This window comes from Amblyomma mixtum, chromosome 10 (genome assembly GCF_055824585.1).
Source record: "Amblyomma mixtum isolate Tamu chromosome 10, ASM5582458v1, whole genome shotgun sequence".
NCBI classification, from domain to species: Eukaryota; Metazoa; Arthropoda; class Arachnida; order Ixodida; family Ixodidae; genus Amblyomma; species Amblyomma mixtum.
In genome coordinates this window covers 56,441,742-56,585,920 of record NC_143021.1, presented here as the reverse complement: position 1 = coordinate 56,585,920, position 144,179 = coordinate 56,441,742, and the positions used below count along the sequence as shown (strand labels likewise).

Below are 144,179 nucleotides of genomic sequence, written 5' to 3'. Positions count from 1 at the left end.
CGGATGCTATCGGCCGAAAGAACAACGCAGCGTTTTCCAAACATGGTTGGCACGCGCCGAGTCCTTATCGGGCAAGTGGCACGCGTCCCCTGTTTCGTGGCTGGCACGGGGAGACTCCGCTCCGCAAATCGAGCTGCGGGCACGTCAGGTATCAGCAAAAACAAGGCTCTTTGGACACCGGATAGAAACGATACCACGCACCTCGAGTGGAAAAATCTCATTCTATTGTTGTCGGTGCGCGTGAAGTGGACACTGCACGGCACGCGACAAACGCAGCGCTCACTGTTTGCCCATGCGATGTGGACTTTGGCCGTGGCTGCGTCCTGCGCAAATTTCCGTGGGAAGATACAGCTAGAGCACAGAAAGAGAAAACTGGCTACAGGAGTCAGGCGAGGCGCGCCGCTGCTTGTGCACTGTGAAGATGGAACTTGAGATTTTAGACTGGCAACAACAAAGAAAAAAACGTTGGAAACCTTTCCACTTCAGCACCTAGGAATGAAAAACGTTGTCGTAACTGGAGACGTAAAGTATTACATGCAGTGATACAGGCGACGCAATAGATCAAGCGCATGACTTCAGCCGCAACTTATGTGATTCATTTAATGTAACATCGCCGACATGATTGTATTAGTATTCTTCATTGCCAGAGAACCAAGTAGCGCTCACCGCAGGCTTCATGGTGACAAAAATTACCGCACGCGTTATTTTGCAGGACAATGCTTTGCCGAAGTTACACTTCAGAAAAATGTCAGGAAGATGCAGTCACCATTCTTTACACATGCTTTAACGTCACCATGCTTTACACGGCCACCTTTATTGGCCGTGGAACTGATTTTCGCCTTTGCAAACGTATGTTCAGTGCACTGAACCAATTACGGCCCACAAGCTTGCACCTGCTGCCTTACATGACATGCAATGGAAAAATGTAATACCTTCACTTGTGACGAACCTGTACTATAGTAGTGGCAACACGGCTCAAGTGCTCTTCTTACCGCGTTGAAGATTCCAAGGTGGTTGTGCTAGCGATGGAGTTTTTGTAGGCGAACTGCGCTTGCAGACTTCCTTGCCAATTAGTAAATATGCTGCACCAGATTCAACATCGAACTCCAGCATCCTGCCACTGAAACGTAGCGGCAACTTGAAAATTGGGCACACTTTCAGGCTTTTTCAATGAATTCAGGTCCCGTGCTGGCCTCTTGGTTGACTGTGCCATGCTTGCATTATGCCTTGCAGGCTTAGGCTCGATTTCATGTGTCGCATTTCTACTTTGCTTTTTCTATGCGATTGAAGCTCTCTGCATATGTCCAATCCTCGTGCAAAAGTTTCATGCACAACTCCGGAACTTGCACTCACCTGGATCATGCCACCCGCCGCTCCCGCCGCAGTGAACTTGCGTAGAGTGTGCTGCTCTTCTTCCACCCTCTTTCTTCTGGTGCACTTCCAGATTTTCCGCTGTCACCTTTCCGCTCTGTTGCTAAAGGGCAGCGCTTTCCGCACTCTCGGCAGGTCGAAGGCATTCTGGGGGGTGAGCTCTCTTTCCGCGAACAGGTGCTGTTGAACGAGATCGCTTTGGCTGCAGCAGAAGAAATGATCGCGGAACTTGACATCCAGCGGGAGCGCGGTGGTGGCGAAGCCTCGGCTGCGGGCCTTTCCCGACGCCGAAGTTATAATCCGCGACGTGTAATCGTAGAGCAGCAAAGTAAACAGTAATAGACTCGCCTTAATCACTTAGAACTCTTTAAAACTGAAGGAGCCAATAGCACGTCGGTGCCGACGAGATTGTTTACTCGCAATCTTCGCGTAAATTCTACGAAGACGTGACGCAAGCACTGCCCTAGTCGTGCTCCTATCCACTGCTGTTCTTCTCTGCAACATCAGAGCCATCACGTTGTGTGCCGTTGAAGGCAATAACTTACGCCCGACTCCCCTCGAAACTTCAGGTGTCCGCGCGCCGGATCCGCTTTGCTGCTCGAACCCGACCTTTCAAGACCTCGCCTTTTCGCAGCCGGCTAACTGTCCTCGCGATTTGCTAAGTTTTCCTTAAGTCAAATCATTTGAATGACACCGGAGGGTGGCCGCACAACTCATCTTCACAAAGTGCCATAAAAAAAAATAGGGCCGCTAACCACGTCAAGTCAAGTCAAGTCAACTTTATTCCAGACATGTAAAGAAAATCACATGGCTGAGGAGGAGGGGAAAAAAAGCCGCAATATTGCGGCTTGACAACGTTCCCTTCCCTCAAACTACATCGGCGGCAGGGATAATGAAAGCGTGTAAAGCATACATACAAACATACAAAACACTTAGTTCACAATTTGAACATAACAAAAAAGAAATCGAAAAAATAAGAATGTACGGTTTATCCGCAACCGGAAAAGCAATGAACATAATATATCTTGCATGACATACAAAAAGCAAAGGCATTTGAAAGCAAACACATTCCAACACAAAGAGCAATCAAGGCATCGCAACGGCAAGGCTAGCACATATTATAAAAATAAAGTTTTCATCTGTTGGTTCGAAGGTAAACGAACGGAAGAGCTGGGTAGGCTAAATTGATTAAGCAAAGTAGGAAAGGCGTAATTTAGTGTCTGAAATCCGTAATTAGTGCGAGGACGTGGAACATACCAAACTTCATGATGGCGAAAGAAGCCAACCGCCACAGAAACCAAGGGGCACAGCGGATTTTTTTGTGTATTTTCACGTAAATTGATAGTTTCTTCTAAGAACGGCATTCGACGTTCGGACAAGGATTTGTACAGTTGGAGGAGGCGAAAATCATAAAACGAGGAAACTTTAATTATATTATATTTTGAGTATAAAGGCCCAGAAGACGAAAAATAAGGCACATTTGCTGTTGCTTTCAGCGCGGTTTTTTTTACCGTTAACAGCTTGTTTCTATTGGTGGCTGTAGTGCTGCCCCAGATTAAGTTACAATATCTTATATTGGATTCGAACAGTGCGATATACAAAAGAAGCTTGGCTCTCTCAGGTAGCATATATTGCAGTTTTCTAAGAATTCCGACTGTACGAGACAACTTGGTCTGTAGATGCTCAATATGAGCATCCCACAGCATGTATTCATTAAAGTAAACACCCAGGGATTTGACTACCTTAGTTATTTCTATGTCATTCACTCCCAATCTCAGAGGATTTTCTATGTTATAATTCGTGTTTTTGGCTCTGAAAAGTACAGCTTTTGTTTTACTTGAGTTAACTAAGAGAGAATTTTTGATAGACCACAGATGCAGTTTATCCAAGACTTCATTTCCTTTTGCCACTAAGCCATTTACGTCTGAGCCAGTTAAAAAGAAAGTGGTGTCGTCTGCATACATTACATATTCAACTTCTTTATCTATATTTATTAGATCGTTAATATATATATTGAATAGCAGTGGACCCAGTAAGCTTCCCTGGGGAACTCCATGTTTAAGAGGCCTGTAAGCAGAGTGAAAATTATCAACAGTGACAAACTGTTCGCGGTTACTGAGGTAATTGGAAAATAAATTAAGCATCTTATCCCTAATACCGTATGCAGAAAGTTTTAGGAGAAGGGTAGTAAGATTTATTCTGTCAAAGGCTTTTGAGAAGTCTACAAATATTCCTAAAGTGATCATTTTGTTCTCGATGTTCGTGAGAATGAATTCTTTATGTCGGAGCAGTGCCAGTTCTGTAGATGAGTGCTGCCTAAATCCGAACTGTTTCAATGTAATGACATTATATTTTTGAAGGAAATCAGACAGGCGTACAAAAATTATTCGCTCTAAGCCCTTGGAAAATATTGGCAAAATATATATAGGCCTGTAATTATTGAGAACACCTTTAGAACCGCCTTTGTGTAAGACAATCACTTTTGCCTTTTTCATTTCAAAAGGAAATACACCTGTATCTAGAGCTAAGTTATAAATGTGAGCTAAAATTGGACAAATAATATCTATAGCATGCATAACTGGTTGCATTTTAATTCCAAATGGGTCTTCACATTTACTAAATTTCATACGCCTGAAGGCTGACAGTACCTCCGTGTCATCACACGAAGTAAGGAATAGAGTATTGGACTTATAATTGTCTATGTAATCAATAGCACTAGGATCATGTCCAGAATCTACAAGCGAAACGAAGTAGTCATTGAATTTGTCAGCTAGGTCTTTACCGGTAAATGTTTCGTTATCAATAATTAAACTGCTAGGCACATTAGACTGCTCCTTACACAACAGTGTGTTTAGTCTTTTCCAAACGATCTTTTGATCTCTGATGCCATAAAATAGGTTGATGTGATAGTCATTTTTCGCTTTCTTTAGGAGAGCATTTAGTTTATTCCGATGTCGTTTGAAGACTAAGAAGTCATCTGAGTCGCGACTTTTAAGGAACTTCTGATACAGTTTGTTTTTCTTTGAAATCATTTTAAGAATATGGGCCGTGACCCAGGGCTTGCGAGCCTTTTTAGCTGCTTTACCCGTCTTGTATGGAAAAAATTCTCTATAAATTAAAATGAACTGTTCTAAGAAAAACTGGAATGCTTCATCAGCATTTTTATATTTCAGTACAGGCCCCCAGTCAAACTTGATAACAGCACTTCTGAAAGTATCTAACGTGTCACAATTAATATGCTGCATTTGCTTTTGTATTTTCATGCTAGGGTTAGTATGTGTGACATCGTAAGTACGAATTGCGTAAACTGGAAGATGGTCACTGAGGGAACTGTCAATGACTCCTGCCGATATAAGTACAGTCGACTTGCTGACAATTAACAGGTCAAGCATTGTTGCTGACGAGGGAGTTACGCGTGTGGGCAGTTTAATGACATTTTGAAGGAAATAAGATTCCAGAAGAAGTAACATACGAGTTCGTCGGGGAGAATTTTCGTCTATATTAATGTTGAAATCCCCGCCTACAAAAATAGTGTAACCACAAGCATGTGCAAATTCAAAGACATTCTCCATATATTCAAAAAAGTCATCGATATTGCCATCTGGAGGACGATAAACTACAGTAAATAGAATTCTGCCAGTGCGCACAGAAAGGATTTCGTAATGAGCTGTTGTCGCAGTTATTTCATCTTCTTTCTCACAGTGCATGCTATCTAACACCAGCAAGCAAACGCCCCCGCCCCGTCTACCAACTCGATTCAGGTGAAAGGTATGATAACCGCTAAAAGAAAAACCTTCATGATCGTTAAGCCACGTCTCTGTGATCATAACTGCTGTGTAATTGAATTGAAATTCGTTTAGAAACTCATGTAAAATTTCTTCTTTACCTCTTGCCGATTGCAAGTTAATATGCAAAAGTGACAATGCTGATTCTTTTCCAACAGTCGCCTTCAGGTCACTTGGTTTGGAGTAGCTGTTCATGATGGTTAACAGTTTTTGTATTTAAAAGAAAAACACTACAAACAAGTGCTCTCACGAGACGAGCTTTGCCAGGTCATCCTCCACGCGAACATGTGCGGATTCTCCATTAGTTCTTCGGACTAGAACTTTACCGTTGGTGTGCCAAGCGTATTCAAAGCCATTCTCTTTAGCCCATTTCCTGGCAACAAGGAGAAGCGACCTATTTCGCTGAGTGAGGTTCTCAGTGACAGATACCTTGGATTGCGAGTCTCTCAGTTTCTTGCATTCCTGTAGCCAGTTTTCTTTCTGTTGCAGCTGAGAAAAACGAATGATTATCCCAGGAACCTTATCTGGCCTCGATGGCAGTCTGTGCAAGGCCTCTACTTCATGCAGATTCAGATTTGGAAGGTCTACTGTGCTACCGACTTCATTGATTTTCTAGAGCAAGTCTTCGTTATCAGAGAACGGTACGCCATGAACAACCAAGTTGTGGCGTCTGCTTCGCCATTCTAAATCATTTACTTCCAGTTTCAGCTGCTGAACCTCGACCTTATCATCACGGGCCTCCACAGCTTCAACTCGCTTTCGGAGTTCCTCCAGCTCTGCATCATGTCGAGCTACTGCCTGCAGTACTTCATCGTATTTGTCTGACATTAGTGTGATAGCTCTCTCGATGCCATCAACCTTTTCAGGGAGATTTTCTAGTTTTTCTAGTTTAGCATAGATTGCCGTCCAAATCTCGTCGTTGCCGTCGTTGTGTAAGCCCTTCTTATAGGCCCTGAACAACGGCGTTCCCGCTTAACAGTGGGAGAGAGAGACCGTCGCGCCGCGGGTAGTAGAAGAGATTCCGCTTCGCTGCTTTTTGCTGAAAAAACTGGCGCGCGAAACCTGCGCGGACGATTTCGAATGTCGGCGGTCCGCAGGGCTCGCTTTTTCCTCTCAGCTGTGATGGCATTTGCCTTGAAGTAGACTCCCAGGCGCTGTATCCATGACTTCCAGGACCTCACCGAGAAAGACCCGGTGGAGCCTTCAAGGGAGGCCATGGCTAGTTGACCAAAGCCATGTTTTCAGTGGATTTTCGTTTCCCTCGTTGCCAGTTCTGCATGCCAATGGTACGTTCGTTTATTAATGCGAAGGTATTATATGGCACACAAGGCGGAGAATCCGGCGCGTTGTCTTAGTTGTCCACGACAGATGGTCCGAAAATCCACATGACCTCATGGCGTCATCGACAGTGCCTACATCATAAAGAAAGAAAGAAAAATAAAATGAAGAGGGGCTTATTGGAAAGCTGGAAGGGCTGTCAGCGAAACGGTGGCACAGGCTGATCGAGTAGCGGCGGCACCAGAACAGAACCAAGAGCGAGCTCTCGACGCGCGCGACCGCCGGTATCGGAGACACTGTCTTCTTCATCGCAAAAGCATGGAATTTCTCCGGAAGTGGGCTTCGAGCCCAAGCTTGCGCGAACAGATCAGCTTCGCTGGCCACTGCACTCGAGTAGTATGTCATCGCCGCAGCCGAACACCCCGCCTGCATGCTTTCCCCAACCCAGCACGTAAGTTGCTTTAAGTTCCCTCCGTAAGTTCGGAGGCACACTGAGGATACATGGGTATGTTAACAGGGGAAGCGATCGAGCCCGGCGCAGGCGCTGCCCCACGGATCTCTGGAACTAAGATCTAGCGTTGCCGAAACCAAAACTCGCGCACGTCATGCCTAAAACCGAAGCTCATGAACACCATAGTCTGGACCGGGAATGATGCCTTCGTCTGTGACTGCAGATGAAAAAGTGTTGTCATACAGTCGCCTACAACTGGAATCATTAATTGGACTTCAATAGAATGCTCAGGATTAATTATGCACCATAAACTGCGGGCGTTTGTCGTTAACAACGGTGATAAGGCGTTAGTGCAAAGCAACCGACGAGTTCTTTAAGGCATTATTTGTAATCCTATTTCGCTTTTTCTACGCTTCCTATAAAGCTGAAAAATTGTTAGCAACTGCCGGCTTATTCGAATGTTTTTTTTTACAGTTCTTACCTTTTCGCGGCCGCTCATTGAATCAAAGCCAGCTTTGATAGCATAAATTGATTGTAATAACAGGGTTCACAAGTTTCTTAGTGCATTTTAGTTACTGGTCTATGTAATTAAAGCAATTGGCAGAGAGTTCCTTCCTGAAAACCCAACTTTTCTGTGTCAACCATCCTACATTTACGAATTTTTGAAGGTTCTGGCTGTAACAGCCTCATTACTTTCCTAAAGAGTGATACTGATCAACGGGTAATCTGAAGTCAAGAAATATTCAGGAGCAATGCAAAGGGGGAAAGCAGCTGGTAAGGATCAGGTAACAGCAGGCCTGTAGAAGGACGGCGGAGAGATTGTGCTAGAAAAGCAAGCCACCCTGTGTACCCAACGCCTTGCGGCCTCGGCCGTACCAGAGGCTTGGAAGAGCGCTAATATTATCTTAATGCATAAGATAGGAGACGTCAAGGACTTTAATAATCGAACATCGATCAGCTTACTGTCTGTTACTTACAAATGTTTGCTAAGGTAATCGCCAGTAGAATCAAGACAACCTTACCCTTCAATCAACCAAATGATGAGCAGGATTCATAAAATGGCTACTCATCGATAGACCATATTCACACTATCAATCAGTGAAAGAGGAATCCGCTGAATATAACCAACCGTATATATAGCCTTCATACATAACGAAAAAGTATTTGACTCAGTCAAAAGCTCAGCAGTCATGCAGACATTGTTGAATCAGGGTGTTGGAGAGTCATAGGCAAAAATATGTAAAAACGACTGCTCAGCAACCCTAGTCCTCCTAAGTCAGCAATAAAATCCCCGTAAGGTAGAGTGTCAGGATGGAGACCCGGGCTCGTCAATGCTATTCACCGCCTCTTTACAAGCTGTATTGAGAGAGTTGGATTGGAAACAGTTGGAATAACAGTTAATAGACAATACCTAGTAATTTATGATTCGCTGATGACTCATGCCCTGTCAGATCTCTCTGGGATGAACTGCAAAGCGCGATCACTGCCTTCGATAGGCAGAACGATGGCTGTAAAATTTAATAACCACAAAACTAAAGTAACGTTAAACAGTCTCGCAAGGAATCAGTAGTTTACAACTGGTAGGGACGTGCTGGAAGTGGTAAAGGAATACGTCTACTTAGGGCAGGTAGAGACCGCAATTTGGGATCATAAGATAGAAATAACTAGAAGAATAAGAATGGGGTGAAGCGCATATAGCAGGTTCTCTCAGTTCATGAAAGCCAATTTATCAATATCACTCAAGAGAAAAGCGCGCATCCGATGTATCTTAACGGTACTCACTAATGCGGAAGATACGTAGAATCTAACGAAGAGGGTTTAACTTAAATTGAGCCCAACACTGCAAGCAGTGGAAAGCAAAAGGACCGGTGTAACTTTGAGGGACATAAAGAGGGCAAAGTGAGCCAGTGAACAAACGCGGAGTAGTGCCATCCTAGAGGAAATAACAAATAAGTGAGCTTGGGCAGGGCACGTAATGCGAAGGCAAGAGGGTCCTTAAAGGGCAACTCCGGAGATTTCTCGATGTTCATCGATCGAAATGAAATTTTAAGTCCGTATTCTTTATAGTAGTCTGATATGTCATGTAAAATTTCGCACCTGAAAGCGGCGTAGTTTTTTCGCAAGCGAATTTTGAAGACAAGCGCTCCTCGACGCGAGCGGCAGCCATTGATCGAGCAACCTCTACGGGCCACCTTGTACTATGACGTCACTAGCGTGTCGGCATGTCAAGCGGGTCGGGCGCGCGCTGGAGCTGGCAGTGCAGGGGAGCTGGCAGTGCAAATTGATTTTGAGGAAAGTAAATGACGCAACAACGTACACCCGAACCGCGACGCAAGGGAGGAGTGAAAGAAGAAAGAGGTGCTGTAGTGCATGTCTCCGGAATTATTTCGACCACCTGTGCAATTTCGCGCCATATCTCAACGTGCCTGATGTGATGGGTACGCCAGAGTGATGGATCACAGCAACTTCTGATGGGCTGTGGGCTGCACAAATTCTTTATCTGTGACAACGGGCGTGATCTACCATAGGTTACCTAGCGATAGAAACCTTCGCGACAATTGGGTGAGAGCTGTCCGCCGTGTCAACTGGTCTCCGAAGAATCATTCCCGCTTGTGCTCGGAACATTTCGCGCCAGATTGCTATGAAGACAGCGTGTACCACGGAGGGAGCTTTGGACTCGCTAAAGCTTCGTTCAACCGGCGCTTGAAGGCAGGTTCTGTGCCAACGCTATTCGAGTACAACCGCCCATCGCAGCGGCCAGCTGAACGAAGCGCAGCCGTCAAGAGGAAGCGGACCACGGTAAGCGTGCTCAAAGTATGTTGGATTGTAGAACTGTAGCTGGCGTGAATTCACTTCCAAAAGCTCGCCGTCGAGACAAACCTTCGCAAAGAGAGGATGCATTCACCTGTAAGGACGTTGTGCACCGCGCCAACGTTCCGGCAGCAGATTCTTTCATCAGGCTGGGTCGGCCGGCACTCGCCACACGAACAGCTATCAGCGGGAGGATCACATTAACTTTTGTTCTGCCGACTGTGTAACAAATGAATGTACGAGAAATGATTCAAATACTTACTTCTCCAAGTTTAGACCGTCTCCATGCTGCAGGTGACGCGGCGGTGGATCAAACCTGAAAGGCGACTCGTCCAGTCCGAAATCGTCGAATGAGTCGTCTTCGAAGGACTCGCTGGCCTCGGAAAAGCAGTTCTCCGCGCTTCAATCACGTCGACAGCGTGGCTCCGAACTTCGTAGCGCGGTGATGGGCGAACACGCTAGTGACGTCACAGTCAATACCGCACGAAGGCACCTCCCCGGTTTCGGTTTCGCGGTTTCGGTTTCGAGTTCTGCGATTTTTGCTGTTTAAAAATTATTTTAGGGTTGCTTTTGAAAACCTTGTATCGTACACATTACAGGAGATTCTTAGGAACACAAAACAGCCATTAACTTAAAATGGCTGAAAAATCGCCGAAGTTGCCCTTTAAGGCTAACGGATTGTATTCCAAGATAAGACAAGCCTAGCAGGTGGCGACAGAAAGTTAATTGGGTGGATGAGATTAAGCAGTCTGCGGGGATAGGGTGGCGGCAACTCTCATAGGAGAGAGTTAATTAGAGACGCCTTTGTTCTGCAGTAGACGTAGTAAGAATGATTATGATGAGGATTATGATGATCTAGTACTCAAGACCTGAGAGTGTCTGCCGAACGAACTCTACAGGATTCTTATTCTCTTAGTTATTTCTCACTCGTGGCGCTGATATGAGGTAGTTACCTGCCATATAGAAGTATTATCTTGCCATTTCCGATGATTCGCTCCCTGTCGTAAACTCTAGGGCAATATCAGTTGAAGCGAAAAGTACCGAAAACATTCTTGCAGCGTACTGAGAAGCAAGGGCCGCCGCATGATGGTGCATGCCAGTCGACCGCCACTCTATGTATACATGTAGGTTCAATGGCGCAAGACACGGCCTAGTTTTTTTTTTATGTTATAGCGAAACTACACGCAAAAGACGGGAACCAGAGAATAAAAGACTGGACCATAGTCCTTCAATGTTTTTTTCTGGTCACGAAACTCCGGCCAAAGTTTCATATAGGGACAGCGCGCGCCGCTAGTGGCGCGGCGGTCGGCGAGGGGGCACGAGTCGCTTCGCGGGCCCTGCTCGCAGCGGGTGTTTCCCGGCATATTCGCTTGGTAATTGTGCTTTTTGGGGATCGGTACTTGGGCTTAAGATGGACGCTACTTTACTGGTTATCACCTGAAAGCTTGGCTGCAACATCGAAACACTAAAAAATCTGTGCGATCGACGACGGCCGCTAGTAAACCTTGTTAGCGGCTGTTTTCTGGCAAACAATTAACGCGCCTACTTTCTCTCGTTGCTTTTTACAAAAAAGCAATTTTTGTACATGGGTCCAGCCTTCGCATTCATTTTTACCGGAACTTGCCTACAACGTCATTCTGGAAGATCTAGCATAGCGATCAGTAACATATCTGTATGTGTCTGGGTTGCGCCTGTCTCGGCCGAGTCCTTGCATTCATCTAAGTGCACAAGGCTGCTTAAGGCTGGCGCTTACCTGGTGAGAAATACTGCAGTCTCAATAATGCTGAAAACAAGACGTTGTGGTGGCATTTTAAGAACTGTAGTGCGCGCTACAAAAGCGATCACATGATGAATGCACCGGTAGTTTTGCTCATAAAAGCATTGAAGGACTATGACTGGACGAACCCGAGAGCGACTCACAACTTACACAATTGGAAACATTCCATTTGCGAAGAGCCTGTGCGCTCTCTTTAAGCAAGTGGCGTAAAAGACGTAAAACAAAACACCAAAAACGCAAACATTAATATTCCTAAAATAAAGGTCAAATGATAGTAGGTGGAGGGCTGTCAAGGCGCACCGAAACGTGTATGTAGTGCATGAGATGCTAATACAGCCAGAAAATGGCGCGGTGGAAAAAGACTTACGGTAATCTACAATCCTTAGTTCTTTGTCAAGTAGTAAATATGATGCTCGACTCATGCTGAAGTGTAGCAGATTGAGATCGTTTTGGATGCTCTTAAATTCTCCATACCAAGTTCCTCGTTTTCTAGTAAACAAATCTTGCAGCTCCCAGGTCAGGCAGGCTCTCGTTCTCTGCGTCCTTGCAATCTTTACAAAACTCAATGGCTTCCGCCGGAAATTTATTTATTTTGGAATGCAGAAGATGATCCAGCACCGCCACCAACGACGACGAAGCGCTAGCGCCGCCCGTAGCGGGCTCGTGCTGGAGAACTGCCGCTTGTGTGCCGGTCTCTCGCCTCGCTCGTTCCTAGACTTCTTGCGCCAGGGTCTTCGTCGCCGGCGCTTGAAGGTGCCAATAAACCGCTCTACTATTTATTCAAATACTCTAAGGGCCCGAGTGGGCATTACTTAGGGGGGAAAACAACAGTAAAATAATGAAACAGTATAAAATTGCAATGAGTACAAAGGTCGTAGCTGCACACACCATAACGAAATACACATAAAACACTGTAAACATACATGGTCTCTCAGTGCAGTTTACACAATAAATACAAAAGAATGGAAGTGTCAGGACTACAACTTGAGGTAGCGGGTAAGAAAGACTTCGAATTTATCGTGATCATCATCATCATCATTTATTATCCCTTAAGGGCCCTGGTTTGGGCATTACATAAGGGGGGGGGGGGGACAAGAAAGTATGGCCATGGTCATATTTCCAGCCGTTGTCCTGTGTCGTTCTCTTCTTGTGTTTCCGTCTTTTTTGGCTGGTTTTCTCCCTTGACATGGTCATATTTATACAGACAAAAAAAAAAAAAACACAACGAGGCATGGTGATGTACGTGCATTTCTATGATCCGTGCATTTTGAAATATAGGGAAAACAAGCGGACGAAAATTACACAGGCACAAAAAGGAAAAGCAATCGAGTACTGAACAAAAAAATGCAGTGTATTAGAGAAAAGTAAAGCAAAAGAAAACTGAAATCCTATTGCTGCTCATCAGTTTATTTAGAAAAATGAGCGGATGTTAACTGCCTGAATTTTGAGTTGTCACGTTCATGGACAATAGTTTCGGGAAGTGAATTCCATTCATCAATAGCCAAGGGTAAGAATGATTTATTGAATGCATTTGTGGAACCAGTAATACGCTGCACGCTCAGGGAATTGAAGAGCCGACGGGACGTTCGTACAGGTGGTACCAGAAGGGAGGTTCGCAGGTCAGGGCGGTTGTAATATAGATTATGAAATAAACTCAGCCGTAATGTCTTCCTTCGATGAGTTAACGAGTCGAGATCAATGGATGATTTGATGGCACTAACGCTGATCCGTGTATCATATTTTGAGCAGATGAAGCGAGCTGCACGATTCTGCATGCTTTCTAGTAAGTCAATTAAGTATTGTTGATGAGGGCTCCATATTGCGCAGGCATATTCAAGTTTAGGTCTAATGTATACTTCATATGCGAGCTTACGAATGTTACTGGGGGATAAAGAGAGAGAACGCCTGATGAAGCCAAGTGTTTTAGATGTGTCCGCCACAAGTTTCGTGATATGCTCAGACCAGTTCAGTTTGTCTGTGATAATAACTCCCAGATTCTACACGTGAAATGATCATGGAGTTCAATGAGTATGAATAATCAAGGTGGGAGCGTTTTCGGGAGACTTGCATGCTCTTACACTTGGACACATTCAGTTTCATCAGCCAGGTGGCGCACCAAGTTTCTATTGTTTTGAGGTCTTTCTGCAGGAGCAACTGGTCAGATGTATTAGTGATGCGACGATAAAGTACACAATCGTAAGCGAAAAGGCGGATTGTGGATGAAGTGCCTGTAGGGAGGTCGTTTATAAAGACTAAAAATAAAAGTGTACCGAGGACAGAGCCTTGGGGTACGCCTCAAATGACATTGGAGTTTTTGGAGCGATGGTCGCCAATAACAGTGAACTGAGTGCGGTCTGAAAGGAAGGAGGAAATCCATGATAGTACCAAGGGGTCAAGAGAGAGGGATGAGAGTTTAAACATCAGACGTTGATGTGGGACACGGTCAAAGGCCTTAGAGAAATCCAGATAGATAATATCAGTTTGAAATGAAGAATCCAAATTGAGGTTAAGGTCCGTAGTAAATTCGTAAAGCTGGGTATCACACGAGAAACCAGAACGGAATCCATGCTGGTTGGCAAAGAAGAAGGAATTTTTGTCTAGATGAAGAGCAACCTGTGAGTATATGATATGTTCTAGCATTTTGCAAGCAATACATGTTAATGAAATAGGGCGATAGTTTGATGGATCAGAGCGATCACCTGACTTGAAAACCGGAACAACCCTACTTAACTTCCAGTCATTTGGAATCGAACTACTTGAAATTGATTGGCTAAAGATTATTTGTAATATCTGACATGAAATTTCTCTAGTGCCTTTTAGTATTTTGGTAGGTATCTCGTGAGGTCCAGGGGCGCTAGACGACTTCAAACTGTCGATAAGTTTACCTATGCCTTCGGCAGAAATGGAGATTGGGGGCATCTGGCTGAAATGAGAGCTGTTATGGTTGGGTACATGGAGGACGGGTTCATGAGTGAAAACGGAAGAGAAGTAATTGTTCATAACATCTGCACAGCGATCTGCAGAGACGTGCGAGCCATCTTGCTCACGCAAGATAATACCCTGCGGCAAGTTATGGTTTGGCAACAGAATCTTCCAGAATTTCGTGGGGTTATTTTTAATTATGTTTTGCAAATCATTATTAAAAAATTTCACTGAGAGATGCAATGAGAGATGCAATGGTGCGAGGAAGATGATTCCATTGACGTATGGCGAGAAGGAGAGGGAGGAAGGACGATAGCTTCGACTTTCATTTGGTGATCAATTCGTGGAAAAACGTGACGGGCCGGTGTGATGCGGCACATAGCAAAGGAGGAATGACTGTGATATAATTTGTGAAAAAAGGATAGAAGTGAAAACATTCTCCGTCCTTCGAGCAAAGGTTAAAGTGTATGTCTTTTTTTATTTCTGTTACACTTGACGTTCGCCAGTAGTTCTGAGATATAAACCGGGCGGCTTTAATTTGCAAGGACTCCAGTTTCGCTACCAAGAATGTTTGATTTGAATCCCATATCATGGAGACGTATTCCACTTTCGAGCGCACTAACGAATTGTACGCCAAGAGCTTTGTGTTTGCGTTTGCTAAACGAACGTTTCTTCGGAGGAAGCAAACAGTTTTCTATGCCTTGTTAATAATTGCATCTATGTGACGGTTCCACGACAGGTCGGATGCTAAGTGAACCCCTAAGTACTTGATGGTGGGTACCGATTCTATGGGCACATTGTTCGGGGTGTAATGGCATGGTAAAGGGCTAGACGACGTGGTAAATGTGATTGCTTTTGTTTTTGATGTGTTAATTTTCATTTGCCATTGCAGGCACCAGTCATTAATCTGTTAATATCCGACTGTAAATAATTGGTGTCGGAAGGATCGTCTGTCTGTCTGTGTATTACGCAGTCGTCTGCAAATAATCTCACCCTGTAACCCAGGTTGTTACTTAAGTCGTTAATATAACTTCAAAATAAAATAGGTCCGAGTACAGATCCTCATGGTACTCCAGATTTAACGTTGGATAGGGATGATGACTGACCATTTACAAAGACTGATTGGAGGCTATTGGTCAAAAAACTTCTGATCCATGGAATAACCTTCGAATTTATGTTAAGATTATCAAGTTCTTTTCTTAAACGTATTTGAGGGACTTTATCGAAAGCTTTCACGAAATCTACAAAGACAGCATCTATTTTTGACTGAGCATGAACAGCACAATGAAGTTCAGCAACTAACTTAAACAGTTGAGTCACACACGACCGACCGTTTAGGAAACCGTGCTGATTAGGAAAAAAGAAATCTTGCTTCGCCAGACAGCCCATGATAGCAGATGAAATTATATGTTCTAACAGTTTGCCGGTGGTGTTAGTTAACGAGATGGGTCTGTAATTTGATAGATTTGAAGCATCGCTGGATTAAAAACGGGTATGACGCGAGCAATTTTCCTGCTGTTTGGGACACCACCCGCATCAATTGACTGCTGCAAAACAGCGACTAGGATGTGGCTTAACACAGGCTTTGTTAATTTCAGTTTTTTAGGGCATATTCCGTCAGGACCGGGAGCCGAGTTAGCAGGGCGACGGTCGATGGCGCAGGATACACCTTCTGGTATGACAGTTATGTCAGGCATTGTTGAATGTAGCCTTTGGAATTGCAGATCCAATGGTAAGGGGCTCTCATCAGTAAACACTGAGCAGGAAAACTGGTTGTATTCTGCTGCAATCTCAGCTGTCGTAAGGGGCTTTCCTTGTTTAGTCATTGGTGCTAAGGTCTTTGTACTATAATTTGGATTAACGACCCACCAAAATTTTGGGGGTTTGTTTTCTAACATGTTTTAAAGGCCGCTATTATAAAACTTGTCCTTCGCGGTTTTAATATCAGTTTTACAACGCTGCACATGCGTGCGGTGGTTACTCCAATCTTGTTCAGATGCTGATAGTTCAGCTTTTGCGTACAATCGCTTTTTTTTTATTTATACATCGTTTAACACTCCTCGTGAACCATGTGTTTTCCGTGGACGTGCTGATGGTGATTTTAGGCGCATACTTATCTTTAAGCAAAGTTAGTTTATCGCTAATAAGAGGCCAGTTCTCATTTACATTCCGCAAAAGAATTCATTCAAGACGAACCGCCGTGCTCTTTGGTTCCACACTCTTCACTTTACGCGACCGCACAAAAACATGAACATGGATGCAAAGTAAGACAGCAAAATGTGGTTCTTGTGTCTTTATATCCGTCCGCATTAATGGCGATGAGGTGCGATGAGGTGAAGCGAGATGTCGCGGGAAAAAGTGCTCAGAGTGGGCTCCCGCAGCGAAGATTACGAGCTCAGGTAGAGGAACCTAGAGGTAGAGGAACCTAGAGGAACCTAGAAGTTTTTAGAGGAATGGTCGAGAGTAAATGCAATGAAGGTAAATGAAAGCAAAACAAAAGCGATTATATTCAGGCCGAAAAACAAGCGCATACCTCCGTATCAAGATATTATAATAAACTCACGATGCATCGCTTTAGTCGAGAATTTCAAATGTCTGGGTGTCACCTTTTCCGCAAATATGCCCTGGGATAATCACGTCAAGCATCTTCTAAGCAAAATAAGACAAATAACTGGTGTAATAGGTCGTTTAAAGTATATCCTTCCCACACGCATCAAACGTTTGCTTTATCATTCACTCTTTCAGTCACACTTGAACTATTGTCAACTAGTATGGGGAAACACAACATCCAGTAATATAGAACACATCCACCTGTTACAGAAAAAGTATCTACGACACACATATAATGCTTCTTATACTGCTTCCACCTCAACTTTCTTTAGCAACTCTGGTGTAATTCCAGCTCACAATCTCTATAGATATCGCTTAAGCCATGTATATAAACAAGAAATCCACAGGAATATCAACAATATACGTAACCTATCCCAATTACAAGACAGAACTCCAAGTTACCTTACAAGACACTTCGAGGATTGGTCAGTACCAATGTCACGTTCAAGTTACGGGAAACAGTGCCTTAAGTACACAATACCAACGCTTTTGAATTATTAAAATTCTGTCCGTTTTGACCTCTTCACGGCAACCTACAAGGACCTCCGGCAGATGTATTTGGTTTCTATGTAAAGTTATCTAGCCTTGCTGTTGTTTTCGTTTGGATTTGTAGAAGTGAGTTCCGTTGTTGTTTTCTGTTCTTTTTGTTGCTTTCTGTTGTTTTCGTTTACGAGTACTAAGTCTGTATCATATTAAATATGTATGTATATGTTTGCATATCAAGAATATGTTGCGGGATGCCGCCACTCTGCCAAAATAAGGGATTGTGGACCGGTCAAGCTGTCCAAGGACAGCTTTTTATCTACAATCCCCCATCTGTATTTGATGGCAAATAAAAATTTTCATTTCATTTCATTTCATCTACTTCTCACCTCACACTCTTAAAAAAGTAGAAGCAAGGTTTGGCGTGCATTTCAGGCTTTCAGCGCCACAGAAGATTGGTTTGGTTTATTGGGGTTTAACGTCCCGAAGCAACTCAGGCTATGAGGGATGCCGTAGTGAAGAGCTTCGGAAATTTCGACCACCTGGGGTTCTTTAACGTGCACTGACATCGCACAGCACACGGGCCTCTAGAATTTCACCTTCATCGAAATTCAGCCGCCGCGGCCGGGATCCAACCCGCGTCTTTCGGGTAAGCAGCCGAGCGCCGTAACCACTGAGCCACCGCGGCGGGGCCACAGAAGATTGGGTTTATAGGAGCGCACTTCAGGGTCAATGACGTCGGTGCGCGACGATGGTCGGAAATCCAGGCGCAGGCGATTGCCAGGTTGCGGACATTCGCCGCTGTCGTCTGGTCGTGGCAGCGGATGAAGAAGAGCAGACAATAAGGCATCCGCCGATACCAGACACCACATCAGGTGCTGGAAGGAATCATCATCATCATCATCATCATCATAAGCCTGACTACGACCACTGCCGGGCAAAGGCCTCTCCAATTAACCCTGTCATTCGCCAGTTGCGGCCACCGTATCCCCGCAATCTTCTTAATCTCATCCGCCCACCTAACTTTCTGCCGCCCCCTGATACTTCTTAATCTCATCCACCCACCTAACTTTCTGCCGCTTCCTGCTAGGCTTGCCTTCTCTTGGAATCCACTCCGTTACCCTTAAGGACCATCGGTTACCTTGCTGTGAGGACTGTGGGAGAGTGCAGGTTGTATTTTACACAAACACGAAAGTACAAACAATAAACGAGGCGGCTTTTAAAGGAAAGGAAACCAATTTCAGTATGGGCGTGAAAAAAGGAAAGGAACAAGAGAGCAACGCAACAACACACGGGAAAAACACACGGGGGAACAGAACAAAGTGCTTACGAAAAATACAGGAAAAAGAAAGTCAAAAAGGAAAGTATCACTACTTGTCTCTCATTCGAGCAACGAGCGGGGAGGACTGGCTGGGTGTCGGGCAGTCAGGGAGTCTCTGGGCGTTCCAATGTCGATGCAACGCTACCGCAGCGTCAGCGTCTGTGGGCTCCCAGCACGGTTCCCAGGTCTGGTATCCCGGAAAGGCCACGTAGGCACCAGAGGCGGCCTGTGTGGAGCAGCTGACGGTTGGACGGAGAAGAGTGGCGCCTGGGCCTGGTGGTTGAGGCTCTCGACGATGGATGTCCAGGTCTGGTGGCCCGGACGTCTGCGGCTGAGGCCCAAGCCCGGAACTCGGGGAGCCAGCAGAACTCGTCCACGTCCGTCGCCCACCGCGCTCTTCTCTTCTCTGCCACGTAATCCTCTTCTACCTGTCCCGGCGTTCCCCTCCGCACGCGCTCCTCGTGCTTTTTCTTCTTCTCCTCACAAACGACGCTGGGTGGCGCTATCTCCTTACACTTGCCTTCTCATTACGTGCCCCACCCAAGCCCATTTCTTCCTCTTATTTCGACTAGGATGTCATTAACCCACGTTTGTTCCCTCACCCACTCCGCCCTCTTCGAATCGTTTAACGTTACATCTATGATTTTTCTTTCCATAGCTCGGTGCGTTGTCGTTAACTTAAGCTGAACCCTCTTTGTTAGCCTCCACGTTTCTGCCCCATAGGTGAGTACCAGTAAGATACAGCTGTTGTATACTTTTCTCCTGAGGGATATTGGTAAACTGCCATTCATGATCTGAGAGAACCTGCCATATGCGCTCCACCCCATTCTTGTTGTTCTAGTTATTGCCCTCTCATGATCCGGATCAGCTGTCGCACTTATGTCGTTTCCGACCTAATGGGAGCCTGAACGAGCACTTATGCAGAAAACCGTGCTGCAGAGTTTAAGGACACAATAGCAGACGATGAAATGCAAGTCTGTGTCACCGTTTAGGCAGACAGAAATCGTGCCATGCGCTCGTGATGCCACACCAAGGTGCCACAAAGACGAAAAAAGACACTGCAGAATACGCATGACAGTACACAGGGCAAAACGCTTGTCTAGAACACGTTCTAGGTTTGTTTCGGGCTGATTGTGCGATATCAAGCGACACTTTGGTTTAAAATGGTGTGGATGTAAGCATGTGCAGTACTTCATCGTCATTTTTTGCCTTCCCGGTAGCAGCGGTTTTGGGAGCTGCGGAACACACAGTTCAGTCGTTCTAGACAAGTTTTTTGCGCTCTGTACATCGTGGTTTCGGTAAGAAGGAACAAAACCAGCACCCTTCTAATGCAGAAAAAGAAGCGGCACTCTGCTAACTTCTGAAGCATTAAGATTAGCGCCTGCTTATCACGGGGCCTGACAGCCCAGTTATTGTTTCCTCTTCTGCTGACGGTTTTCAGAAGTGAAGAAGACGAAGAAGAGCAGCACAACAAGCAGACATGTCCGGTAATTCCGAGTCCACGGTGAGTTGCTTCCAAAATTCGAAAATTTTTCTCAGTTCTGACGGCAAGCGTCCTTCGGTGCACGAGAACACGCAACAGTATAAGACAGTGCGGTGGTTATTACATTTGAATGATGCAAGCATACGCAGCGCATTCATGCAAATCGAAGGCTTGCGGAAGAAGGGCAGTCAGGAAAATCGGCACTGTTGACGCACATGCCCTTCAGTGTTTGATGCATTACTTTTTCACGGAAGTATATTGACCAATATATGTCATCTGTGAAGAGTTATCCTATATGCTTTACGGCCAGTACGAAAGTTCAGTTTCTCGCCGGGAAGACACTGTGATCACTGTGAAACAGCGCACAACGAGCTGTATCCTACGGTCCTCCTCTTCAGTATTAATCCCGAAAGTATTCCATTTTAAGGCGAAAGCCTAATGGCTCATACTGTCGTCCGTTAACTAGACGTGTCGCACACATTTAACTCCGGAACTAAAAATGATAGAAGACAACCAATGGTTGCGTCAGACAGAGGAGGAAAAAATGAACCTAGAAGCCAAATTTGATGACTGTAGTGTAGCGAAAAGTGCTTTCGTGCCGGGACGAGAGCTTCGCCGCATCGAAGAAGGGGCCCAGCAGGCGTCGATAAGATGTATTGATCAACTTGATATATTAAAGGTAGATGCGAATCACTGGTTAAACTTAGAAACTGAGGCAAAAATATAACAGGTCACATAGTAAAACAGTCATTCATACCCCGGGTAGTGCAGCATCTTTGGAGCGGAGGTCCCGAGCAGCAGCCGGGATGCAGCCGTTCCTCTCTCGAGTTCCCTGTTGTTGAGAAACCCGCTCTACTTCACCAGCATTCTGGCGACCCTTTTCTCGACCAATCAAAAAAGCAGTTACCAGAGCCAACCAGAGGAGCTCCCGTTTTGGGACCAATTACACCAATCAGAGCACATCCTTTCAAGACATGCCGACAGCAGAGACGTACACTTTCTCAGACTAAAATACGCAAAAACATCCAATGCACGCCAGCTCGCAACCTTGTACTAGTAGGGACGGAATGCACGCACGTTTGTGTATGTGTGTTGTGCGCAAACCGGGCGACGACGGCCACTAACTGCCCGAACCCATACCGCGGAACGCGTGCCAGAGAGCCCACCGCACGGCAAGACTCGGGAAACAGCGCCAGAACACGGCCGGGAATCCACAGCAAAACACCGACTCGGTAACCTGATCCGACCGCGCCTAGCGAAAGGAAGTGGGGGATGCACGCGGGGCCGCTCCACAGGGGAGCGGTGTCTTCCTCGCAACAAGAGAGCCGCAACTGTACGAATACCGATGACACCAAGCACACACTCTTCTCGTCGGCTCCCGTCTCCAGCAATTGGCGCGAAGAACTCGAAAACTCACTATGCGACAATATCTTCCACACACTCACACCTTCATTTCGTGAAAGTCAAAACGGCACATGAGGCAGTTCTCTGTATCAGTGTATTATTATGTATCTGGCATTTTTTTTTAGCAGGCATGCTTTTCAACGTTTCAGTTTGGGGACGTTGTTACACTCTAAGAAAAAAACCGGCCCAGTGGGCAGTAAAGACAACTTTAGTCCTCAAAACGCCCCGTTAGTCTCTAAATTTGCACACGGCACTCTTCTTGCCACAAAGGCGCGCCGGGCGCAAACTCAACAGACTAACTGCCGAGAAAGAGACTAACGGGGGGCGAAGCGCAGCATAGCAGCACGCGAAAATCGGGCGAGAGGACCCTGACTGCAATGGTACTCGATTTTTGAAGCGCAGGGCGTGGTCTAAGGTCAGTGAGAGCACCGCCGCTGCCTGTGAGAAAAAGGCTTCGTGCCACCGAAACGGCTGGCAGCTGTGCAAGTGCATAAACAAATACTACGAGCTTCAATACGTGTCGAATGTGAGCTGTAAAGGTTAGGGTTGAGCAAGTACACGTAGTTTCATATCGTTGCCGTTTGTTGACGAGCTTATGTGATGCTGTGCAAGTATCGGCGACACTCAGCGAATCGGTGAGTGGCAAGCAGTCAGTTCCCTGTCACCGCTGTCCGCCAGTAACAAAAAAAAACAAAGTGAACCATCGTCTTCAATATTTATTTTCAACAGGCTGTTATGTGCAGCTGCCAATTGCAAGAAATAAGACCATCTTATACACAAAAAAAAAGAAACGAAAAGAAAACAACTGTTGTTGTTGTGAAGTACCGGCCGTAATGTATACACAGTTCAACACTCCTTTTTTCTTTTAGTGGCCAAAACGCGATTTAGATCATTGTGCGTGAGCATTAAAGCTTACCGCAGGTTGTTTGAAAGGCATGACACCAAAATCACCATACTGTGCTATAAACAGCAATATGTTTGATAACAATTTCACTGGTAAAGACAGGCCGCCGCGGTGGCTCAGTGGCTATGGTGCTCGGCTACTGACCCGAAAGACGTGGGTTCGATCCCGGCCGCGGCGGCTGGAATTTCTTTGGAGGAGAAATTCTAGAGGCCCGTGTACTGTGCGATGTCAGTGCACGTTAAAGAACCCCAGGTGGTCGAAATTTCCGGAGCCCTCCACTACGGCGTCTCTCATAGCCTTAGTCGCTTTGTGACGTTAAACCCCATAAACCAAACCAAACCAAACTGGTAAAGACAGACAATGTGTGTGTTTCGCATATAAGGCTTTTATTTTCTTCCATGCACCGTTCGCTTTGGTGGCCCAGTCATAACCGCGCTCGGCTCATAATCCAAAGGTTCTCTGTTCGAATCCGGGTGTTTTCATGTATGTTTATTTCTGTTTCCTTTATCGTTGTTATATGTTTCAAGTTCTGTCGGAAGCTCACGCGTCGTTTGCCTTTTTTCATTAAATGCCTGCTCCAACAGGGGACCAACAGTTACACCCTTTGCAGTTAGTCCTGAAAAGGACGATTGCCAGTGGCAGGTCAGTTAGTCCCCAAAAAGGCTAACCTCTCGCCCCCTGTTCGCCGCCTTTTTCCTAAGAGTGTACAGCTTCCGCCGGGGCTGACAGTTCCCATCAGTGGGCAGCTGCGCAATGTGTGCTTTCTCATCTTACGTCACTTGCACACTGACGTACTGGGCCTGCATATTCTTTTCTAGGCATTCACTGTCGCTGTGTTGCTATCGTTTCTTAATTCCATTTTATGCCGTATGGCCTTCAGTTCGGTATTTGTGCACTCAAGTCAACCCCTGGGAGGGTGAAATCTTACCCCCGCATTTCTCATATTTTTCTGGTAGGTGCTAGAGACCATTCCATTGCACTTCATTCATAAAACGATACACACTATACTTCCGTGGTATTAGACAAAGCATCGCTTCAAATGCCATAGCCTCCCACGCCGTCACTATACTACAGAAGACACTGGCTGAAATGTCTAGAAATTCATGTTTGTCAGAATTGTACCATTGGACTTTCAGATGAGTACGCCCCCGTGACAACTCCTCTCTGTACACATCGAGCAGGCGGACTAGACATCCCACTTGCACATCGCCAGCCATCGCACTCAGGACGTGAACTGTCCGCGTGTGCTACTTCGGACCATATGCGGCCGGGAGCCCCATTCCAGCCTAATGTGGATGATGCCATGAGGGCGATTCATTAGCGACAGGGTGCTACGTGTGCACGCCTTTATACTAGAGAGCTTCTTTTATGTTTTCTAAGTGTAGACAGTGGTCCCTCGCGCCCATTTATATCTCGGAACAGTGTCTGGACACCCGCGTGAGAGCACCGCTAACTTGCTTATTTTCTGCGTTTCGTAAGTAGTGCACATGGCTTTCCTGCTCCTCTTTGTACTTTTTATCGCTATCCTCTGTGTGTCCCTTTTATTACCACCGGTCGCCGCTCGGGTGCTTAAGATATAAGATTAAAAATGACGCAGCGGGCAACATCTTTTCTTTCCTTTTTGGTTTTGTTGTTTTTTATTACACCTCTACTAACACTACTACTACTGCCAGGTAAAGTTAAGACTAAGAAATTTCACTACACGCTGCATGCGCCGCCGCCCATTAACAATGCTCTATGGACTGCATGCAAACGCGACTCTAGCTTTCAATCAGTAGAAATTACTTCTATAATTGATTGCTGAAAAGAACCCGCCTTGCAGTAAAAAAATTGGCAATGGCTTAGCTCTGGTTAACCCTGGATATACAAGCGAAAAGCTGCAGTTATGCTTTGTTTGACTCCATGGCTGTCGCAGATCGCCCGCAATGCTTTCAGAGCACCACGATAACGGTGTAGGCAAGCGCGTTATATGGCCCTCCTTGCGCATGCGTAGTAACTGGGGTAAACACGCGGCTGCAACGAAAGGTCAAACGATGGCGAGGAGGCGAGCGCGCAGTAGTAGCGGCGGTGAGGAGGCGGCGCACATGCGCAGTAGCGCGCGGCTGCGCCGAAAGGTCAGGCGGCGGAGTCGGCGGGGCGCCGGCTGAGGCCACCTGCGCCGCGCTTGACGTCACTCGGTTTCGCGCATGCGCAGCTGTGGCGAATCTTGGCTCCGACGGCTCACTCGAAGCGCGGCTGTGGTGCGGGTAGTGAAGCTTTTCGCTTCAAAACTGCACCTCATCGTGTACTGGACTATACAGCTACGTCGTGTGTCGCATGCAGGAGGAGGCGGACTGCGCGGCCGACAGCGTAGAAGAGCGCCGTGCGCCGAGCAAGAGGAACACAGTGATTGCCGTGTTGTCGACGGGCGTCGCTGCGGGCGCCATACTCAGCAGCCTCGTGGGTGCCATTCTTGTAGGAAGAAGACAAGGCCCCGAAGCCTTGGTGAGCCTCCCTTCCCGCTCATTGGGTGCTTTCTTTCTACAGCTCTGTACAGCGATATCAGGGCTGCGTCGATATCAAGCAGCGCGCACCAAGAGGATGCTCAATTATGCAGCGTGCTAATGAGCGAGCGCGTACTGTGCTACTGGAGTGTAGCATACATAAATGAGAGTTAAGTCTTGGCCGACAATACCAAGGCAGTCAATGGGCAGGCAGCCAATCAAATCATAGCTTAAAGGGACACTAAACGGAAATGCTAAGTCAGGCTACACTAATAGGCTGGCGTCATGTGACGAGAAATGTGTCATTTTTACTGAAATCAAAGCTTTTATTAGCCAGCAAATTGCTCAAACAAAAGTACACGGAGCGCCACCACGCGCAGATTTGTACTAATGCGGCAGATGGCGTATACACGCGCTTTCTCTGGGAACACTGTTTCGCTGTCAATGGGCTTCTACGCAGAACAGGAGGAAAACAGCGCGGCGAGCGTTACAACGAGTTCAGACTCTCGTAATTACAACAGCGCGAAACAGACGACGGAGAGGAAGGCTCTTGTACCGCTTGCGCTTGCACCGCTTGCACCGTGCCACCGTGACGGGCGACTGCCTCGACCTGCGGGCTAATTCGGTTTTTGGCCGTGTTTCTAGACTTTTAAGTGGCGCTCTTATTGGTCGGAAAGCTCGATCGCAAATTCGTCATCGAAATCATGTACGTGTGCTCATTCTTCGCAGTCGATTTCAATGTGTAAGTGTTTGGCGACATTGATTTCTGTTTTTTTCCACCATCGTAGCCACCTTCCGCGCAGAAAAAACGCCGGCAGTGTTCTCTAGGATCAATCTACTGGTCTTACTTAGTTCGCAATTTTAGTTCAGAGTCTCTTTAAAAAAAAAAACACTTGCGAGGAGTACATTCCTCTCCATCCCACCTAGTCACTATGGCGACATGATCGAATGGTTGCGTGAAGATCACGGATTAGCGATGAATGGAGGTACAATTCCGATGTAGTTCGTGTCACGCGTGGCCGTCATTTGTGTGTAGGGTAGCTATCTGCACTATTTTCCTAGTGTTTTATCTCACAGGAGATCCCAAGGTAGTGATGATGATGATGGATGTTCTCAGGCTTAATGACACTTTATCGACTACTGCTTTTTCTCCACTCTTCCACGGTAACTGGATCTCTTCGTCCAGTTACTTCTTCTTCCTCTTACCTTCCTGTGAGCTTTCTGCGGTGAAAAAAATCCATTCTACGAACTGGGTAAGATCCTCACGGAAGCCTCGTACGCACGCGGCCGTCCATACCACGCACGGTGATAATACGTCCTTGCCCTCTTGTCAATGGGGGGATGTGTGCTGTTGTGCAGGTGACGTGGACTCCCATAGAGGTCCGCGTATTCCATGGAGGCAGACTGGTTTTGTTCCACTTGTGCCACCTTGAAAAGCAGGCATAACCTATTCTCCTGCCCACGCGGGTATGTAACCTGGGCACGCTAACCGTGGCCACGTACGCAGCGCCCGCTTGTAAAGCGACGGATGGTTCTGCCAGCTGAGCTTGGATATTATCGAGGTGAGATGCTCGTGCGCTGGCCCAGCAAAACGTCGGATCACTGCGGCAATGAGAAAATGAATATATATTTATGAATTTACTTATGAACTAAAGATATACCAAGCTGTTGCTATGTTACCTTTTAGCCTACTTGCACGTGCGTTCCCAGACACCCTTAGAGCGTGTGGGGGTAGCGGTCTCGGTCACAAAGGAAATGCTCTGGACTCAGTCTGGCAATCTCAGCCAGAAACCAGCAACCAAGTGACAAGGGGTCGTTGTTAGGTGCTCAGCTTTCGCCGGTCGGAAACGACCAAAGGTTCACAAACAAAACAAAGTTCATACAGCAAAGAGGCGATACAGAGGATTACACAATCACTGGTACGAGCACATGCAAAGTGATTTACAATACAATGCGACTCATGCAAAGTAACGGACGAGAGAGATTACAATAGAGCGCTGTGTTTGTCTCTGCCTTAGTCCCGTCCTTCGTGCACTGTGCCTTCAGTTTGAACAATGTACCGACTAGCCCAGAAAAATACCTTACTGCAATACAAAAAAATATTCGACCTTAAGTACACTGACACAAGAGAGACGCAAACAAACAAAACGCAATTTGTTTACCGGGCACTGTCACACTGGAATCACGACGGAGCCGTCCCGCAGGCTGGTGCTCGCTGCGTCGCTGGTCCGTGAGTGGGCGAGTGGTGTTGACCCGGCAGTCGAGCGAGCGCGCTTCTCTGAACTTTGAAGGGCGGCTCGGGCTGGCAGCGGTCAACGCCCTTCATAGGCGCGCTCCACGTCTGTTCGTTCTTCGCGCCATGGGAGGCGCGCACATACACACAGAATCAGCTGTGCAATTTTGCTCCTTCTCGCGCCGGACGCGCGTCCTCAATGGTCGAGCGTGGAGACTGGCTTCGAATACCTTCCAAATCCTTCTTGTGTTGCGCCGGCCCCGGCGCGCGAGTGAAGGGGAGAGGGCATCACTTAGCGCGCTCGAGGCTACGCCCTCTCCGTCAGCAATGAGTAGAAAGTACTCCGACATTCTCGAGCAATCCACGATGTGCGCTGACGTAATTCCTGTGGCGCCACGCCGGTGAGCGATGGTGGAGAGGGAAGCAACACGCACAAGGTTAGTCGCTCTCCGGGATTTCTTTCTCCCCTGTTGTAGCGCCTCGCGCTGGCGAGATTGCTTCTGCGTGGCGTCAGTTTTACGAATAAGCGCCGAATTTCGGGACACTTCTCCTTCTTTTAAGAATGTTGTGCAAAAGTATTTACAAAACACAAAATTCGTGCGCACATGCATGCGCTCACAAACTCAGTTGCGAATGCCAAACCACATACATCTCCACAAGGATGCTTTCATACAAGGCACTTGAGAATTGACAGAACGCACTTAAAAACACGCCACCACTCAGCAATACATTAACATAACATTACAAGCAGGGAGCACACAAACGCAAGGAATGCTTGCGCCTATATTTCCAAAATCGCCCTGTACAGTTGTCTCGGCAAAGGACTGTTTCCTTGAGGCTATCGGTCGCGCTTTTTTCTTACGCAAGCGACTCTGGCCTATCCTTCTCTCGCGAGCGCTGCTATTCTTCGAGTCTCTACTGAGGCTTCCTTGCGCTGTTTTGGCCCAGGTTCTTACTCGTATTCTTCTCTGTGTTTCTTCTCAGACTTTGAGCCCTTCTTTCTTTCCTGTGGTTAGCGCGTCTGTTCCGAACAAATTTCACGCCAGTTCGTTCATGACGGCTCCATTTCTCGTGTCTTCTTTCTTCTCGACTGCGCTCTTCTGTTTGCGCTTTCGTCTCCAGCGTGAGTCCTTACTGAACGCTGGACCCGTTCGTCTCGGCTTCTTTTTCACTTTGCTGCGATGTTCGTGCACTTTGGTCGCATCCGAATCAGCGGTCTTCAACTTAGTTCTCTTTTTTTTTTCATTCTCTTCCTGACATTTCTCTGGGGTTTCTGCTTTTCGGCTTCGCCTGCTTCGGTGCTGTCTGGCTCGTTTCTCATTACTTTCTTCCAAATTTCCTGTCATGTAAAGCGCGGTTCACTGACAATTGCGTCATCCAAGTTGTTCTCTCGTGATGAAGCCACTGGTTCAGCTACTTTTTGTTCTTCGGAGACTGAGCTTTCTTCTCCTTCCAAGTTCGTTTTCCTTTTCTCCTTTCTGACGACTGTTCGAGCGCAGTGCTCAAGCTCAGCAGTCACTGGAGAATCATTCTCTTCTGCATTCTTCTCTCTCAATTCCTTCCGTCAGTTGGTCACATTCAGTGCAGTCTTAGAAAAACTTTTCCTCGGTCTGCTCCTTTCCTCTCACAGCACATTGGCCTTCCTGAGAGGCAAAATTTTGCTCACCTTCCTCATCGGAAAAGTCCTCCTCACTGCTCGAGGGGTTCATTAGCAACGGTTTCCGGGTTTCTGCCGAATGTGCTCTTCTCAGCTATTATTACGCTGGAGCTTTCGTTCCCTTTGACATTTGACCACTCTTCCTCTTGGTCCCTACTGAAACTCATCGGTGTGCAGCACTGCGATTTGTCGCTGGAACGCCAACTTCTTTCGTCATAATCAGGCGACTTCTTTAATGCAAACTCTCAACAAAGCGTCAGGCTGGCCTTCTTTCCAGTGCTATTTTACCTCTCTAGTAGCTACACTATCACTTTCGTGTGGAAGCGACACTCCGGTCTGATCTTCACTCTCTGTAATCTCAGTTGTAGGAGCGTGCTGTTCCACAACCAGGTTCCGACCTGTGGAGCTAGCTACAACCTCGTCTGTGGTTGCCAACAAATCAGGCTCGTTAGCCTTCCACCCGGCCTCTTCGCGGTTAAGCTCCACTGGCTCCCTGGCATTCTTCAAACGCCGGACTTCAGCATGCTTCCACAGAAGGATTTCTTTCTCTCTTTCAAAAGCCCTTTCGCGGCCTCTTGTTCTCTCCTTCTCTGTTCTCTATTTTCTTCTTCACGTTTCTTTTGCCTTTCTCTCTCAGCGGCTTCTCTAGTGCGCTCTTTATTCTTTTTATTTCTCTGTCATTCTCTTCCCCTCTCTTCTCGAGCGTACTCTATTTTTCAGCCTTCCCTCTCTCCTGGTCCGCCCATTTAAGAAGTTTGCCTCCGGTCAACACCATCAGGACGCCAACCTCAACCAGTTCCTTTAAGCTCATATTTCGATACCGAACACTACATTCAAGGCAACGAATACCTACGCACAGTGGACCAATTAACCGCTTTATCGCGGCACCTCACAATATCGCTTTCCTGCTAAACACTCCTTTACGGCTCTTCGTAAACTCCTTCCAACTCTTTTTCCGTTCTCTGCGCTCACAAAGCACCAAACGGCCTCTCCGCGAACGCCAGAATATATGTCACCCAACTTCGCGCACTTTTTCGTGAGTTCCCAGACACCCTTAGAGCGCGTGGGGGTAGTGGTCTCGGTCTCAAAGGCGATCCTCTCGACTCAGCGTGGCAAGGCCAGCCAGAAACAAGCTACCAAGTGATAAGGTAGGTGGTCGTTTGGTGCCCAGCTTTCGCCGGTGGCAACCCATAGTATGGGTCGGAGCCAAATATTCACAAACGAAAGAAAGATTATACAGCAAAGAGAGGACACACAGGATTTCACAATCACTCGTACGAGCACATAAAGTGATTTATAATACAATGCAATAAGTCCAAAATTAACACTCAAGAGGGATTACAATTGAAATGAAATATTGCACTTAAGTGAAATAACACAAGATAGAGGCAAACAAACAAAACACAGTTTGTTCATCGGCCACTGCGACGCTGCGTCAGTCCGATGACCGGAGGGTGAAGGCGGAGCCATCCCGCAGGTTGGCGCACTCTGCCTCGCTGGTCCGTGAGTGGGCGAATGGTGTTGACCCGGGAGTCGAGCGGGCGCCCTTCACTGAAGCTTGAAAGGTAGCTCTGGCTGACAGAGAGCGGCCAACGCCCTTCATATATAGGCGCGCTTCGCGTCTATTTGCTCTTCGCGCCGTGGCAGGCGCTCACATACACACATTATCAGCTGTGCAATTTCCTTCTCCCTCTCGCGCCGGGCGCGCGTCCTCATTGGTCAGGCGCGGAGACTGGCTTCTAAAAATCTTCCATATGCTTCTTGCGTTGCGCCACCGGCAGCGCGGGATTGAAGGGGAAAGGGCACCACTTAGCGCGCTCAAGGCTGCGCCTCCTCCGTCAGCAATGAGTGGAAATTACTCCAACATTCCCGCGCAATCGACGACGCGTGCTTACGTAATTCCTTTGGCGCGGCGCCGGCGAGCGAGGTGGAGAGGCAGCAATACACACAAGGCTAGCCGCTCTCCGGGGCTTCTTTCTCCCCTATTGAAGCGGGTGGTGGTGAAAACTTTTATTTTGTAAAATAGAGTTTGGGAGCCACAGTGTGGCCCCGCTACATGGTCGGCGTCCCTAGTCCGGGACACCGCATGACGAGGCCCCGTCTCCAGACCGTTTCACCAGAGCCCTTTGGGATTCAAGCGAGGAGCAGTTGAGGAGGGCAGTCTCCCATGCCTCTCTGGAAGGGGTAGGGGAAGGGGGGAGGTGCGGATTTTGAGTGCATGCCCACACCATGTGTAAGATATCACAGGTCTCCCCACAGAGCGGACATCGCCCTTCCGTGATAGGATCGTAATGTTTTATGATTGCAGGACAGAGTAGAGTACCTGTCTGCAGGCGCCTTAAAGTTCGCTCCTCTGTCTTACTCAGACCCTTTGCAGGGGCCGGGAAAAGGCGGTGGTTGTCGCTATAATGTGTTATTATTTCCCTTAATCGCAGCAGCGCCTGGTTAGTCTCCGAGCCAGAACAGCTGGGATGAGGAGCTCGGTGAGTAAGCGCTCGGGCAGCCGCGTCAGCGGCCTCATTACCTCGTAAGCCCTGGTGGCCAGGAGTCCAAATTATTCTTTTGAGTGTTGGATCAGTGGCAACGTAGAATACAAGCAACTAAGAGGGAGATCTCCCCTGCCAAGTAATGATCACATGCTTTTCGGGAGTCCGTGATGATGATTCTCGAATTGGCGTGGGCGGCAGCAAGCGCTATCGCTACTTCCTCGGCTCGCATTGAATTCGGGGCTCGAAAGGAGAGTCCATAAACGTGCATTTCCTGGTGAACGACAGCGGCCGAGTAAAATCCCGTGGGCGACGGCCCTGCTACGTCTACGTAATATACACCGGGTCGGGAGCCGTGTTGTGTCTCAAGAGCCCGAGCCCGCGCTTGTTGTCTGTTTTCGTGCATGTCGGTGCCCATGATACGGGGGAGCGGGGAGACCCAGAGCATATGGCGCCACAGTACTGGGATACGCTCCGCCTCCTCTGGAGTGCAGTCGTGTTGGATGTGTAAGCGGTTTAGCAGGCAGCGCCCAGGGGCCGTCTGCATGAGCCGCGTGTATTGGTTCACGAGGTGGGCCTCCCGCAGCTCCTGGTAGGAGTTTAGCACCTCCAATGCCTTGAGTTTGGCATTAGAGGTAGCTACCGGGAGATCCAGGGCTCGCTTAGTTGCCTTGCGGAAGATGGCGTCTATTCGCGCCTCGTCTTGCTTTGTAGTGCGGAGATATGGCACGGCGTAGAGGATCCGGCTAGTCACGAAGGCATAGACGAGCTGAAGCGCGTCCCTGCCCCGCAGACCGCCCCACTTGTTGGAAACGCGGCGGATCATGCGCCCTACCTGTTCGCTTACTCTCTTGAGTTTCACAATGGTGGAGTTCGGTCTGAGTCTGTGGTGAATGAAAAGGCCCAGAATACGGCGCTCCTCCACCTCTCTAATAGGATTTCCTGACAGAGAGATGTGTATTCTTGTCCTATCCTTTGGGTTTGCTCTGACATGCAGAAGCTCCGATTTCGCTCGAGCACACTGGAGCCCACAGTCAATAGCATACGCATCGGCTATGGAAGCGGCCTGCTGAAGGCGGTCCTCCATGTCCCCAAGGCTCCCCTGAGTGGTCCAAATTGTAATATCATCTGCATATAACGCGTGTATATATAATGGGCTTGGGCAGGGCATGTAATGCGAAGGCAAGATAACCGCTGGTCATTAACGGTAACGGAGTGGATTCCAAGAGAAAGCAAACGTAGCAGGGGACGGCAGAAAGTTAGGTGGGCGGATGAGATTAAGAAGTTTGCGGGGATACAGTGGCGGCAACTGACAAAGGACTGGGTTAATTGGAGAGACATGGGAGAGGCCTTTGCCCTGCAGTGGGTGTAGTCAGGCTGATGATGATGATTATGATGATAACGCCTGTTGAATGCCTTCCACCCGGGCCAATTGGCTTGGGAGGCGCATCATAGCTATGCTGAACAGGAGCGGTGATAACACCACTCCCTGAGGGGTACCCTATGTTCCCATCATGTAAGGGCCGTATTCCTCGTCCTCAATCCGAAAAAAGGCCTGGCGATTAGTCAAGAAATCTCTTACATACGCGCAGGCCCTAGCCCCACAATCGGTAGAACTCAAGTTGGCCAGGATGCTTCCGTGTTTAACATTGTCGAAAGCCCCTTTCAGATCAAGGGCGAGGATGGCTTTGTGAATGTGTTGCATAGTTGTGGGTCGTATTACATCCCTGTGCAGCTGGAGGAGGACGTCCTGTGCAGACATGTGGGGGCGAAACCCGAACATGGTGACTACGAAGAAGCCCTTGCCCTCCAGGTATGGAGAGAGGCGATCCAGTACCATCGTCTCCATAATCTTTCCCGCACATGAGGTCAGTGATATGGGCCTCAGGTTGTCCGTATTCACGGCCTTACCTGTTTTAGAGATAAACGTCACAAGTGACGTTTTCCACTCGGAAGGGAGTGAACGCCCGCCCCAGATCTGGTTGATGTATTCTAATAAATGGAGGTAGGCTGAGTCCGGTAGGTTCGTTCACAGGTTCACTGTTATGTGGTCCCGTCCCCGAGCCGTACCCCGGCGCATTTTTGCTAAGGCCGCCTTAAGGTCGTGCAACTCAAAAGGGGCATCGAGTGTTTCATTAGGCCTGCCAGAGTACATGTATTCAGGCCCAGTCGGGTCCTCCGTACTACAGAGATATCTGTCGCACAGAGTGTCCGCAAGATGGGCCGTCGTACCTTGATACCCTTGCAGAGCCCGCCGGAGCTGCTTTTTCGTCTCCCCTCTCGTTTAGGAGGGGTCGATTAGACTGCGAAAGAGACGCCACGTCCCCTTCGAGCTCATCTGATGAGCAGCAGCATCGCAGCGTGCTACCCAATTTGAATCTGAGAGTTCGGCAGCATACGCTGCAGCCTGCTCTGTGAGTTTCGCTATGCGGGCGCGTAGTTTTCGATTAGTTTTCTGCTTTTTCCACCGTTTAGTTAAGCTCCGGCGCGCCTCCCACAAATGCAGGAAGTGGGTGTCCACTGCGGGGATCTCTTCGGTGGTTTGTAGTGTTGTGACGTGTTGTTTCTGAATGTTGTATATGTGGTTAGACCATTCCGCGTAGCCGCCGGAAAATAATACGAGAGGGATAGTGTGATTTCGGAATGTGTGCCAATCGGTCAGCTTGGCCTGACCTGATTTTTTGCGCGCTGCCTTTTCGATGAGTGTAATCCGGAGTGGGAAGTGATCACTGCCTAGAGAATCTCCCAAGTTCTCCCAGGCAGCCTCTGTAGCACTTTTACCGAGAGAAAGGTCAGGACACGTGTCGCGGATTACCGAATTTCCCACTCGGGTGGGATACGCTGGGTCCGTGAGCAACGTGAGGCGTAGGGTAGAGATGAGCTCCACCAGCTTACGTCCTCTTGCCTTTTCGAAGTGGTAGCTCTAGTGAAGGCTGGGAGCATTGAAGTCTCCAACGATCACCAGAGACTGTTTGGCTGCCATTTTGATCGCGCGAAGGAAGATTTCATTGAAAGTCACGCGCGGCTTATGCGGAGGGCAGTATCTGTTGAGGATATGTATTGACGGGTCGCGGCGTCTGAGAGGCAGTACGCGGACCATTGTATATTCATATTTGAAAGGGTATGCGCTAAAAAGACGTACACAGGAAAAGGATAGAGACGACAGGAAAGAAGCGCAACTTCCAACTTTAATGACGACAAAAGAAGCCAGGCGCACTTATATATCCGCTGATAACCAGATATGACCTGCGCGATGGAGCGTGACCCCAACAACCAAACAAAAGACAGCGCAAAAAATGCATATCTAAGTGACATTAAAAGAAACCCAAGAATGTGAACATATCAAACACCTGCCGAGGTAAGGTAAAAAAGTGGGATTCATATCGGCTGATAACAATGCATAACAACATGGGAAAACAGAGCTGTAAGAAAGATGACACTGAAAAAGAGGATAACACCATAAAAAATGCCTAACAACATGACGAAATTTATAACAAAGAACAAGTGAAAGATGGAGATGAAAACCGTGTAAAGGGCGGTAAATAAAAGCACTTTAGAACATCTAAAATGACACTAAAACATAGAGAAGCGAACGGGTTAATAGTCTAGATGTACCCATCCAAAAGGCAAGTTCATTTCTAGAAAGGTTAATAGAAGGCGTGCTAACGCACTTGTCTTTCCTGAGGTGAATAAAAAAGGCCTCAATTACTTCTCTTTCTGTCTTGTCCTGAGCCTTAGCTAGAAACTTGGTTTCATTAAACTTTTATTTACCGCCCTTTACACGGTTTTCATCTCCATCTTTCACTTGTTCTTTGTTATAAATTTCGTCATGTTGTTAGGCATTTTTTATGGTGTTATCCTCTTTTTCAGTGTCATCTTTCTTAAAGCTCTGTTATCCCATGTTGTTATGCATTGTTATCAGCCGATATGAATCCCACTTTTTTACCTTACCTCGGCAGGTGTTTGATATGTTCACATTCTTGGGTTTCTTTTAATGTCACTTAGATATGCATTTTTTGCGCTGTCTTTTGTTTGGTTGTTGGGGTCACGCTCCATCGCGCAGGTCATATCTGGTTATCAGCGGATATATAAGTGCGCCTGGCTTCTTTTCTCGTCATTAAAGTTGGAAGTTGCGCTTCTTTCCTGTCGTCTCTATCCTTTTCCTGTGTACGTCTTTTTAGCGCATACCCTTTCAATTATGAATATGTACCAACTAGCCCGTCAAAAAGCTTTTCTATTGTATATTCTTGCTCGGTGCTCAAGACTAAGTCGACCTGAACCACGGTGTAAGCCTTATTCACAAGGATGCGCGTAGAGGGGCCCCCTGAAAGGTGCTGTAGCCCGAGAATTTAGCGTCTATGCCGGGCTCCTGCAGGGCAATGAGCGCCGGCATGTCACCTAGGTACTGAAAGTAGAGCTGGAGATGTGACCGCTTTTTCCAAGCTCTAAAACCCCTGCAGTTCCATTGGATGATCTGGAATTTTTCAAGGTTCTTAGCACTTCTGTTCGATCTGTTAGCCATGTTGTTGTATTTATTTACGGGCGAGCGGACTAGCTCTGGCCGGGAGCCAGCGCAACCCCAGTGAGGGGCCGCAGCGAACCAACGGCTGCCGAGCCTGAACGGCGTTCCTCCGCTGCCTGGCGGGAGGCTGTCTTACGTTTGAGGTGAGGGGATTCGCAGCTAGTGGAGTTCTTAATTTGGGTGCTGACCCAGGGCTGCACGGCTTTAAGGACGGAGTCAGTGACCTGGGCCATAAGGTCGGGAAGTTCTTTCGTTAAAGCCTCCTTGAACATGTTCTGGAAGGACTCGCGGACTGCTGACATGATTTGATTCAGGAGGGCCGCCACTTGCTCCTCCAGTTGCTCGGTTTGGCGCTGCAGTGCCTCGAGGCCGCCGAGGCGACCAGCTGTGGAAACTGATCCCACTACCGTGTCCCCGGTCTGCCGTGAGACGCTAGTGAGGCAAGATGTTACGGATGATCCGTCATCCTCGTCATCTGGCTCGGCTTCCTGCATTGGTTATCGATGACCCGGCCTGTTTGGCCTCTAATTCTTGAATTTTGCGCGCTAGAATTTGGTTCTGGCGCCTGAGCTCCTCAATCTGTTGCTGTAGGGCGGTTTCGGTATGGGAGGGACGGGTAGGGGGCCCGGAGACTGCCCTACTCCAACTGCTCACCTGTGGTTGGACGGGTCCCAAATGCGGGAAGTCCCTGGCGTTGAGGACCGGGGTCCCCGCCTGAGTCCCGGACTTGACGGGCTTCGATGGCCCGGTTTGGGCCTTGGGTTCCTTAGCGGCTGGCGCTTTCTTGGCCTTGGGCGGAGGAGCCTGCTTGGGCCCCGTCTTGGTCTTCGGCTTGGATCCGGATGGGGAGCTCGGTTTGATGGCTTTCCGGAACCGCCCGGCACACCCAGGAGCTCCGGTTGGGTGGCCGCCTCCGCAGATGAGGCAGCTCGGAACACAGACATGTTCCGCCGGGACGTCAGGAGTGGCACGAGGAACCTGTACCCCGCAGCATTTGCAGCGCCCCGGCTGCAGTAGCGGGCACGCATCGGCCCGATGGCCCACTGTGCCACAGCGGTGGCATGCAGGCACTGTCTTCTTGTACAGCCGCCGAACAGGGAGCCGTTATAGCTGTACAACACCGTCCGTGGCACCTTCGTGCCCGCGAAGGGGATGACCGCAACCGGGGTTCTCCCCAGCTTGCGCACAGACACCACATTTGGTTTTCGTTTAACGTTTACCACTGAGTTTTCGTTTAACGTTTTCAGACGTTTCGTCTGGCGAAACTGTCACGACGCCGCGACAGAACGCACCGGAGAGTTTGGGGTGTCCCCGGAACGGTAGCTCGCGTTCCCCTACAATATTCCGGAGTAGCTTCTCCGCGACGTCGACTGATTTCAGTGCACATACTAGCACTTTTGGTCCCAAACGGGCCACACCGCAAGTCCTGCATTTGCGTCGTCCCCGAGGATGCTGCGGATTGCAGCGCCGGCTTGTCCAGGACCAAAAGTTGCTCTGAGGCCGACCGTGTTTCGCGGTTTCAGCACCACGACGATGTCGTCTTTTTCGATGCGCGACGTGTTCTGCGGCCGCCACCGGTGTTTCTTGGAGTGCTTCGAGGCTGCGTAAAGCACACTCCCGCCCTGCGTACGCGCAGAGCTAGCCGGCGCCTGTTGCTGGGCGGCACCAGCACCAACGTCCCTCAATGCCTCCGCCGCGTTCTTCTTTCCGCGCCAAACGCGGACCATATCTTGTAGGTAGTCGTCCTCGGTTGGTAGAGGATCCTCGCCTTGATTCGTATCCTCGGATTGATTGGTATCCATTGTTACGATCCGCAAGGACTGCGGGTCGTATCCGGTGACTTGATTTGAAGCCGCCAGAGCGGAGAGATCCCCGACCGGGGCCATCGCAGGCCGCGGCGCCGTTAGGCTTAGCACCACCGCGGCGTGACGAAAGCTTCAAATGCCCGAAAAGAGGTCAAAAATTGGCCCCACCTTTACAAAAGTAGTGCAGACGGGTGCCGCTGACGTTCCTGGAGACGATGATACCAGGCATGCAGGGGGAAAATTTGATGTATCGCAATTGATTGCGATTTATCACGTAGCCGACGCGGCATGCGACCGCTCCCGCCACCGACGCACAAGCGGCGCACGCTGGCACTTGACAGCGTCGTCCGCCGTAGGAGGAAGCGCCAAGTTCCTTTAACCTACACCCAGTGTAGTGGCCGGTGTAGGGGGCCCAGGACGGCCGCCTACATCGGACGGGGTATGCCTCCCATTCACGTAGCCATCAGGCGCGTTCGCGACTCATCGACATCATCATCGTCGTAAGCCTAATTAAGTCCACTGTCGAACTCTACCATTAACTTTGTCCTTCACAAGCTGCGGCCACTTCATGCCCGCAAAGGTCCCAGTCTCAACCTCACACTTTACCCTCTGACACCTTTGCAGCGCTTGCCCTCTCTTGGAATTCAGTCCGCCACCATCGGTTATCTCGCCTTCGCATTACATGCCCTGCCCGCGCTAGTTTCTTCTCCTTCTTTTCGACTAGGATGCCCACTCTGCCCTCTTGCTGTGTCTTAACGTTGGACCTTTAATTCTTCATTCCATAGTTCGCTGCGTTGCCCTCAATCTATGTTGCACCCTTCTCGTTAGGCAACACGTAATGGCCCATAGCTGAGTACCGGCACGATACGACTGTCACGTATTTTTCTCTTGTGGCACACTGCCGTTCACGATCGAAGAGTACCTGCCACCTGGCATTTCCTGGCGTTTCCGGAAGTGTGGCCTTTCAGGCCAGCCTTTTTAGAGTTTGTAACCTTTTACTTGAAGTCTACCATTATCAGTTTTAATGAAAAACAATAACGGTAAAAAACGTGGAACTAGTCTTGATGGCGCCTGTTTTGTGCGATATCCTTTTAGCCTAAATTGACCGCGCTCCAAATCAGAATCTCATTCTTGAAAGCGTGAGTAAAGTTGTTAATTAGGTTCATGGCTTCCTGTTCATTTTACAAGTAACGGAAGACAATACTCTTTTTATTGCTGACGTGGCCCCGGAGGCTTTGCAAGTACTTAAAACTCACCGTTTATATCCGACAACATCACTCATGCCAGTTTTTGAAGCGATAGCTTAACTCGGTAAAGACGGGTATCGCCGTGTGTGCAACATGACACAACCTACCAGAGTCAGGTGGTGTCCAAGAAGCAACCCAGGAGGCAGGTGGGCCATCCAGGTCACGTGACCCTGAGTCGTCATCAAAACCTGCCCACCGGATAGTGAGCAAACTGCCCGCCATGGAAGGTGGCCGCTAAATTAATCATTGGTCGCTCGGGAAGATCAGCCTGGGCCCCACAACGTTCACCGCCCACCTTCCATCGTAGGGCAGAGGCGCATCCCTTAACTGCTGCACCACTGTGCCACGTGGGGTACGAGGACTGCGAGGGATCTGTGCATGTAAAGTATGCTAGAATGGCAATCTGCATGTAATGCAATTCGCCATCCCGCGTCATAATCTTAATGGGCACTGCGATCTTTTCCTGGGTACAAATTGATAGCACTAAATCAATTTATCATGCGTTCCTGAGAGCAGCGCAAGAAGAATTATTCAAGTTGGAGCATTCAAAGGAAAGGTATAGCAGTTTGAAAATTCGAAACACCCATTTCACTCACACGGTACTTAGTTCGAGCCGCGCATTTCGACGGTGTCCCCCCCCCCCCTCGTGTACGCGGCGCCGTAGACAGGGAAGGGGCAAGGAAAGCTCCCTGATGTTTGTTTCTTTGTTTGTAGGATTGCAAGACTGGCGGCTGCCCCCCCCCCCCCCCCTCCTCCCCACCAAACTCGCCTCCCGTCTCCTGTCCGGTCTTTCTCTTCACATTTTTGGGAAAGGTGTGTCGACTGGCTTTCTTTTTTTCGCTGCCTCCTTGGTGTGCTTTGAACAGCGCTCGCCCCCAAGAAGGTTTGAAGCAGAACGGAAAGTGTCGCCCCTAGCGCTATTCATGCTAGTATTCGTTCGCTCTCACAGCTTCTTTCTAGTTTTTTTGGCGTGCAAAAAGCTTTGAGTACTTAGAGACATGATATTTTGGATGAATATCGTGTGTAAGGAACAGTATGAAAACTGTACGCACAACCAAACAGAAAGGCAGCGCCCAGTCTGGGTGCCACCTCATTTCGGCTGCCGAATATGGCCGCTGCGTTGCGACACCATCGGTTCGAAACGAGCATTTTTGGAGAAGATTGAAATACTAAATTTTACGACTTCGGCTATCTCTCTGGGCCTTCAGGAGCCACAATGCCCCACACTCTGCACACAAAGAATAAAGACGTCATGCTCTATCTCCGTCGCAGGGTCCCTTTAAGGCGCAGCTTAAGTGTCCTCTCTTTTATATTCAAGGTTTTATTTCAACCTGACTTGCTACATCTGTTGGGCCCATATTCCACATCCGACCAAGGTTGCCATTTTATTCTTCACATTCTAATTAGTCAGATGTGAAATTTCCTCACTGTCTTTTAGATTCGCGCTGTGGAAGTCTTGTTGCAGTAGAGGGGGATCCGAGTTTCGACCTCCAAGCTGTGCTCCTCAAGAAAGCTCGTTTCCCTTTCGTCGCTTCTAGCTGCAGTCGCAGAAAGCCTGTTAAAGAAATCGCGCCGAGAAGACAGTTGACCCAACGCCAACAGTGCCCAACAAGAAAGGCAACTAAAGAAATTTGAGGTGTTTCCCTACGTCCACGGCATCACGCTTAATTTGGAAAGAGTTAGCAGCAAATTTTGATCTGGATGTGGTGCTCACGGCTCCCCGCATCCCATCAATTTTTTTAGCACTTTCCAGCCAAGGAATCTAAAAAAAATGCCGACGATTATTTTACTTCCTAACGTGTAATTTGAATGCAACTAATCAGCTGTTTCAGCTTTTCGATAGATTGTGGCAAAGAATTTAAGCAAGATATATATGCACAACTACAGACAACTTGTCATTTTTCACACATATTCCTTCTTCAAGAAACACTCCACTAACAGTTCTTGGTTGTCATGAAGGAAGGAAGAAATAGACGGATGTGTGCTCGACTTGCTGCACCAATGCCTGGTTCTCAAGGTCTGCGCGAGTATTCCGCGAGGTTGTCAGCCGCGGGAGGCGTTACGAGCGAGAGGAACGCACCGCATGAATGGTAAGAAATTCCTGGTTATCTTTATATCGACATTAAAGCCCCCATTCACCCTGCCACCCTGACAGGGGGCAGTTAATGATTGATCGCGAGAGTTCACTCACTGTTGTCAGCGTTAACACAAGCAGCCCACATCTCTCTCTCATCACCCCACGTACCTATAAGCACGATTCAGGCGTCCACTGACCCAGTGAGCCACTTATGCGCACTTCCTTTCCCTAAAATGATCGCAGTGTAAAACGTTGTCAACGTCAACGTCAATGAACACAATGAATGCGAACGTCGTATGGCTTCAGCGCCGCCTTTATGCCACAACGCTGTCAATGCCTGCAGCCCACATCTCTCTCTCATCCCCCCACGTACCTAAATGTATCGCTAAGTTGACCGGTTACTCACCGGGCTCCTCATCCCAGCTCTTCTGGCTCGGAGACTAACCAGCCGCTGCTGCGATTCCGGGAAATATTAACACATTATAGCGACAACCACCGCCTTTTCCCGGCCCCTGCAAAAGGGCTGAGTAAGACGGAGGAGCGAACTTTAAGGCGCCTGCAGACAGGTACTCTACTCTGTCCTGCAATAATAAAACATTACGATCCTAACACGGATGGGCGATGCCCACACTGTGGGGAGACCTGTGATATCTTCCACATGGTGTGGGCATGTACTCAAAATCCCCACCTCCCCCCTTCCCCTACCCCTTCCAGAGAGGCATGGGAGACTGCCCTCCTCAACTGCTCCTCGCTTGAGTCCCAAAGGGCTCTGGTGAAACGGGCGAGAGACGGGGCCTCGTCGTGCGGTGTCCCGGACTAGGGACGCCGACCATGTAGCGGGGCCACTCTGTGGCTCCCAAACTCTTTTTTTACAATATAAAAGTTTTCACCACCACCACCGGAATGACGAACGGCACAGTCAGGGAACAACAACCGACGAGGTTATTATGGTCCGTGCATATATAGGGCCGTGGGGAGAGAAGGCAGGGTTAAGGAGAGAGGAGGCAGTGCAGCACGTTGCACATGAGCTGGTGATAACAAACAGGCACCGGCACTGATATGGTATATATAAGAGCGATTCAGGTGTCCACTGACCCAGGGAGCCAGTTATGCGCACTATGGCTTCAACGCCACGTTTCTGGCACAACTTTGTCAATGCCAACGCATGCAACGCACATCTGTCACTACCGCCGCCGGCCGCAGTGGCTAAGTGGTTAAGGCGCTCGTCTACTGAGCCGGAGTGCCTGGGTTCGAATCCGACCGCGGTGGCCCCGTTTCGATGGAGGCGAAACGCAAGAGGCACCCGTGGACTGTGCGATATCAGTGTACGTTAACGATCCCCATGTTGTCGGAATTATTCCGGAGACCTCCACTACGGCGCCGCGGTGGCTCAGTGGTTATGGTGCTCGGCTGCTGACCCGAAAGACGCGGGTTCGATCCCGGCCGAGGCAGTTGAATTTCTTTGGAGGAGAAATTCTAGAGGCCCGTGTACTGTGCGATGTCAGTGCACGTTAAAGAACCCCAGGTGGTCGAAATTTCCGGAGCCCTTCACTGCGGCGTCTCTCATAGCCTGAGTCGCGTTGGGACCTTAAACACCAAAAACATAGACACACACATAAACAACACTTTCTCTCTTTCTTGTTTCACTACCACCTTCCTTCCCTACGGCGTGGTTCAGGTGTCCACCGAGATATGTGAAACAGATACTGCGCCATTTTCTTTCCTCAAAAACCAATTTACCAATTTTACCGCCACGTAGCTTAAAGCACGATTGAAGTGTCCACTCTTCCAAGAGGGCAGTAATGCGCCTTCCCTCTGCTTTCCAAGCTACCGCTCCGTTGGTTTCGCAGCGTAAAGCGCGACTGACGTGTCCACTGTAGGTAACAGTAGGTAACGGCGACGGCAACGGAAACGGAAACGGCGACAGCAACGGCGACGCCGCGAAACGCAGAAACGGGCGCCAAAGAGCTGCGCTCTAAAGGAAGGAAGGGTAAACTTTATTTACACTAATGGTTTTTCCTGCGGTTTGGGGGCATCTTCAGAGGCGTCTTGGTTCTACCCCCAGGAGCCTTCTCTGTCGAAGTCGTCCGCCTCTAATCAGTGGTCGGTTGCCCTCAGTCCAGGGCTCCGCTGGCCACTGCCGCCCGTTGAGCTCGCTGTACCAGACCTTGTTGGTCTTCGCAGCGGTCGCTGGACAGCAGAGTCTCCCACTGCTCCGCACTCGGGTTTTGTATTTTGGGGACCACGTCTATGTTTTGGCAGGCCCATGTGATGTGGTATAGTGTAGGTTTTTCGTCGCACCAGGGACATTTGTTCGTGTATATCGTAGGGTGCATTTTGTTTAGTATATGTAGGTTTGGGAAAGAGCCTGTTTGTAATTGTCTCCAAGTGACAGCTTCCTCTCTGCTGAGAGATTTGTGCGGTGGGGGATATCGCATTCTTCTGCCTCTATAGTTTTGTAGTATGGCCGAGTATTCCCTGGGTGCTGGCGCGAGTTCCGCGGTCTCGTCGGAAGCTCGGAAAGTAATGTATCCTCGAGCTATCCTGTCGGCCTCTCGGTTCCCTGCCACCCCCGTGTGCCCCGGTACCCACACAATTTTGTGTCGGATCTTGTCGTTTTGTTCTTCCCGGTTTTTAATTCTGTCAATCGCTGCGAGGAGTATACGGAGCGCGTGACGACCTATCCTGTCATTCATGTAATTTCGGCAGGCTGTTTGAGAGTCCGTAAGTATTGTTAGTGACCACCCGGTTCTATAGCCCTCCGCCACCGCTAGAGCAACGGCTACTTCCTCGGACTCTGCAGCTGTGCAGCCTCGGAGAGACGCGCTGGTCATTTCGCGTAAAGACGAATCGACCACCGCCGCTACAGCGATTTTGGTATCTCCTCCTCTCCAAGACGCGTCTGTATACACGGTCGTGGCTTGAGGAGCGTATGTTTTCTCGATGAATTCGGCCCTCGCTTCTCTTCTGCCTCGATGGAGGTTGGGATCCATGTTTTTTGGTATTGGCGCTACCTTGAGGGTCTTGCGAAGCTCGTCGGGGATCGTTGCCGTCCTCGACATTTCTCGCATCTGCTCGCGGTATCGGAGCCTCTGCAGGAGCGCTCTTCCTGTCGTTGTTTGCAACAGCCTGAGTTTTTGCGACGCAAGCTGCGCCTCTCGTAGCTCCTCAAAGGTGTTGTGTAATCCCAGGGCCATGAGTTTTTCTGTAGACTTTTTGCGTGGTAGTCGGAGCGCTGTCTTATACGCTTTGCGTAGCATGGCATCCGCTTGTTGTATTTCATTTTTGTTGAGGCACTGGTAGGGTAGGCTGTACGTGATTCGACTAACTACTATGCTTCTGACTAGTTTTAGTGTGTCTTCTTCACGCATGCCATGTCGCCTGTTGGTGATGCGGGTGATCATGCGTGCGACTTGTAGCGTTGTTGCTTTCAGTAGGGTAAAAGTGTGAGTACTGCGCTGGTTGGATTGAACCCACATGCACAAAATTCTTATTGTTGTCTTTTCGGGTATGAGCGTCCCTTCTATGTAGACGTTGAGTTTTAGGTCCTCGTTGGTTGGGACGGTCCGGTTTTGCTTGCCTCTCCAGACTCTCAGCAGTGCCGATTTCTCGGTCGAGCATGAGAGTCCTCTTTCTGCGAGGTATTGCTCTACACAAGAGGCCGCTTGCTGTAGCCTTTCTTCCTTCTCTCCGAGACAGCCCGTGTTTGTCCAGACTGTTATATCGTCAGCATACATTGCATGCCTGATGCCTTCGATGTTCTCTAGTTTTCGAGCTAGGCCTATCATAGCTATGTTGAAGAGTAGGGGTGAGATAACTGACCCTTGGGGTGTTCCTTTGTTTGGAGTGCGAATTTTTTCCGATCGAAGGTCTCCTATGCCGATGGTGGCAGTTCTATCGGACAGGAAGGCTTTGACGAAGCCGTGGATTCTGTGTCCGCAATCCAGGTTGTCTAGGCCCGTAAGGATCGCTTCGTGGCTGACGTTATCGAATGCCCCCTTGATGTCCAGGGCCATTATGACATTTTCTCCCGTCCGAGGTACGTTTCGCAGGACATCTTCTTGTATTTGGAGGAGAACGTCCTGCGTCGAGAGCTTCGCTCTGAAGCCGAACATGGTATGTGGTACACAGTCGTCTTCCATATAATTTTGCAGTCTGAAAGTCACAACCCGTTCGTAAAGCTTGCCAAGGCACGACGTGAGTGATATGGGCCTGAGGTTTTCAATTTGTAGCTTTTTACCAGGTTTAGGTATCATTATTACTTCGGCGTGTTTCCAATCTTCGGGAACCGTCTCCGCCTCCCAATGTTTGTTAAGAAAGGTGACGAGCTCTTGTATGAGGTCGTCGCTCAGGTTGCGGATTAGGGCGTTGTCGATTCTGTCCGCTCCGGCTGCCGTGTTTCTGGTGGTGTTTCTTATGGCCGCGTAAACCTCTTCCACAGTTATGGGGCGGTCGAGTTTCTCGTTTTCGGCTCCTCGATACGTTCCTTGGTATCGCGGGGGATTTTGATCGCCGAAACATTTTTCTCGTGCCTTCTCCAGTAGGGCGATGTCTAAAAAAACGTTTCGTAGTACCAAGCATGTATGCAACCAAGATCGCTGAATGCGCAGTTTCATGGTGTTCGAAATCGTTCTAGGCTGTGGGCGCGTTTAGAGATGGCAAACTGCTCGTTGCCTTAATAAACGGTTAAGAGAGCATGCTCCTTTGGTGATGACTATCACGGCGAAAGCCTTTTATGGCTCACAGTCGTGGTGTCCGTCCATGCGCTGGAATCGTGCCAACTGTGGCCTGCAGCGGACGCCGGATTCCACCAACACCAAACGCCATAGGAACAAGGAGCGAACGCGCATGCGCCGACTGAACATGTCACCAGATGCGAAACAAAGGCAGGCAGAACGGACGAGGCTTTCGCCAAGCACACTTTAGAATTTCCAAAGTGTCTTCGATAATTTTCTTTTAATGCTAGGAACCTCCTGATGCCTTGTAAGGACTATGAATATCGTCCTCTGCATAGGAAGGAGCACAAATCAGTTGTCAAGTGGGATCCAGAGGCATTACTGATTTCGAAGTTTGGCAGGAACGCATGAGTCAGTGATGCGTAGCTTGCTCTTTTGCTAAATAACTTAGGATGCCTGATTCATGGTAAAATCATGCGTCTTCTTTGGGTTTTGGTGGCAGATCTTCCGGGTTTATTTTTTTTTAACGCGTCCGCCTTCGGGGGCCCGGTCATCCAAGGAGCCAGTGTTGTAATGAATCATCGGCGTTGAGTCGAGAAAATCTGGCTGGGTCGAGAGGATCGTGGCGTCATGGCAACATGGCCTCCGTCGAGTAACTGAAACACCCCACAACGAGCACACAGTACAGCACTGATGACGTCACTACACAACTCCTCATTGCTCTAAAGGATAATGTCGTAACTGCGCCACCAATACGTGTTTCTTCTGAAGAAACAATAGCGATTGCGTTAAAAGGGGAACTGTTCGAGCTGGGACTGGAGATGTCAAAGTTCAAAATATTTTGAAACCTCAGAAAAAAAAGTTTTTTTCCCTGTTTCTTTTTTCAATTAAGTACGAATTTTTTCAAAAAAGCCAGAACGTATTTCATTAATCGCATTTACTTTGTAACGCAGAAATAAGTATATAATTTTATTTTTGCGCCAAAAAAGAAGATGCTGCAAAGCCTACGAAAAGATGGTGAAATACTGCATGCAATGCAATCGACTCATTAGCCTCACTCGTCACTGTTAGGCAAGAAAATGCTCGCTTGTGCGCCTTTTCCGGCCTTCAGTTGGAGTGCACGTACGCGTTTTTTTCATACGTTGTCCTACAAACCAGTTACCCAGCCTGGTATGCACATTACCGAAATCGACCAGTTTCTTCCACATGACGCAGAACAGGCGGGAATTCGGAGTGGCCGACATGCAACTGACGCCAGCGGTTAGTCGCTACAAAGACATTGTCACCGTGAGGACTGCTGCAGATTAGCGGGAGACTCCCAAACAGCTACTTTAGACCAACTTTTGCAGTGCGTAGTGAGGTTATACACTGCAGAAAACTCTGTTTGGAAGTTTTGACCATTTTTTTCTCCTTTTCGGTAGTAAGTAAACCGGCAAAAAAAATGTTTTTTCCCAATTCTTAATGTCTTTTGTTTTCAAGTGCTCACATCTCTCTCTGGCATTCGAACCGCTGCCCCTCGGCTACTGAGAAACGGTCGTTCGACTTGCTTAAAGGGAGGTCTTGTGTTATTTGCGGCAAAAATGACGGGAAAGAAAAATTACGGAGAGAGGAAAATAATAGCACTGTCCGTGACCCCACGCCGCTCAAGCGACCTTTTGACGCTCTCGCATCACACCCTTAATGCGGAACTGAAGTTCCCCCTAAATTTTTTGTCTTTACAGCAGCAACAATGTTTTAAGGGTAACGCTCTGTTTAATACTGCCATCTTCCATACTGCTTGAAGCCGTATAGTGAGTAGACGCAAGTACTCGTCGTAAATGTCATTTTCCGCCTTCAGGAGGTTCTATTCGATGAAGGCGCGTATATAAAGGTTGAAGGGTAGGGGGCTAAGGGGGCCGGCCTTCTCCCTTTTCGCCTTCCAAGTTAATTTAATTCTCCCTTCTTCCTCCAATTCATTTTTCAGTGCTCTTTTTGGAAATGTATCTCCCTTCACGCTTGATACATAAAAAGGACCTTAGGTCCCAGACGATAAAAATTCCTACGCACCTGATTCGAAGTGAAATCTGAAGCTTTGTAAATCAAGACAGAAAAGTTATCAACTCTGATTCAACTCTGAACAAATTTTCGAGGCAACTTGTGATTACTTTACTGATGGGAAAGCCACATTTAACGGCTGTCATGCCTTTTTTGTGAATGCAACTTTTAATGATTTAATTCTGCACAATTTTTCGCCCATTCAGGTGTCCACTTCGCCCAAATGTGAGACAGAAGACTGCCGCTTAGCTGGTGAACGCCTCAACGTTTTGCTCAACCAGAGCGTCGACCCTTGCCAGGACTTCTACCAGTACGTATGCGGCACACACAAGGAACACCAGTGGAACACAGTGCAGAAGGTTAGTTGAGCCTGCGTGCAAGGGACACTTTTTTTCCCTATGCATCCTCCCTAGTACAGCCAGTCTGCAAGGGTTGTCAAAGGAGCTGCGGGGGCAGAAGTGATTTGTGAGCAAACATCGCGCCTGTCTGGGTTATTTATCCAGTCGATCCTAGTTGTTGAATGAAGAGTCTTTTCACAATCCTCATCTGGTACGTAGAGTAGGTAGTAAGGAATACGAGTTTAATGAAACGCTGGTGCCGGCAGTCTCGAAAACCAGCCCGCGAACGCACTTTCTGAAGCACGCTTAGTCGAACGGGGCTGATCTCGGTTGCAGACACCGGCGTTCGAGCTGTCCGTTGCAATGCACGCGAGCAGTTGGCGGGGTTGTGCTCTTCACACTTTGCTGTAGTGGACTTGTGGGAGGGAGAGCGCAGCGCACGGAAATGACGATGACGACGAACACAGCCAAGACTGAAATGAAGAGAAAGAAAAGGGGTTAAGCAGGGAGCGATTTCTCTTTGATCCTTCGCAATACTTATCTTTTCATTTGTTGTGTAGCATCATGCTTCGGCGGTGCACCACATAGTCCGTGTGGTAACTACTCAGGACGGCGCACTGTATTTGCTTCCGCTGAAAAAGCGAGGGCTGAACTACGAAGGATAATTTTTCCATTTTAACAATGAACTGCTGCCAGAAGAGTTTAATATGCGCACCTTATTCGCGAGAAACATGACTAGGCTGCGCTATGGATAGGCATCGTGTGGTGTGGGCGACACTGCGCATTAAGCAGTCTTCCGAGGACTGGTGAGACGGAAATTAAGCACTCATGACGTCAGACAGCGAAAAAGAATAAACCTACACGGAGAATGCCGTCATCAGTTTCACGCGGCGAAATGGGTGACGATGAGGTTCAGCAGCGAGAGTAGGCAACGACGCGTGGAAAATCCCGCTGCGCCCGCCTCGATGCGCGCCACTGATCGGGGAAGGAAAGACGCAGGCGTGCGTGTCGGAACCGGAAATGTACTGTGCGTACCCGTGACGTCACCTTTGTCGTCATCACCACAGTCTATATATGGTATGCAGATCCCCGCTCTGACTCCACCCTGGCAGCTGCCCGCGCATGCACGTGACATCATTTATGATATCATCACCACAGTAATGGTGGCAGCAACAGAAGCGCAAGTGGCTTTCGCCTCATCGCAATTCAGTAAGAGCAAAGTGAAGTGAGAATTTTTAAGGCGAGAGCCTTTAATGGCTCATCATTGGTTTGGTTTGGTTTGGTTTGTTGGTTTATGGGGTTTAACGTCCCAAAGCGACTAAGGCTATGAGAGACGCCGTAGTGGAGGGCTCCGGAAATTTCGACCACCTGGGGTTCTTTAACGTGCACTGACATCGCACAGTACACGGGCCTCTAGAATTTCTCCTCCAAAGCAATTCAACCGCCGCGGCCGGGATCGAACCCGCGTCTTTCGGGTCAGCAGCCGAGCACCATAACCACTGAGCCACCGCGGCGGCCAGGCTCATCATTCCGTCCGTCCGTCCGTCCTTCACATTAAGGCTGCCAATCATACCGATAACGTCATCAGTAGTGTTATACACCGTAACCAGAAATCACTGGAATAATTGTGGCATAGTATGTCGTAACCATTATGTAGTTGTTAGTCATTTACTGGTAATTATTCTTTAATTTTTTGTCTGTCATTTATTGAACAAAACACATAAATTATGTGTCAGAATCGGTTGGGCCCATCGCCATAGCTAGTTTGGGCCCATAGTTACGCACACTGGGCATCACAAGTACAAATAGTGGAAATGCATCCCAGACATAGCACAAAAAAGAAAAAGAAACAAACAGAAAATTGGAAACACTACCTTTAATTGCTACATACTGCTAAGAACACATCTTTTTACTTAGTATTCAAAGCTCGTGGATATTTTCCCCTCCAGCGGGGTATCATTCCAAATTTTTGCGCAATAAAACTGCAGTAGTCGCTGACCATAAATGTTGCGTGTTACAGGGAGATTGAAGTGGAGATGGCTAGCATTCCTGGTGTAGCTGGTAAGCATCGTAAAAATATGGATTGTTAGCGGATTGTTGTTCGAAATAATGTTGTGCACTGTACATAATACCTTAACCTAACATAAGCATGAACGGAAGTATTTTAAGTTCTTGATAAAGAGGACAGCTTGGCTGGTGTCTGTTAGAGAATGTCACAATGCGTATCGCCCGTTTTTGAAGGCGTATAATGGGAACCGGGTAGGTTTTAAAGGTAGAGGTAATTAAAGTAATAAAGTTAGAGGTAATTTTAAAGTAGCGGTAATTATAAATTAGTAATTAGTATCATACATATTGACTAGCGAAATAACAATGATTTCGCTGGTCAATATGTGTGAGACCGACTACCAACTAGCCCAACTTAAAGCATTAGTAATTAGTATTTCGTTTGTTAGTGTTTAGTAATTTATTAGTAATTAATCATTTGTTAATAACTGGAACACCACATGGTCGGTGGCAGTCGCGTCGCTCCTTACTGCGCATGCGCTTGGCGCCTTCGTGGCGCCCATCGTGAACAGCACTCAATTAGCAACAGAAGAAGCCCAAGTGGAGCAGAAAGGCTTTCGCCTCGCGCGCTTTAGATTGTCGACGTGCTCTGAGAATTATTGTATTTCGCTCTTGTTGAGGCATTGGTACGGTGGGCTGTATGCGATTCGGCTAACTACCAGGTTTCTGAAGGTGTAGGTTGCGCAAACACGGGACGAAGCAGAAAGAAAAGACACAGAGACACACAAAAGCGCTTGTGTGTGTCTCTGTGTCTTTTCTTTGTGGTTCGTCCCGTGTTTGCGCAACCTACACCTTCACAACATGTACCAATTAGGCCCAGCCGAAGTTTTATTGAAGTACCAGGTTTCTGACTAGTTTCAGTGTGTTCTCTTCACATGTTGCCATGTCGCCTGTTGGTGATGCGGGGCAGCATGCGTGTGGCCTTTAGCGGTGTTGCTTTGAGCAAGGTGAAAGTATAATTACTAATCTGGTGGCTTGAAGCCACATGCCGAAGATTCTTATTGTTGTCTTTGCCGGTATGGGCGTTCCTTCCAGGTAGACCTTCAGTTTTAGGTCCTCAAATCTCTCAACAGAGAGGAAGCTGTCACTTGGAGACAATTACAGACAGGCTCTTGCTCAAACCTGCACATACTAAACAAGACGCGCCTAGATTTATCTCGATTGATCGCATCCAGGCGGAGCGGACTCTACGTTGTTCCAGAATGTTCTACTAATTTTCCACGCTTTATCTCGAAAGCTCGCTATCAGCTTTAAAAAGAGCACGGCTGAGAGAGGCGGGCATTCTGTTTGACGACCGCCGAGCCCGCTTGTTGCTTGCGCCACCGCCCAGTGATTCAGTTCTTTTGCGGGTGCAAGTCAGCCCAAATAAAGAGCTTCGTTTGCAAGTTTGGTGCTGTCTTCCTAACCGCTGGACTGCCGTCACTACAACGTGACATCTGGTGGAGGTGCTGACCTGCTACCCTGCTATGCCCCTCACGATGGAACCTGGCGCACAGCCAACGCCCGTCGTGCTTCGCCAGCCCCGTGATCCACCGACTTTCCGTGGAGAACCACATGAAGATGTGGAAGACTGGCTAGACTTGTACGACCGCGTGGCAGCTCTGAACACCTGGGAGGACAGCGCTAAGCTTCGAAATGTTTATTTTGCATTGGATGGCACTGTGAGAACGTGGTTTGAAAACCACGAATCTTCCCTCACGACCTGGGCGACCTTCAAGAAGCAGCTAGTGGGTATGTTTACCAGCATCGTACGTAAGGAAAGAATGGAGGTCCTGCAGCAGTCAAGAATTCAACGCCCAAACGAGACCGTGACTGCGTATGTGGAACACATGAAACGCTTTTTCAGGCGCGCCAACCCCGACATGGCTGAAGAAAAGAAGCTCTCCTTCCCGATGCGTGGCGTGAAGGAGCAACTTTTCGCCGGCCTGATCCGGAATCCTCCACAAACCGTCGCCGAGTTTGAAGCTGAAGCTTCAACCATCGAAAAGACCCTGGACTCCCGGACCCGGCACTACAACCGACCACTTGAAGTGCTGCCGACAAGCCCCCCATAAGATACCCCTGCAAGCGAGCATAACCTTCGAGATCTAATCCGAGAAATTGTTCACGAAGAACTTCGCCGACTTCTGCCATTCCCAACACAGCCGACGCAGGAGACTCAGGTGGCATCGCTCACGGACATTATCCGTGAATAAGTACATCATGCACTTGGCTCCCCGTCACCAACGACACCAACAGAAACTACAGCCACGACCTACGCCGCAGCACTACGCAGTCCTCCGCCCGAACGAGACCCCCCAAACCCTATTCGACGGGCACCAGCTCTACAAGAACGACGACCCCTAGCTCCCGACCGCCGAACTTACGAGCGATGCGACGGAGCTAAGAAATGCGACCAGTGGAGGACTCCCGACAACCGCCCACTTTGTTTCCATTGTGGCCACGCCGGGCACATACTTCGCCATTGTCCGTACAGACGCATCGGCCTTCGAGGTTTCGCCTTCGTCGCCCCTCGACCGCTCGCCGGCCAGTGACCACGGGAAATCGATGACTACCTGCGCAGGGTGAGTACGCGTCGTCAAACCGTCTTTCCCGCTCCCCGTCACCGTCCACCGCACGTTTTACATCACCGGGCCGCACCTACACCGCGCCTGTCCGAGGAAGGTCCCCTAGCCCCCGTGAGGGAAACTGAACAAAGCAACCTGTGGAGGTCAGGTTGCTTGCCGAGGAAACGACGAAGATCCTCCAGCGACCATGCCGTATGAAGACATCGCACCCACTACGCCGACGCCGCATAGAACAGGCTCGACCACGACGCGAGCCAACTTCAATACGACGCCGCCATCAAGAAAAGCTTCTTCCACACGCCCCATATGATTCACATACCCGACGAAGACGAGACCCGACGCCGAGGACGACATGCAATGCCAGAGCCAGGACATCCGACTTAGAAGTGGTTATCGACGGCCGGAAAGCCACCGCTCTAGTCGACACAGGAGCCGATTATTCAGTGATGAGCCGGCCATTTGAGAAAAGTAACGACCGCTTTGGACGGCCCACAAATTCGCACTACAAGGGGCCACCTCATTACGCCATCAGGACGATGCACAGCGCGAGTGACCCTCAAGGGACATACCCATCCCGCGACCTTCGTAGCACTACGACAATGTTCCCGCGAAGTGATCTTGGGCATGGATTTCCTCAATGAGCATCAGGCGATCATCGACCTGCGATCCAAGCTGATCACACTTTCCGCGGACGAGGCCATCCCGCTGAAGCGTCATCGTCACCGCAGACGCCACGGAAGCGAATAACACAGAGGCCATTTATCGAAGGGAACATGCAGTCAAAAGGCATAAGAAAGAAACTTGGTCCATGTAGGGCATCCCTCTCAGCCGAATGTGTTCATTCCACTCGCGCATTATGCCATCAGCGGTGCGGGCAGGGCAATATAATAATATCGGTCAAACATTAAGGCACAACCCATGGTACATGGGTAATGGTAAGCACTAGGAAACTAAATTTTGTAGGTCCAAGCATTTTTCCTTTAGTCCTTTCAAAATGTTACTCAATATGCGATTCATTTGATTCATTGCACTGCAGCCATCGTTGTTTCCTTGCCACAGGACTGAGGTTGGTTTTTACACAAATTTTGCACGCTCGAAATGAGCTCGTTGTCATCTCCAAATGTTTCCCACGCAGATGCGCCTTCAATCGTACACAGAGAAATCTAGAGGCGCTAAGTCGGAACAGTATGAGGGCTGTGGCACCACTAACCATCTCAGTTCGCCGGTGTTCTGTACTTTGACTGTCATGTGTTCAGTACGCGGTCTTGGCTTCCGTGATACTACTGGATGTCTCGCGTGTAAGTCTAGTGTCTTTTCTCGTAAGATGCGCTGCAGCGTGTCCAAAGAGAAAAGATAGCGTTATTTCGTAATCTTCGTTCCCAGTTCGAGAATGACTGTGAAAATCATCTCTCCTTGATCCCAAAATAATATCGCCATTAATCTGTTGCGTGGCCTCGCAAGTCGCGTCTTCTATTGACGCCGAGACTCAGAACGCTTCTATTCTGTCCATGACTTTGGCTGTCAGGATAAAAATGAAGCAGTCGAGTTTCATCACACGATATCTCACAATTGAAGCACTCACCTGAGTCTCATGCCAGGTTGTACAGCTGTGGCAATCACTGATCACGTTACTGCAGTTGTTCTCGCGAGGTGCGATAACCGTCCCTTTCTGCAGATGCAGAGCGACTTGCGGAGTTGGACGATGGCTGCGCTCTACGCCACGGCGGTGCCGGAACGGAACCAGTCGGCGTGGGAAAAGGCGGCAGGCATGCTACAAGCCTGCGACGGCATTGGACGCAAGGGTGGGACGGAGGTTCGTGCAGGACGCCACCACTTCGCGCTTTCAGGGGACAGCAGAGGACCTGATACCTCGTGAATGTCTACCTCTGCCTAGTACCTACCTACCTAGTACCTCGTAGTAGTAATACGTAGTACCTCGGGAATGTGAATACCTCGTGAAGCACTCGCGAATGTCTTATGTGTCCTTTCTTTATGTCCCTTGTCCGTTTTTGTGCGCTAACTTGTTCAGAAAATGCATCACCAAGTAGCCCGGCAGCTTGCTCTCCCGGACCTAATACTGCTCAGGCCGAACTGGGCCGTGGCACGCTGGCTGGGATGCCGAGACGCGTGGTGTGCGTGCATTTAGGCTCGGTTCACTAGCGTGTTTAAGATTACTGCTGCATGGCCACGGAATGTCGAGAAGCACACAACCAACCTGCAAAGTGTGCATAAAACCATGTGCTCTAGCAGCACGCATGACTAAGCGGCGTCAAAAAAAAAATTTTTTTCAGTGGCTTAGCTCTGGTTAAGCCTGGATATACAAGCCAAAAGCTGCAGTTATGCTTTGTTTGACGTCATGGCCGTCGCAGTTCGCGCACAATGCACTGGGAGCACCACGATAACGGTGTAGGCAAGCGCGTTATACAGCCCTCCTTGCGCATGCGTAGTAACTGGGGAAAACACGCGGCTGCAAGGAAAGGTCAAACGGTGGCGAGGAGGCGAGCGCGCAGTAGTAGCCGCGGTGAGGGGGCGGCGCACATGCGCAGTAGCACACGGCTGCGTCGAAAGGTCAGGCGGCGGAGTCGGCGCGGCGGCGGCTGCGGCCACCTGCGCCGCACGTGACGTCACTCGGTTTCACGCATGCGCAGCTGTGGCAAATCTTGGCTCCGACGGCTCACGCGAAGCGCGGCTGTGGTGCGGGTAGTGAAGCTTTGAGCTTCGAAAGGCGCAACAATACGGTGAGCCGCGTACGAGCAATGAAACCTGTGGGCTTCCTTCTAAGAGCGTCCTTGCGCCACTGGGTGTCCACTTTGGGCGAAAACTAATGAAATCTGCTCAAAGCACCCCTGAGAGAAAGCAGCAGGTATGATCTTTTCACAGAGAGAAACCCTTTCCTACAGCGCCAGCTGCCTTGGTCGCGTTTATGCAGCCTCTCGTTTCTGCCCTTCGGTGCACAAGTTTTTGCTTGTTTCATTTGTTATATGCGACGTAAATTGCAGTTCACTAGTGTTATAGCTGCAGGCGTCCAGCCCGAGCGCTTAGACAATAGACTGGTAGTAAGCTCGCGGTGCAAAGTTTCCTTATGCCTTCTCTTTTAATTCTGACTTGTTAGTAACCCAAGGCATCCCAAATACCCTCGTTGTAAACCTGGCTTTAGCGTTTATGCCCATGGTGTGCGACATAACTAGTAGAGCTCAGCAGAACCTCTTTCTGGGCTAGGTGACCCATGGATTCCATTAACGTGTCCCATCAGCCTGGTTGCCTGTGTGTTTTTTATCTTTACGCAATTCGTTGTCATCGCTAACTCTGAGAGCTGCGGAAAATGGGATCCACTCCAGTCGATTATCCACCGCTACGTGCACTTGCTGCTGGGCTAGTTGGTTTTGGTTCATAATTAAGTAGTTTTTAGGCGCAAAACACAGAAAAGACACACAAGTAGGTGACAGGACGAAGCGCCAACTTCCAACTCACATGCCTGTCACTCACCTAACTCACCAACTGTCACCTACCTATGTGTCTTGTCTGTTTTTTGCGCCTTAAAACTATTTAATTATGATCCACCGCTACCATGACATCTAAAATTAAAGTGTGTGTCGCACCTCTCATCCCTTACTGCATGCACTTTGCTTAACAGTACGGTCGACAAAAAGTCGGCAGAGTTAGCATAGCGACTTATCGCATTAGTCATCGAGAGCTAATCCATGCGCTTAAAGGATTTGTACGACAAAACGGAGCATGCGTGCCGCCCCATGGACTGAAGGGGGCGGCACAGTGCTGCCAGGCTGTAAAAGAGGCCCAAGCTGGCTTCCCAGCCACCGGGCTTGGATAGAATGTGTAACACTCGTGCAGGTGAGCAAAAAATATCGAACATGATTCCGCTCTAACGACTTGGTGCTGCCATGCCCGCGGTTTTGTTGCTTGCTTCTAGTTCTAACATTCTCATCTCCAGAAATTATTATTGTTAGGAGGAGACACGGAATCAAACCTAGGCCTCGACATGTCCCAAATTTTGAAACGACCCAAGGGTATTGATGTTTATATTTAATATATAAAATAGAACTGACAACTGACTATAGAGAGCAAATTAGATGCACTGTCGAAACTTGAAAGCTGGGCAACGTCCTGCCAAGAACAAATTAGCTGTATGAGCACAACGATTGAATGGCTTGAAGGAAGAATAGGTCAGCTTGAATATTATAACAGGAAATCGAGTCTTATCGCTTATGGCACCTCAGAAATTGAAGAGTAAACAAATTATTCTTTTTAAACATCGTGAACAGAGATATTTTCCAAGTTATTTTAGAACGCGACCCCACACCAACACAGAAAATACACAGGTTAGGTAAGCCGGCAGATAAGATAACACGGCCTGTAATCCTAAAGCTTCTAGGCACCAGACATAAGACCGTGATACGCAGGAGAGGAAAGAAAGTAAAGAAAAAAGATTACCTAGTTAGTGAAGACTTTTCTAGGAAATTGCGTGATGCAAGGAAGGAACGGTGGTAAAGTGCTAAGCCGAACCGTGGTAACAAAGAGCGGGTTTATTTGGTGTTTGATAAGTTTGGTGTTTCATAAGGTGAAACAGTGGCTTGGTTTGGGCTAGTTGGTAACAGTTCTTCGAAAACATAGCGCAAAAAGGACGCGGACGACAAAGAAGTGGACGGGACATAGCACCTGTCCCGTCCACTTCTTTGTCGTGCGCGTCCTTTTTGCGCTATGTTTTCAAAGGTTTCATATTAAGGTGTGTAGGATGGGGGTTTATTGCAGGCACTGGGACCTCAGAAGCAGGACGGCAACAGTCCGTGGTCGGCCAAAGCGAACTCACAGCACGCGCAGCGATCCCAATGCCGCCGCAAAGCAGAATGTTCTTCTTCGTCTTTACAATTGCCCCCGGGAAGAAAAGGAGCCAACCTGGCGACTTAGGGCGCAGGCAGGAAGGCTGGATCGTAGAATGGCTTGAGGCGCTGGACGTGAACAGTCTCGCGTCCACGGCGGCGGCGATCAGAAGACGGGTTGAGAGGTTCGACAGTGTAATTAACTGGAGATGTGCGCTCCAGGACACGGTATGGGCCATGGTACTTGGCAAGAAATTTTGTAGACAGTCCCGGAGTATTTGTCGGAATCCAGAGCCACACAAGGGAGCCATTGGGGAAGTTTGGTGTTGCTTGACTGATGTCGTGGCGGGATTTCTCTCTGCACTGGGTGTCAGTCGTGAGAGCACGGGCGATGCGGCGACAGTCTTCGGCGTGCCGGGCGGCTTCAGAAAGAGGTGTATACTCGGAAGCGTCGGTTTGGTATGGCAGAATGGTGTCGATGGTGGCAGAAGGGTGGCGGCCGTAAAGGAGAAAGAAAGGAGAAAAGCCAGTAGTAGACTGCGTTGCGGTATTGTACGCATAGGTTACATACGGAAGTACAAGATCCCAGTTAGACTGGTTTGAAGAGACATACAAAGACAACATATCCCCGAGGGTACGGTTAAAGCGCTCGGTGAGACCGTTGGTTTGCGGATGATATGCAGAGGTGGTGCGATGGATTACACTGCACTTTGTGAGCAGTGCTTTGACAACATCGGACAAGAAGACGCGGCCTCTGTCGCTCAGCAATTCGCGACGGGCGCCGTGACGAAGGATGAATCGGTTTAAAATAAACGAGGCAACTTCTGAAGCTGTGGCAGCCGGAATGGCAGCGGTTTCGGCATATCTTGTCAAATGGTCAACCGCGACGATAGCCCAACGGTTGCCTGCTGAAGTATACGGAAGGGGGCCGTATACATCAATGCCGACGCGGTCAAATGGGCGTGGCGGGCAAGGTAGCGGCTGCAATTCTCCCGCAGAACGATATGGAGGTGGCTTGCGACGTTGACAGGTAAGGCAAGAGCACACGTATTTGAGGATGAACGTGTACATGCCCCGCCAATAATATCGTAGTCGGATGCGATGATAGGTCTTAAACACTCCGACATGACCACACTCCGGGTCAGCGTGAAAATGGGCGCAGACTGCCGAGCGAAGGTGACGGGGAATAACTTGCAACCACTTGCGGCCCTCTGAGCTGTAGTTGCGGCGATAAAGGAAGTTGTCACGAATTGAGAAATGAGAAGCAAGTCGGCGAAGAGCACGTGAAGGCGAAGCACCCGAAGGATTGGTGAGAAAGTCAATAAGGGAAGAGATACACGGGTCGGCACGCTGCGCCGAAGGCATGGCGCTGATGTGAAGCATCGGCGAGGAGGCGTCGAAGGTGGAAAGACTGGAAATATTGGCTGGAAGTGGGCAGCGGGATAGCGCATCGGCGTCTTGATGTTTGCGGCCAGTCCGATACACGACGCGGATGTCGTATTCCTGTAGACAAAGGGCCCATCTCGCGAGGCGACCGGATGGGTCTTTCAGAGACGAAAGCCAGCATAGTGCATGGTGGTCGGTCACAACGTCAAACGGGCGGCCGTAGAGGTAAGAGCGAAACTTGGTAGGGGCCCAAACTATCGCCAGACACACTTTTTCAGTGACCGAGTAGTTAGATTCAGCCTTTGTGATCGTGCGGCTGGCATAGGCAACGACGTATTCGACGAAGCCAGATTTGCGTTGGGCGAGTACGGCGCCTAGTCCTACCCCACTGGCGTCAGTATGGACCTCGGTATAGGTGCGGTCGGGTCAAAATGGCGCAGTATCGGCGGTGCGGTGAGGATACGGCGCAAGGAATCGAAGGCGTCGTCACACACTTGGGACCACTGCGAAAGATCGGAACTGCCGAACAGAAGTTGTGTCAAAGGTGCAGCAATTGAGGCAAAGTTGCGTATAAACCTACGGAAGTAGGAGCACAGACCCAGGAAGCTGCGCAGTTCTTTGATCGAAGTATGTCGAGGGAACGCAGCCACAGCACGAAGTTTAGCCGGGTCCGGACGGACACCGTCCTTGGAAACAACGTGGCCTAAAATGGTAAGTTGGCGGGCTGCAAAATGACACTTCTTTAAGTTGAGCTGAAGGCCGGCGTTAGAGAGGCAGGTCAGAACGTGCTTTAGGCGGGAGAGGTGAGTGCTAAAGTCAGGCGAAAACACGACGATGTCGTCGAGGTAACAGAGGCAGGTCTTCCACTTCAGCCCACGCAGAATGCTATCCATCATCCTTTCAAAGGTGGCAGGAGCATTACAAAGACCGAAAGGCATCACAGTAAATTCATATAGGCCGTCAGAGGTTACAAAGGCTGTTTGGGCCGATCGGCTTCTTTCATGGGTACCTGCCAGTGCCCGGAACGTAAATCTAAGGAAGAAAATCGGGCACCTTGCAAGCAGTCAAGCGCGTCATCGATGCGTGGCAGGGGGTAGACGTCCTTGCGCGTGATCTTGTTAAGGCGGCGGTAGTCTACACAGAAGCGGATGGAGTCATCTTTCTTTTTGACGAGTACAACTGGCGAAGCCCAAGGACTGCTTGAGGGTTGAATGACGCCGCTCTTGAGCATTTGGTCTACTTGATCGTCAATAACTTGACGCTCGGTTGCCGACACACGATAGGGGCGCTGCCGTAGAGGAGCGTGGGCACCTGTTTTGATGTGATGCGTGGCAGTCGACGTTTGGCCCAGTGAGCTGTGATGACAGTCGAAGGAGGCGCGGAACTGGTGGAGCAAGTGGAGAAGCTGCGTGCGCTGCGGCGGAGGAAGATCTGCGTCGATGGAGCGGAGAAACAGTTCTGTAGAAGAAGGAGTTGGTGCAGAAGATGGTGGGCTGAGTGTCGTGAGAATGATGTGCGATGCATCGGCAGTCTCCTCACGGGTTAGAATACATGCGATGGGTTGCACACTGCCGGCACATTCGCCACGGCTCAAAGCACTATGGCAGGAAAACGGGTTACAGACCCACAGTACGGAGAGGCCAGCGGAAATAGTCAATACAACATAAGGCAGGGGAAGACACTTGCGGTGGAGAAAAGTTCGGGCTGGAGTGAAAAGTACAGTGTCATCACGGAGAGGGTCACAAGAGAGGCGCACAAGGACGGAAGAGCATGGAGGCAGGTCGGTGTCTTCGGCGACGAGGGCTTTAACACATGGCGGTGAAGGAGCAGCGTCCGGCAGGAATTGGGGCAGAGAAGAGAACCCGACTTCAGCACGAGCGCAATCGATTACAGCAGCATGGCGAGACAGGAAGTCCCACCCCAAAATAACAGCCTGAGAACAAAATGGCAGGACAACAAACTCTATCGTATATAGGACGTCCTGAATCAAAACTCGTGCTGTGCAAGCTGCTGACGGCTTGATGTGCTCAGCGCTGGCCGTGCGCAGTGAGAGATCGGCAATAGGCGTCTTAACTTTCTTCAGGCGGCGACATAGTTCTGCGTCTATTACTGAAATTGCGGCGCCAGTGTCGACAAGGGCCATGACAGAAATTCACTCGACCGAAACGTCAATAAGGTTCGCAGATGACAGCTGAGGTCTTTGGTCGACGGGGACGCAGTTCTTGCCTCAGGAACTGCGGCATCTGGTTTTCCTCCTGAGAATTATTAGGGCGGCGACGCATTGGAGAGATGGAGCGGCGTCGCGGCGAAGGGGATGGGTAATCGGTAAGCGGTGAACGGTCGGGGGAGAAAGGACGAGTCGACGGACGGGGCTCAGCAGACGCGGAGTACTGACGCGCTGGAGGCCAGTACCCAACAGGCGGTGCCGAAACTGGGAGACGGCGACGACAATAGCGGGCAACGTGCCCAGGCAATCCGCAAGTGTAACAAATAGGCCGGTTATCCGTTGTGTGCCAGGGATCTCGGTCTCGTGAAAATGGTCGCAGATAAGGCGCCGGCGCTTGTATGGGCACTGACATTGTAGGGTACGTGGGTGGCCAAGTTTTTGCGACGACTTCGGCGTAGGTCAGTGGACGGGCGGCAGGTCTTGGGACGACGTTGGCATAATTCAGAGGGGTGGCAACAGTTCTGGGGGTGGCGTCAGCATACGTCAGTGGAGCAGCGGCAGGCGATGGTGAATGGGCGGACGGAAGCGCCTCAGCAACCTGCTCCCGAATAGCATGTTGGAGAGCCGGGGCCAAATAAGGCGGCGCCTGTTGAGGGCTAGGCAGAAGAGAAAGTTGCCGAGCTACCTCTTCACGGATGAAATCTTTGATTTGCTGCAGCATAGAGGTGTTGTCAGCTGCAGGCGCCAGCCCAGAAAGCGATTCAACCTGGGCTTGGTGTTGCCGAGTCAATAACCGCTGTTTGCGCAGCTCCTCGAAGCTCTGGCAGAGTGTGAACTTTTCTTTAACGGTGCGCAAGTCGTGGGCTAATAGCATCTGAAAGGCATCATCATCGACACCTTTCAAGATCTGTTTTATCTTGTCGGCTTCGGACGTCTTCGCATTGACACGTTTGCATAAGTGAATGACTTCTTCTATATAGCTGGTGAAGCTCTCGCCGACGTGCTGCGAGCGTTCACGCAAACGCTGTTCAGCCCGAAGTTTCCGGACAGTGTGGCGACCAAAGACTTAGGCAAGCTTCGTTTTGAAGGCTGCCCATGTTCGGATGTCTCCCTCATGGTTCCGATACCAGAGGTTTAGCGACCCCCGTTAGACAAAAAATTGCGTTCTTCAGCTTCGTATCGTCGTCCCATCTATTGTACAGGCTCACTCGTTCGTATGACGCGAGCCAGTCTTCCACGTCATTCTCATCGGCTCCGCTGAAGATAGCCGGATCTCGCTGGCGAAGGGAGCCGGCGCAGATGAGAGCTGGGCCCGTTTGCACAGATTGATTTTGGGCGTCTTCTGGCATTTCAAGTGTGGGAAGAGTGCGGCTGCGCAGCTCCACGATGGATATTTTTACCCGGCGACTCCACCAAATGTAGGATGGGGGTTTATTGCAGGCACTGGGACCTCAGAAGCAGGACGGCAACAGTCCGTGGTCGGCCAAAGCGAACTCACAGCACGCGCAGCGATCGCAATGCCGCCGCAAAGCAGAATGTTCTTCTTCCTCTTTACAGGTGTTTGATCAGTATAATGGCCCTTATGTATGAGACTACGAAAAGAAAATGATAAAATGACGGCTCAGATAAGCGACGACGCCTCAGTAAACCGGCCCCTGATGCGAAGTCTTGCGCAGTCGCGAAGCTGCTCATGTGCAACATCAGCGATCCATCTGCTTCAGCTTCTTTGTACGCTTATACCCCTGTCACACTAGCAAATTTAATGTCATTCTAATCGAATGACATTAGCATCTAATGTCATTAATCGACTGCTACACGGGAACATGTAATGTCATTAGGTTCGAATGACTTCCGCCAACGAATGAGTTTGGGGAACTCATTCGCATTCGATCTCGAACTGAATGCGTACTCTGAACACCAGATACGCAGCAGAAACAAGCGACGCGAAAAAAATTATGTGCACACTGCGAAACCTAGAAAGTGTATTTATTTAATTCTGCTAAAAGCCGCCGCGGTGGCTCAGCGGCTATGGTGCTCGGCTGCTGACCCAAAAGACGCGGGTTCGATCCCGGCCGCGGCGGCTAGAATTTCTTTGGAGGAGAAATTCTAGAGGCCCGTGTACTGTGCGATGTCAGTGCACGTTAAAGAACCCCAGGTGGTCGAAATTTCCGGAGCCCTCCACTACGGCGTCTCTCATAGCCTGAGTCGCTTTGGGACGTTAAACCCCATAAACTAAACTAACTAATTCTGCTAAAAAAAGTTAATGTTGGTGTGAATCTATTCACACTAGAGGCTGTCGTGGATAGCTATTACTCTCGGTCCCAGCAGCAGCCAACAGCAGCGGCCGAGCATGAAGCAGCATCTTTCCCGCGACCTTCGGTGATTTTGGGTTGCGTGTTTCTTGCTGGTTGGCGTGCCATGTTCGTTAAGTTCGAAAGCGCTTAAAGACGTAACTGAGCAGTTCACCTTTTGGAAGTCATTTCCATGGTCCGCGCGTGTCCGCGCGCCACCATGTCAGCCATTTTGTTTGTTTACATTTATTGGATTTGTGGTTGACTTAAAAAAGTCGGCAGATGTATGCGTGAGTTTGCCATCCTTGCTACTGCTTGACGCCGAGGTTGATTATCTTCAAAGAACACTAAACCATGATAACAGATAGATTCGTTGTGATTTAACGCGTGTTCTTGCTTGTAACCCTTGTAACCATGTTATGACTGTGCATGTAACCATAGGTTTCGTCTATATATTTTTTGTGCTTTTAATAAACTTTGTCAGTTGTTAGTGAGCACTTGTGTTGTTGTCACTCTGTCTCTGTCCCTGTCCCTGTGGTGCCACACCAGTATGAATTCGTACCAACTCGCCCAATTTTCAACCCTTTTGACTTTTTACTTGGCTTGGCTTTTAATGGCTGAAGGGGTGCAGAATGGCCGAAAATAATTTTATTGAGCTTATAATATTGCACACAAATGTTCTCACCCGCTTTTGAAACACTGCACATTTTCAAACATCTTTTATGCGCGCTGATGTCTTTCAGTTGTACTACTTTTTTTTTTCACTGATCGTCAATCCCATCATTTTCGAATGACATTATTTTTTTCCGTGTAGCACCGAAAGAGACCAAGTGACATTCGATGCATCGAATGCCATTAGGTTCGAATGAAATTAATATTGCTAGTGTGACAGGAGTATTACACAGATAGATTGTTATGCCTTAGTAACGCGATGAAATGTAGTAAAACATTCTTTAGAATAGGTTATATCAACGCACGCAGCGTTAATATAACCTATTTCTTGCAAATAAGAAAGATTCACTTAACACTAAACTGCTGGAGTATGACCTGCACATAACACTCCTCACAGAAACTTGGCTACACTAAGACCTAGCCGATGACCTATATTTCCTCCTCATTACAATGTTATTAAGGCGAAAGCCTTTAATGCCTCTTACTGTCGTTAGCAGCCGTGTCGGCAGATTTCTCCGCGTTCCGGCGTTTCGCGCAGACGCTACCACTCCGCCACCAATGCTGAAGGTTTGAGCATGAATAAAGGCGCATCCAGTGAATGCATGGGTTTCATAAATAAAATAAAAGGAATAAAAATATAAAAATAAAAAATAAAAACAGTAAGAAAGAAACATAATAAAAATATGAAAAGTAAAAATAAAAACACTAAATATAACAAAAACAAAATAAAATAAAATGACGAAATGAAATATGAAAAATAAAAATAAATAAAACCAGACAGTGCGCCAGGGAACGCTTTTGCCTTGCAGCACTTTAGAGAGCCAAAGTTCCCTCTGAATTTTAGTAAGGAAAGAAGCTCTAGGAGGTAGTAGCGTAGCCGTTCTTTCACAAGACTCAGTAGAATGCGTCCTCGTACACGGCCTTCTTGACGTTGAATGCCTTTGCATGAAACTTTCTTGCTGCGGCCATTGCTTTGTACGCATTCTACAGACCACCGGCTGCTAGACCGTACCAACTTATTAAACTGCAGGTTTAATAGGTCTCACTTTCAAAATAAAAAATTAGAGATCACTGAGCATTTTTGTTTGTTAATTTAACTACTGAATTAGCACATTTATCTTATGTTTTAATGAAAGATCAATTTATTTCCTCTGATTATACCTTCTTTTATCTCAATCAACCGTTCATTTTTCAAATTTGGTGCCATGGTTCCCTTCACATCCACTTAATATATCCCCGTCCAGACTATTAAACCGTCCAATGTTTTTTTTTGCTGAAATTTATTACTTAATTATTCTACGTCAGTAAACTTTATGTTCAATTAATTATCACTCATCAAATACATTTCAATTTTTTGCAAACTCTATTTTCAATCCTTTCTCTATTTTTGCGCTATTTTTCCATCCACGGCTAACTTTCCCGTTCACTCACTAATCGATGTCTGCGCTATTTCGATGTTTTTTCGACATTTCTGGATCAAATTAGTTAACTGATCATTCTATCGACATAATTTAATTTTGTGCAGCATCCTTACATCATCTAATTTTGATTACGACCACTCATTTGATGCTATATCGTCTGAGAAAGTCACAACTGCTGCGGACACGTTTTATGGACGCGTTTGCAGACACGTTTTGGTGACACGATCCCGCCGAGATAGCCTAGCAATAGCCATGCTTTCGCATTAATATAAATTCCGTTAATATGTAATTTCGACCTGCAAGGTGTATGCTGGGACCACTTGCAAGGATGCTGCAAATCTGGGAGTACCATTCTTTGTCTTCTTTAGGAGACATTCAACCACCGCAGTCACGACAAAGAATGGTACTGCTAGAGCTAAGCCAGAGGTCCCTCGAGAAGAGGTAAGACCAGTGGTGGTGCCACACGTGCATCGTGCGGCCCATAATTTGAAAAAAATTGCCAGCCGCCATGCACGCTGTACGGCTCGCCTTTTCGGCACCGAGAAAGCTAGGAGGCCTTTTCTCCCGTACTGATAAAGACAACACCAAGGAACGATGCTGCGGAACAATGCACAGGAGCCCGTTCGTGAAATGTGCTGAAGGGGTTGTCTACGAAATCCCCCTGTCTTGCGGGCACTTCTACATAGGTCAGAGAGGCAGGCGCCTGAATGAGCGAACGAGGGAACGTGAGAGAAACGTTGAGCAGAAAAAGGAAGGCGCACATCGAACTAAGCTCATTAGTAAGTGCCCGTCCCGCAGTTGAGCCATGCTTCACTGATGGGCGCATTCTGGGCAAAAGCAATAATACGAATGCTAGGGAATTGATAGAAGCGTTTTTTATCAAAAAGAAAGGCGACTTGTGCGTAAGCGACACATCAGTTGTATTGTATAAGAGTGAAAAGAAATTCATGGAGCGCGCCTTATCAGGTCGTTCCTGAGCTTTAGGTGACCCACCTGCGGATGTGACGACAAGCTATATAAGTACGTTTCATGCATGCAATAAAATCAGTTGGAAGTTGGCGCTTCGTCCTGTCATCTACCTATTTGTCTTGTCTGTTTTTTGCGCCTAAAAACTATTTAATTATGGACGTTATTAGACGCCCTGTTTTATTGGCTTTACTTTTGGAAATGAAACCTAAAATTTGTCATGGTCCTGATAATTTACCGAATGTGTTTTTGCAGCCGTATGCCGAAACCATTTCGAATTTTCCTTTTGTGTTGTTTAAAAAAATCTCTGATGTCATCTGAACTTCCGATTGAATGGACGACCGCTCGAGTTTCTCCCTTTTTTAAAGAAAGGTGACTGCTCTTTAATACAGAATTACTGTCCGATTGTTTAACTCCTGCATGCTGTAAAAGTTGGCACATGTTGTAAAACTTATTAATCAATAATTTTCTCGAACACTCTGTATTAAGCGCTTTCCAATACGGATTTCGAAAGGGCTATTCGGCAGCTACACATTTAGTTACAGTAGTATACTTTTGCTGAAACAGTAGATATCAAAGGTCATGAGAAGTCATATTTATGAACTTTAACCAAGCATTTCATAAAGTTCATTAAGAAAACCTGTTTCAAAAACTAAAAATCATTGACCTTACAGACGTTTTGATATCATGGATTGCGACTATCTTACCACTAGAATGGTGCACTTTGTTTCAGTCCATGGGTGCAACTCCATTTGTCCCCCATTAACCTCTGGTGCGCCCCACGGAACTCTTGGGGCCTTTGCCTCTTCTCACCTATACAAATTATATGTGTTTCAGCTGGAAGTGAGAGATACTGCTGAGAATGCGACCCTCGCACTTTTCACACGCGCTTGTCCGCATTTTTGACGCCCTGGCGGTTGCAAACATTCATTATGAAAAACCCAGGCGCTAACAAACGACGACACAGAGGGGACACAGCACTTACTCGCAACTACAAGAATTTTTACTCAGAAGCTTCTACATATGCAACAAAAACCAAAACAAGCCCAGAGTAATGGCACGCCACATGCCGACCGATGAGCAGGAAAAAATAAACTCGTGATTTGTTTTGATTTTTATGGCATATATAGGAGCTTGTGAAAAAAAATTCTTGTAAGTGCGAGTAAGCGCTGTGTCCCCAAACTGTAGTTGTTTGTTAGCGCCTGGGTTTGAATGTTTACCCAATGAATGTGTACCAACCCAACCCAATGAATGTTTACCAACTAGCTCAGCTTTCCGCCCCGCCGCGGTGGCTCAGTGGTTATGGTGCTCGGCTGCTGACCCGAAAGACGCGGGTTCGATCCCGGCCGCGGCGGTTGAATTTCTTTGGAGGAGAAATTCTAGAGGCCCGTGTACTGTGCGATGTCAGTGCACGTTAAAGAACCCCAGGTGGTCGAAATTTCCGGAGCCCTCCACTACGGCGTCTCTCATAGCCTTAGTCGCTTTGGGACGTTAAACCCCATAAACCAACCAACCATCAACTTTCCGCCCTGTTGCGTTGCAAACGTCCAGGTTCCCGAGCTGCAGAAATGGCTGGCGTCTCTCAAGCTCGACCTGAGGGAGGACATGCGAGAGGACGACCCTTTCGACCCCGTCGACGCCCTGGTCGAGCTGTCCATCGTCCACGGACAGCCAGCTGTGCTGGCGCTGCAGCCGGACACACTGCCCGCCCTCCTCCGAAAGAGCCGCGCACTGACGGTACGAACTCTTCGCGTAGCGCACTTTCGTTCTTCGGCAGAGATTCGATGCGGCGACGCTCGATCAAAACAGTGGCGGAGGCCCACAGGGTCGTCAAGGGTCGCGGCTGACTGGCGCTGCTAGGGCGCGACGAAAATTTTTTTTACAATTTAATTCAATTTATTTCTTTCCGTGGAAAGAGGAGCTGAGGCAAAAGGCTGACTTGCCTGACGAAGGCCTCAGCACCCATACACAGCTGGCAATGCAGTGGCAAAAAATAAAACATTTGAAAAAATCTTAATTGTAATACAAGTTAGGAAGAAGAGAGGACGTATATGCAGGTTGTAACACAGTAACGCACAAAAACGATTTGCAACACACACTTTTCTACATAAAGTTCACAGAATAGGCAACGCAACCAGGAATTACTCATCGGAATACATAATCATCAAACAAAGTAGCCTGATTCACAGAATACACGCAGTAACTGTAAGGAAATCTCGAGTGAAGTATTATGGAAATTGAATGTTACTGCTTATTAATTAATGCTTAAGGTCCTTCTCTTCTCGGCTTGCAACTCTGTCTGCGGGTGGTCTTCGTGAGCTGGCTGGCGAGAAGCGCATTCGAAGAATAAAAGATAAAGGGATACTGTTTAATGAGCACACGTCCCTACTGCTGTTCTTGGAACAAGAAAGCTACCAAAAATCCTTATCTTAATCACTGCCCTGAGGCATGGCCCGGAATCGAAGGTTGTTTTAAGGCGAAATTTGCCTTTAATGCTGTCCTTATCAGCCGTGTCGGCAGATATGTCCGCGTTTCGGCGTCACTACTTAAAAAGAAACTGCGTCGAGGCCGGAAATCGAACCAGGGCCTTTGGCATTTGAAGCGGAGACGCTACCACTGCGCAGCGAAGGTTCAAGGTTTGACCGTGAATAAAGGCGCATCTTGTGAATGCATGGATTTCATAAACAAAATGAATGTAATAAAAATAAAAAGAATAAATGCAGAAATAAAAATAAAAATGATAAAAGAAACAACAATAGAAAATAAGATGAAAAATAAAACATGGAAATAAAAATAATAAATGCAGGGGTTTCATAAATAAAATAAAAGAAATAGAAATAAAAATAACGAACCAAAAATAAAAAACAATAAAGATAAGAAAAGAAGCAAAAATAAAAAATAAAAGGGAAAGTGTGAAAAATAAAAAAAAACTGCGCCAGGAAACGCTTTCGCCTTGCAGCGCTTTAGAGAGCCAAAGTGCCCCCTGAATTTTGGCGCAGGTCATGAAGGAGTGTGAAGTGCGCACACTCTTCAGCTCTTGAGTGCGCACTTAGGGTGCCGAGCAGCTAAGCGATTGCATGCTTTAAATGTTCCGAACCCTTTTGTGGGCACGGGCCCCTGTGCACTCGGAAGTTATATTACGATTATATTCAAACTCAGCCATTTTGGACAAAAGCATTTTCCTCCGGGAAAAATTTATGTACGCAATTTATTTTAAGATTTTACTGTACCAATCAATATATCCGCACATCTCCCGTCGGCAGGCTCGCGTGTTTTTTTTCTTTTTTTTGCTAGCGATGTTCTTTTCATCACTATAAATGTTCCCCGTTGGTTTTCTATGGCAGTCGTACCTACTCGGTGCGAGCGACGAGAAAACCTTGAAGAAAATATTTTGATACGCACCGCACCAATGGACCATTACCTTGAATATTTACATAAGATTACCTTACAATATTTCAATACTCAGAAATTTCATCCTAGAATCCTATATATGTACGAATTATGGATGTCGAATAAGAAAAGCAATCCACCTACCTACTTCAACGGAGCATTGCATGTATACAGGTAACCTCCCTTTAAATATAGGGGTATATTTGACTCTACATTTCGCATGTGTTTTGCCTCATTTCACAATAATGGGCGTGGAAAGGGTAGTTAAGTGCAGTTTTTGAACTTTTCTTGTACCGCATCAAACACCGCCGCGGTAGCTCAGTGGTGATGGCGCTTGGCTGCTGACCCGAAAGACGCGGGTTCGATACCGGCCCTGGCGGTCGAACTCCGATGGAGGCGAAATTCTAGAGGCCTGTGTAGTGTGCGATGTCAGCGCACTCTACACTCTACACTAGGCTGCACTCTAATCTCTCTGTGTAGGAAGAAAAGGAAAATAACTTATTTGAACTGTAATAATGCAAAAACAATTTCTTACGTACTACATTAAGTTTATGAGGAAACAAAAATGTGATAACAATTAATGTATGCAATTTAGGTGTTCTGGCACCTATGCAAATAGACTCACACCATGTTTGCCAGATTCACAAGTTCTCTTTTGATGTTGGGGGCCGTTAGTCAGGCCTAATTAAGCCAAAATAATTTTTATTAATAAGATGGCACAGCTCTCGCGTTAGGCCCACTAGCCATAAAACATACCATCGCATTTAACATGTCCTCTCATTCTTCGGCTTGTCGCCCCTTAGCCAGTTATTTCGCTGCTCTCACGTTTCCCCAATAACCCTGGGAGGACTTCCGATTATATATCTTTTGTGGAGGAGTGGTGCAGCTTGGGATCAAGGCAAGTTGAGTTTACCCCACGGCTTCCCCTTTTTTTAAGCTGCCGGATTTTGTAGGCACCATAACAGAAACTCATTTTCTGTTTTTGGTCAACCACCGGTTGCGCTTGTAGCAGCTTAGCTCTTGCTGCAAGGTTGAGTGGAGGTATGTCACGCTGCTTTCCTGTCCCACGAGAGGAAAGCATGCCGTAAAGAAGTCTGATGAAAAATGATGACGCCGAAGAATAAACTCGGTTCACTAAAGATGCACATTATTTGCCTCCCAGAAATTTCGTTCCTCAGTGGAGCCCGATTTTCTCAATACGCAGTGCTCATGCAGTTTCCACGAAATTTCTCTGTTAAGATCATGGCCAGGATTTTTAAGCGAGAAGTACCTGTTCCAACTCACCTGAAGGCATTACAGAGCGCTAGCTCTCTTTTTTAGAAGACACTCGCTGCGGTTGCTTCCGCGCGTTTAGAGCATTTTTCAACGGGTCACCGTACTGAGCCCCTCCAGCACTGTTTGACTTTAGCAGATTTGTTGCTGCCCTGAAGAAGGGGAGCGCACACATTCTTCGAGTATTTAAGTGGTCGGGCCGGGGCGAACACATGGCTGCGGCGCGGGATGCGAGACTTGCGGAGTGCGCGCAGCATTTCCAGGGAGGCATTGACATGGCTTGGTAGAGCTGGGGAAGGCTCTAGCTCCTGCTACCTCTTTTTTGGGTGGGAGTGGGGTTGTGGGGAGGGGTTGGGAAGTAACAAGTCCGTGGACGAGGCCGTAGAGGGCACCAAGCAAGCCGCACTCGTGGAAGCTTTGCAGGGACGTTCGTGACATGATCTCGGCTTGTGGAGGGAAGTGGGGCCTCACTAGGCTTGTCGATGACGCGTGGCATGGAACGCCGCTCTAGCGAATGAGCGCGAGCGTCTTGCTGGTCCGCACGTGTTTTGCCGGGGTTCCGAGAGGACTTCGCATATTCATCCAGTGTTCATATCCGGCTATTACGAGGGCGGCCTTATGACCCGCCGAATACACTCATGTGTATGAGGTGTCGAATGCAAACTCTCCTAGCAAACGCAACATCTACGTTGCTGCGGCTTTGCATCCGGCTCACGCTCTCGCACCGAGGCTGCTTCTGCCGTTCATTCTTTGGCGCTCTCTAAGGTACGGTGCTTACGTCCTCCTGGCGCACGTTGTTCACTGATCTCCATGGGGTCGCCACGCATTTGTCACGTACACGCTGGTTCCAGAGCTTGATAGCCCCATTACTGATCGTTCTCGCGCCGTCCAGTCACTTCGCCTCCGCGCGTCACGCTCTCGGACGAACCTCGGCTGGCAAAAATCGAGCGAGTTTTCGCCCAAGTGTCAAAGGTGCAGAGGTACTGGACTTGCTGCGGCGTCGGTGGCATGAGAGAAAGGACGAGCGCGCGGGTCAGCAGCCGAACGCGCCGCTAAAAAAGGAAAGCATTTGTGTGTGCAGATAAGTTTCTCTTTTTAAGCGTGGAATGTTTTTATCTCCCATTGGCGTCAAACTCGGGCGAATCAAAGAGAGAACATGAAACGAGCTTCCTAAAAATTTTCCGTGCGAACGGTTACCAGCTTGCCACTTGCTGAAGAAACCGGCGCACTGTGGGCAGCGCTGTGACAGCGTGTGTGTTGCTGCGATTGCATGCCGTGAGCGCGGCTTCATCATATAGCTCGCAGGCGACAAGACGCAAGACGTGCACAAAAAAGTGAAGGCGGCAAGACGGGAGCAGTGCGGACAGCGCGCGCCAGAGCGGTGCCACGGATGATGTTCTGTCTGTCTATATCGTTGACTCGTGCGTCTGAGACTCGACTTTGCCGCCATGATGTGGTTCAGTGTGGAATGATCTATACGAGACCTATCTCATAGCTGCGGCTAGCACCATCTAGATAAGCCCTACTAGATAAGCTGCACCGGTACTCTTATTTTTTTTCATTATTTCCCATTCTCCAGTATGGAGGGGGTTTAAGTAAAAGCTGCATGCAAGCAGCTTGAGGGGTCCTCCACCCCTGTACAAGCAAGAGCAATGGGAGGGATAAAGCACTTAACTTGTGGGGCGCTTTCACAGGGCAACATATCATAATCGCTACAGTACATTGAACGCACAAATCGTTAAAGCGACAACTTCAAAATGTTAGGATAGCTTCACAATCAAACAATGCATAAATGTGTCAACAATGTGGTCTCACATTAACGCATCGTTAAATTGCCTTTGCGAGCCGTGGAACAAACCTATTAAAGGCGATTGATCAGGAGCAATTTGAATTGTACAGAGTGACATCTGCTCTAGGCGACTCGAGAGGCTGCAATTTGTTTCAGGCGTCTGCGGTTTACGGAGGTCTCCGTTTGTTGTACAGGCACTGCTGCAAACCTGAACGGGCCAGTCCCAGAATTCACGAAAGGAGCTCCAGTTGATAACCGAGCACACTTAGAGCTGCGTGATTCCCTCGAAGCCGAGCTCGGAGCAGTTCTTCTGTGGCGAGGAGAGCAATTGTCTTAGATGTAAGGTGCGATTTTCTTTAAGAAAACCCATTCATTGAATTGTGTCTCTGGAGCACTATTGTGGCCCTACATACGTCACAGACTACCTGCGTCCATTGACTTCCCCTTCCCTGATGGAGTGATGAGATGCCCTAAGCCGCACTTATCTGAGGGCCCTCCCATATTATTTCACTCCCTTGTGGCCTCAAAAATCCCAAATGATGTCACCGTGGTATCAAAGAAAAAAAAATAGGGACGACCAATCGGACTTAAGCTGAAGATTCGATAGCATAATGCCTTCCCTCGCCATTCTGTTACAGTTCTGATTCAAATTGAAATTGAAAGTTTATTTCTCCACACACATTACAGTGGAAAAAGGGGATACTCGACAAAAAGCTTCGTAATGCAGCTTGAAGTCGCACCCAGTGCCCCATGAATACAACGACAGCAGGCTTAAGGTGAGCGTAATATCCTCATCAAAAGAAAGAAAAGAACAACAACAGTGTAACCCAGACCGCGTACACAACAGCATAGATACACATAAATAATAGGAACAATATAGAATACAATACACCAAACTAATTTACAATGACGCCACAATAGACTCAACAATGCACATGACAGATAATAACTGTTTATTTGAGATGTCTTGTATACAAACATTATTTACTGCCAATATGTTAAGGTAATTTACTAGGTTATAGGATGAGGACTGTTTACGATGTATAGTACGGCAGAAGGGTAGAAGCCAAGGTAAACTACATCGGGTATTGTACACTGGCGTGTATTGGTGTGTACTGATTGTATTCCAATTCTTAATGCGCTGTCTTTCACTGCCCAATCTATTTCATTTCTGATTCAGTTCCAGATCCGACTACGCGTCTAAGCAAAAGGAAAAGGGACTGTGGCTGTATCGACATCTGGATGGATACTGCCACATTCATTAAAAGCACGTTCCATTGTTTCTACAGATTTAGGCATGTCAGATGTTCTGGAGCTTCAGCTACTAACATGCGAGGGGGGATACACAGAGACATTACAACTATACAGGGGGACTAGATTCAAGTACCCACCACCACACAAAACCCTCACGAGGGAGGAAGCAGTCGGCTGGCGTAGGCTACAAACAAACTCCTTCCCCAACTTGTACATCTATAACAAGATGTCACCAACACAATACAGAGCAAACTGCCCCTGGTGCGGCGACACACCCACACTATACCACATCACATGGGAGTGCGAACGAAATAAAGCATTCCACCAATACGAATTCCCGAGTGCGGAGCAATGGGAGAGCCGGCTCACCAGCAGCGAGCTCGCGGCCCACAGGGCCTTAGTCCGGCACGCTACTGATGCAGCGCGACTCAGTGGAGCCCTGGACTAGGGGCCCAACCTTGCTGAAGAGAAGCCTCAAGTCGCCGGCGCCACGAAAGACGACGGAGGCTTCGAATCCGCGAATCTCTTAAAAGATCTCAATAAAAGTTTTCTACTACTACTACTACTACCACGCACTGGAACGTGTCATCACCATGGTCGTTTTTTTTTTCTGTAGTTTCGCGGTCTAAGACACCGTCATCTCGTTTCAAAGAGTAGGGCGCTGCCTCTTGAGTGATCATTATAGATTCGTTCCTTCCTGATTTGCCTTTTCCATTTTCTTTGCAGCTGTAGAGTCTGCTTTTTCTCCATTCAATTAATGCAGTTATTACGCTCTGCGCTTTTTATCTCTCGCATAAAGCTCCTTATTTCTACGTCCTAGTTTCCTCGATAATTACTGGCGAGTTTTCTATTACATTTCCTTCATTGTGAATCAAATCTCTTTCTGTACAAGTATTTCAAAGCTTCAGCTGACCGCTTCTAATCGGCGAAGTTCCTCGAGCGTTCTTCATACAATACTTTACTTTCTGCTTCTCGCGCTTAAACCGATATCCTACCCATTTCACCTGAACGCTCTTATTTGAAGTTTCGCCGCGTGCACCTAGTGCTAATAATTTATTTCTAGCCCCGACTGAACTTAGGCACTAAACCCAATTCCCAGAAGTAAGCCCTGCCGTTGATATTGCCTTTCAAGTATACCTCTCAGCCCTTCATGCCTGTAATACGCCCACAAGACTCTATAATCTAGGAGTCTTCTCGGGCTTTTCTAACTACATCTCTTCTTCGTTCACCCTGCACTGATATACATGGTGTCCCAGCTAACTTGGACCAAGATTTTGACAAAACCTAAGCGTTCTTCAGATCTGAAATCTTGTGGATGTTGTTAGGGTTTATTTACAGTTACAGTACCATTTTTTTCTCGTCCTATTGGAATAATTAGCCGAGATAATTAATTCAACTTCTTAAATATAGCTTGAAACGTTCAGGCGTCAATACGAAAGCAGTGGAGCTCCGCAAATATTGTCCAATCATTTCACTTCCAACGAGATAGACTTAGCGTGTCCGTTTTTATTCCGGAAAAACGAAAGCCCGCGGAGTTTAAAAAATACCACCTGACAGCGCGCTCCGTGCTCCAGGATGCGCCGCGATTACAGCGCTCTCATCCGTGTTTTGTAAAAAAACATCACTCGCTTCGCGGCTTTTGTGCTGCCCGCGTTGTGCTTTGTTCCAAGATAAGCGTCAGTGGGTTCGGACGGCAGTTGAAAGAAAGCGCGGCTCCCGTTTTTCAGGGTAATTTACACGACATCATCAAGCTTGTCATGCGTGCCTTTGCACTCATGAGATTGTCATCGTTCCTCCGCATGCACTCTGCTAACGTGAGAGCACAATTATCGCCGCAGGAACGGAAGTCACGCTTTCTTTCAACTGCCGCCCGAAGCCACTGGCGCTTATCTTGGAACCAAGCTCAACGCGAAGCCCTGTGTTGGGCAGCGCGAAAGGCGCGAAGCGAGTGATGTTTTTTGCAAAGCACCGATGTGAGCGCTGTAGTCTTGGCGCACACGGGCGCACGGAGCGCGCTGTCAGGTGGTATTTTTTAAACTCGCGGTCTTTCGTTTTTCGAGAATAAAAACGGACACGCTAAGTCTATCTCGTTGGATGCGCCTAGGTTGGACAACATTTGTGGAGCTCCACTGCTTTCCTATTGACGTCTGAACATTTCAAGCTATATTTAAAAATTTAATTTATTTATCTGGACTACTTATTCAAGTAAGATGAGCAGAAAAATGGTACTGTAACTTCAGATAAACCCTAAGAACATCCATCTAATTTCAGTTGTGAAGAACGCTTAGGTTTTTTCAATATCATTGTTCAAGTTACCTTGACACCCTATATTTGTTTTCTTGCAGCCTGCGTTTCTCATGGCTGATCAGCGCAATCGTTAAATATCATCCAAACTGACTTTATTACGCTAATTGCAACGCGAGTATCAATCTATAAGATAATAGTATAAAATTGTCAGCATACATTAAAGCCAAAAGCCGGGCCTCTATGACCATTACACCTAATCTGTACGAGAGATTATAACCTATATTAATTTCTCGTTACTTTCTTTACGTATTTGTTACATAAATCATGAATAGCAGCGGTGATAACGGACAACCCTGCCTTATTCATTTACGCAACTCAACTGTTCTCCCACCAGTTATCCTTTACTGTGATATGCAGTTTGTTTCTCAGCACATATTCTTTACAAATATTTTATTCTCATGACGGATGCCTTCATCTTTCAGTATGCTGCACAGGAGCTCCCTCTTTACGTTGTTTTGCAGTGCCTATGCCCAGGAACGCTAAATTATGAGGCCTGTGCTCAGCTTCAGCGATTCCTAGTCACTGCATGCAAGCACAAACTGGTTTATCATCTAAGCACCTGCCACTTCTCGACCCATTGTGAACTTCCCCCAGTACATCATTACTTTCTGTCCAATTCCATTTCTTACACAGCGAGTAGCTATGTAACCGAAGTTCTTATACACATATGGAGGAAACCAACAGTCGCTGAAGCCAACGAAAGCATAGGGCAGTCTTCCTGTTTTTAAGCTTTATTGTGTTAATGATGGGAAATGAAGGCATAAATAATTTACGCCTTAAATACAGCAGGTCAGAAATTAGAACTAAACACAAACACATGCCGCCGGAGGAATCCGAACCAACGATTTCCGAATTTCGTGCACCAGCTGAGCTGCTCTTCTACTTTAGAGGGTTTTTAACCTTGCCAGTGTAAACCAGCACCACCCTCCTTCGAACCCGAAAGACGCGGGTTCGATCCCGGCCGCGGCGATTGAATTTCTTTGGAGGAGAAATTCTAGAGGCCCGTGTACTGTGCGATGTCAGTGCACGTTAAAGAACCCCAGGTGGTCGAAATTTCCGGAGCCCTCCACCACGGCGTCTCTCATAGCCTTAGTCGCTTTGGGACGTTAAACCCGATAAACCAAACCAAACCATCATTCATAGCGCGGACGTGGCACGTCCTGTATTACCGCGACTGTAATTGGGGACGTGACCGAACTGTGAGCAAAGAAGCCGTGTGATAGCCCTCTTCTGCTACCTTTATCACCAGGACTACCAGAACCGAGGCCCTAGTTACGCTCTTAAGCAAGCAGCTGTAACCAAGGTCGTCATGACATACAAATGGAGGTAGCCAACAGTCACCGAAACCAAGGCAAGCACACTAGGGGAAGGTTTCTCGAGGTTAGGTTGCATGCGACATGGCCACCCTCGAAAGTAGGAAACTGGACAGCCGCCGCACTCGCTCACTTGGTAAAGCGCCCTATGCGAAGCTGTCGTAACTGGCCTGAAGGATCTTATGTTGGCCCTGTCATCTTCCCCTTAATGGAACAATTAAGTTCATTCTACTCTATCCTGAGCTCCCCGCCCTTTTCTTATTTCATATTATTACGTGAATAAATGCCCAAGGCACGGCGTACGCCGACCAAGTGCCCTGCGCGGAAGGAGATGAGGCGTGGGGAGCGCGCGGAGGAGCGAGCGCGCGCAGACGAGGAGGACAATGATTGGGGGCCGCCGGGGGTGTTCCTTCGGCTCTCCGACTGTGTGCGCTTTCCTCTGGGCTGGACCATCGTCCCGTTGCAGTATGACTATTCTCGATGCTTTTAACAACGTTTCGTTGCAGCTCGGACAAGGTTCATTCACTACCTTGGAAGAAATTTCTTCAGTCCCTCAAGTTTTGCTTTCCGGAATATGTGCCTCCATTATTCCAGTTAGGATTGTGCAATTCTAAACTCAGTTCCGTTTGACTGTGCCATGCTTCGTCTCCGGCAGGGAGGTTGCCCTATTGTCGCTGCTAAATGACTCAGCAATTATTGACGTAATGTATTTCACAGTATCGTCCCTTTTCTAAGCAATTCCCCTGGGATCTTATATCAATTCCCCCTTTCATTGTTTGCCCCGGCAGTTTATAATTTCATGGTGCAACTTTATTTTTATCACAAATTCGGGCCATGTAGTGAACAGTGAGGTTCTTTACTGTACTCCGGATGTACTGTACCTGCCTCCCCTTTAGCACCCTCCCGTGACTTTGTCAGGCACAAGATCCGCTGTACCACGTGTTTGTAGCAGACACTTACACCGCCACACCGCCGGATTATTAGTTGAAACCGGAGTTCAGAGAACGAATCTGATGTACATTTATCGGTTGTTCATTCGGTTTCAACCAAAAACACCAACCTTTAGTTATACAACCAAATCTACCTGCTCTGTGGCATACTTAAGCGAAACGGCCACGCTAACAAACCGAGAACATAGAACATATTCTTCATTGCAAAGGAAGCATCTTCAAGAACGGCTACGATGGGTAAACGTTAATGAGTAAGTTCTCCTAAATTTCATTCCCCACCCACGCATCATAATCAACATCAGCCTGACTGCACATACTGCAGAGCAAAGGACTCACCCATGTCTCTCCAATTATTCTTGTCCTTCGCCAGCTGCTGCCACTGTATCCCCGCTAACTTTTTAATCTCATCCGCCCACTTAACTATCTGCCTCCCCCTGATACGCTTGCCTTCTCTTGGAATCCACTCCGTTACCCTTAAGGACCAGCGCTTACTTGCACTCGCAATACATGCCCTGCCAGAGCGCATTTCTTCCTATTGATGTCTACTACGATGTCATTATCCCGGCGTTTGTTCCCTCACCCACTCCGCCCGCTTCCGACCTCTTAACGTTACACCTATCATTTTTCTTTCCATAGCTCGCTGCGTTGTTCTTAACTTAAGCTGAACCCTCTTTGTTAGCCTCCACGTTTCTGCCCCATAGGTAAGTACCGGTAGGATACAGCTGTTGTAGACTTTTCTCTTGGGGGATGTTGGCAAACTGCCATTCTTGATCTGAGAGAACCTGCCATATGCGCTTCACCCCATCCTTATTCTTCTGGTTATTTCCCTCTCAGGATCCGGATCTGCGGTCACTACCTGCCATAAGTAGACATATTTTCTTACTACTTCCAGCACCTCGCTACCAATTGCGAACTGCTGTTCCCTTGCTAGGTTGTTGAACATTACTTTGGTTTTCTGCATGTTAATTCTTAGCCCCATCGTTCTGCTCTGCCTGTCTAACTGATTGATCATGCTTTGCAGTTCTTGTCCTGAGTGGCTTAGCAAAGCAATCTCATCAGCGAATCGCAGATTACTCAGGTATTCTCCATTAACTCTTATCCCCAACTGTTCCCAATCGAGGCCTCGGAACACCTCCTGTAAATAGGCGGTCAATAGCATTGGGGAGACCGTGTCTCCTTGCCTCACGCCTTTTCTTATTACAATTTTATTGCTGACTTCATGGAGGACTATGGTAGCTGTGCAGTGTTTATAGACATCTTCCAATATTTGCACACCTGGCACTTCTACACTCGGATTCCGCAATGCCGGCATGACTGGTGAGGTTTCTACTGAGTCAAATGATTTCTCGTAATCAATGAGGTCTCTATTAGGGGTGTGCGAATATCAAAATTTTCGAATACGAATCGAATACGAATACTTAGCTCCGAATATCGAATCGAATATCGAATAATGAAGGACAGACGCATTTAACCCCTACAAAACATTTATTTGAGCATCAAAGAACATCACAGTTCAACTATCAATGAATAAAAGTACACAAAAGGTGTGTGTGGCTGCACAAAAAGTATCAAAGTCGAGAACGTTATTCTTAGAGGAGTGTAAACATCATAGAAAATGACTAGTACACAGCACTGATTAAGGCTAGCATGTCATAAGCACAAAAGCGCGTTGCTGGGATGCAGCAGCTTCGCGGATGGCTTCCCTCAGCCTTGGTTCGCCATAGCACGAATCAGAGTCGGACGCGCATTGGCAGGTATAGCCACAAAGGAGCTCATCAGCACAGTCAGCTACGGCATGACCTAACGTTGCGCAAGGCTCTGGGCGCCGCCATGTTGCTATGTCTATGTCGATAGGACTTGCGGACTGAAATGAACGCCGGTGCTCACAATCGAATATTCGGCCAAATAGGAATATTCGCGTCCGGTCGAATATTCGACACAACACGAATACTTGGTTTTCGAATCGAACACGAATACTAAAAATATGTTATTCGAATTATATTCGAAAATTCCGAATATTCGCACACCCCTAGTCTCTATATAGGGGTTGGTTACTGTTGTGTTTTGGGATAACGTAAGAGCAATCTTTATTCACATGGGTTACACGTTACATAGGGCCGGCGTCTGGCCGTACACACAAGCACTTGCTGGGGTGCCCGGGGCGGTGGCGCCGTCTCGTGCCACGCACTCAATACACGCACACACACAGGTGCTGGGATGGTGGCGCCATCTCTTGCCACACACTCAATACACATACACAGCACTCCTTCTTCCTTAAGAAGGTTATCGGTAACGTAGGGGCTTGCGAACAGTTCTAGTTGAACGTCTCACAGATGGCATCGCCGCAGCCTCCAAGGTGCTTGCGGTGCTGGCTACGTCTTCCTCGGTGCTTGCAGGTGTACCCGCTGCACTTGATGCTGGAGTGGCTAAGTGCTTTTTCACTTGGTTGTTGTGACGGCGAACTTTCCCTTGAGGGGTTGAAACCGTTACCATCGAAGTTCCGTTCGTTTCATCAACTTCGCCCAACCACCATTTAACTCCTCTGCCGAAATTGCGAACTGCAACCTTGTCACCTTTCTTGTATTTGGGTCCCTTTTTCGTCTCTCCGCCATGCCTCTTGGATTCTGTCAGCAACTGCTCGGGTGCACTCTCTTCCTCCCTTCTAGGAATGCAAAGATCCAGCTTCGCTTTCATTGGGTATGCCAACATCAGCTCAGATGGTGACGTTCCATTTGGGCGGGGTGCTCTACGGTACATAAGCAGCCATCTCGCTAGCCGGAGCTTGAGATCTCCACCCGTGGTTTTCTTGAGGTCGTCCTTTACAGTTCGAACTGCTCGCTCAGCCAAACCATTTGATGCCGGATGGAAAGGAGCTGTCCGTAGGTGCTTAATGCCATTTTCCGAAAGGAATGCCTGGAAAGCTTGGCCAGTAAATGGGGTTCCATTGTCTGTTACAATGCACCTTGGCAGCCCAAACCGTGCAAAAATATCCCTCAAATGCTCTACATAGTGTTTTCCGCTGTTGCACTTGGCACGATGATAACTTCAAGCCACTTTGACTTGGCGTCTACAAGTACAAGGAGCATTTTAACTTCAAATGGTCCGGCATAGTCCAGGTGCACACGTTCCCAGCATTCACTTGGCTCAGGCCATGACACTGGTTCAGTCTTTACTGGCATTGGAGAATTCTGCAGACACTGTGTACACTGTCGAGCACACTTTTCGATTTCAGCATCCATACTAGGCCACCAAAACAAAGACCTTGCCATGCCTTTCATGACAACCATTCCCTGGTGCGTTTCGTGTAGCAGTTCCAAGATATGCTTCTGGGCAGGAGTAGGCACCACGATTCGGTTACCCCAGTACAAGAGATTTCTGTACGTGTTCAGCTCATCACGTCTTTGCCAGAATGGCTGTAGGGCTTTGTCCGGGGTGCTTTGTGGCCATCCGTTCTTGACCCACAGCAGCACTTGGCTTAGGGCTTGATCACAACTCGTGTTTTGCTGAAGCTGCTTCACTGACACTGTCAGCTTTTCCATGCTTGAGACTGAATTCACCAGCTCTGGTGGTTCAGGTGGATCAGCAAAGAGCACTGCCAGTGGTAGCCTGCTCATGGCATCTGCATTTCCATTGAGACGTCCAGGTCGGTGCTCAATAGTATACGTGTAGGCACCAAGTTTGAGTGCCCAACGCTGGATACGTGAAGCAGTCATGGCTGGAATTGTTTTATCTTCACGGAAGATGCCGACCAGTGGCTTGTGATCAGTGATGAGGATAAAGCTGCGACATAGCAAGTAGTCTCTGAAGCGTGTGACACCAAATATAATGGCTAGTGCCTCCTTTTCCAGATGTGGGTAGTTTCGCTCCGCAGGTGTGAGAGTTCGAGATGCGAATGCTAGTGGGAATTCAACCCCTTTATCACGATGTGAAAGCACCGCACCTACACCATACGGTGAAGCGTCACAGGCTAGCACGAGCTCCTTAGATGGGTCATAGTGTGCCAACACTTTTGCCTCGATGATGGCTTCCTTGCTTTTGACAAAAGCTTTTCGTTCTTCATCTGTCCACCTCCAGTGACTGTTCTTGTGAAGCAGTGCATACAACGGTGCTAGTAGTCTGGACAGGTTCGGCAGAAACTTTCCGTAGTATGACAGGAGTCCCATGAAGGATCTCAGCTCACCAACGTCCTTGGGCTCGGGCGCTTCAATGATGGCTTCTGTGTTTTTCTTTGATGGTTGAAGACCAGTGGCATTGCTCTCGTGGCCCAAGTAAATGAGAGATGGTTTGAAAAACTCACACTTTTCCTGTTTGAGCTTCAACCCTGACTCTTTGACTCGTTGCAGAACTTTGCGCAGATTCTGAAGGTGCTCTGCGTCAGTTCTTCCTCTCACCAAAACATCGTCTAAGTAGACTGATGTGCCTGGGATGTCACGAAGGGTTTCTTCCATTCTTCTCTGGAAGAGGGCAGGTGCTGATGAAACACCAAATGCCAGACGGTTGTAAGCAAAGAGACCCTTGTGTGTGTTGATGACCAGTAGCTTACTGGTTTCTTCATCAACAGGTACCTGATTGTAAGCTTCGCGGAAATCTAACTTGGGAAACTTGACTCCGCCTTGCAAGGATGCGAATTTGTCTTAAACTTTTGGCAATGGGTACTGTGTCGTTACCACAAATCCTGACACTTTGGCCATCTGCTTTGAGTACTGGTAAAATCGGCGAAGCCCACTCAGAATGGTCCACTGGTGTGATGATGTTTTCATGTTCTAGACGCTGAAGTTCATTTTCAACCTTGGCCCGAAGTGCGTAGGGTACCGTGCGAGGTCTGAAGTATCGTGGCCGTGCATCGGGTCGAACGTTGATATGCACCGGTGGTCCTTTCAGTGTCCCGCAGCCTGGTCTGAAGATCTCTTCAAACTCCTGCAGCATTTCTTTCACTTTCCCTTCAGTGGTGCTTTCGAGCTGTGTCGCATTTACTTGGTGTGGTAGCAGGTCAAATGCTGTAAGCCAATCCCTGCCGCACAGGTTAGGGCTCTTGCAGGCTACTACAAGCAGTGTCTGCTGACATGTAGTCTCGCCAAGACATACGTCAACCGCCAGCGTTCCCTGCACCGGTATTGTAACACGTATGCAGTTCAGCTTGATGTCTGTCCGTGAAAGCTGCGGCAAAACACCTTGGTGCTGCCGGTAAGTATCTTTTGAGATTAACGAAACGGGAGAACCTGAATCCAACTCCATTTCCAGTGGCACTCCATTGACTATGAATGTCACTGTGATTGGCTTCAGGGGTGACTGTGCACGCAAAGAACGCAGATAGTACTCAGGTTGCTTCTCGGTCGACTGTACTGCATTCACTGCAGTTGCGCTCAGCTTCTTCCCTTTCTCAGCACCAGACAAACAGCAGCTCGCCAGGTGACCTACTTTGTCGCACTTGTAACACCTTGTGTTGATGTGCTTGCATTCCGGGGGCCTGTGATCACAGGATCCGCAGCGTACACACGGCCTGGACTTCTCTTGGCGTCCGGTTTTGATCTTGCCTTTAGGCTTCGGGTCTTGCCCTTTTTGGCCACCGAGCCCTTGCAGGTACTTTTTCTTGTGCTTGACATAATTCGCTGAGCCTTCTTGAACCGGGGAAGTCGGTATGTCCGCGTGGCCCTTTCGCAGCTCGTTTACTTTGAGTTCCGCCGCCTCTGCCGTTCTAGCAATCTCAAGCGCTTTATCTAGGGTGAGGCTCTTCTCAACTAACAACCGTTGCTGCACGACTCTGTCACGAATTCCACACACAAGTCTGTCTCTCAGCATGCGGTTCAGCGCCGTACCGAAGTTTCAGTGTTCCGCCATTTGCCGGAGCTCGGCGACAAACACCGCGACGCTTTCATTCTCGAGCTATACTCTGGTGTGGAAGCGATAACTTTCGGCTATTTCCGATGGAGCGGGGCTGAAGTGGCTGTTGAGAATAGCCATGAGTTCAGTAAACTTCTTTTCTTTAGGCTTTTCGGGCGCTAGCAAACTACGGAGCGTCGCGTACGTGCTTGTTCCGACCGTCGACAAAAATACCCACTTTTTCTTATCGTCGTCTTCGATGCCATTTGCATTGAAGAACGCATCCAGCCGTTCCGTGTATGACGACCACGGCTCTTTGTTGTCGTATTCTTCGACTCGACCAAACGTCGCCATGTTTGCGCGGGAACGAAGCGTGCTTCGCTTCACTGGCTACTGGCGCAAGTTCACTTGCCTGCGTGCATCACAATGCGATGTCTTCGCACGAAGCGTGCTTCAATTCACTGGCGCAAGTTCACTTGCCTGCGTGCATCACGGTGCGATGTCTTCGCTTGCGTCCGGGTCCCCGCTATCCCATCCTCGTCGCCAGTTGTTGTGTTTTCGGATAACGTAACAGCAATCTTTATTCACATGGGTTACACGTTACACAGGGCCGGCGTCAGGCCGTACACACACAGCACTTGCTGGGGCGCCCGGGGCGGTGGCGCCGTCTCGTGCCACGCACTCAATACACGCACACACACAGGTGCTGGGATGGTGGCGCCATCTCTTGCCACACACTCAATACACATACACAGCAGTTACATTCTGCGCATTTCTCTATCACCTGACTGATAGCGTGAATATGGTCTATTTTCGAGTATCCTTTACGAAAGCCTGCCGGATCATTTGGTTGATTGAAGTGTAAGGTTTTCCTGATTCTATTTGCGATTACCGTAGTAAACACCTTATAGGCAACGGACAGTAAGTTGATTAGTGTGTAATTTTTCAAGTCTTTGACGTTTCCTTTCTTATAAATTAAGATAATGTTAGTGTTCTTCCAAGCTTCTGGTACTCTCGAGGTCACAAGGCATTGCGTGTTCAGGGTGTCTAGTGTTTCTAGCACAATCTCTCCTCCGTACTTCAACAAATAGGATGTTGCCTGAACCCCACCAGCTGCTTTCCCCCTTTGCATTGTTCCTAAAGCTTTCTTCACTTCCTTCTTCGTTACTGGCGGGATGTGCCTTTGCTGTGCTCTACGGCAACTGCTGTGCCCATTTCATTGGTGTGCTCCCACACATAACGCTGCCTAAATTTTCGCTTCGTTCCTACACAGCGCCGACCTTTATAGTAGACCACGTGTATATCGAGCTTGTAATCCTAAAAAAATGTCGCTTGAATCACTGAAGAAGGATGGATAGCTGTGCGAGTTGGTAAGAGTTTATTTTGGGTGGAACAGCGCGAAAAAATCGAAAGCACAAAGTGTGGGTCGGACAAACTGAAAGATGTCGTACTCTTGTTATACATTAGTGAAAGCATCTAAATATTTTCAGACTAATACGCTAAAAACATTATATTTCAGTTTGTTTCAATCGCAGCTAACATACTGTATTGAGGCCTGGGACCTTACGTATCCATCGTATATTGAACCCTTGGTAAGGCTGCAAAAAAGGGCTCTTAGAATGATCAATTTTGTTGCACCTAGAACTCCATCACTGCCTTTATTTAAACAAAATAACATTATGCCACTAACTAACCTAAGAAACTATCGTTTAGCAATTTTGTAAAAAATGTTATCTGCAACCCTAGCACCTTTCCTTTAGTTTCATACAAGGCTCCACCGTCCAGTTCTCGCTCAGCCGCTCATGGAAAGTTCTTGCTTCCAATATCTAACAATCATTATGGTCATCGATGTCTCCGTTCTTCTGGTGTCAAAATTTGGAATGCTATCCCATGGTCAGTCATATCTCCACCTAATACATTTAGAGCAGTGAAGAATTTTTTCCTTCAAACAGAAGCGTCTCAGTGAAGCGACACTATATGCGTCTGTGGCGTGGCATAATACTACTAATCTATTGAACGTGGCAATCTGAATGTAGAATGACAAATATTTATTTTTTATTTGGTTATATGAATGTCATACGACAGTGTTTCAGTGTGTATTTTGTATTGCATTTTGTATTGTATTTTGCATTGCAATTGTTTCATTCTACACCGACAAATGTGTGTGTGTTTTTTTTGTTTGTTTTTTACTTCTGAATCGTCAGTAGACTTGTTTGTATTCATTTTGGGATCCACAACTAGCCTCTGGCTAAGGATACTTGAGTGTCTTCATGTAATTACATGTGTACTTTGAAATAAAAAGAAAGAAAAAAAAGAAAGAAAGAAAATTAACGCTTCATTGAGCATTGTAACGACGTGCAAAAAGTAGCTATAAAAGACCACCCTGCTGCGCGCTGCAGAGGGTGACGAGATTGTGCTCCCAAGTTTTCCGATGTACGTTTTCCGAGTATAAAGAAAAGGACACCTTAGAAATCGTTGAGGCTTTCCTAAGGACAAAAGCAGGTGAGGTAAGCATCAGCACCCCCTGAGTACCTTTGAGAGAAAACTAACTTGTATATTTGGCCGAGCGGGCGAACTGATATCGACACAGCTATCGTCACAGAGTCATGCGTGCGTTTTGCTTGTTTCCTTTTTTCCTTGCACCTCGCTATAAGAGGCGAGCTCGTTCAATGAACTACAGCTGCAGTAGGCGCCTTGTACGCGTTCGTTCTTCGTTCGTCCTGTCCACTCTTGCTCCTCGTATCATCGAGTGATGCACCAACTCACCCAACAGCTGATTCATCTGAAATTAGTACTTTTTCCAAACCGAATCGAATACGAATAGTGTTACTTTGCTACCGCACCGAATACGAATGGTTCAGGTGAAAACAAATTCGAATGCGAATCGATTAGTGAGATAACCGAATCGAATACGTAACGAATATTTTGATGCATATTCGCTACTTGTACGAACATTCAATCAGTCAGTGAGTAGTCTTCAATGAGCAACTCTTCAGTGAGTAGTCGTGAGAAACAGCGAAGTGCTGCTTTCGCAGTTACAGCTGTATCTTTTAAAATATGCACCCCTTACTTCCACTTGGATGTGTGCAACACGAAGTAAATGCATTGAGATTATCACTGTCACGTTATACTCACAGGGAAATTACATTTTCCTGTTTACAAGACAACATAATAAACTAGCGCCGCATTTCTGCCCATGAAACGGGCGACTGCTTACGTATGAGGCATGGCCTCCGAACACAGGCACAAAGGCCGGGTTTGCTGGGCCCTGCCACGTTGTCCAATCTCTGAGGCCATGTATGGGGACCATGAACACCGCCACGGGAATGGACCGCACCGTGGCTCTGAACCCTCTATCCCGCTTACATCCCACGCATGCTGATAGCGGCAGCATGGTAACGCAGCACAGTGTGGTCCTTGTTTTTCGAATAGTAAAGGAAGAGAAATACGCAGGCCTTATGCCAATTATTCGAAAAGTATGCGAAGACTTGAGGGCATGTTGGAACAGTTTCGAAAAATTTTGAAAACACACTAATTGATTCCTTCGAATTATTGAATATGTGGATATTCGATTTGGTATTCCAAATCTCCAAATGTTCGCACATGTCCAGTAATGGGCGAAATAAAAAGAAACAAACAAACAGGTGTGAAGAACGCTCGAAAAAACGCAAACTTGTAATTCATAGCCTAGTAATTAAAAAGAAAAAAAGGAAAAGTAAGAAAAAGCCGAGACTAAAAGTTCACGAAAGGTTAACCTTAAAAAAAGAAATACAGGGATCGGGGTCCTTCCTGACTGCTAACAAAAAAATTGCTGCTCAGTTTTGTTATCTGTTTGTTTCACATAAATACGCACTGTGTTCCTAAATTTATGTGCCAGGAAATTGAACAAAGCATTCCCTGTATACAACGCGACAGGTAAGCAAACAGAAACTTCTATTCAATTCGTGTGTTGTGTTAAGGTTTGGTAATAAGAAGAAGCTGAATAGTAGAGGAGTACTAGTAATATTATCTTTATTAATTAATTCACACAGTTTTTAACTAAGCATGAAATCCAATGACTACTCGATGCTACTGGTACAAATTATATTTGCTATAGTTTGAAGACGCATTGCGTTCTACCTGTAATTCTCGCTTGTGTTGTCTCTGTACCTAATATGCCAGTGAAATAGCGAAAAATACCCATGACGACATGCATTGTGGGGAAAATAGTGATTTTGCTTAATTAAATGCGCAGCAGTTAAAGAGCTCGTTTTGTATATAGTAAGGCTGAGATCTGGGCGAGTTGGTATGCATTCATACTGGTGAACAGCGCAAAAAAGGCGGGACAACAACAAGACAAGCGCTGACTATCAACTGGGTTTATTGAAGGACGGAAGGGTATATATACAAAAAACATAACACAAAGAAGTAAGAAGATAGTGTGAAAAGGGCCGTGAAAATCAAAACTTATGTCACATGTGAAGTGATGAAAGCCAATTACTTGTTGCTAAGTGCCACGGAAGGACTGCTGATGCATTCGACACCTTGCCTGTGGATGTGATGCGCTTCCATTATTTCGCGCGTGAGTTTATCTTTATGATTTTTGATTTGCACGGCCCTTTTCACACTATCTTCTTACTTCTTTGTGTTATGTTTTTTGTATATATACCCTTCCGTCCTTCAATAAACCCAGTTGATAGTCAGCGCTCGCTCGTTTTGTATACCTTTTCGATCTGTTCGCGCAATGCAGGTGTTGCTCCAAGACGACGCCAACATATTTGAAAAAAGAAACCATGAATCCGATATCTGATCAGTTCAGTGATGTTTCTTTTAGAGCGGATTACTACATATTTAGTTTTATCTACATTTACTGCAATTTGTTGTCACAGAGCCATGGGGAAATTCTGGACAGTTAAGATGTTGGTATGTTTTGTGGGTCCGAAAGTTATTCAGCTGTGAACAAAAGAGCAGTGTCACTAAGGCCTTTGAAAATCGAACGGCGTGCGGAAGGTCATTCACGAAATACCCGCCGCTGTGGCTCAGTGGTTACGGCACTCGGCTGCTGACCCGAAATACGCGGGTTCGATCCCGGCCGCGGCGGCCGAATTCCGATTAAGGCGAAATTCTAGAGGCCCGAGTACTGTGCGATGTCAGGGCACGTTAAAGAACCTCAGTTGGTCGAAATTTCCGCAGCCCTTCACTACTGCGTCCGTCACAGCCTGAGTTACTTTGGGACGTTAAACCCCAATAAAGCAAACCAAACCAAACATTCACGAAATAGGAAACAGAGCCGGACCCAATACAGATCCTTGCGGAACGCCGCAAGTTGTGGGAGGAATGTAGAATGTGTGCTCTTCAGTACTACTTTTCGTTTCATTGAATATCTGCGTTGTTTCCTTGATGTTTAAAAAAGCAAAGCCCTCAAGCTGCTGAAGCAGAGGTTTCTTTCTGCTTTTCCTCCCTTTATATCTAGACTAGACAACATGTCAATGTTTATAAGTTTATTTTTTTGTCCGGGAAGCAAACCTGCTTTGCACCAGCCTCACTGTCTGCAGCGAGAGGCAGAGCTGTCCATTCTCATCTACCGCATAGGTCGGTGCCGATGCTGTGGTACACACAGGGCAGGTTCCCACTGCACCACGCCTATCGTTTGCCATGGGCCGTTGCAGTCGCCTTCTCATGCGCAGTTGTCTGTGAACACGGACGACTCCCGGTGGTACCAGTTTCTGCTCAAGAGGTACGGCCGGCCCGAGTCAGTTGGCACTCAGTTATACGAAGAACAGCTGCGGGACTACGGGATCGCTGCGGGACTACGACCGCGGCTAAGCCTGGAGATCGCCACGCTCGAGAGAAAAGGTGACGTAGACGCCCCCCCCCCCCCCCCCCCCATGAACCTCCGAGCGCACAGCTGTAACACGCGGTGCGTACCGGGGTGTAAGGGAGGAAGCAGTGTTGTTCCCTCCTTCCATCACGCAAAGAACCATGCAGGGCACTCTGACTTAGCTTCAGCGACGCCTGCTGCGCCACACAGAACAGCCGGGCAAGTGTACCCAGCGCCACATACATTCCTTAATAAGTAATAAATCCCCCCCCCCCCCCCCCCCCACTTATACTCTTCGCAGTGTCCTTACTGGAGACAGGTAGATACCATTTCAATCCCAGTTCAGTCCAGTAGTGGAATCCAATGCATACACCTGGTAGGAGTAGTAGGAGGCCATTCCGCTAATCTGGCAGGTGGAGCAGGCCAACGGGGCAGCTATGAGCGTGCACTGCCGGACTGGGCGGCCTACCCACCTGCTCTAAGGAGGTTCGGTAGATAAATCAGATGTCAGTCAGCCTCATCCTCGCGTTGATGAGCTCTAATTCGGTCAGGTGCGGCATGAATCCCCAGTCAGATCCTACGACGTGGCGGCTGCCGGCGCATACATCTCGCCCACTGCACACGCAAAGACCAGTCGACGACAGCGCTCCGATGAAGAGCGCATTTTGTTCTCTTAGACTCATTTCAGGACGCTAAAGCTCCACCCCTCTCACGTGATAGCCTTTCTATTTTCAAGACTTGAGACAGGTGAATATGCTGCCTTTGTGCAATCCTTTCTGCAAGCTGTTATTAATGCATTCAGCATTGATACTTCATTCCGTATACGGTAGTTGAAAATCTTAGCCGACTAGTATATTCTAATTAAGCTAGACAACGCAACTCTCAAGAGTACGCAATTTGATACACTCGCCTAGGACGCAGCGTTTTTTTTTCTTAATCTTGGTTAATTTTAACCGGGACACCAGGTATATACTTCCACTTTCAGCTAAATACCTGCACAATACGATGACACTACTTGCGCAGAGATTTAGGCAGCCGTCTTCACCAGAAAAACAGCATATGTTTTTAGCACGTCTCATTTTCTAGTGAACTAAGAGCTTGCTTTTTCGTGGCCTGTAGCGCATAATTTCTTATGTTAGAATGGCAGAACACGTTGACAAAAGCCCATATGAGTTGTTCTCCTCAAAGAATCTTCAAAGCTGGTGGCCGTATTAGTCTTTCGCCTCTTTTTTTTTTTTTTGAACTCAAAATGCGGCAAACAATGACTAGAACGTAAGACGGAGGCAAAAAATCGAAACAAGCTGACCAGCAGTGAATGCCATCGTCTTTATGCGTGCAATTTCATGTTCGAAGTGATGCGGTGACAGGGAGACCTTCACTGGGACATCTCTTTCTATCTTTCTTCTTTTACTCCCCCCTTCCTCCCATGCCTTACGGCGCGGTTCAGGTGTCCGCCGAGATATGTGAGACAGATACTCCGCCATTTCCTTTCCTCTAAAACCAATTTAGCAAGACTAAGCATGCTCTGAGCAACCACGCGAGTTTCTTAATCTGCGCTTGCCTGATCGCACGCTGTCCGTTTGCGCGCATACTGCCGCAGTAATTGAGGCCTACGAGCGCTACAGCGATGACGAAGCGGCACTCGGAGACATGGCGCCACGAAGTCCTGGGTTGGAGACTCTGCAAGAAGCCACGAACGGTTAGTACCTTCATTCTAGAGAGGGGAATAAATATCGCTGGATCTGAGCGGGCAAACAACTCCAACTCTTACTTTCACTCCCATGCATTGGCCACAGGTCAAAACGTTCATTTGAGGTGAGCATTCGTACTGGTGCATTCTAGACCGCATTCATGCCGGTAGCGTGTTCGAAAGGACATGTGGGCAGTCAGCGTTGCTTGCTTTGTCCTAACTAGGGTCCTCATACACTCCAAATTTTGCAACGGTGCCTATACAGGCTACTTGCAATGAATGGACGGAACAGACAGCGGACCAAGCATTTCTTACGAACTGCCAGTGTGCTTATCCACGTCATTGTCCTGTAGTCATGAGTTCCCACTGCGCGTCGAAGCCTCGCGGCGTCAACTAACCGGGCGAGAGCACCTATAGGCGAGAAACGCATCCCTCTAATAAATCAAAATGGGGCATCTTGGAAAAGACAGCGCATAAGACTACGGACAGAGCAGACACCACAAGCGCCGTCTGTCTACGTCCTTCGTCTTTTGGAGCGAAAGCTCTGCTCCGCCCCTCCTACAAGGCTGAAGGTCGTGTGGCTATGAAATCTGACCTTCAAGCCAGGAGGAGCGGAGGCTCGGCTCTGTCGTCGTGCCTCGTGGCTCGCCACGCCACGCTACAGCTGCGGCCGTAGAGCCGACGGCTCTCGCTCGCCTCGCAACCATCGAATCACGTGACTCGCTGCGCCTCGCCACGGCTGCGTATGCGCAGCCGACGGTGCTGGCAACCCGCGACGGAAATCGCGTGACGTGCCGTTCGCTATGTAAAATGGTGTGGTGTGTGCTTACCTTCACACAATGCCATGGATGAGAGCAACTTGCCGGAACTAGTGCTTCGACGATGTAGCGTCGACGTTCAAGCCAAACCATGCGAAAAAATGTTAGAGATCACTGCGGCAACCCGCAATGAGTGATGTGAGAACATTTAGGCCTCCTCGGCACTCGTTGCCTTTATTTGCTGCTGTTTTCCTCTATTTGCTCATATTTGTCTCTATTCACCTAAATTCATAATTCCTTCCGAATTTATTCGCCCTTAATTCACTTAATTCGTCCTTGATCCGCCTTAATGAAGCATTAATCACATTTTAAACGCGCAAATCAGCTTAATTCACGATTAATTCACAATTTACATTATTTCAAAAGTAATCCACTTTATTTCACCTATAATTCAATCCAATTTGCCATTAATTCACACTATAATCACATTAATCCGCGTTAATGCATAATTATTTCGTCCTAATTAATGATTAATTCACCTTAATTCACCGTTAATTGTTTAAGACGTTTCTATAATCATTAAGTATTGATTGGATTTCGATAAACTCCATACTTCCCCTCGTTTCATCTCAGTATTCATTCCGGACATTCAAATCTGACGCCGCGCGTTGAATCCGCCCACACCTCCGGTCATGTGGTACTTCACGTGGTACTACACTTCCGGCGTTTAAAACCTGGTTCCACTTTTCCCCTGACCACGCCCACTTCTTGCACATTTTTGGCTCTGATCTCTCTGAACTAACCATCCGATCGTCACCAGTTTTTTTTTTTTTTGCGCCGCTTCCTCACATCATCCTCTTTCAATTATAACCACTCTTTTGAAGATATCTTTTTCTAGTTCCCCACAATCACAGCGGACATGTTTTGGTGACAGGTTCGCGGTCGACATTGCCTATTAATGCTTTCGCATTAATAATGTTTAATCAATGCTAAACCATATATAACCATGCTCAGCACAACTTTCGCTCGTCTTGCTAGGTTCAGCCGGGATGAAACAGCTTTTGTTTCCCAAGATGTGACCTCGCATTTTTCGCTGTCCCAACGGCTCAGGACAGCAGTTTTTAGGTGCCCAGTGCAATGATTCCAGCGCCGCCTGAGCTCTGAAGGCTGCCCATCGGCAGCCCTTGCCAATCCATTCCCAGGAACTGGAACCGACCGTTTTGTCTTCACCCAATGGTCTCAGAGTGCCTTTTTCAGAACATAACCTCCAAAAGAACACAAATATAATACAATGCACATTACGTACAACACGGGCAAGATGCGGACAAACTACGGTATTCTAAATTTTATTCTAAGGTATTCTAAGATTTTCTAAATCATCATCCTACCCTTCTCACTATGATAAACGAATCGTCACCTCTAGGAAACTTTAAAAAAAGTGAACTTGTGCTTGTTATTGATTCAGATATGATTGTTTACCTTAAAAGTGCACCATGCTTTCACTGTTCCTGTTATTTATTGCATGTACCTTCCATTTTAAGTGTATACATGTTTTATGCAGTTTGCTTACCCTGTGTTGCTTGAGTGTTTTGTGCATTTAGAAAGGGGACTGACACCTTCCCTTCTTGCTGTTGAATCGGCCGAGGAGAAAAGTGGCGAAAAGTGGTGGAAACGGGGACTCCGTGATTGCTGGCGCGAGCGCGCTGGCGCCTAGCAGCAGCCGAAATGAAGGCTACTGCCGGCCGGACGTTCAAAGCCTCCATCAGCCGTCGTCGCTTCGTTTACGTATGTCCCATGTTACGAAGGATACCGACGCCCGAAATTTTCGATTTCCACACGTAGCTCGCGACAACACCGCGAAGGCCAAACACAAGGCAATGCATCTACCGGCATAACTGTCTTGGCGATTGTAATGATTGCTTGGTAATACCACACTTCATTATAAGCCCGATTAGGCACCCTGAATCAGCCGGCGGTAAGCAAGCGCTCAACGGCAAAACGTTAATCACAGTACTGTTTCATCATATGTTGAACTTCCATTAACTATACAGTGCCTACCTCTAACCCCAAGGCACTCAGAAATCTTACCTTCTTTGGCACTGCCCTGAGCCGCATCGCTGTGTTGCATTTTCTTTTTGCAGCACAACACCTGTGTATGTCATCCCTGTGCTTTGCTTCTCATCAGATCCAAGTAGTCTGTATGCTATGCTATGCTTAGTAGTCATTAGCTAATCCTCCCGGTTAGCTCAGTCGGGAGAGCTACTGGCCTGGTGAGGCGGTAGTTCCGAATTCGAACCCCAGACTAGGACAGCTGTTTCTTCAACTACGAAGCTTCATTTGTAACTGTATGGCTGCACTCGTGTGGATGCAAGTGAGTAATTACTCCCTTATTATAAGCCTACATTGTCCTCATTGGGGAATCCCAATAAACAGTGTATCAACTAAGTAGTCTCTGACCTCTTGCTTCAAACCTGGACTCTGTTTCCCTAAGCGCACGTGTCCCAAAATTGTGCATGACTAAAATTCAATCTAAAAACGTAGCATAGGACGCAAACCACATGTACCACATCAAACCAACCTATTTATTGTTCCTTGATGGCCAGTTATTGTCATCTCTTCCTAGCATGCCTTTCGTCGGGAGAGCCAAGAAATGCTCGCCATTCCACGGGCTGAACCACTGTCTCCTTTCACCACTTTGTTCCAACGCAAGGCAAGGAATGAGTAGAAATTGCCCACTGGGAAACCATGCAGCCGCAATCTCTCGCCAACACGCTCTGTGAAGTCACGGCGTCGCGCAGCCCCCGCACCACACACCTCCACTTACCCCACCACCCGTGGCCGGTGACTGCAGGCGGCGATTCAACACTTCCCAGCGAAATTGGAGGGGGCACCTAAGGTCCGGCTTAAGGGTGTGACGAGATAGCGTTATTGGATTAGTTCCCATATATGAAGAAGGTCACCTCTACTTTGGTCATTCTCTATTGTACATTAATTGATCCCTGGGAGTCTTCATGCCCGCCCTTCTGCAGTAGTGCAGCGGTTAAGCGATGCGCCACTGCCCTGCCCTGCGATGGCAGGTGCTCTCAGCGGCGGGCCTTGTGTGGCCCAGGTTGCACTTCCAGAGCAACCAATCATTAATTTAACTGCCAAGGTGGGCAGTTTTCTATCAGGTGAGCAGGTTTTGATGAGGCCGCAAGGTCACGTGATGTAGCCGAAAAGCATACAATGGTGCAGGCATCATAACACCAAAATTAATCTTTTTGTCAGTTTCGACGTTATGATGCGTACATCCCTGTATCCCTTTCGGCTATTATCCATGTATAAAAAAGCTGAACCTTCTGATAACTCCGTTTTTCTTCAAATGCTTCATACGATCCGTTATACTCCTACTTTTAACATACGGCAGCACAGTTCTCGGTCATTGCTATATTTCCGCACTAATTATTATCCTCAGTCAATATCCTACAGATGGGCAATACTCCTCAATGCCCTCGAAGACAAAAATGTTACGCTGAAAAACACCTCCAGAAAATTCCTAATTTCAGTACTTTATTTCCTTCAACAGCCAAATTAACTGTGATTTCACGACATGTATTGCTTTGTTGAATTCGTTCCTCTTTTGAATTTTGTGACAATGCCTTCTCGCGCTGTACTTGCTGCCGAAACTGTGGGCACAATGGGCCTCCATGCTGCATATTACGGCTTTTTCTGTTGTGTCCCCCTCAAGGATGTACGCTGCCAGAGAAGTAAAGAATTTTCCAGAACAAGAACGCAGGTGGCCCACCTGCCTCCTAGGTTGCTCTCTGGGAACCACCTGCCAGAGTCGTTATTTTTGCGCTCACCACGCCGCCGCCGGATTTTCTGCGTAACAGGGCCTCTAACGCTGGTAATAGCCCGAGAAGTTCTCGGCCGACTTCGTGTTATAACTCGTGGCTCCTATAGGTGCCGGCACGGGTAGCGGCAATTTGCATTGCAGGTTGGCTATAATTCTCCAATAGCAATGTTGCATCGCAGGTCGCTGGGCGGAGGCGGTGTCGCGGCACACAGGCGGAGCGTACGGGCCTGAAAGCCATGTGCTGGTGCGGCCACCCGCTGGCCGGCTTCAGCACCACGTCCTCAGATCCACGTTGGGCGCACGCACCCTACTCGCCTGGAGCCTGCTGCGACGGCTGTTGCCCGTCGCGTTGGGCCAGCCATCCCCGTACACGCCTTTCCAGGGGGTCTCGGATGCCTGCTTCGAAAGGGTCACCAAAGCGATGCAGACAGCCATTATGGGCCGCTACGTTGAGAACGGTGAGCTGCGCCAGCGTGATTCCACGCTAGAATAGAGGTTCCAAAGCAAAGCACGAGTCGGGCTTCGTGGTTCGATTGTAATCGCAAATGTTCACCCTCTTCCTGCCTGCAGCCGCCGCGGTGGCTCAGTGGTTACGGCGCTAGGCTGCTGACCCGAAAGACGCGGGTTCGATCCCTGCTGCGGCGGCTGAATTTCAATGGAGGCGGAATTCTAGAGGCCCGTGTGCTGTGCGATGTCAGTGCACGTTAAAGAACCCCAGGTGGTCGAAATTTCCGGAGCTCTTCACTACAGCGTCCCTCATAGCCTGAGTCACTTTGGGACGTTAAACCCCAAGAAGCCAAATCAATCTTCCTGCCTGCACGTAAAGACTCATTCAGCTGCCAGGAAAGCACTGTAATGCACGTATGGAGAAAAACTAGATTAGCATATTGTTTTAGAAAGAGCTCGCCAGCACGAACGTGGAGTACAGGAATATTTGAGGAACGTCAAGTAGCCGCTCTGCCGGTGGCAGAGATCCCCATCGCTGTCGCCCGCGCACTTTGCCCCGGCAGGCTGTACCTGTGCAGTTGCAAGTATACTGGCTACCGCATAGGACATAAACGAAGAGCTTTTGACTGTTGATGGGGTTGCTTTCCCGCAAAATGATTCAAAATCGCGCCGCCCGTTTCATTATATCGCAATACTGAAGAAATGCCAGCGTAACATTACTAAAACGATCCCTTGGCCATGAAACGCTAGCAACTATCCGCGTAATTTCGCGTCTATGCCTTTTTCACTCTGTGTTTTATCGCTCACCATGACATTTGTTGCTGCAGCCACTCCCACGAACGTCATCCCGCCAGGCTCAACATACATTGAGTTCAGTTGGTTTCCAGTTGATTCAACAGGAGCTCAACAAGGCGTCAACTGAAGCTCAAAAGTAATTTTTGTAAGGGTGGACTGTTCACTAAGACCGTCGATGGCCACTTCAAGATCAGGGGTTGCTATTTTCGCATTGGCCTTGCAGTGCGGTCACGGCTTCGTTAGGGGTAGTGATTTTGGGTGGGGCATGGTGTCATCATTTTGCTGGGCTGTGTTTGCACTCGTCACTTAATTCCTTCTCGTGGTCGTACAGCCTATCTTGGTGTCGCGCGACCTCTGCTTACTGGATACGAAGAACTCGTGCGTCGTCGACGACAGAGGGTTTCATTTCATTTCATTTTTTTTGCCCCTTAAAGGCCTGGAGGCATTACGCAAGGGTACTCAACACCTGCTACACGGAAGTTTTGTTGAGCGTAGTCAAGAGATTTACTGTTGAGCAATTTCTGTTGAATTTAGGTTGAACCATCTCAAGACAGCAGTTTCTAAGCCTAACTAACTGAAATCATTTCGACATGCATCGTGTAAACAGAACCTGATCACATTACACATATTAAGAGCGCATGCAGCACCCGCTAAAACTTTCATAAACCGCTCAAAGTCATTTTCGCGCATAGAAAAAAGTGCAATATGCTCATTCAGGCATACCTACTTTGGAGGGTTCGTATGTGCTCTCATAAAAAGGGCGCTTAATTAATACTTTATTTAAGTTGTTTATGAATGAATCAAGGTCGTCAAATAATAGACCGTTGCATATGAACTTGATTACTTCTACTACATATAAAATAAATAAATATTAATAGTAATAACTGACATAACTTTGCTAATCGGCAGGCCACAACCTGTGCATGTCCGGACACCCCTGAGTAGGACTATATAAGGGCGAAGCCGAGGTTCTACTTAAGATCGTAAGATGAACTCTGTCAGTTCTTCCTGCAGCCTCGTGTGCAGTACTGTCCCAAGCTCTTTATCTGATGGATGTGTAGAGCTAGGGTGTATGTATGTATGTATGTAGGGTGTATACGCACAAACACATACGTGTTTGTGCATATGTATGGAGCACTACGTCACAGGGGATGACGGCTTCATGTTAACGAGAAATTGCAGCAAAAATATGAATATACCGCCGAAAATTGCATTGGTAGTCGGTCCATCTGGCGCAATACGAATGTATTCCCAGGATTTTTTTTCTTTTTTACCCCAGCCAAGATTCAGAATGGCGTGTTGATTCACTCCCGTAATTCCAACATGAATTCAACATGAACGCAAAGCAGAAATTTCATTGAGAATGCTCAACTCTAGCACAGTGGCCACTTTTCCAATGAGTTTCAACTCTGCCTCAATAATTCACCAACACAAGCCCATCCTGGTCACAACAAAATTCAACATGGCGTGTTGAGTCTGCTCATGAGAACTTCAACAGTCTCAAGAAGCATTTTTGTAAGGGCAATTACCACGGCGTCGTTCAGATATAGAAGGCGACGGCCGCCTCGGACGGCCCTCAAATTCCTCCTCCTCTGCCGCCACCATCGCCCTGCGCTGCTCTAAAAACGTCAGACGCCGGGTTTTCCTTGACATTACCATTCTAATGCTAACGCATTAAAAAATTTACTCGCGTCCGGTCACACAGCCTGCTGGGCGATGGTGGCGGCTACTTCGCGCCGGCGCTTGCATATAAGCGTCAGCGGGAAGCCCTCCCAGAGGAACCTTGTACGAGACGCCAATTCCGGTCGGTTCCCCTCCATGCGTTCTCGCCGGCGTCGGCCTCGCTGTTGCCAAGTCATCAGGACCCGCTGCTCCTCGATCTGGCTACGACGCCGATCGGTTAATCGGGTCTTCCACTTCTGTTTTCCATCCCGCATGTGCATGGAACGCTTCGTCGCGGCGGTGGTTGCCCCATTGTTGCCTTGTATACGTTTTCGAGGGCATTAAAGACTCCTTCGAGTAGAAGACTCGTGTGAATGCTCTCTAGCGTTATCCCGCCGAGGTGGCCACTCATCAACCCACTGGCTAGGCGTCGCAGCCCTCATTATAAGGGCTGGCGCGGTGTTGCTTGTGGGCCACTACCGCCTCTAGCTCAAAGAGGGCTACCTAAAAGAGTAAACCAAATAACTGCTAACTGGATAACGAATCGTCTTTAAAGGAACAGCCTAGTGCTTTTTGTCGCACACCAACCGGGAAGGTCAACGTGTTCCTGTCAACAGGACCTGCAGGACAACTCGTAACCGTTTCAACTTTGAATGCAGCAGATTATGAAACATATTGAAAGGCGTAGGCGTGTTTCCAATATATTTTGTAGCACAGCCCTCTTTTCTTTGGCCCCTCCGACTCCGGACTACTTTCTTACCTCTGTTCATATTGACGAAATTTTTATAAGCTCTGAAAAAAACTCTGCAACGCTGTATATTTTCCGGCAACGTTCTTAATAGTGTGTGCGGGTTGGCGAACGGGCCCGTAGTCCTACCACAGTTCTTTGCAGCTTGGTCCACGCGCTTTTCTGGCGTAAGTGGCTGTTCGCGCTTAGTTGTATCAGCCCTCCTATCTGCCCGCTATTGCTGCGCAAACAAATACCCACGCAAAGCGCATGGATTACACCTTGCGAATGAACGAATACTTATCTGCCTTGCAGTGTTCTTAGCGGGAAGCCAAAACAACTTGGCTAAACCACGCTAAAGCACAGCAGTACAGCATACGTAAGCGCCACCGTCCCACAGTGTGTCCGCGAGCGTCGGCTCTAATTGTAAACGTGCCATTGGGCTTCATTTAAGTTCTTAAACGCGGCGGCCTCCTTCAAAAACAAGACTGTCTTTACTTGTAAGCCGGCGTATAAGTGAAATGAGGGAACGATCAACACAGTTGGACATAATTGCACTGGAGCCGTCAGTTGCGCTTTTAAGACGATACCAAGCTTAGTTATCCTTTACATGCAAGCCCACGCAGAGTATCCCTTCTATTATTTATCATTTATTTATTTTGAACATACTGCAGGCTGAGCACACAAGCAAGAATGGTATACATTTACATAAAACTCAAAAAAGCATGGAAGCACAAGGTACAGAACACAGCAACACATTGAGTAGACCAGTTGAAGCGGTTATTACTGCCCATAAAATATAAGCCCCCCAAAAAAACTGACACAATCAATACCGACACCCAAGAACTGACAGGAGGCAAGATTTCATTGTCATTACATACCTAATTCCAGCCATATCTAAAGACTGGAGGGAAGAAGCAGGCAAACTATTCCAATCTGCAATTGTATTAGGGAAAAAGGAGAATTTGTATAAATTAGTCCTTGCAATTGAAATCGTGTATTCATCCAGGTGGTACTCAAAGCTAGCCGAATGTTCACTTTGCTCCAAGGCTCCCGTAGAGGCTGCCGTCCTTCCTTTCCTGTGCTGTAACACTGTCCACTACCCCATTCTCCGCGCAGTGCTCAGAGCGGACGCCATGAACACAACCACGGCCATGGTGGAGGGGCTGCGGGCAGCGTACCACGCAGCCTTCGCCTCGGCTGCCTGGCTCAAAGAGGACGATGCGGCCGGCGTTGCCAGCCGGAAGCTGAACCGCACGCGATTCCTGGTCGGCCTGCCGGGCGGCGTGTCGACCACCGCGCAGCTCGACGCCGTGCACGGTGAGCCACTCCTCCTCGGGAGAGAGTTGCGGAGCCCCGCTGGAGCGCACTGCTCCCGAGACATTCCCATGGGAACGGCCCAGCAGTACGAATGGATATCAAGGCAAAAGCCGTTAATGCCTCACACTGTCGGGACCAAGACGCGTTAGCAAGTGTGTCCGCGTTTCGGCGTCACTACTTTAAAAATAAACTGTGCCGAGGCTGGGAATCGAACCACGGCCTTTGGCATTTCAAGTGGAGACGCTACCACTCCGCCACGGAGGCGCTGGGTTTGACCGAGAATAAAGGCGCATCTAGTGAATGCACGGGTTTCATAAATAAAATAAAAGGAATTAAAGGAAACAAAAATAAGAAAGGAAAAATAAAGGAAGAATAAAACCGTAAAAAACAAAAATAAAAATAAAATGACAACTAAAATATGAAAAATAAAAATAAATGCGTAGGTTTCATAAATAAATTAAGAATAAAAAGAGAAATAACAAAAGAAAACTAAAAACAATAACAGTAAGAAAAGAAACAAAAATAAAAATGAAATGAAAAGAAGGAAAAATAAATAAAAGCCAAACAGTGCGCCAGGAAACGCTTTCGCCTTGCGACACTTTAGAGAGCCAAAGTGCCCCCTAAATTTTTACTAGCAAATGAGGATAATGGCTTTGCCTCCCAAAGCAGCACTGTAGGCTTTAAAAGAAGCGCACGGGCGACAATGAAAATTGCGCAAGAAGGGGAACGGGGCAACCGTTTTTACTGTCCCTTGTCTCGACTGGTCGTCGAGTGGAACACAGCAATGGGACATCCCGCCAATAACGAAGGAGGAAGTAAAGAAAGCCTCAGGAGCAATGCAGAGGAGGACAGCAGCTGGTGGGGATCAGGTAACAGCAGATTTGTTGAAGGATGGAGGAGAGATTGTGCAAGAAAAACTAGCATTGTCTTGTGACCTCGAGTGTACCTAGAGCTTGGAAAAATGCTGATAATATTTTAATTCATAATAAAGGAGACGTCAAGGACTTGAATAACTACAGACCGATCAGCTTACTGTGTGTTGCCTACAAGGTATTTACTAAGGTAATCGCTAATAGGGTCAGGACAGCCTTGGACTTCAATCAGCCAAATGGTTTATTTGTTGGTTTATTGGGGTTTAACGTCCCAAAGCAACTCAGGCTATGAGGGACGCCGTAGTGAAGGGCTCTGGAAATTTCGACAACCTGGGGTTCTTCAACCTGCACTGACATCGCACAGTACACGGCCCTCTAGAATTTCTCCTTCATCGAAATTCAGCCGCCGCGGCCGGGATCGAACCGGCGTCTTAGGGGTCAGTAGCCGAGCGCTATAACCACTGAGCCAATCAACCAAATAATCAGGCAGGTTTTCATAAAGGATACTCGACAATAGACTATATTCACGCTATCAATCAGGTGATAGAGAAATGTGCAGAATATACCGAATATAACCAGCCCCTATATATAGCGTTCACTGATTACGAGAAAGCATTCGACTCAGTAGAAACCTCAGCAGTCATGCATGCATTGCGGAATCAGCGTGTAGAAGAGTGTTATGCGAAAATATTGGAAGATATTTATAACGATTGCACAGCTACCATAGTTCTCCATAAAGTCAGCAATAAAATTCCAATAAGGAAAGGTGTCCAGCAGGGAAACCAGATCTCGCCGATGCAAGTGACTTAGTCCTGAGTGACTTAGCAAGGCAGTGTCATCAGTGAATCGCAGATTACTTAGGTATTCTCCATTAACTGTTCTCATTTCCCCAACTGTTCCCATTTCAGGCCCCGGAATACCTCCTGCAATGGAGGTATGGAGTTAATGGAGAATACCTAAGTAATATGAATGAAAACAGCACGAAAGAAGGCTAAAAATTTACGTGCAGAAAACCAAAGTAATATTCAACAGTGTAGCAAGAGAAGAGCAGTTCGCAATTGATGGCGTGGTGCTGGAAGTAGTAAGAGGATATGTCTATTTAGGGCAGGTAGTGGCCGCTGATCCGGATCATTAGAGGGAAATAACTACAAGAATAAGAATGGGCTTTTTTTTTCCTTTCTCCTCAGCCATTGTACATGACTGAACTAAATGCACTGAACTGAACTGAACTGAACTGAACTGAACTGAACTGGGTGGAGGGCATACGCCAGGTTCCCTAAGATCATGAATGGCAGTTTACCAATATCCCTCATGAGAGAAGTATACAACAGATGTATCTTACCGGTACTCACCTATGGGGCAGAAACGTGCAGGCTAACAAAGAGGGTTCAGCTTATGTTAAGGACAACGCAGCGAGCTATGGAAAGGAAAATGATAGGTGTAACATTAAGAGATCGGAAGCGGGTGGAGTGGGTCAGAGAACAAACGCGGGTTAATGGCATCCTAGTTGAAATCAAGAGGAAGAAGTGGGCTTGGGCAGGGCATGTGATGCGAAGGCAAGATAACCGCTGGTCCTTAAGGGTAACGGAGTGGATCCCAAGAGAAGGCAAGCGTAGCAGGGGGCGGCAGAAAGTTAGGTGGGCGGATGAGATTAAGAAATTTGCCGGAATACAGTGGCCGCAACTGGCAAAGGACAGGCTTAATTGGAGAGACATGGGAGAGGCCCTGCAGTGGGCATAGTCAGGCTGATGATGATGATGCATCAAGACTGCCAGGATGTAGGCCCTCGGTAGGTACTGAGCAGATAAGGGAAGGGAAAGCAGGGGCTCCCTATGACACACGTGACGGAAGCCAACAGTCAGCGAGACCGAGGAGCACAGGGGATTTTTTACTGTTTAATAAAAATTGTTTAGTAATGCAGGGGTAGTGCGCCTTACACAAAATTGTTCATTTCACCGAGTTCTCTTTATCATCCTCGTAAGAAAAGGAACTAATTTGGACACGACACCGACACAATCGTGAGGCCCCAGAATTTAGTTCTTGCCTGTGACCATAATACCATTTAATTCTTTTTAATGCGAAAGCATTCTGTGTCCCATTAGAAACAAAGCCCGGCGTCGGCGTCCAGAAAAAGTGCTCCCGCAAACCTCCCATGACGTCAGGAGTAAACCATAAGTTGGCTGACGGTATGTGATTGTGAATGATAGTGGTGCCTGTAAGTTGAAGATAGTGATAATGATAGTGGTATAGTTGATGACGTCCTAGTGTAATAGCCTAATATGGCGTCATAATGTAAGGTCACGTCATAGTGTAATAATGTAAGACGACTTCCTAATGGTGATGTCCCAAACCAATACGTCATACCACATGTATGATAAATGTGTGACAAACGTCCTCAGTTTTGTCATATTGTATGAGATATGGTGTGATCAACTACGCCACATCGTATTATGTGGCTTGATCTAACGCACCACATCACACGACGTGGAAAGGGTAACACTCTAGGGTGACCGAAACGCTAGGCGGCGCTAGAGGCGCGGAGACTTTTGTGTTTGTTTTTTGCAGTTACTGTTTTGTGTTTTTTTATGCGAAGCATTAGGAGGTCCATAAAGGTGAAAACTGCCCGTTGGCATCGGCGGCGTCAGCGTCTCTGTGAAGCCTCCGCTGGCTAGGTCATCGTTTATAGATCCTTTTCAGTTCCGCATCTCCTCGCCGCGCCAACAGGGAGCATGCGGCCCGCCGCCGCGCCCGCCACCGCGGCGCTGCTGTCGAAGTTTGCGCCAAGGAAGTGCGTCGTCTGCTACAGACGCGTACCGTTCCGCTGTCCTCCCTCACGGCGCTTAACCGAAGACATTTCTCACGCTTCGTGGCGTCATTATCTGCGCTTCGTAACTTTAAATAGTTAAACTACGTGTGCGTAGAAGCGACCAGTGCTTTAGAAAAAGATGGGCATCAGTGATTACGTTTCGCTTCGGGCAGAATAGTTGCTTTCGTGCGTCTGTAGAATGCGGCGTTTCCATCGCATTGCGCTTGAACGGTGACCTTACCCTTCTGTATCAATCCCATTGGTCGCGAGTAATTTTTACTCTTGCTTTCCAAATGCGAAAGTCAGCCAGACAAGAAAGCCTGAACGTCTGCCCCGATTTTATTAAAGATTAGAAGAACCCTCCAGACTAGTCTCGAGAGGTTCCATAAAGCGACTTATTAGTTTTCAAGGCACATATAGAGAGCTGCCCGATAAATATCATGCTGACATTTTTCTGCTGCCTCTGGTAAATACTTATAGAATAAAAAAAATCAAACACACGTCTTTAGTGGAGTTGCATCAGCGAATTACAGTTTATTAAAACTCTTCACACACTTTCAGGCGTCTTCCTTTTCACTTCGGTCATTATTTACACAAGCTTTGCTTTTTTACGTTCCCTCCGAGCTCTATTGGCACTGTCGTTCTCTTGGCTCTTCTTCCGGGAAAAAAAGTGCATTCGTGTGACCAAATAGAAGTGTACAATCTGTGCTGTAAAATCACAGCTATGCTCTGGGCAACCGATACAGTTAGTTCCTCTCTTCGCAAGGGCATCTAAAACATTCCAGAAAAGGTCCCCAAAGGCTTCTTTTTTTGATGTTTGCTCAATGGTCTCTTCTATGCTTTTCACGCATGCAAACAGTTTCCTTGAAGGACAAACAAGGCTGCCAGTCACAAACTCTCGTTCAATCACAAGCATAGCTTCAGGCGGTAGAGAGTCTTGTGAAGCCATTGTATCGCTTTTGCACTCCATGCAGGAGGTCACCTTCATCATTTTATGGGCCACGTATCCCGCTAAATAGTACAATGCCGCTTTTTCTGGACTTGAAACACTGTGCACGTCATCGTCAAATGGGGCTGACAGCCCCCTCGAAGGCAGTGATGTGAGTCGCTGGAAGACTTCATCTTTAACTTTTCTCTTTTGTAGTAGTGCTTCACGCCGCTTCTCTCCAAGGCTCTCAAATGTGCTCAGCAGAACTCGTTCATCCCCTGCTTCACAGTTCCCTTTTGTGGCAAGCTTAACAGGTGTGTAAAGGGACAGTAGTCTGAAAAGCTGGCTGAATTTGGTGACGGTTGGATGGTCTTCGTCTCCTCCGAAGGACCTCACGAGCCCAAAGAATCGCTGCAAAGCAAGAAATTTGAGCTTAACAAGTGTGATTATGAGGAGCTGAAAGAGGAAACACGATGGAAGGGATACGGTTACCTCGAGTGGATCCTGGTTCAGGCTTGCTGTCAGAATGTAGCTCACGCCTTGGTTGAACAGGAACTCCACAAGTGACAGCACAGACATCAGTGTTACACGTAGGGACTCGATAGTCTGCCTAGATGCGAACAGCTTGACATTAGGAATAGATTCCGTCTCGTTCAACATTGTCAAGAAGTCGTCCAAAAACTGAAAACATATAAATGAAAACAGAAAACAGTGTTTCGAGAAAATTGGTGTGAGTGCAAAGTTTTAAGTCTCGGTTCTTTCCCCACAGTAAAAAGGCGACATAAAACAATTCTGGCACCTTAATTTTTGGAGATCCCTTTCGTATTCCAGCTGCAGGAACCTTGGAGTTCAGAATGTCAAAGAGGTCATTTAGTAGCATCGTGAACTGTTCCGTTCCAAAACTGTCGGCGAAGCCAGGTACCATCTTTTGTCTGTAGACCTTCAGGCCAATCGACACACTTCGGCTGAAGAGCTGCAAGCGAAAATGAGTAAAAGAAATTTGTAAAGCTTGGAAAAACATGATGGCAAATTAGTTTTGAAAATGCCTGGGCGCTGACAAGCACAGATGTAATGTATAAGCATGCAGTTTTATGGCACCAACTGCTTACAATGTTTACAATGACTGAATGGCCAACTTTACCTGAGTCGCCAGACGAACGTTCATGGTCTGGAGCTTCTGTGGCTTGACATGGTGCTCAGTCAACTTAGGAACCACTTTTATAGCGGCCTTTTTTTCCGCCTCAAAAAGACGTTCATAGTGCTGGAAATTTGCTTGGTATTCACCTACCTGCAACAAATTATTGTACACCATTTCGTTATATGCAGTAATTAAACATAGGTGAACAAGTCTCTGTTACACAGCGTCATCACTCAAGAGACATGCATATCCAAGGAATTATTTAACTTGCCTGACCATATTTGTGCTTCATCATATGATTCCGGATGCATTTCACGATATGTGGCACGTCACAAATGAAGTGGAGGAATGTTCCCTCTGGAAGGCAGGGATGTTCAATCTTGCACTGTGGGTGCTCCACCTTTCCGCTGATGCCGAGGTGTGTCCACATCGATTTGTTATTTCCGGCACCATCGCTTATCACTGCCAGTACGCGAGCACCATGTTCATGCAATTGTAGCACTGAGCTCATTACCACCTTTGCCAAGACCCATCCTGGCGCTGCACCCTTAGCTGCAAAAGTTGCTATGGGTTGGACCCATGACGCAAACATTGGGTTGAACATAACAACCAGTGCATGGTCTGCCAGCTGTTCTGTGCCAACTTTAGTAATATCCCCGTAATCTACAAAGCCATCAAATTTGTAGGACGACCTGTTAAACTCGGTTCCTTCCCTGAGTTTCACTTCATCGATGATTAGACAACCATATGTGTAATGTTCTGGCTTGCCTGCCATATGCAGTTTTATGCTACCAAGGGCAAATTTGTTTAAGCCGTAGCCACATGGAAGACCTTTCAGTAGCTGTACAAGACGGTTGGCACTTGGCAGGGGCAAAATCTTCATGTCAGATAGAGTTCTGTAACACTTTGGGCTTGTCAGCCTCAGAAGCAGACAGATCATAAGCCAGTCTGTAGTGTACCGGTGCCCACGTGGCGACTTGGCCGCTTGTTGCATGACGGCTGCCTGTATGACCATCTTTTGTGCTTCTGGCAGGTCCTGTGTCACTTCACCTAGACTTGTTGAAAACGCTTTCTTCAGTTTTTCACTGAGTTCGCTAATTTCTTTCTTCTTTTTCTCCCGAGCTGCAGCGGCACGAATGAGCCTCTTCCTCAAAACAGGTGCTGCAAGGCACACCTTTTTCTTGGGTTTCAGCCCACTTCTTCTTTTGAGGTCCTTCGTCATTTTTGCACACTTTATACAGACTCCTTTTTCTGCCTCAGTAAGAACTCTGCACTGCTTGTGGTATACAGTTCCTCCCCTGCTAGAGGTGCAACCTTGACAGACTTGCATAGTTTGTACAACCTGCACAATTGCCTCTACGTCTGCTAACGAAGTGATTGCCAAATCCATGGGCAGCGTCTGCACCAGTTTTCCGCGGGCAGATACAACATAACTCATGTCTTCGCGAACTACGACACTCTTGAGCACTGTATATACATCTGCCTCCAATCCTGCCGTGTAAAAAACAATCTGTGATCGGCGCCCATTTTCATCTTCAAGAGCTGCCGATCTCCACTGACGAGGTAACCTCAAAGAAGCACTCTTCTCCACCAGCTCATTAACATGCAAGCAGCTGTCTTGCACGGGCTCTGGTTGCTCTCGCTCGATATCGATATCTTCTGCAGCGTCGCTCTGCGTTGCCACTGCGTCTCTTGAGACGGTTGCTCTCTTTTTCGGAGATTTTCGCCGTTTACGATTCGAGGAGAAGTACATCGGGAGATTAGGAAATATGGTAGGAATTGCATCACTCCTTAGAGACCATACACCGCGCTCGATTTCAATCACTTCTCCGTTGATTACATGCTTATATGACTTCAGAATATCCCCTTCTTGGAAGTGGGCGTCGCACACTTTGCATGTTTTCCCCAACACCTTGTCTGCACGGGGTATCGCTCTCGACCATTTTGCAAGGAGATTTGGATCGGTTGGCGGAGAAAAGAAGTGCCTTTTCTCCGTGTTGCGCCGGTACCCGCTGGTACATCCCGGCACAAAACACGTTGGCATTTGGTTGACAGTCCTAGCACACTCTAAAGACCATAAATGACGCACACCACCTACCCTCTGACAGCGAAAAAATCCAAAACTTGGCGCTCGAGAACATTCGGCAGCCCACGCTACTTGCAGGCTGGGTCCACACCATGAGCGTCCGCACCCGACCACACACCGAAAGCTGCTGAGGCGTAGTGCACAAACACTCAACTCATAACGACAGGATCACTTGATAACAAAAGAACGCGACGCAAATGAGCACGACAAACGGAGCCTCAGAAACGTTGCTGAACCGCGGCGTGGCTAGCTAGCGTCGAGCGTGGCGCAAACTTCGACTGCAGCGCCATCTCAGAGGCCGGGCGCAAAACGCGGCCGCTTCGGGAGGAGAAGTTTCGAAACTGAAAAAGCTTTATAAACGGTGGGCTAGGTGGTGTTTGAGAGATTTGCCTCTTTCCAGCTGTCATTTATGACAGCTCCCCTCCCCTTCTTCACTTCTAGGGGAGAGGAGGGAGACGTCGGACGAAGAATGACTCAGCTAAAATGAAAATGACTAAGAAAATGGCTCAGGCAACAGCAGGCCAACCTCCAAAGTATACAGCCTCCCGAAGAAGTATTCTTTCAAAAATTAAGTTTGCCAGAGCAATTCCTGCTCGCATAGCTCGAGTACAGCGTCTCACAAGCCCCTCCGGCGGCTGTGTTTAAGCAAGCCAGCTGAGGGTGCAGTGCCGCGTCGCTTAACTATTGCGCCGGTAGCGGTATGAGTGCTCGAGGCGATCTATGAATGTTGCACATTTTGCGCACTTGTGTAGTCAGAATTGGAGCAGAATCAAAACCGGAGTAGACTGGAGAGTGAAAGAAGCATTCTATTGCATCCCCTCCACATCAATTTATTTGATCGCCCTCATATTTTTTTTTTTGCGTTTCGATGGCATTTTGCACTATTTCCGCTTTGTAAATATACTGTAATGCTTCGGCGCTGCAACGCATCCTGTAGGCAACCAGATACCGCTGGCAAGCATGGCCAGTGAACCGGCAGGTCTCTCAAAGTACACAGGGCTCAAGAGGCTGCAATCATCGGATTGCACGAATGTCTCATTACAAGACAAATTGAGTCCGTACGAGAACAAGTGGCCGTGTTAAGCAGCAAATGCTTCTTCGTTTCCTGCGGCTACTACGTTTAAAGTACAAATGAATGAAGCATGCGACGACATGATGCTTGTTAAGGTTAAAGGCTAGTTAAGCAATGCATGTTCCCACATCTCCACCTCACCGCGCGAGGTCTTCATGAGGGCGAGGATGAGTATGCTCTCACAAAGGCGTGTCGGTGCCCAGTTCTAGTTTGCAAAAGTCGTAGTGCTTGATTGCTCAGAGATGTTGACCCAGCGCTACGAGACGAAGACACAAAGAAAAGCACATGCCCATCCGTATGTGTTTCTTTGAGTCCTCGTCTCGTAGCGCTGGGTCAACATTTCTAAGCAGTGAGTTTTTATAAGTTCCTCGAGTTATAAAGCCAAGTACTGCAGGGTTCGTATGTCTGCCTGCGCTGTGCCACCATTCCTTGTTGATGTTGCCTTACAACGTCTTTGACCACGTATGAACCTCTAGCTTTTTTGAATAACTTCTCATGACCATAAATTGTAGGACATTTCCCCTGTCACAGCAGAGCCTCAGGAGCTCTGCTAGTAATTACATTTTTCATTTTCGTCTGCGACAGGAATGCTTTATATATTACTGCAATATTTCTACTTTTCATAAAAAATACAAACCACAAAAAGGATTGCGGCATTACGGCATCTGGGATTGCGCAACGAGGCAGAGCCGCCGTCTCCACGAGGATGCCGAAATAACCAGACGGCATACGCAAGAACATTACTTACCGGGGGCACTTAAGGATCTTACGTGCGAGTATTGTGGGAGCATTGTGATTCTATTCCAATTTTATTCCAGTTCTATTGTATTTATTTCTACTTGGTGCAGTTGAAAATGCTGCAGTGCTCCTTAATGCTGGTTAACATGTCAAATTTTCGCGCCTTGATGACGTCATACCTGTTTCGACCAATGGGGAGTTTCTTTAACTCCACCACTTTTTATGCGACGTCGGGTTTCCTTGTCGATGAGCCGTGCATTGCTTTCGCATTAGTAAGTGCGGTCAGCTGGCTGTACGTGCCCTCATAAAAATGGTCTATAAACAGTCTATAGACTTCTTATTGACTCTATTTACTTCCTATAGATATTGCTTTTTGTCTATTCGTCTATAGGCAAAAGTCTACTAAAAGTGTATGGCCATAAATCTATAGATTGTCTATAGACTATCTATGGCATTTGTATTGCCTGTAGACTTTGTCTATAGACAATCTATGAACTATAGACACTATAGCAGTCTATAGACATTCTATAGACTATCAAACTTTTTTTTCTAAGGGTAGCGGGAGACGATAGAAGTGAGCATGCTCGGGCGTTTTATGTGAGACTATAAACTTGGGAAGAACACTCAGAGGGCGCCACTGTGGGTCAATACGGGGCTCATCGCCGTTCTCCTGGCGATGTGCAGCCGACAAGGAGGACTCGGGCGCCCGCTTCCTTCCGGCGTGGCTGCGGGCGATGAAACTGGAGGCGCGGCGTCTCGTGGTCGACCACAGTGAGCCGGCTTTCGACTTCGGTTTGACGGACGTGCTCTACCTCTCCGCTCCAAACGTGCTGGTCGTCCCAGCAGGACTTCTCAGACCACCTCTACTGTATTCCTCGGGCCCCGCCAGCATCAACTACGGCGGCCTGGGTCAGGTGAGTAATAGTAGTATTCATTGGTTATCTGGAAATGAAAGGTTGGGTACCTTTCTCGCTCTCCGCAGACACTTGAAAAAAAAATCGGTTCTGAAGAACAAAAAAGGCAGCCAGAGTAATTCCGTTATTTCTCGATAAACAACTCAACCGCGCCGTGAGGGAAGTTAGGAAGGAGGCAGTGAAAGAAAACAGAGGAAAAGATGTGTTGTAGATGAGGGCTCCAGCTGAAGGGGCCCTGCAACATATTTTAGCGCAAAAGTAGTACTCCAGATGTACCAACACCGAGCAAGAATCTTGTAAACTTGTCTTGTGCTCCGAACTAAACCGAGGCGTAAGCTCGGGTAAGTGTAAGTTTGGAGTAGCGTCGCGCCTGCTGTAGGCAATGGGAGGAGGTCATCGCTTCACCTAGGTCACGTTACCTTGTGGAGTGATCCCAACCTGCATTTGCAGGTGGCATTAAATTAATAATTCGTCGCAAGACGTTTCTCGGGAAGTGTGTCCTGGGTCGCACAAGCCCCACCAGCGGCTGTTTCTGTCAGCGCCACCGGTAGGGACTGTGCGACCCGAGGACCCGCCGTTATCTATGAATGTTAAGCAGAGAATGCCCAATTCTGCACATTGGTCAAACAGCTATTGTAATATTTTGAGAGATGAGCCGCAAGTTGTTCCACAAGTTGTTCGGGATTGGAATCGCTTGCTTCCATCAGTCACAGCCCAGCACGCCATAGAAAAATTTATTTCCCTCGCGGAGAGCTCTGTACTTTCATTCCTCTCATCATAACCTTGCTTGTATTCTTGTATTACAGTACTCTTCTCAGTGTATTTATTGTACTCAAGTGCCATCATCAGTTTGATGACACGATTGCTTTATTTATTATTGCCATTTGTATTGCATGTTTTGCCTTTATTTTCTACTCTAAAAAAATAGCACTGAACCTGTATTTGAATGTTTTGCCCTCTCCTGTAAAAATCCCAAGAAGAGATTGACAGTATTCCGAAATAAATAAAGAAATAAAGAAATAAAAAAATAATGATAGCGCCTTTTTCAGAACCTACCCTCCAAAAAAACACAAATATAATACAAGGCACATTACGTACAGCGCGGGCAAGATACGGACAAACTACGGTATGCAAAAGCAATCTTCCTTAATTCCAGATTTTCTAAATCATCATTCGACTCTTTTTCACTATGGTAAATGAATCGTCATCTCTATAGGAAAGTTCAAAAAAAAAGTGAACTTGTACTTGTTATCGATTCAGATATGACTGTTTACCTTGAAAGTGCAACATGCTTTCACTGTTTCTATTATTTATGGCATGTACCTTCCATTTTTAAGTGTATGTATATACTTTATGTAGTTTGCTTACCCGTGTTGCTTGAGTGTTTTGTGTATTCAGAAAGGGGACTGACACTTAGTTAGGCATTCGTTGTTTTTTTGCCAGCCTCCTCGGCAGACTCATTTTTCTGTCAAAAATAAACATTCATTCATTCATTCATTCATTCATTCATATGGGCATTAAGCCACTTAAGCTATTGCGTTATACCTTTAAGGCGAAGCTTAAGAGTCCCCACCAACTGAAGAATGAACACATGCATTCGCACATCTGCTCGGTTTAACTGCGTTAAAGCCCTGCGATTTTTCGGGCATAGTATATGAGCTCACTCGATCGCTAAATTTTGCTCTCAGAAGATTCTTATACTCGTACAAAAATGCGCTTTCAGGTGCCAAAGGGAAGTGAAAATCTCAGACCCGACCAGCGACTCGCACCCTCCTGCGTGTCACGCGAGTACGTGTCTAGGTTCTTTCAGACGTCACGCACCTGCCGTGGCTGCGGACAGTCAGCCGCCCGGCGTCCCCGCCAGGAAATTCTTGGCAGTGGGACCGGGTGGAAGAGACGCCCCAAGGCGATGAAATTCAAAGTTTGACTACATGTAACTGAGTTGTACAAAGCGCAACAAAAAAATTCTTGCTGGAGGATTTTCGTGAAACGGCCTCCTTTTACAACCCATTCATGAAATAACTTTATCCAATAATGTTGCATGGCACCTCTAATTTCGACCACTTTAAGTTTTATAGCATGAAGGCACACGGCACAGTACAAGGGAATCTTTGACCGAAACGCTGGCGCCGTGGTCGGTGTTGCACCCGCGTCTCCGCGCTCAGCAGCCGAACACACGAGAGAGTTTTGGAACAGAGTGAGGCTATCGGTCAGGGGAATAGCGGCCGGGGCCAGTGCGCAGGACAATAGCGCTCCTCCCTCCAATCCTGCGCACTGGCTCGCCGCCATTCCCTTAACCGATAGTCTCACTCTATTTTTTTTATAAGATAAGAATTTATTCGGTACATATTAGTTACAGGAATTCAGTCTACAGGAAAGGGTCCCAAAGTCTAACGACTGTCATGGGACCCCCGGTAGATTGATACCAACTTCGATAAAAAACATGCAGCATCACAGAGAGGTACAATTAGCAGTAATAACAATAGTAATTTAAATCAGGAATAGCCGCCGCGGTGGCTCAGCGGCTATGGTGCTCGGCTGCTGACCCAAAAGACGCGGGTTCGATCCCGGCCGCGGCGGCTGGAATTTCTTTGGAGGAGAAATTCTAGAGGCCCGTGTACTGTGCGATGTCAGTGCACGTTAAAGAACCCCAGGTGGTCGAAATTTCCGGAGCCCTTCACTACGGCGTCTCCTTAGTCGCTTTGGGACGTTAAACCCCATAAACCAAACCTAAATCAGGAATACTTATATAATGGAAATGAAACAGAGATTAGCAGGAAGAAAAACAAACAGACAAGCAAAGCAAGAATAACAAACCACTATAAATAATATTGTACAAAATGCAGCTTTGTGCAAAGACATATAACGAAACAATTTAGAATACACGGATACCGTTGTCAAAGCACAAAAGAACAAACACGAAATTTCTAGCAAAGAATTAAGGAAAAGAATTTTCTAAAGTGAATAGAAGCAGTTCACTCCACTTATTGCTGCAAAAGAAAACTTTTTAAATTCGATTTAAACATAGACAAAGACATAGGCTCTGTTAGCTTTTCACTCACGGCGGTGGGTGGAACCATCTGCATGCGCTGCGCATGGAGCGTCGACTAAAACAGGGAAATCCTCACTGCCATGTATGTTTGCTGGCCAACGCACATTAATACCGACGGACGACCTGTTTTAGGTGCATTCATGGAGAATTTTGCTTGCTGGTCACTATGAAGTAAAATCGCCCGTATTTGTTAGTTCCGTTATTTCTTTCTTCACAAACGCCATTCAGAACAACATAATGCACCATGTTTGGAGTGTAGGTTACATTTTAAGTTCACTATTCGAACAAACTGTTGTAATCTCATGATACTGCTGTACTCTCTGACGAGTGTTCATATCGCCAATGAATGCTGATCTGTTGTACTCGGAAATGGCGCAGTATCTCTCTCACATATCTCGGCGGACACCTGAACCGCGCCGTAGGGCAAGGGAGGAAGGTGGGAAGGAAAGAGAGAAAGAGGTGCCGTAGTGGAGGTCTCCGGAATAATTTCGACCACCTGGGGATATTTAACGTGCACTGACATCGCAGGTCATGAACCAACACCACATGAACGTTTAGACCGTGAGTCGGGTCGTGCGGAGACCCAGGAGGCCTGCGTGCCTCGAATTCTTGCTAAATAAAGTTTTTCGATACATCCATCCACAGCACTTGGGCGCCTTTTGCGTTCCGCCTCCATCGAAACACGGCCGCCGCGGTTGGGTTCGAACCCCGGTACTCCGGCTCGATTGACGAGCGCCTTAACCAGTGAGCCATGGCGGCGGGTAGCGTGCTTTGCGGTGATGTACAATTTCAACCCCAGTTCCAACATTACAAAAGCAGGTGAATGTCTGTCTTCATGCTGTGGAAGGGTTTAAACGTGGTAACTAGCTTCGTGATGCTGCCCTTTCAGAAAAGAATGACAGGAGAGAGACGCGGTAGGAAGGCTAGGCATAATGAATGACACACATAATCTTGAAGAGAAGGTAAATCTGCAAGATGCCGCCGCCGCGATGTCTCAGTGGTTATGGTGCTCGGCTGCTGACCCTAAAGACGCGGTTTCGATCCCGGCCGCGGTGGTTGAATTTCTTTGGAGGAGAAATTCTAGAGGCCCGTGTACTGTACGATGTCAGTGCACGTTAAAGAACCCCAGGTGGTCGAAATTGCCGGAGCCCTCCACTACGGCGTCTCTCATAGCCTTAGTCGCTTTGGGACGTTAAACCTTATAAATTAAACTAAACTAAACTAAATCTGCAAGATGCGTTGCCGGTTCAAAGCAAAAGTCTTATTTGCTTCGGAGATCGAGTGGTATAGAAAAAAAAAAACCTTTTAGTCTTACGGCATTTCATTTCGAAGTCTAGGGTTGGACGGAATCCCGTCTGGCGAGGAAAATTCATACTGATTTGTCAAAGAAAACATACACTCGCCAATGAAGAAAAAAAAGGAATTAACGTTTCGGCGCCCGTACGGGTGCCTTGATCACACTGGCGAGTGTATGTTTTCTTTGACAAATCGCATTTCATTTTGTACGTCAAGTTGCCCGCTGATTCTTCGAAAAACATTTCGCGTTAGTGACAGTTCAGTGCAACGCATTAGTGGAAGTAATAGGTTACAAAAAAAATTGCGCAAAATTGCGTCATTAGGACGTTTGTCATTTCTTGTTGTGTGCCGCCGGGGTTTCCCAGTGGTTATCGTGTTCGGCTGCTTACTCGAAAGACGCGGGTTCGATCCTGGCCGCGGCGGTCGCATTTCGACGGAGGCGAAATTCTGGAGGCCCGTGTGCTGTGCGATGTTAGTGCGCGGTAAAGAACCCCAGGTGGTGGAAATTATCCGGAGCCCTCCACTACGGCGTCCCTCATATAGCCTGATTGGCTTTGGAATGTTAAAACCAATAAAAAAACTAATATAAACAAACAAGCTTCTTCTCGTCAGTGAAACTCCATAGAAGCATCAGGTTACATAAAAGTTGCATAAAACTTGCGTCAGTGCATCGTTCGTCGCTTTGTGTTCTATGTCGGGATTCGAAAATTAACCTAGCGTTTGCAGTGTCACCCCACAACGAAACATGAAGAGCACCTTCAGGCCAGTTTTAAAACGCGAGCGCACCACCAGTCGTTCACTGTCATGTACTACGGTGAACTGAGCGTTGCACCGAACTAAATACAAACACGAACGCACGCTATTGACACCGCGTCGAATTAAAACAGGCTGAGAAATGTGCTCTTCCCTATTAATGGTGCATCACTACAGATGCCAGTAGCAGTCTGGCACTACTGCAGCGCTGTGCGGTCTTCCAGATGGGCAGTCTGACTGTGCTGCATGTATAAGGACTTTTACTATTGTGTGCGTTATAATACTCACTGCAGGTCGGTTTACTACATTCTGCTTGTCCTAAGCACCACCCTCCCCATGCTCAAATCCACAGCTGGTACTCCTCATTTCATGTGGTGTGTTCATGTGTGTGTTTGTGTGTGTGTGTGTGTGCGCGTGCGCGTGTGTGCGTGCGTGCGTGCGTGCGCGCGTGTGTGTGTGTGTGCGTGTGCGTGTGCGTGTGCGCGTGCGCGTGTGTGTGTGTGTGTGTGTGTGCGTGCGTGCGTGCGTGCGTGCGTGTGTGTGCGCGCGTGTGCGTGTGCGTGCGTGCGTGTGCGTTTATGTGTGTGTGTGTGTGTGTGTGTGCGTGCGTCTGTGCGTGTGTGCGTGTGCGCGTGCGTGCGTGTAGCGGTACTTCGTAATTGAGCTTCGCCGTATCAAAAGCTTAATTAGTTTCATCAGTTCAACTTTCGTTCGCAACAAACACTGCAGCTGAAAAATATTGACCGAAACTTTTTAGCAAACACAGGACCGGGATGCGATGACAGGAACACCCGTTTCGTTACCGGCAAGTGAGACTTTTACTTCTTTTTTCATATTGTTCATATGCCTCATTGTGATTATGAGTGCATATGTATACGTATCACGCAGTGAAGTTATGTTGAAGAAGATGCGTCTGTGTTTTTGTTCCTCTCTTCACGTCCCGTCCTTGGTGTGCGCTAAAGTTTCGATCAATTCATTAGCATTTTTCCCAAACCACCAAGCTTCGCAAATACGGGGTTTTTCAGCAAACACTTTCGAAATTTTTCCAAATTGGCTTTTTGGGGTGAAAATATAGCTTTTGCGGCAGTGTTGGCGGACACCACAAACCCGGTGAATCATCTCAAGTAGTAAGCTAATTAACTAGTTTAATAATTAACTTTTTAACTGGTAGATTTAGGTGCCTAGTTGCGATTAGAGATTTGTAGCCGGTCGTTAGTAATAGCCATGTCAGTTTTTATAATTTCGAAAACGCGATTGCCCTCGGCGCTGTGGCTCAACAAAATTTGGCTCTTTCGGTTAGTTACGAGCTCTGGAGAGGTTGCTTTGCCTGCATGCTTTCGAAAGAAAATGTATTTTCGCACGGGGCAGCCAGATTTTGCCGATCCTCAGCGGCGAGGGTAATTGCGTTTTCGAAATTATAAAAACTGATGCGGCTATTACTAACAACCGGCTGCAACTGCTACTAGGCGCCTAACTCTACTAGTTAAACAGTTATTTATTAAAAATTAGTTAACGAGCTTGCCACTTAAGACGACTCACCGGTTTTTCTGGTGTCCGCCAACACTGGTATTACTGTACCGCAAAAGCCATAATTTCACCCAAAAAAGCCCATTTCATAAATTCTTTAACAGTTTTTGCTGAAACATCCGGTATGCTGTCCAAACTTCCTCGAAGGCGACCCGCTTGCCTTGCTACCATTTCTTGTTTACGGCGGTAAAAGGATTTGCTGCAACCTTGCTGAAAACCCTTTTCACCAGTGCTGCGCGTGCAGAGTTGTACAACGGCATCATTTTTTTATCGCCGCGAGCCGCCGGCGATAAACAAAGCACATAATCAAATAACAAAAAACTAACAACGTTCCACAGCATTATGGCCCCTTACAGGAGCATCAAAAAGGGCTTAGAACAGCATAGCCAAAGGTATGTTAAGGGAAAGATGGGGAGAGATGTGATTTGGACCTTACAAATGCGATATACAATGTTCATAAACTCATGACGAACTTATCTTCCCATTCGTTTATCATCTGCGAAGTAAAGATTTAGAAAATTACGCTATTTGTCCATGGCGTTGGTGTGAGAGCAGTGGCCTGCAGTGCTAGAAAACGTAGTTTTCAAAGCGCAGAGCAGTGGCGAAAGGGCGTAAAGCAGTTTATTTTTGCTCTTCCAAGCTTGTTCAGGCTCCTGTGAAGACTCCAGGAGAAACGTGCTGATTTGATTGAAGAGTGTTCAACGTCCCAAAGCGACTCAGGCTATGAGGGACGCCGTAGCGAAGGGCTCCGGAAATTTCGACCACCTGGGGTTCTTTAACCTGCACTGACATCGCACAGCACACGGGCCTCTGGAATTTGAGGGTGTCAGCGCCTACGGGAACCTGTATGCGACAAACGCAGCAGCTAACTATTCAACGACTGAAAAAGTTTCGCCATCATCTAGGCCAGGTGCACAGACTGTTGGGCGAGTTGGTGCATTGCAAATAGAGATGTGAAGGCCTGAAAGAAAAAACACTGAAATTTTAGAAAAAAAGAACAGGCTTTTTTTTTTCGTTTTTCACCCGAGGAAAAAATTGAAGAAAGAAAAACATCGAAAATTTTGCATGCAATTTCAAGGTTTTATGTTTGCTTGCTTTCAGTTTAGGATCACTTTTTTGCTTTGAAAACCACTACAGCGTGCATCGTTGAACGATTGGACAGCAGTCTACATCGTCGGTGCCAGGTAGTGCTTTTAAAACGTACGTGCTGCGAGCAGCGAGTACGCGGGTTGAAGACCACGTCACATACATGCTTCAGGCTGGACTTGACACACCTTTATTGAACTCAAGGCTGAAGTGCAACAAAATGGCTGAAAATTCTGGAGCGCGACACACACGGCACAAAATGGCATAGGCTCCTGTGCACGCACGCGGCTTTAGCCAAATACAGGCCTAGCCTGTTAGCGAGAGAAATCGGGTAGGAAGTCTATGCAGTAACACTGAGCTAGATGGACTGGCACCACCATCGATCGAATGAACTGTACCACGTGGCAGCATCTACCTGGCGGCAAGGCATTTGCACCAACGAGCTTGCGGACTGCTGCAGAGGCCACCACCGTCATCCGCCAGCTGCGAACGAAACTGGTCACGTTTGGTAAATGTGCATACAAGGCTTCGCAGCAGGCTTTCAGGAGAACGCTTTCGAAAGTTTGTGCACGTAGAGTCGAACCTAGCTTTGGACACAACTGCAATAGATGCTGTTGCGCGTAGTGACAGTGACTTCGAGTCCGATATGGGCGCACTTATAGGTCGGTCTTCATGTTCCGTTTCTCGGTGCAATAGAACAAAGTTCATTTCACAAATATGACATTTATATCTGCATACTTGCCTGAACCTCGGAGCATTATTATTCTCTGTTTTCTCCACGTTTTGCAAAATTTCCAATTTTTCATTTGAAAAAGCGTGAGAAAAAACGTTTTTTTTTTTAAAATCCATTCAAAATTTCCTGAAATTTCACATCTCTAATTGAAAACACGTACAAGCACACAAGAACATGGACAAAGAAAGACTTGGACAACACAAGCGCTCACGTTGTCCAAGTCTTTCTGTGTCCATGTTCTTGTGCGCTTTTACATGTTTACATCTAGGACGCATCAAAATTCGCAACACACCTGTACGGAGTGCCGTCCAAGGTGGTCAGCGGTCACCATGCCTTGTGCTGACTTGCCAAATTGAAAGACCACGCGAAGCTTGCGACTCCAGAAATTCGACGTGACCAGGGTCTCCAAGTCTGTACGCGCGCACTCACACGTCAAGTGCCTGTCACGAGTCCCTGTAAATCCACCCCCAAAATTAGGCATGACGATGACGACTACGTGAGGCAAATCAGCGCCATCATGCTGTGTCACCCATGCTTCGTGGCAGTAGTACCTCTTGAGAGAATACCGCAACAGATGCGACTTATGGCGCATATCAGACAAGAAACTGTCAATGAACAATGTCGCGATATCACCTTCGTCGAAGAATATATGCCGGCCAGTGTGGACGATTGATCGACGCCCGCTCAGCAACCTAAACGCTCCGTCATCTCAGATTCCATTTGGCTAAGTGCGGCCCCGCATCTGGATGGAGCGCGGTTTTTCCTCTAATGCCTTCATCTGATTAGGCAAGGATCCCAGGCAAAGGGCGCACGGAGTCCTGTGCTTTAACGAGAATGGAGTCATTCTCAAGAGCAAGGAGTTCGGACGTCAGACTTCAAGAATGAGCAATAATTGCGCTTAATATTACAGAGGGAAATTAAGAATACTCACGAGCTTTGAATGCGAAAGCACTTTATTTTTAATTTTTATTCCATTTTTATTTTTCCCCTCTTCCTTCCCGATCACACACCTACTCATTAGCATACAGTCGTAAGGCAACACACATACTATGTTCACTTTTGTTCGCCAGGGAGCAGCGCGGTTTTATGGCCTATTGGTCAAATGCTCTCCTCCGCACTGTGAAATTCCTGAGTTCAATTCACCGTACTTTCGGAAGGAATGTAGTTTTTCTTTGGTACCACCGTGACGTCATCTCGGATATTTGGGACTGCAGCCGATGAGCCACGTATTGATTTCGCATTAAGAGCGATGTCTTGTATCCACCCACCGTAGCAGTGCCAACAGAGGGCTTTCATTTTTTTTTCTTGTTCCGTGGGCCACAGATGGTTGCATCGGAGATGATGCGCGGCTACGACGTGAAGGGTATGCAACTGAACGAAGATGGCGACAGGCGGCCCTGGGGAACTACGGCGCAACGTGTCCACCTGACATCCAGCGCCGTTTGTTTGAGCAACACACGCCTGAAGGTAAGCCGCGTTCTTGGATATTGGTCAGCAGCTCTCAATGACAGATACAAGCCCTCCACGCCCACTAGCGCTCCTCTTGAGGACATGCAGCAACATTTCAAAGGGAACGAGGTTGTCAGAGAGCGTACTGAATGAAACCAGAGTTGTGGTGTAGAGTAAATTGTTTGACGGGGTGGGGGTTCGAGACGAATGCGTGTATAGGGTGCATGGCAGCAGAAATGAGCAAAATTTGAACAAAAAGCAGCAGGATGAATTCGTAAAAAAATTATGAGCTTAACGCTCTTCAAGTAGGAGAAAGAAGGGCCATACGGGACACGAATGTGGAAATTTGCACAGTTAATTTTATTGAGACAAATCAAAAAGCAAATAGGAGAATTTTTCTCTAGCGTCCTGGCACTACGCTCATCAAATATGAGAGGCCAGCGGAATAGGGACACAGAAAAATGTATCAAAATTTAAAACAGTTCTGATTTATCGTGTGGTCTCCAGCGTGCGACGGTGCCTACAACACCTTGCTCCGCCTCCTCACGGCACCGCCCATACTGCGCCATTTCGAGTGGACCGCTCCTATCGAGGTCCACACGGACGCCAGCGGTGTTGGCCTCGGCGCCGTACTCGCCCGGCGCAAATCTGGTTACGATGAATACGTAGTTGCCTATGCAAGCCGCACACTTACGAAAGCTGAATCTAATTACTCCGTCAGTGAAAAAGAGTGCTTGGCCATCGTATGGGCCCTTGCCAAATTCTTCCCTTACCTCGGTGGCCGCTCTTTTCACGTTGTGACGGACCATCATGCGCTTTATTGGCTTTCCTCCTTGAAAGACCCATTCGGGAGTCTTGCCAGCTGGGCTCTTCGTCTGCGGGAATATGACATCCGCGTGCTCTATCGCTCCGGCCGCAAGCATCAAGACGATGATGCTCTGTCCCGCTACGTACTTCCAGCCTAGATTGCAGCCGTTCCACCTCTGACGCCTCACCGCCGTCGCTTCACATATGCCACATGCCCTCAGCACAACGTCCCGACCCCTGGATCGCTTCTCTTCTTGACTTTATCTCCAACCCCCCGGCTGATTCTCCGTCAGACATACACCCGCATCCCGCTGCGCTACCACTGGCACGGCATATACACTTTCGTACTTTAATAGGTACGCACCTTCCTCGCCTGTGACCGTCGCAAGATATCTCACCTTTCTGCTGAAGGGTTGCAGCCGCTCCCTTGCCCACCACGCCCTTTCGACCGCATCGGTATTGATTTCTACGGCCCGCTTCCGTACACTGCGGCCGGCAACCGTTGGGCTATCGTTGCGTTTCATCGCCTGAGGAAGTATGCCGAAACGGCCGCCCTTCCGTTTGCCACACAGACATACGTTGCCTCCTTCCTTTTGCAGCGTTTCGTCCTTCGTCACAGTGCACCTCGTGAACTGCTTAGCGGCCGCGGATGCGCCTTTTTGTCCGGTGTCATCAAAGCACTGCTCAACCAGTGCAACATATGGTAGAGAGAGGGTGTGGTTGATGGTCCTTTGCGATCACAAAAATGAATAAGGGAGGGGAAAACCTCAGGTTGCTTGAGCCAACGTTTCGACAAGGGGACTTGTCTTCGTCTGGGCGAAGACTTGGCCCAGACGAAGACAAGTCCCCTTGTCGAAACGTTGGCTCAAGCAACCTGAGGTTTTCCCCTCCCTTGTTCATTTTTGTGATCAGTGCAACATATGTAATTCGCCGAACCGCCTCCGCCTATTACCTGCAGACCAACAGCCTCGCCGAACTATTTAACCGCCCCCTCAGGGACATGCTCTCTATGTACATCGCATCCGACCGCTCGAATTAGGATCTCGTCTTTCCTTATCTTACTTATACATAGAATACCGCTCGGTAGTGCACTACCGGCTTCTCTCCTTTCTTTTTTATGGCCGTTATCCGTCTCCTGCAATAGATACCATTCTGCCTTACCAAACTGATATATCTGAATATACCCCTGTTTCCGAAGCCGCGCAACACACAGAAGACTGTCGCCAAATCGCCCGCTGACTATCCACTGACACCCAGTCTCGCCAGAAATTCCGCCACGACAGAGCTCACACCACATCGCACTTCTCTCCTGCAGCATTATGTGGCTCTGGATACCGTCCAGTACCTCTGAACTGTGCTCGAAACTTCTCGCTAAGTATCACGGCCCCTACCGCGTCCTGTAGAGCACATCCGTTAATTACGTCGTCGATCCCCTCGTGCCGTCTCCCGATCTCCACGGCCGCGGCCGCGAGACACTTCATGTCCAACGCCTCAAGGGTTGCTACAACCCCGCCATCTAATTCGTAGGATGGCTCCTCTTCTCCCCGGGGGGGGGGGGGGGGGGGGGGGGGGGGGCTTGTAAAGAAGAAGGCGCACACTCACGGCAAAGACGAAGATGACCCTACGCTTCAGCCGTATTGCTGTCGCCACGTGTGCCTGTCCTCGACCTGGCTGGCTGACCTCGGACTGTTTTCGCCGCGGCTTCCGTCTTCCCACTTTCTTTCAATAAACCCCGGTCTTACAGCTCTTCTAGTTATTTCACTCTCGTGGTGCGTATCGGTGGTGACTGGTTGCCCTAAGTAGGCGCATTCCCTTACCACTTCAAGCGCCTCGCTGCTTTTCGTAAACTGCTGTTCTCTTCCCAGACTGTTCAACGTTACTTTTGTTTTCTGCATATTAATTTTTAGAACCACCGTTTTGCTTTGCCTGTCTAGGTCATTTGCAATTCGTCCCCTGATTCATTTAGCAAGTAAACGTCATAACAAATCGCAGATTACTAAGGTATTATCAATTTACTCTCATCCGAAGCTGTTCCCAATCCAGGCGTCTGATTATCTCCTGTAAACAAGGGTTGGACAGCATTTGCAATATCGTGACTAAAAACTGAAATTTGGGGGAGTTGGTATGCAGCTGGTAAGCGCTTGTATTGTCTATGTCCCACCGCTGTTGCGCTGCTGCCCTACAACCTTCCACAAAGATCGTGTCTCCCTGTCTAATACCCGTCCTTGCTAGAATTTTATTGCTGACTTTATGGAGGACTATGGTAGCTGTGCAATCGTTATAAATATCTTCCAATATTTTCACATAACACTCTTCCACACTTTGATTCCACAATGCCTGCATGACTGTTGAGGTTTCTACTGAGTCGAATGCTTTCTTGTAATCTATGAACGCTGTATATAACGGCTGGTTATATTTTGCGCATTTCTCATTGTGTGAATATGGTCTATAGTGCAAACCAAAACGCAACATTTTGGTGCTTTGCCATATAGAACACCAATAACAAATAGTAATAACTCAACATGCATTAATCTAGAACGTCAGGTTGACTGAGCTGCATTGTTTCAGAAAATCTGTCCTGCAGTATTTAGCGCATTTTCGACCGCTTTCTCGTTCACCAAGGCTCCCTTCTCAGTTTTTAATGGCAAATGATAACTAGCTCTATCAGGCGGAATTCAAATTCAAATTGCTTTATTTCAGCATTTTTTACGTCGATACTGGGGTTCGTAGACTAAACGCCACACAAACGGCTTGACGAGGTTCACGGCCCCATACGCTTGACACAGGCTGGCGCAGCAGGAAACCGTATACAGCGCACGAATGTACACACACTGCCCGCAAGCAAGCAGGAAAAGAAAATGGAAACCAAAAAGAAGGAAAACAGAAATTCGCGAAGAGATATCAGCTTACACAATAATATTCAGATAACTGGGAAGCAGGAAACGAAGCATTCGCTTTCCGTACTTAGTGCGAGTGCGCTGAACTTGCCACTCTTGCAACATGCGAGTGTCACGCGCTTTTCTTCTCTTTGCGAGACTGGAAACAGCATTAAAGAAATTGTTATTGTACTTTATGGCCGTTTTATAGCGCTTAACAAGGGTCATTCTATGAAGGTCAGGTATTGAGATTAAAGTGGGGTCTTTAAAATGGGGTTCTGTATGACAGCCATGCGGAGATTTAGTTATAGCATGGGGTCCTTTCTTCTTTATCTTATGAAGTTTTGTAATGTTGGTAAAAGTGGTGGTCGCCCACGCTAAATGTCAGTAGTTAATGTGGGACATGAATAAACTATTGTAAATTATGATTTTGATGCTTCTAAGTAAACAAAACTGTAACTTGTTGAGTATGCCGCACACGCGCGAAATGCTGGCTGCAACCAAATCTGTACGCATATTCCAGGTCATATGTTCTTCAAACAGCAAGCCAAGACATTTAATTTGAGACACTATTTCAATTTGAGATGTTCCATATTTCATTTCTAAATTATTGTTAATTCGGCGGTTTTTCGGCCGGAACAGCACGTCTTTTGCTTTAGTTGCGTTAATTGCAAGAGTTTGCAGTGCTCCATAAGAAAAGTCTAGCTAACACAAGGTTGGGATTGTTAACCACGTCAGTAGGACCTCGCCCAGTGAAAAGCAATGTGCTGTCATCCACGTAAATGATGAATTTAGTGGCATTATCTGTGTTAACTACAATATCAACGCAAAAGTGTAGCGGCCCCAGTATGCTTCCTTGTGACACTCCTGCTGTTATATTGCGGTATATGTGAAAGATGACTGACACTTGCTGCTTGCGATGTTGAAGATACGATTGTAATAACTCATGAAAACTTCTAGAAAACAGTAATGGTTCAGTTTTTTATACAAGGTAGTGTGATTAATTCGGTCAAATGCTTTAGGATAGTCCAAAAACACACCCAGAGTGCACTCCTCACGCTCAAAAGATTTCAATATGTCTTCTTTCTGTAACAAAAGTGCATGTTCTGAAGAGAGACCATTCATGAATCCTAACTGATTACTTGTAATTATATGGTGCTTACTGATAAAAGAAGTCATGTGTGTATGTATTAGCTTTCCTAAAGCTGTTGAAAATAAGGGAAGCATGGGTATTAGTCAATCACTAGAAACTATATTTTTATCACCACCTTTGTGTAGTAAAGTCACTTTCACCTGCTGTATCTTTTTGGAAAACTCAACGGAAGGAAGGTTAAAAAATTATGTCTGTAACTTGTTTGACTGGTTTAATTTGCAATCCATCGACATCACGACAATTAGTATTGTTTAGTGATCTAAACACACTCACTACCTCTTCCTCAGCGATAGGAGGTAGGAACGCACTTTCACTAGTCTCACCCCTGTGGTAAAGCATGCAATCTTCGCCATGGTTTCTGGTGTCACAAAGAGATGTAAAATAATCATTAAAATAGGGCGCTAAATCTACACCTGTAACAGCTATGCCGTCTACTGTAATGTCATCAATATCTGTCTTCTCACTATTTTTACGTCCTAAAAGTATATTTAATCGTCTCGACGCAAGATCTGTGTTATTCTTTGCATTATTGTCAAAAAGATTATGTAAGTATTTTCTTCGTCAGCGACAGGCATTGTTGCTCTTGTTGAGGCCGAGAGATGGTCCCAGAAAGAAGATATCATCACACCGTCTCTGAACGAGGCGCACGCATACAGGATGACGTCACTGCACCGATTCGGCGCACGGGCTATCCCACTCCAGCTCTGACTAGTGGGCGAGGCCCGCACGTGAGGAGAAAAACTTGGCTGGTGCTTAGCTAAGATTAAGCCTGGATATGTCGAAGCCAAAAGCTGCGGTGATCCGCGATAAACACGCCCTTGCAGTGAACATCAAACGATGACCTATAGCGTCTTCTCATAAATGCTGCACTGCTTAGTTGTACACGGACAAAGTTTGAATAAAACTTCAGTTGGTAGATTGCGCTTAACCTCAGCGTTTGTCCAGTTTCTTTGTCCGTTTACAACTAAGCAGCGCAGCATTTATGAGAAGATGTTCCAACTAGCCCAGTCCCAAGCACTTCTTGACCTATAGCGCGCGGCAGCGTGCGCCTGTTCAATGGGCAGGCGCGCCTGATATAAGCCTCCTTTTAAATGCGCACGGCTGCGGCGAAAGGTCAAACGGTGGCGAGGAGGAGAAGCGGCGGCGCACATGCGCAGTGGCCTGCGCCGTGCGTGACGTCACTCGTGCTCCGACATACGCCGGCTCACGCGAAGCGCGGTGTTGACTAGCTTAGTGAAGCTTTTCGCTTCAAAAACAGCGCGAGTGTAGTGACGTCCTCTAACGGATCCCGCTCAGTCGGAGCCAAGATGGGATCGCCTGGGCACTAGGCACTCTCTCGCCGCGGCCTCATCTATGCAGCGTGCTGCAGCGCGCTTGGCCTAGAAGGTCATTGCCGCGGCTCTCCACCGGCGCGACGCCATCTGCTCATCCTGCAGCACGCTTCGCCTTCACTAGAGTCACTGCGTGCAGCTAGAAGTTCCGAACGTGTGCCGGTCTTTGTGCACAATGAACGCATACGAACCATCCCGCACAACCAACTTTAATGAAAGGAACTCGGCCGCACAAAAACTAGCGCTCATGCATTCCCACACTTGAGCAGTCTTAAGTGCATCTCCCTAACTTTTTTTCTCTGCTTCGAGAGTGCCATTCTGATGAACCTTGAATTCAGTTGCATACGTGTGGCAGGTCACAGCACGTTAGCATATAGTTAACACGACAGCTGACTTAAAAGTTAGGGTGCGCAAAGTAATCGAATATCGCATTTTACTCCATGTCACGTTATGCCATGCCAACTGAGTGATAGTTAAGGCAACTACCCTATTTCAAATACATCTGCCCTTTTCAACCTTTTTAGATCCTGTCTTCTCGGCACGACGGTGAAGTGTTTTCTCAACAAGACGACCTGGGTAGGGCCAGGACAAAGCATGAAGTACATTGCAATTGAAAGGGTCCGGGCCCTCTTCTACAACGCAAATGTATGAAAAAATGACGAAGTGTGTTGCATAGCACGTGGTTTGAAATTTTTAGCTGGGCGGGAACCAATATAATGGGAGCAAAAGTGTCGTCGCCATTGCTATTGGTGGCTAGCACGAAGGTTCTCGGACTGTGGTAGCAGCGATCATCGGATCTCAAGGCCGGTCAGGCTCTTCTTTTTTCTTGAGGATGTTTTCACCGCGCGATATTCTTGGCACTCTTTTCTACTCCCCTTTGCATCCCCAATTCCTTTATCCACTGAGTGCAGCGCAGCCATTATCTTGGTTAACCTCAACTTCATTTACGGCGTGCTGTAAATTGTTACTTCACACGTTTTCATCTGAATACTAATCTCAATGTTAAGGTGGATTGATTATTTCACTCCTAACTGCTAACTCATCTTTTTCGCTAAATGCACAGACTCGTCGCTGAATAACGTGCTAACAGGTGCACCACTACGATACACCTACGATCTTCGCACGTGCTTGTACCGGTATTGTTTGGCTCATCTCAGAGTTGCTAGAACATAGGACGTATTTTCTCTTTATCAAGTTTTGTATTACATTTTGTAGGTTCAGTGTTCAGTGCGGTAGTGGCAGGACCTAGTGTTTCTGAGCAATCTCCTCTGGGTAAGAAGGGCGCCTCTTTGGTCAGTTTACAGCACTTAGAAACTGAGTTCTGGAGGCTTTCATGGTTCACATGGATGTGCTGAATTTTATTCACAGCTCAGTTCGAACTTTTTCATTGCATTAGAACGGAGCATTACTTCACCTCTCCAGGTGACTGGCAAGGAAGTGCCAACATCTCGGGCCAGGACGGCGACCGATCCAGACTTCGACCTGCTAGCCGAGCTATCAGGTCTACAGATTGCCCTCGCCGCCTTCCGAGCGCTGCCGTCAGAAAAGAGGCTCCTGTCGCCGCCATCTTTGAGCCCGGAGCAGGCATTCTTCGTCTCCCACTGCGCAAAGTGGTGCGCCGCGCACACCCGGCCAGAAAGCACTGACGCAAGTGTGGGGAAAATGCGCTGCGTGGCGCCCCTAGCAAATATGCAGGCGTTCTCGCAGGCATTCAACTGCAGCGAGACGTCACAAATGAACCGACCGCGGAAGTGCCGTCTGTGGTAATGGGTCCTGCCCTCACTGCCCGAACATGCTGCACAAGATCTCTTGTTTAAAACACACTGTGGAGCATGCAACCGCGCCTTAGTGGTAGCATTACATGTCGTGCATGCATAGCAGGGGCACTCTCAATAAATCAGTAAAGACGACGTACAGGTCCACAAGTGTTATTATAAACCGAATCCAAGGTACACATTCGCACTTCAGACTCTCGGTAATCCTACAACAAGTTCAGGATAAAGCATAACTTTTTTGGAAGCCTTTTCTCAGCAGGCCACTTTTACGAAGCAAAATCTGCAAGGTGAACTTCCTGTGCATACAGTAAGCTTCACAGCGCAGTGACAAATGTGAGTGTAGTGAAAGTGATTACGGTCGGAACGAGTGGTTTTTCGACAGTTAATGAAATCGCCTGTAAATATATATTACGTTTGAAAAGCTCACCACGCACGCCTTGTTTTCCGAATGTTCAAACGAACTTGGAGCTCTACAGCTTGTCGCATTCGTTGCAACGGTTGCAGTGAGCACGAGCGCAAGTCGTTCTTGCCACGCAGCCATCACCGACATTGATCGTGGTTCGTGTGTGAACTGTTTTAGAGTACAGCCGTACGTAACCTCCCTGAAAGCTGTGTCGTGCGAAGCGATCCTCGACAGCACGGCCGCTCTCTCTTCCGGCACTACAAAAGCGGCGCCACCATTCCGCGGCTCCTTAGAATGCATCTTGCGACTATGGGTGGCCGGATTACGATGATATGCCGGCGGCATTGTGGAAACCGATGTTCTCTGTGTAAACATCGCGGTGCACATGGCAGCTGCTACTGGTTCAGGAGCGTCTTTTTTTATTATTTTCCGCCGGCTCTGCGGGCCTATATCTTCGATAAATATTTGTGTGACGAATTGAATGAATAAACTTCCCCAGCATGAATCAAAGGCTGAGCCAGAGCAGTAGTGTAACGTTTGGGTTATGGCATGTTATCACAACATCAGCAACTTTTATGTACGAGTAAAACCTATTGTACAAATACAAACACCTTTATTTCAACACCAGGGATGTTAGGGGTACACCAAAAAAGCCTATGACTGGCTTGACAGTGGAGCGCACCCCCGTATACATAAAAACCGGAAGCAACAGAACACGGACAGAACAATAAAAAAGACAACAGTGCATAGGTAAACTTCATATTGAATAAAGATTAGTGAACATCCTCTTGCAATAATACATAACTTAAGTCGGCAGGATTAACACGAAACGCTCAGACACCGAAAAATGGAAAACTATGGCTAACAATCACAAAAGAAAACGGGATAAAGGGGGAAAAAACTTGCAGTAAGGCAAAAAACCGTACCGTTAGGTCCCCAGGGCTCATTGCGCCGATTAAGAAGAGTTGGAATTATGTCGCAGCATTTAATGGCCATAATTAGTACGGAAGAATGGCACATACCAGACGTTGTTGTTACGCGTTGGGTAGTAATTAGCTTTGGGCCGTAAGTTAGCTGTGATATCAAAGAATGCGTCATGATTTTTCCGTTTTCTTTCATATCGTTTACTTAGCAATAAACTATATAGGTCATTAATTGGAGTTACTTTTAATGATGCGAAAAGAGGTTGAGTGCGAGCAGTAAATGGGGCATTTGCAATAATACGAATGACCTTTTTCTGTATTTTCTATAACCTTTATGTATTTAACCATGTTGTTGTACCCCACACCAGATGACAGGTTAGATAGATATAGTGCATTATAAACTAAATATCTGACACTCAGAGGTAGTAAAGAGCGGCCTTTGTATAACATATGCCTGTGCATTTTGCAAGTTTTTTAACCATATTGTCGATGTGTATGTCCCATGATGCACTGCAGTGTCACACCTAGACACTTTACTGACGCCGCGCTATTTCAATGCTTTGAGAACCAAGCGTTAGTATGTTCTAGTTGTTTGTTCTTAGGTCTAAAAAGTACAGCTTTAGTTTTGGTAGCGTTAATTTTCAACAAAGATTCAGTACTCCAATCGACTAGTTTGCGCAGAGTTTCATTAGTGTAAAGTTTCATTAGCGTTTAATGTCAAGTCAGTAAGTGTTCTAGCCCTAAAAAATATGCTGACGTCATCTGCATTTGGCGCTGTTGTCAATGTTCACAATGTCGTTAATATAGATGTTAAACAGTGTAGGCCGAAGAATACTACCTTGCGGCACGCCAGAATGAAGGGATCTAAAGTGCGATGAATTGTTAATTACAACCCGTTGCTGGCGGTGCTCTAAATATGTTATTAAAAGCTGAAGGAATGTGCCGCGAAATCCATAATGCTCAAGTTTAAGAAATAATATTTTGTGATTTATGGAGTCGAATGCTTTGGGAAAATCCACAAAAACCCCGAGAGTTAGTTCTTTTTCTTCAAATGACTCTAATATAATTTCCTTCATGGTTAATAACCCTGTTTCTGTTGATTTTCCTGCGACAAAACCAAACTGGGAAGGTGATATGACTTTGTGTTTGTTAATAAAGCTTGTAATGCGCACTTGTAAAATCTTTTCAAAGCATTTCGAAAAAACAGGCAAGATCGATATAGGTCGGTAGTTGGAGAAATTATTAGCGTCTTCTCCTTTAAAAATGATGGTAATCTTGGCAATCTGTAGCTTTTTCGCGAAAGTTCCTGAGGAAAATGCCAAGTTTATTATGTATTCTAATATTAGTGCAAGTTCGTGGGATGTATACTCGCTGGAAGTATTTGGAGGTCGTCAATGTCCTTATATTTACTATTTTTCAGTGACTGTAGGGCCGACAGAACTTCGTTAGTTGCAACAGGGGTTAAAAACGCGGTTTCGCTAATCTTTTGACTCATGCTGTTGAGGTATTGGTTTGGTTGCGTGCCGTCTGCAATGGACACGAAGAAATTGTTGAAAGCATCTGCTAGTTGAAAACCAGACTTGAGAACCGGACAAGTGAGTGCCATCTGTGACTATTTCATCTACTACAGTCTTCTCTTTTCAGTTCAGCAAATTATTGAGTCGCCCCCAAACAATATCAGAATGCTTTATTACTTCGTCGTTAAATTGGTTACTCAGGTAGTTTCTTTTGGCTTGCCGATTGATACTGTTGGCTTTATTTCTCGAAGCCTTAAACTTCTTAAGATCGTCAATATCTTTTGTTTTTAGAAAGCGCTTAAAAAGCATGTTTTTAATTCGTATCGCCTTTAGGCATTCCTTGGTTATCCACGGCTTACGTGCCTTCGAAGCTGGCACTGTGGTTGTGTATGGAAAAGACAATAGAGCTTCTTATAGGTGGAAATAAAAATACCGTAAGCTTCACCAGCATGGGTTTCCTCGTAGACGCTGCTCCAATTTACTTGCGACAGTTTATCGTAAAATGTTTGTAAAGTAGTGTGGTTTATGTCTTGAATACACGTAGCAAACCTTTGTGCAGGTTTGTTATGGGGAACTGTGAGATTTGTAATTAAATAAATTGGCAGGTGATCACTAAGATCAGCTACCAGTCCACCGGATATTGACAGTTCATCACATGCATTAGTAATGAAGGTGTTTGGTAACGTTGATACTTCGGGCGTAATGCGTGTTGGTTGATTTATGATATTGAAAAATGCGTTGGTCTCTAGTATAGTCTAGAATTCTTGTTGAAGTGTTGACTTTTGTTAGCTTGTGTTGGTACAGAAATGCGCACCATCTAGCGCCAAGCGGAGGAAGCAAGAGCAAGCGCCCTCACCCTGGCATCGTCTCCGCGGGAGGGCGCGAGACCCGAGGGGAGAGAGGGAGAGCGAGCAGAGCGTTCAAGCCGTGTCGACGCGCTCGTCGAGGCAGTCATGTAATCCAGTTAATCCTTCATTAAATGTTGCTGTTTGCAGAATTGGTCGTGTCCATCATGTGCACCAAGGCCGACATGGCGACGAGGATCTATTAGTACAAAGCCAACGCGGACAGGCGAACGGAAAATACCGTAACTCAGCGGCTGATATGGCAACGCCACGTGCTGTACGACCATGAAGACGCAGCGAGTTCAGACGGACTGAGGACAAAGCTGAACAAGGTCAACGACGCGGGAAGAAATCGTATCGGAAAGTTCCCGGCCTCCACGGTGTCAGCAAACGACGTCCCACTCCCGACGACAAAGCGTGACACGCGTTACGAGCGAACAACCGGCATGGCTAAACAAGGTGAAGCGAAGCACTCAACAATCAACGACGAGTACGAGAGTGAAGAAGACCTACACCGAGGTCCGCAACCAAACATGCTTTTCGGCGAAACGTCCACGACCATACGAACTGACAACGAACGGCACAACGACCATACGAACGGCACAACGGAGCCAACTATGCTCGCGACGACAATGCAGATTATGGCACGGCTAATGGAACGACAATTGGTTCAACCGGAAATCCGATGTACGCGGCAGACAGCGAACACACCACACGACGGGTCAGCGAAAGCACTGCGATGTCACGACAATGCCCGATCTCACGGCAAGTCTCTCGACGTTCTCCGGGATGGACAACGAAAGTCCCCGCAGGGGCGTCTGATTCATGCAGACGATGGTGAGTTGCGACACCACGGGTACCTGAGCATCCGCAGGGACATCCCCGCAGGGGGATGATGGTGAGCAGTGTGCCACCACGGACCCGAGCACCCGCGCTTAGCCGTGCGTGGCATCGCCGTGTCCGGGGAAAAGGGGATCCTGGTGGTTGAGCCAATGCCGAGCGTTTGGACCCTTAAGGCCCCTCGGCGGAGGCAACACACCACTTTGGCCCCAGCTTCCTGTAGACGGCACCTCCGGCCTGACCCGACCGGGGGAAATCGGCAGTCGCCTTTTCCTGTCCTCCCCTCTATCTTTCACTTTTCTATCTCTTTCTTACAACTCTCCTGTCTCCTCCTATTTTCTTTGTTTTTTCCTCTTTTTCCTGGCGGCGAGGATTAACCGTGTGTGACCAACTATCCTGAGTTGAGTCATATTAGGTTATAGTTAAGGTGTACAGCTGGCGTGGGCAGGGCTTGCTTGCGAGTTCCTGTCGCGTCCCCTCGTTGGGCTCCATGGTGGGTGGCTGGCACCATGGCCGAACAACACATATTTTTCATGGCTCCCCCTTTTTCCAAACCAGACCGCCCTCACAAAAGAGGGCGGAACGAAGCAACCGCAGAGTTTTTCCAAAAACCAAAATCATTTCCAAAGTTCCACGTTCTTCATTGTGAAGAAGCGGAAAAAACCGCAAGAACGATGTCCCCTTTCTTAGTGTCAAAAAGTCTAACTGATGCCTTGGGTCCCGGGTACAAACTCTCTGAAATGCCTAGTGGTGACCTGCTCCTTGAACTCAGAGACATTGCCCAATATACGAAACTTTCCAACCTAGTATCCATCGGGGAAATCCCTGTATCAATCACAGCACACCGATTTCTCAACACCGTCCGTGGTGTGATATCTGAATCAGATTTCATTCACTTTACCGAGGAAGAAATGCTTGATGGCCTCAGAGAACAGAATGTTGTAAGTGTATATCGAATCAAAATAAGGAAAGACAACAAAGAGATACCTACAAAGCACTTAGTACTGACTTTCAACTCGAGCACACTCCCAGAATCCATAGAAGCAGGCTACCTCAAAATAAATGTCAGGCATTGCATCCCAAATCCACGCCGATGTTTCAAATGTCAAAGGTACACTCTAAACACGGTAACCTTTAGGTAACCTTTGTAAAGGTGCACATTTTCACATTGAAGTATACCTATAATTTAAAAGTTACACAATGTAACCTTTCCACTTTTAACCTTTGTGAAAGTTACAAATGGTAAAGGTTACTTCTTTTTACGCATAGGTTACGTAAATTTTTTAGCGCTGTAACCTTTACAAAGGTATACTTCATTGAGTTAGCCATAGGTTACGTGCTCCAAAATGTGTAACCTTTGTGCGCCACAATGGCTGGCCTAAAAATGGTAAAAATGTCGTTGCAACTTGCTGAAGGTGATGAAATACAGAGCTCTGCTGGATTTCACTTTGAACGGAACAAAAATTGGCCAAAGAAGAGAATGGTTTAGAAAAGGAGAAAAATGACAAACACCGGCATATGATAGGCAAATTTTTCATTGACTCCAACATCTTCAAGACTACAGGAAACACAAAACAACAAAACTTCCCAAATATTGTCTACATTTAAAAAAAAACTAAGGAATGTAACAGATGCAGGTATGTTCAAGGAACCAATTTTGCAAACTTTTTGCAAACAAATATATCACAATAAATGGGCATGCAAGGCACTGAAATATGGGCCCATATTACAGTATTACTGTTGGCATGCCAAACAGAACCACGTTGAACAAGCAACTCAATTAAGCATGCTCAGATGAAGTCTCGCTTCGAGTAGAGCTTGGCTACAGCATATCACTCTTATTGCAATGGAAATTAAAAAATAGGCACTGTAATTCTAATACCAAAAAGAACAAAATAAAAGCTCTATTATTCAAGACCAAGTGCCAAGTCAACTTGTCATTGTGTAAGGGATACAACAGACACAAAATATAAACGGCAAAAATATCAGAGAAGGCAATATTTTGTTCACATATCTTAATTATCACACTTCTAATCACACAATCAGACTTCTAATTATCACAAGATTAAAATGACTATACAATTAGAGATCAAGAAAGGTGGTCCAAGCAGTGCAGATAACACGAGTTCTTTTAAAACATGCGGCCGCATACAAACGTAAACAACAATCAATCGATCTAAACATCTTGGCTAAACAGCAACCACATATATACATGTACCTAACAGCTTTCAGAGGTACGTAACATCAGCAAATTCAGCACAACTTGCCTAGATTATATAAACAAAATCCCTTTGTGACTCCTCCAGTCACTTCATTAACAAAGATGCACAATGACGTGACCAATAACTTGTAACATTAACAGTGCTATAAACCTGACAACACTCGCATAAGTACATCAACTTGTGTACTGCAGTTAAAAAAAAAACTTGCTCAATTTAGCTGTAGAAAATATACTTAAACATATCAGAAAGTGAACAGTTGAAACACATATCTTTTCTGAAAATTAGAACAAATTATTCTTTTTCAAGACCATGAACAAGCTCTTAAGTCGGTTCGTCAGTAGTCCACGTGGCACTGAAGTGTCTGGCAGGGCAATCTTCTACAGCAGGATGAGTATGGCGGAAAATGCCGGTGGATAGTTGAGGTTTTTTATGTAATATGTCACCAGGCAGAAGATGAGGGCACGCTCTAGGTTGCCGTTCCTGATGGAGATCACTTCATTACTACTTCCAGCGTAAACATTCAGCACAGGTATATACATGAGGTGCAGTCACTTGCAACTCTTCAGGCAGTGGGATCTGTGGAATGTTAAATTAGAGCCAGTGAGCAACCATTCATACTTAAAACATGGCTGATATTCTCACCAGAGTGAAACATGGTATACAAAGAACATCGCAGTGCCTAACTGATCGCAGCGCCGCTGCTGCGATTGCTGCGCTGTTGCTTCCGCAATTCTACACGGGATGGCCATTGGTCAAACCACAGCCAACTCGCCCAAATCGCATCCTTAATTAAAAAAGTACCGCCGCGCGTTTTAAGCGTGCTATCTTGTACGTATGCAAAAAAAAAAAAAACGAGCGCACACGCATGCAAACGATCAAGAATTAACGCTGGATTGCCCCCGTATTATCGCACCTAATGACCCCAAGTGACATACGGCAAAAATAGTATAAAACCAATACTCTGGATAACCAAACTTATAGGCACGAAACCCCGCGCAATAGGTGAATGAGGCACTCAAACTACTGTACCAGGTCTCGCTTCGAAGTGGACTCAACGAGGCTTACAAATGAAGCTGCTTTGGCAAACAAAGAAAATACGCACTTTGACAAGCATGAAATAAATGACTTCGCAGGTCCTTACTGTGCATATCGTAAAAAAAGGACACTCACCCAAGTCCGTTATTCTTCCATGAACCCCTGGAACGTGATTGCAGTAGTCGCAACGAATAGCGCTGGGCGCGGAGCTGTCTGTCGAGCACACAACTACGTAGCGTCTACAGTCACATTGAGGTTCGTTGCAGCTGCCGCGCAGCGTACCCCACAGGTCCGTGCTGCTTAGCGACATTACTCCAAACAAACCACTTCATAAACGCCATCAAAAGACGGCGTGGTTCACGAACGGTTCCAACTCTTGGTTCCAAGAACAAAGCAGCCTCCGCAACGCTGCAACGTCCGAGCCTTCCCGCCGTCCAGACTTGCCGGCGTGCCTGCCGGCGTGCAACGATGCCAAGCGTTTTGAAACAGAAGCGCCGCTTTTCATTGGGTGAAGCGCCGGCCGTCTGCGCATGCGCGTCTCACGCATACTGGAGCGGCCGTCATGCCATGTTTTGAGCAGTTCTTTGCCAATTACTCGTTTCTTATAGGCGCCGCCGTTCGTACTGTGGGAGCATTACGTTTTGATTTGTGATATATATTTGCCACCTGAAATGATACAATGGAGGCGTATGTAGAGAGCCACATGAAGAGAAGTCGAATAGCGCACTCGGCGGCCTGCAAATGCGGTTACGTCCGCTGTCGCCTTCCCAGGTGCTGCCCTTCCATATCTCTGCTTTTTTACTATTAATTGCGACTGTTGTTATCGCGTATCGGTTCGAGAAAGATGAGAAATAAGCTCTATGAGAGTCATCGAGAAATTACATGTAATTTGAAATATTTGTTTATTAACGTTTATTCGCGCAATAAAATCGGTACAGACCATGCTTAGAGAAGTAGCACGTTGGGTTTCTTTGCAAAGCTCATCTATAGGAATCGAACATTCAAGATGTGTTCTCATATATATTCAGCCACAAAATACTGCATTTGCATTGCATTCGCAGCCTTCTTTGGTAAATGTGAAGACAGATATCTGATAAGACGCGATTCAATGTGGCTGCGACCCGAAACAGCAGTATCGGGCTCATGCGATAGCTTACGTTGATGTCTCCGGCATATTAAAGCATCTCCCTTGCGGTCGAAACCGCAGCCCCATTAGATCCGAACAGCACATTCCCGCACATAAAGCAGCATACGTCCTCTATATGTGTATATCTCCTGGCTTCACGACGCATATAGGTTACCGTGCTGACCAAAAGTTAACTGCGCAAAGGTTACTTGGCAATTTTTTCATCGTAACCTTTGAAACGGTTGACTTCTGGCCGTTGTAACCTTTGGGCTCCACAAAAATAAAGAAAACGTAATGAAAACATCAAAAAACATCAATTGTAACCTTTGTGACAAAAGTTACTCACGTCCAAAAGTTACTTTATAGGTTACTGTGTTTAGAGTGTACGGTCATGGGTCTCAAAGCTGCCGTGGCCGCGAGACTTGCGCTAAATGGGCCTCAAAAGAACACGCTTCCGAAAACTGTGAAGGAGCAGCACTTCGCTGCGCAAACTGTGAAGGCGATCATCCCGCCTATTCAAGGTCGTGTCCTTCGTGGAAAAATGAGAATGAAATCGTTACAATAAAAACCAAACAGAATATCACATTTAAAGAAGCGCGAAGACTCTTTTACGCAAAGAACAGTTTCAACTTTTCCACAAAAACAAACTTTGCTGATGTGGTGCGCAGGGGCGGCACGCCACACAGCACTCCGGCATCTGCCCAGGCCACTTCCACCGAGGCTATGGCAGGGCCATCTGCGCCCCAGGCAGAGACAGCGAATGCTGCTTTGCCATCCCCAAAGTAGGGAGCGCCGGCTCACGGGTCGGCACCCCGCAGGACTTCCCCCCGTCGGGGGATGTCTGACACCAACACATCCGCGGCTTCCCCGCGGTCCACCAGCACCTATAGTGAGGTGATGGAGGTAACTCCCGATCCGCCCGCTTTGCAGCGGCGGAACCGCTCTCTTGAGCGAAGAATAGACAGGACCCCAATAACGGGCCCAGAAAACAAGTAAATCCCTTCAATCCTCACCCAAAAATATAAACATGACTTTCCTACTTCAATGGAACTGTAGAGGATTGCTCAGGAATTACAATGATATCACACATTTTCTTGGCTCAATGTTTCCTGTAGCTTTATGTTTTCAGGAAACCAACCTCGGTCCACAACATACGAATATCCTGAGACATTATCAAACATTCCGACGCGATCGCGAGCATGCTAACAGACTCTCAGAAGGCGTCGCAATTGTCACTCAGAGCGGCGTCCCTGTTAAAAAAATCAATCTTAACACAAAACTGGAAGCGGTTGCGGTTAGCGTCGTGAGCTACAAAACCATAACTATATGTTCTCTATATCTTCCCCCGCACATAACATTAACAATACAAGATTTAGAAGGCTTGATAAATGAACTACCGGAGCCATTCCTGGTAGTTGGCGATTTTAATGCTCACTCACCGTTCTGGGGAAGCGAACGCTGTGACTCGAGAGGCCAAATAATCGAAGATTTTATCCTCTTAAATAATATCTGTCTTTTAAATACAGGCAAAGCCACATATTGTTGCCCAAGCTCGGGAGGGATGAGCTCTCTTGATCTGGCTTTTTAAAGAGTGGAAAAGAGCCATCATAGTGCCATCCCTGAAACCAAAAAAATCCCCAACATCCCCCAGTAGCTATAGGCCAATAGCCCTTACAAGCTTTCTCGCTAAATCTTTTGAAAGTGTCCTCAATATCAGACTAACTTTTGTCCTCGAATCCCGTGAACTTTTCGACATTCATCAATGCGGCTTTAAAAAGACATGCTCAACAACTGACCATCTAGTTCGTCTTGAAAACACAATCAGAGAAGCTTTTATACACTAACAACACTGTCTAGCACTCTTCTTCGATATGGAGAAAGCGTATGATACAACGTGGAGGTTCGGGATCCTCCGCGACCTAGGGGACCTAGGCATCCGCGGTAGGATGTTAAACTGCCTTAATGACTTCCTCTCTAACCGTTCTTTTCATGTACGACTAGGCTCCACCCTCTCAAGAAACTTCATTCAGGAGAATGGGGTACCTCAAGGTTGTATATTAAGCACGACCTTATTTATCGTAAAAATGAATTCCATAAATAAAATAATCCCCAAGTCCATCATGTATTCTGTCTACGTTGACGATCTCCAAATAGCCTGCACATCCTCAAACATAGTAACATGCGAAAGACAAATACAGTTGACAGTAAACAAACTAACAACATGGGCAGATAAAAACGGTTTCAAGTTTTCCACGCAAAAGTCAGTAGCTGTTCTCTTCTCGCTTAGAAGAGGACTACACACTGATCCCAGCCTGTTCCTGAACGGCGTCACATTGCCAGTAAACGACGGGCACAAATTTTTAGGAATAACATTTGACAAAAAACTCACATTCCTGCCACACATAAACACCCTTAAAAAGAAAACTTCCCGATCCCTGAATATACTAAAAATACTCTCACGAAAACACTGGGTCTCCGATAGGCCATGTCTCTAACAAATTTACCGCACTGTAGTACGCTCTACCTTAGATTATGGATGTATAGTTTATGGGTCAGCCAGACCATCGTACGTTAAACGACTGGATCCAGTCCATAATTTAGGTTTGCGTCTCTCCACAGGTGCATACAGAACGTCACCCATAACCAGTCTCTATGTAGAAGCCAATGAACCATCACTCACAGACAGAAGAGCCATGCTCACATGCTCGTATATTCTAAAGATCCGTTCACTGCAGAAGCATATATGTTATCCAGTCGCCACAAAGTGTCCATCTAGAACACTGTTTAATAACAAACCGCAAGCTACCCGGCCACTACTTTTGCGATTTGAAGAGATATGCCAAAATTTCGGTGCACTAAACACACTGCCAAGCATTGCTAGAAGGCGAGATCCACTGCCGCCATGGTACAAATTCCCTGCAATCTGCGATCTCTGTCTTACACAGTTCCATAAAAAAACAAATTCCACAACAACATATAATACAAGAATTCCTTACACTCCAGCAAAAGTACAGTACTTTCACTGCCTTTTATACGGATGGTTCAAAAACTGATGCTTACGTAGGAAGCGCAGTAGTGCAAGGTAATTGGAATAAAATAGTAAGGCTTCCACTGCCGCCGCGGTGGCTCAGCGGCTATGGTGCTCGGCTGCTGACCCAAAAGACGCGGGTTCGATCCCGGCCGCGGCGGCTAGAATTTCTTTGGAGGAGAAATTCTAGAGGCCCGTGTACTGTGCGATGTCAGTGCACGTTAAAGAACCCCAGGTGGTCGAAATTTCCGGAGCCCTCCACTACGGCGTCTCTCATAGCCTTAGTCGCTTTGGGACGTTAAACCCCATAAACTAAACTAAACTAAGGCTTCCACAGTGTGCATCAGTCTTCACTGCCGAATGTTACGCGATCTGTGTAGCCGTAGAAAAAATAGTAAACAAGAACCTCGAAAACAGTATTATTTACACTGACTCGTTAAGTGTGCTTACAGCCCTTAACTATAGAAATGCAACCACTCCGCTGCTTGGCGATGTCATACACAACATAACAACAGCCATCGCTAGAGGACAAAACATAAGTCTATGCTGGGTACCAAGTCATGTCGGCATAAAAGGCAACGAAAGAGCAGATTTCTGCGCTGCCCAAGCTCGTTGCAAGCAAATAAAAAATGTAAACATGCCGTATAAAGATTGCGTAAATTTAGTACACTTTAAAGCACGACAAAAATCGCAGTCCGTCTGGAATAACGAAATAATAAACTACACTCAGTAAAGCCAGACTTAGGAGAATGGAAGTCATGTGTGCACCAGGAACGTTTTAAAGAAGTTGTTATATGTCGTCTCCGTATAGGCCACACACACCTCACACACAACTTTCTGCTGACTAAACATGAGAAACCAGTTTGTACATGTGGAGATGAAATGACGGTAAATCATATTTTATTTCAATGCTCTAGACTCGAAAAACTGAGGAAAAAGTGCTTTTCACTCTTTTATAATCAATCCATTCCCTTTCATCCCGCGTTACTCATAGGTGAAAATGCAATCGTTGATATGTCCTGTGTTTTTAGATTTTTAACAGAAGCAGGTTGTCTCAACAAACTATAAATCATGACCCAGTGATTCACATGATGTCCCTCAGCCATTTTCTCATTCTTGAGAAAGAGGGCTGAGGTTTTTATTTGATTGGTTGGGATCCTCGACATCCTTGGCCGGCCAAGGATGGACGCTGAGGCTACCTGACCTTTTTATAGCTTTTACCTTTAGCCTTTCTTAAATCTCTTTTTCTCTGTTCTTGGTAGGTAAACTTTTAGGCCCTTTACACCACTGATCACTTTTCTCATTTTATAAATCGCGCAGAAATTATTTCTTATACCTTGTGCTTGGCGCATGATGGCCTTAGTTGCCTATGTGCCATTAAACCCAACACAACACAACACAACGAAAGCCTAGACGAATGGATCACTTCTGTGGAGAGTATGCGCGAAAGATCATCATGGAGCGAGATGGCTATGCTCAACGCTGCCATCTCCAGGCTTCGCGGCCGCGCGTCAGCTTGGCATCGCACGGACGGCATAGGCCTGAAGGAATGGACAACCTGGATAACAGCACTGCGGAAAGAATTCGACAAACAGCCACTGTTCTGCGAGTGGGTCGAAAACGTCAACGCACGGCGACAGAAAGAAGACGAAGCTCTTCCGACTACATGCACAGCCGACTGCAACGCATAAAACGCGGCAAGTACGCCCTCAGCGACGACGACATCTTGGATTGGTTAATTCAGGGTGTACGATCAGAAAACGCAAGACCCATGCTAGCGGCCTTCCACGATCTGAGAAAAGGCAGCGTGTCGGAATTCATCAACTACGCCCGACAATTCGACAGGCGCATGACTACGACGAAAAGCGACGGCACTAGTGCGAAGCCATTCCCACGGACCGAACCGCCAAGGAACGCAGCAGTGAGCGACCATCACGGACCAGGCAAGCACACGCGACTTCCAGCACACACCTGCGCTCGCTGCCTGCAAAGGGGGCACCGCGCCCGGGATTGCGCGAGGCCCGACACACGCTCCGAGGAGAAGACAGCCGCCGCCCGAAGGAAGGAAGAAAAAGCGGCTCAGGAGAAACGAACCAACTGCATCGTGACAGCACGCTCAGAGGGAAACATAATCCTTGTACCGACGAAAATCAACGGCATAGAGACGATGGCCTTATGGGACACGGGATCAA

The 144,179-nt window shown here is 47.4% G+C and overlaps 2 protein-coding genes across 2 annotated transcripts; one reads left to right on the top strand and one right to left on the bottom strand.

Moving 5' to 3' along the window:
• Window positions 1-24,832: 24,832 nt before the first annotated feature.
• On the top strand, window positions 24,833-130,141 carry LOC149325858 (neprilysin-1-like). The gene is made up of 11 exons (XM_089562646.1): window positions 24,833-25,084; window positions 48,027-48,179; window positions 54,465-54,602; window positions 68,079-68,264; window positions 90,289-90,457; window positions 92,023-92,121; window positions 96,885-97,163; window positions 101,456-101,656; window positions 111,981-112,210; window positions 121,981-122,124; window positions 129,696-130,141. The coding sequence occupies exons 1-11, from the start codon at window positions 24,917-24,919 to the stop codon at window positions 130,038-130,040; spliced, it is 2,112 nt and encodes a 703-aa protein (XP_089418772.1). The 5' UTR covers window positions 24,833-24,916; the 3' UTR covers window positions 130,041-130,141.
• LOC149325859 (uncharacterized) lies at window positions 107,533-109,845 on the bottom strand. Its single transcript, XM_089562666.1, has one exon. The coding sequence runs from the start codon at window positions 109,442-109,444 to the stop codon at window positions 107,663-107,665; it is 1,782 nt and encodes a 593-aa protein (XP_089418792.1). The 5' UTR covers window positions 109,445-109,845; the 3' UTR covers window positions 107,533-107,662.
• Window positions 130,142-144,179: the final 14,038 nt, after the last annotated feature.

What these genes read in the sequence shown, in the direction of transcription:
- LOC149325858 (XM_089562646.1), top strand. Translation starts at nt 24,917, where the DNA reads ATGCAGGAGGAGGCGGACTGCGCGGCCGACAGCGTAGAAGAGCGCCGT. An exon ending in GACAAGGCCCCGAAGCCTTG is followed by an intron (nt 25,085 to 48,026) that starts GTGAGCCTCCCT and finishes TCGCCCATTCAG; the next exon opens with GTGTCCACTTCGCCCAAATG. An exon ending in AGTGGAACACAGTGCAGAAG is followed by an intron (nt 48,180 to 54,464) that starts GTTAGTTGAGCC and finishes CCCTTTCTGCAG; the next exon opens with ATGCAGAGCGACTTGCGGAG.
- LOC149325859 (XM_089562666.1), bottom strand. Translation starts at nt 109,444, where the DNA reads ATGCCAACGTGTTTTGTGCCGGGATGTACCAGCGGGTACCGGCGCAAC.